Below are 143,787 nucleotides of genomic sequence, written 5' to 3'. Positions count from 1 at the left end.
GGGTACAACTGTGGGCTACGTCGAGGAAATTCAAGACTCAGCCGCGATCGCCGTTATCTCAGAAGGCGCCTCTCCGACGCAGAACAAGACAATCACGTCCTCAGTGCTCGACATCGACCCATCTCTCCCAGCCCCACAACGACGACAACTTCGTGACCTTCTCGCCGAGTTCAGTGAGTGCTTCTCCGCGTCGTCGAAGGTGCGCCAAACGACGGTTGCGAAACATCGGATAATTACTGATGACGACGCACTCCCTGTGCATCGGCCGTCGTACAGGGTCTCCGTGAAAGAAAGGGAAGCCATCCAGCAGCAGGTACAAGAAATGCTTGACGACGACATTGTCTAGCCCTCAAGCAGTCCGTGGGCTTCACCAGTAGTCCTGGTGAAAAAGAAAGACGGGACTCTTCGGTTCTGCGTGGACTATCGCCGACTGAACGCCGTAACAAAAAAGGACGTCTACCCGCTGCCACGCATCGACGACACCCTGGACCGGCTACGCCACGCCCGATACTTTTCGTCGATGGACTTGAAGAGCGGGTACTGGCAGATAGAGGTCGACGAACGAGATCGTGAGAAGACGGCCTTCGTCACGCCGGACGGACTGTATGAGTTTAAAGTAATGCCGTTCGGGCTGTGCACAGCGCCGGCAACCTTCCAGCGCGTTATGGACACCGTCCTTGCCGGCTTGAAATGGCAAAGCTGTCTCGTCTACCTCGACGATGTTGTGGTCTTCGCAAGCGAATTCGACGAGCACCTGAGACGACTGCGAGCCGTGCTACAAGCCTTCAAAGCTGCTGGGCTGACCCTCAAGCCTTCCAAGTGTCGGTTCGCCTATGGTGAGCTGAAATTCTTGGGCCACGTCGTGAGTGCTCAGGGTGTAAGCCCTGATCCCGCCAAGACGTCCGCTGTCGCCGAGTTCCCGAAGCCATCAGACAAGAAGACCGTTCGAAGATTCCTTGGGCTGTGCGCCTATTACAGACGTTTCGTTCGTGACTTTGCGCAAATTTCTGCACCGCTGACGCATCTGACGAAAGACAACGTGCAGTTCCAGTGGGGAGAGGAGCAAGAGCAAGCGTTCGACGAACTCAAGCGAAGGCTCCAGTCGCCCCCTATCCTCGGACATTTTGACCAGTCGGCGGAGACTGAAATCCACACGGACGCCAGCAATACCGGTCTCGGTGCGGTACTCGTTCAGCGACAAGAAGGGGCAGAGAGAGTAATCGCTTACGCAAGCCGGGCGCTGTCTAAGGCAGAACAAAATTATTCAACGACCGACAAGGAATGTCTTGCTGTCGTCTGGGCGATAACCAAGTTCCGCCCGTACTTGTACGGGATCCCGTTTCGCGTGGTCACAGGCCACCACGCCCTCTGCTGGCTCGCAAACCTCAAGGATCCGTCCGGACGCCTCGCCCGCTGGAGCCTTCGACTGCAGGAATTCGACGTAACCATTGTGCATAAGTCCGGCCGCAAGCATAATGACGCTGACTGTTTGTCTAGGGCTCCAATCGAACCTCCAATCTCCGGCGCGGACGACGATGACGGCGATGACGACGCCCGTTTTCTAGGCGCAGTTAACGCTACCGACATGAGGGCACTGCAACGCGACGACGCGGAACTTAGCTCCGTAATCGACAACTTCGAAGGTCGAGGAGGCTCTGTCCCACGGGTCTTTTCTCGGGACCTACCGAGCTTTGTCCTGCGGCGAGGCGTGCTCTTCAGAAAGAATTTCGGAACCAGCGAAACCCCCTGGCTACTGGTTGTCCCCGCCAGCCTCCGAGAAGAAATTTTTCAAGCGTGCCACGACGACCCAACGGCCGGACATCTCGGCTACAGCAGGACCCTTGCCCGGATTCGTGACAAGTACTACTGGCCAAAGCTTCCGAAGACCGTCCATCTCTACACACGATCGTGCCATGAGTGCCAGCGACGTAAGAAACCACCGTCAAAGCCAGCAGGTCTCCTTCAGCCGATTACCCCGCCAACCAAGCCCTTCCAGCAAATTGGAATGGATTTGCTGGGTCCTTTTCCACCGTCGACGATGGGGAACCGCTGGATAATCGTCACCACCGATTATCTTACTCGTTACGCCGAGACGAAAGCCCTTCCTTCGGGGACTGCTGTCGAAGTCGCCAAGTTCTTCATCGAGTCCATCGTCCTCCGGCATGGCGCCCCCGAAGTACTGATCACAGACCGAGGGTCATCGTTCATGGCACAGTTGACCCAAGAGATCCTGCGTCTAAGCCACACGGAACACCGTCGAACAACGGCATACCATCCGCAGACCAACGGGTTGACGGAGCGGCTCAACAAAACAATCGCCGACATGGTCTCTATGTACGTCGACGTGGAGCACAAGACCTGGGACGAAGTGCTGCCCTACGTCACGTTCGCCTACAACACAGCAGTGCAAGAGACCACAGGAGTGACGCCCTTCCAGCTGGTGTATGGCCGGGCGGTGACGACTATGCTAGACTCTATGTTGCCGCACGAGTCAGTCGACGACGGGAGCGATGACGCCCAGGTGGTTGCTCAACGTGCAGAAGAGGTCCGCCAGCTAGCCAGACTACGAATTCAAGACCAGCAACATGTCGACGCTCGCCGGTATAATCTTCGTCGCCGCGACGTCCACTTCCAGCCCGGAGACAGAGTTTGGGTGTGGACGCCGATTCGTCGTCGCGGTCTCAGCGAAAAACTCCTGCAACGCTATTTCGGACCCTACAAGATCATCCTACGCCTCGGCGATCTGAACTACGAAGTTCTACCCGACGGAACGCGCCCATCCGCAAGACGTCAGCCGCGACCCGAGGTGGTGCATGTCGTCCGGCTGAAACCGTATTACGAACGATAGGACTCTCCACTCTCGTCGAGGAGTGAACTGTGGACTGTGAGCTCCGGCTAGCAATTTTGCTGTCCTTTTGTTTTTTGTTTTTTCCGTGTTTGTGCTGCATCGGGACGATGCACTTTTAAAGCGGGGGTAAATGCCGCGCGCAGGGCTGAGAAAGCAACGCTCGATCCTGAACCTCCAGAAAGTTCTCGTTTATTCATGTACCGCACGTAACTTCTATCATTTATTCCTGCTTTTGTTTTCTAGAAAGTGCGTGTTCATTCTCGCCCCGAACACACGACGCTCGAGCCGCTTTCGCCAAATCTTCGAGATAGCGACGCACTCAAGATAAGAGGCCGCCCGCGACCTTGTCGAGTCAGTTTCGCCCCAGCGTTCGAACTTGCTGCTTCGCCGCCTTCGACGCCCGCGACGCTCTGTTGTTATCTTTCTTCTTTTACTTTTTGGGCACAAGTTCGCCCGATTAAACGTTCAGTTTACTCCGTTATTCGCCGCCTCATCACTTGTCCTTCGTGACAATATTGGTACTGTGGGCTGGGAAATCGCAGCTTCTATGCTTTTTTTTTTTAAACTTCTAGCTTTTGCAGTAATATAAATATTTAGAATGAAGATAAGTTAGCGCTGTATTGGAAATTACCATGCTATTGGGTTCCCCTGCTCTTTCACTTTGCCATAGTGTGGGTAAGTTCTTTGGAGTCAGAACAAATGTACCGCGTTGCGATGAGGAGAGTGTGTCTCTTCTAGGTTAAGATCTGCAAACTGCACGGTTGGCACGAAAACTGAAACAAATTGTTCTAAAATATCTGCCGTGACTGTAATAAACGAGTGTAACCGAGCAACGCAGCAATGTTCCTGTTATTAAATGCTTTTCTCGGTAGTGTCGGTTCACCAGCTTCAATTTTCTTGGCGAGGGCCGCGGATGTCGAGAGGCTAATGCTATAAATTTCTGGCTAAATAATCTTGTATTCAACCACAGTAGGCTCTGCAACCTCAAAAAACGACGCGCACCACGACACAGACAGCATCGGCCGCAGGGATACTCTTTTACTGATGAGGGCTAGCGAACATCACGAGACATTCCGATCACCCTCCGCCCTCACTTAACGTATATCGGGACTGGGCAGTTCATCGATTAACATTCAGAATATTCAAGTAATGATTTATTGCAATTTTTGTTTTGCCGGTTAATTGGCGTCTTGTGCTGGAGAAAGTAACCAAGGAGTAAAAAATGCCTGCTTTAATATTTTTGACGTCTTTATTTCTTTTGTGACACAGGCTTGCAAGGTAAACCACCTCAGCGTGCTTGTCATTTCACCGAGGGCGATTATACTGTTTAAATAATAATAATAGCTTGAAAAATACTTGATTTTAAAAAGCTTCCAGTGTTCATATTTATATAGGACTCACAACGTGAAGTTTAGAATGGGAATGCAATACGCCATTTATGACATAGTAAAACCAGTAAAAAAATGTGGTTTTAACGTCTTTCACGCAATGTGACCGGCGAAAAATCATTATAAGAATTTATTGATTGAATAATCTATTAAAGGACAGCGATCAGTCGGGTTAATTTTCTAATCAAACCACAGACCCACTTAACATTCAATGCTTTATGAAAGCCACGGTTTGTGCGAGATAACAAAAGTACGTGGGACCAGCGATTGTATACAAACCAACACACTAAGATTATGGAAGCTTCCGACTTAATCATAATCGCTCTGCTGAATTTCTACGCATGGGAAACGATACAACACAACCTTTAGTAAGAAGAAAAGGCAACAAAAACATAAAACTATTAATAGGGAATGTCAAGCTCAGCCTGAAACGGGCTTGCGTCGCCGAGATCCACGCTTCCGAACGTGCGCCCGTAGCAGACGACGCACGGCGGTATCCCCGCTTTCGCGCGTTTCCAATTTCGGCCGCACAGTGGCAACACGGTTCGATCTCGAGGCGAATATACATCGGCCAGTTTGGCCGATGTATAAATGCGAGCAGCGAAAGAAAACTTGCGAGCAGCGAAAGAAAACTAAGAGCAGCAAAAAGAAAACTAACCGTAGCACACAAGAAGCCTAACGTGGACGTTGTTTTCTCTACAAATACTCTCCAACCCAGTGCCCCTCAGGTTCGTCCATCGCCCCATAGGTGGCAGCACATATTCGCCAAAAGGTCCATTGCTGCTGAAACAACAATCACGAGAATGATAATGCGTAGAGCAAGTTCGTCCGGTTCTTTCGCGTGAGTTGCGTTGACCTCAGAAAGACGCCGAGGTCTGATTGGTTTTCATTGAGAGGATAGGGGGACTACCTCAATGCTAAATGCCTCAATGTCGACCCACAATTTTTTTTTCCAATCAGCCAATAAGAGTTTAGCATTCTGACATCACCGCAACCCTCGCAACAACTTGCGTTCCGCATTTCTTTGTATTTTTTTTTTTTTTTTTTCAGAAAGCGCGTGCAGTGCTAATGGAGTACCACGAAAAATTCGAATGTTGACTTCCGCTCGCAGATCTCGAGCGCTCCAAAAGCGCTCCATTTGGAGCGCCCATATTCAGCTCGCAGATCTGGCTTGACTTGGTCATCGTCCGATTAGTAGATCTCTGGCAGCGTCCGCCCCGTGAAGCGCCTCCAACCCCGCTGAACTTGATCCGCGTGATTTCAGGGATCTTGGTGGAAGTTGACAGAAGTGCGCTACGTCATTTCCTTTAACTCAACGGTGCGCATGCGCGACGAAGTCGCCGGACCGCCGTCGAGTTGGATCTGTACGGATATGCGTCGGCTGTTTACGCGGGATTTTGACGGCTCGAACGCTTCTACCTCGCGTAGATCAGGGATGCAAAGCCGGGACTGGAGCGTGGCAAATCGGAAGCGTTGATATCTGTGGTCTTGAGAGGGAAGAACGAGAAAAAGAACGACAGAAAATCCGAAGGAGGCAGAATCAAGGTTAGGCTGTTCATTTTGCCGTCACTGTTTACCTTTTTACATTGCATGCCGCCTGCGTTTTCTCGTGCAATAAAGCAAGGAGAGATTAGGCAACGACCGTGCAAGCGATGGCTTCTTACCTCTCTGTAATCGTACCAGCAATCTGAACTGCACCGATGGCAATCGCTGTGCGCGTGCCCCGCTACTTAGAGCTGCCGAAAGCTATGTGACGGTGGCGAACGCGGACGTCTTTTTCGTCATTGGTGACATGGGCTCCGTGGTACAGATATTTTCGCCCAGCCTGTGCCGCGTGCTACTTCTGCAGCTAAGGAATGGCAGTTGTCACTGGTCGTCGGAAAGAAAGATCAGTCGGCTGAGGCAAGGAGCTCCGGACCCGGGGGAGGGGGGTCAGGGGGGGCAGTGGGTGCATGTTCCCACACTCAAAGCTAACAAGACAGGTGTCTATTTTTCTTCGAACGATTTTGTTAAAGCACCTCACTATCCCATTGTTTGTGAGCGCGACGCCGATGCCCACCGACTTCGCCGTGACGTGTCGCACCTATCGCATGTGGCTGTACTGTGAAAAAAAAGGTTGTGTGTATGTTTATACAGCCTAGAACTTGGTCTGCCTCAACGGGCGACGAGTCTCCCAGCTGTAGATGAGAAATCTAACCAGTGCAGTACCACCGCTAGCCTGGGGTCTTTAACCTGCACCACGCAGTAGTGATACACGACCGCACGCCGGTACGATGCTCATCCAGATCGAAACGGGCAGGGATGGGGATTAAACCCAGGGTCCCAGGGTTCTGCAGCGCGAGCTTTGACTCTACGTGCTCCGAGCTGGTGTGCGCTAGCCCACTCGGCCACCGATCCCCCCGACTATTAGCCGCGAGATGTTTTCGTAGCGCCCTCCTATCGTGTCCTCTCATGACGTCACACTCTTGCGAACAACGAGTTCGATGGTGTTTGTAATTAGCATCGCGGAAACTCGAAATCCTTTTGCTCTCAAAGCAACACTGCCAACACTGTCAAGATTAAAGTTCTTAAATTCCTTTTAGTTCCGTCGATGGGAAATCCTTTGCTGACGTCATAGTCAGCATTCTGCCAATCGTGGCAGGCCGACCAGAGCGACGCTTTTGATAGCGCACGTCGCCAATACTGTGAATTAAGCAGTGTTGTGCCAAATATTCAACAAAATTATTTAAGATAAGATACTAAATACCAATTTAAAAATGTATATAGAGTAGCCTTTCAGTTACTTTTTGTACGAACTATCTTTAGTAGAGTACATCGAAAAAGTTATTGAATTACGTCCGAAGAAACTTGGCAAGTTTTGCAAGCTGGTAATCTAATAATACAAAATGAGAGCCGTAATACAACTCCCTGTAACGCCGTATTAGGGCGCATCTCTTGAGGAGGAGGAGGGAAGGGTACTGAGGGGAGGGTGTACCCCTCCTCCCTCCACCCTCCCCCTCACCTCGTCATCCTGCCTCCTACTCCACCACGGGGGCCACGTGACCTCACGGGGGGGGGGGGGGGGTCACGTGACCTCACGGTTACGCCGAGAGCGATGCCTCTGAAGCCGGAAACGGGTGCCTAAGAGCTGTGCCCTAAAAGTCAGGAAGGGGGCGCTCTATTTGTAATAACTTCTCTGAAAATCCGATTTTGCTGCGATATTTATGACCTCCAAAATGCGCCTGAGCTGCTGCAAATGAAGTTTATTCTGAAGTAATTTGGGATATTTAACATAATGCGTGCCGAAATATTTTAGGAGCAAAACGGGACTCGTGTATTCTAGACATGGCGCTTGCCGTGCTTTTGACGAAAGGCTCGGCACATGACATATTTTGCAATAAGTTTGTTAAATGGCCCGCCGCGATTCGGGGGACTTGGCATGAAGGCCGGCATTGCTTATCCATAACAGCCGAACTAGAAGTTGATTAGGCAGGCCGGGCCTACTTGTTGATGAGCACGGCGAGTGAACGACACACGTCCACGCTCAGGAGAAATATCTACTCGAGTTAATGAGCCTCGGTCGCTGATTAACAATCAAGAGCTACTACCTTGTCGCCCGAGTCAAAAACGAGAAAAAGCACGTGTATCTTAGACTGGTATATATTTATATTAGGAAGGTCAAGCTGGAAACACTTGAGACACAGAAGACTGTCCACGAAACCGCTTTTAAACCATTTCCCCCTGCCCCCCTTCTGCACCAATTCAAACCATTTGTGAGACACTGAGATGAAGAAAGTCAAGATTTCAGAATCAGAATCCTCTAGTTCATAAATGACTCTATGTGGGGGAAAGCTGGGTTTGAGGATTTTGAGGACGAAACAATGCGCGCATTTGGAAGGAGATGAAATAAACGCATTTGAAACGAGCTTCAGAAAAAAAAGTTAAGCCACCAGAAATAGGAACACAAAGAGTTCTGGGGAAGCTCATTACAGGTCACTGCAGCTCAATAAAGCTCTCCAGCAGGATATAGCTTCTTTGACTCAGGGAGTGCCTGTGCTCGCATGAAAACGTGTTCGAGCATTTTCATACTGGAACCCAGACTTGGGTTCCAGTTCCATTACTTTTGCAAGTAATTTTCGAATTGCCGCCTTACTTTTTTTCCGAAAGTAATTTGTAATGTAATTTCGCTACAAAATGTTGGTAACGGACTACTTTAATTACTAGTTACTGTTTAAAAATATGAGCACAATACAGTAACCAGAGCAATACGATCAGAACATTCAGCAGCACAAAGAGAAACAAAATAGAAAACACCAGGAAGAAAAGAATAGCAGAAAAGAAAGCACATTTTTTTTTAATGAGCGGTCACTAGAACCGCTAGAAAAACGGGCCAGGCATGTACAAATATATGAAAGACAAAGATCAAGCAAGACAACGCGGAGTGGGCTCTCTGTCGCCTTTCATCGTGTTTTATTTTTCTTCTCCCGGGCAGAAGAAAGCTCTTCGTGTTTATTTGCTTTTTTTTTTCTTTTACTCCGTTTCACCCTTTCCAACTTCTTCGACGTCTCCCGCCACCTGCGCAGACATCAAACGCGGGTCCGACCCCCTCGATTCGCGGGTTTACAACTCGAGTAACAGACGATGTAGCCTCGCGCGGGAGAGTCAAATTCTCTTTGTCTTTGATGTGCGCTAATTTATTCTAGCACGCCCTCGAGGCACGGCAGAAAAGCGCCCAGGCGAGAGGCTAAGAGCATCCTCTTCAAGGGTACGGATAATAATTATTTTGATTTAAGCGCGAAACACATGTACGACGAAACCTTCCGATCCGACGAGTGGACTGCCGGAATGACCTTAGGGGGGAGAGGGTTTTCCTAGCATCGGAGAGCGTTGAAAACCCTCGCCTCCGACCGTCGTATTGCGCGGTCGGACGTCGGATCGGACAGTTTCGTCGTACATGTGTTTCGCGCTTTACTTGTAGGGGCATGGTAGTGGAGTCCACTCCTCACTTTACAGTCAGCTGTCAACATAAAAGGGGATTGGGGGGGGGGGGGGGGGGTGTCAGGCCATCTAAGTAGTTCTGACAGAGAGAGAAAGAGAACGCGTAAAAGTGGTTTGATCCTCTATTGTTTTATGAGACCGATGGCCCCGCTTCTCTTGCTCTCTATGCCCCCCCCCCCCCCCCCCCCCCCCCCCCCTGGCGTCCACGAATATTAGCATGAAAGTGAGAACCGATGAACGATCGATAACCCGTAAACGCCCCTTCTTTTCTGACTGGCCGAGTTTTCGGTCATGGAGTGTCCGTCGTCTCCATGACCATCTTTTAATGAGGTGTACAAACTTCCGGGCATTAAAGAGAACGGAAACCTACAGTTTCAGTGCATACTTTGCTTGCCAAAAAAAAAAAAAAAATAAACACACACACACAGTGTTATCAGCAAGAACATCAAACTCTAAAGCCACGGAAACACATCAAGGTAAGCTGGGACACCTGCTTTCTGCATTGCTATACATTGTGACGTCAGAACCATTTTTTCTTTTCTCGTGAATAACAGGCGAAACACCCGAGTCAAAAGGGGGCTTTCGTAGATCGCTTCTTTAGCTCCGAATCTCGTAGCGGAGGTAGACGCTGCTACTGAGAACGCGCACCGCTAGCTTTGTTTGCGCAATTCCGGGGATCGATTCATTTCAGGAGGCCGTAAGCTAGCGCGATGGCGGATGTCATTGCAGCTTTCGGTGCCTTGTCAGCTTACAGGTGAATGAGAATGATCCTACACTCTTTCTCTTAAATGCAATATTTTATTTTTACAAGTACTACCATTATACGGGCGAGTTGTGTTGCAGAACATTTTCGAAAAACATAAAAAAATTGTTTCTCTTGTTTTCCTGATAAGTGTACGAAAAAAGTAACCCGAAAGTAATTTGTAACGTAACGAGTAAAGTAATCCGTTACCTTTCAGCGAAAGGAATTTGTAACGGTGATCATTTACATTTGAGGCTCGGTAATTTGTAATTGTAATCCATTACATCACTGAAGTAACGAGCACAAGTTTGCAGTGGAACCCCTCGATTTAAAAAAAATGGTTTATTGTGTTCGTAACTAGCGTTTGTACCACAATCCTCCGCTGCCGGAACCGTGCTCCAGACAAAAGGTGGGGTCTCTCTGTAAAATCCGGAGGGCGTTACCAGCACTTCGCAAGCTCCATGCGTGACGTGCCATTGAAAAGAACTTGAAAAGAAAAAGAAAAGTGGACAATAGGACGCACAGAGGCAGGCGTACTTGGGGGCTATCCATTTGGTCTTTTGTCGGCATTTGGAGGCTGTGTTTTGCTCGTGCCTTGTTTCCTGTTCTAGTTCGGTCGCTTTGCTCCAAGTTTGCGATCCGTTCAGCCTTGCCCTGGTGAATAACAATCCCCAGTTAGACGATTTTTTTTTTCAGGTCTGCAAAATGTACTTGAGGTACTGACTACAAGAGGGTGAGAAATGTAATTCAGATTGAGTAGCAAATACTCTGGACTAAATGTATTTCCGAGATACCAAAATGCTGCCAAAAGTATTTGAAATACAGTACCTCGAGTAGAGTATTTAAGATAGGCACAAGTGTAGAAAAAACTCGGGAATGCTTTTTTTTTTTTTTCTTTTCCTCCCTGCTTTCACATTTTCCTGCGCTCGGCGCGCCGTAACGAGCAGAGCAGGCCAAAATTTTAATCGGCGACGCTCCGAATAATAAAATCGTAATGAAACTTAAAACTTTCAATTTTGTTCCGTCTTTATAAGCTACGAGACGATGGGAACAAACAAACAGCGTCAAAAGTGCAACGTCCTTGTGTTCGTCATGTTTCTGTACGTCTGCAATCATGGGCTAAACCAATCGTTTCCAGGGAATGGACCGTGACCTTCCGCTTTCAGCATGTGCGTGCGTGTGTGTGTGCGTGCACCTGGATGTGGATGTGTTCTTAAGACCTGACTACGCTCGGAATCAAAAGTACGGGGAAACAGAGTGCAATCGTAGTGTCGTAATATACGTCATCGTGCGTGTTCCGGCTCGCTGTATTCAGTCGTTTGCAAAACAACCCGTTTAGTCAAAGACCAACAAACAGAAAGTAACGTGACAGATGTCCTTGGCCTTCGCATCTTTCCGGGTCATCGGGCCAGACACTGGAGACCGACGCAGCCTTATAAAGCTTTAATCGCGAGCTTCCGTAGTTCATACCGTAACCTGTCCCCGAGAGAAAAAAGCGTGTAGACAGACCTTTCTCGAGTCACTTCGCATCAAAATGCTCGGAGCATCCGTTACGCGCTCGGTGGTGTATGGTTTCTTGCTGATGCAACTGGGCATAGGTGCATCTGAGGCGGCGCTGAGCGCCACCCGCGAGGTGATCTTCAGTCCGGACGCTCCTAAACCTATCCACCCGTACAGGTATATGCGGTTTCCTTTTTAAATCTTCGTTGTTTCGACGCCCCTTCCGTTGCCATAGTCGTTCTCACCGGCAGATGCCGCTATCTGATTGGCGGGGGAGCGATAATGAGATGCGTGAGACTGGCTCACCTCATTATCCAATTGTCACGTGACCTTAGGAAGGAGCGCGTAGCCACGTGACAGGTTTACGGCGCTGGATTGGGTGGTAGCGTAAGCTGTGGTGCATCGGAAGGCGAAATAGAGTATGGTATACAAAAATAATTAATACAAATTCGAGCTTTTTTTTTTTTTTTTTAAAGGGGGTGAGAGTTAGACGAGTGCCGACCGTCTTCACCGTGTATTTATCAGGCTCGGCGGAGATTAGATGAAGGAATAATCGCCGTGCTAATTTGGGTACTTAGCTCAAATCTGTTCATTCACTTTTGAAAAATTGGTTTCAGGGGTCATGTAGCAATTTCGGTATTGAATAGAATTCCTATTAAGAGGCCAAACCAGTTGAAACACGTTTTGCAAAAATTAAATAGTCTTGTAAATATTAATTGATGGACTTTCCCGATTTTAACCCCAATAAAGAAATAGAAAAAAAAAAAAAAAACCTGCTCGCAAAAAGAGCGCCGGAAGCCCTGCCCACAATGACGCTTGGAAGAGTGACGTAGCCGTTCCAGTCACGTGGTCACATTTTTCGTCGGCGCACCCACCAAAGACACGCCGCAGAAATAATGACACCGTAATTGAATCGACTACGTCACTCGTTCAAGCTTCATTGTGGGCGAAGCTTGCTGGGCTCTTTTTGAGCGCAATTTTTAAATCAGACTGAAAAACGCGAAAATATATCAATTAACACCTTAAGAGCTTTTACATTTTCGCAAATTATTTTGATTGGTCAGGCCTCTAATATTAGTTTCCATCAATTAGTGCAATCGTAACATAACCCCTAAAACCAACATTTACAAAAAAAAAGTTAATGAACGGATTTTAGTTAGTTAGGAAACTTACCAAGACAATTATCCCTCCACATAATGTTTGCCAAACCTGGTAAATACATAGTGAAGACGACACTTGCCAAACAGTCAACCTCTTAAAAAAAAAAAAAAATATATATATATATATATATATATATATATATTAATTGATATATTTTCGCGTTTTTCAGTCTGATTTAAAATTGCGCTCAAAAAGAGCCCAGCAAGCTTCGCCCACAATGAACCCTGAACGAGTGACGTAGTCGATTCAATTACGGTGTCATTATTTCGGCGGCGTTTCTTTGGTGGGTGCGCCGACGAAAAATGTGACCACGTGACTGGAACGGCTACGTCACTCTTCCAAGCGTCATTGTGGGCAGGGCTTCCGGCGCTCTCTTTGCGAGCAGGTTGTTTTTTTTTCTATTTCTTTATTGGGGTTAAAATCGGGGAAAGTCCATCAATTAATATTTACAAAACTATATATATATATATATATATATATATATATATATATATATATATATATATATATATATATATATATATATATGTCAGTAAGAATTAAAACTTAACACCCCGTATTTGTGTTATTTTCTTTAGATTGTTGAATATGGCCAAGTCCCAGGTCAGTTTAAGATCTCATGATTGCAGTTTACAATTTATTACATTTATAATTATTGTTTTGTATAGTAGGTGACAGGTTAAGAGTCAAGTGAAAGCTTCTGCCACCTCTTTCCACTTTAGCAGAGCGAACGCAGGAAAGGAGGTGACCTCCTCTCCAGCATTCGCTCTGCTAAAGTGGAAAGAGGTGGCAGAAGCTTCCTCTGAACTCTAAACCTGTCACTGACTATTGTATGGACGAGTTTCAAGCAAAGTGCAGTATATATATAAAAAAAAATAATTACAACCTATTTAGCCTAATACGATATATGTTCATCCCGATGGCAGCCTGACGCCTTTGAGCCGTCACGTCATATATGGGCAATGAGCACGAACGCTCAGGTACTCTTTGAGTACCAAGTTATTCTTGCTGTTCTCGAAAAAAAAAAAAAAAACACAATAGCCAAACATCCCCTCTACCCCGTGCCTTCATATTGCGTAACCTCATAAAATTGTGTTCCTCTCCTCCAACAACAGTCAGGCAATTCGCGTGGGAGACACCATGTACTTGTCTGGACAAACAGGAAACGACCCCCAAACCAACCGCTTGGTTCCTGGAGGAGTCGCTCCACAGACACGACAGGCAAGTCTTTCCACGATCACTCGGGTGTCGCAAAGAAGCATCGGACGACGAAGGCTTACATTTCTGGCTTCGATGCTGCGTCGAAGGGGTGTCCCTATGGAGCCAACATGTGTATAAGCTAACACGCTGCTTACCAACAAGCCCGCGTCTGCCCCCCCCCCCCCCCCTCCCCCCCGCAGGTTGTGGGTGGTGCGCGTGCGCGGAAACCAGATTTGAGTGAACTGAAGCTTCCGCGCATGCGCCGACAGCAGCTCCACCGCAGCTGTCGGCGGTGGCGCTGCTGTCGGTAAAACAAAATGGCTAGGTGGCATAAGCTACCGCCCAATCCAAAGGGCTCAGCCGCATTCATCCATCCATCCATCCATCCGAAGAGGGAAATGGTGGGGGAGGGGGGTTATTGCTAAAGCCTCAATGTTAATTTACCATTCCACGCTACGCAGCGGCGGTGTTGGGTTATGGAATAGGATGGGATCAAAAACGAGCTTTCCAGCGACTACCTCCAGGAGTTTAGTGATTTTAAGGTAGGAACGTTTGTCGAAGCAATTTGCTTGCAAGTTTTGTCGTGGGACAGACTAGCATTGCCCATGGCAAAGGAGCCAATGCCAAATCTAGACGAAGAAATATGTGATACAAATGTTTTTTTTTTAACCATCTAGAACACGTTTACATCCAAATAGTATATTTTACATTCTTCTTTTTAATAGAAAACACTGGCCAACCAGGCTTTGGAAAATTGGGAATCTAACAAAAGCAAATTTCGATAAACTCGGGATGTTCGGCCTCTGAATTTGAGGAAAATAAACTTCGAAAACAAGGAACGCTATAAATTTTTGTTATTTTATCCTGATTCAAGACCTATACATGTATCAAAATGCCAATATAATCGCTCTTTCCTCCGACAACCAAGTCTTGTAAGCGCTATTTCGCGCGGCGAATGAACAATGCGGAAAACTTTCTTTTGTCTTGAGCTGACAACGAGTGTAGAGTATTTCAATAGTCGCCTTCAGAGCGCCGCCACTTTTGTTTACAGTACTGTGGAACGCACCCTGAGCATGAGCAGTAGCTTTTTCCCACGGCGCATGCGTACACAGATCAATGACTCAGCATCTTTTGCCTGGGTGATTGCCGAAAAGTTGTATTGACTCGACGTTGCAAGCTTCGTAACAGAATAACGTTTTCTTCCTTTCTTTCCTTTGTTACTCTCCGCTTTAGGTTCTTACGAACCTTGCCAAGGTTCTAGAAGCGGGAGGGATGAACCTTAAAAACGGTAAGTCACGCCACGTGGAGAACGAATAGAGCATGAGATACAAATGGTGCGAACATTTCACGATAACGTTGAAAAACACAACTCACAGTTTTAAATAAAGCGCGTGAGTCCTGATATAATCCTTGTAGCTTCTCGGGGAACTGTGCATAAGTGTGTATTTTAGGCAAACTTATATGCGTGTCGTTAAAAGTTAAAGGGGCAGCAGCGCTATATCTGCGAGCCAAAGGAACCAAAACCGGCTTGTTATACCCCATTTACACGGTCGTATTGGCACCTTCAGCTATGGGACCTTTATTTCAACCACGAATCAGTTAGTGGTCCTCCGCGCGTGGCATGTGCTCGCGGCCCAAGAGCGAGTTGATTCGTCGATTGCAAAGGTACCTATTTTCAAGGGTACGTTTACGGAGCGTGTAGACTTAGGCCGTACGAAATGGAGCAGTTAGGTTTATCTTAAAAAGTACTTGAGGGAAGAATGTGTCACACAAACGAAAGCTTCTATCGAAATGGAATCTCTTGATACCAGACGTAAGAAAAAGCAGACTGAAACTTATTTAAGCTATTTATAGCCATACAACAAGAGTTAACGAATTTGTATATCTGAAAACGCCCCATTACATCTCAGGTAGAAGGGATCACCGCAAAAAAATAGTGAAATAAAATATCGGACAAACTTCCTGAAGTTTTTTTGTTGTTTTTTTTTCTCCCGAAAACGTTATCCGAACGGAACGGCCTGACTGCAGATACGGGATCAGCTGATAGTGAACAGTTTTCTTAAAAGTAATAGATAAATATTTCATCTTTGAAGTGTGTCGTGCTGACGTGTTTTAACTTGTGATGACGCACGCTAACGTGTGGATGATTTTCATTTAAGTTACTGAAGCATACTGTGCTGAAGCGTATTTACCTGTGCTGATGTACCGATATGTGACTGATGGTATTGATCAATTGTAAAACTCACTCCCCTGCTTTAATCTTTAGGCGCCCTGCAGGGTATCTTCTAAATAAATAATTAATAAATATCCTGGCCGTGTGAACGGGCTATTAGCGATAACTGGCCACAGTGATTTTAAGCTCCAAGAAGGGTAAGTGTGGTTCCTCAGAAGCGTAGCTTATATAGTGGCACTATACTTCGTGTCAGTTTAAGTCCAGACGCAGCCGACGCTATACGAGGAAATGGGATGAATCAAGCTGCGCCAAATGCGCAAGTCCCTGGGCCTTTTTTGTTTAGGATTGGTTCAGCGATAATAGAACATGTACGGAAGCATGATTAACACCATGATTGGCCGATTTTCAGGCTGTCTGATTGGTCCCATCAGCTCGTAGCGTGGGCTGAGTGTAAATAGAGGCAGTATTAGGCAGATATCGAGGAGAATGCAAGTCTACGCGCTTCAAGCGCTGGCGTCTACCCCAGCGGTATCTGTTCTAAAGCAAAAAAGCCTAAAACAAATGGCATCTTGCAAGCGCGTTCGTCAACGCCTTTCTTTTTTTTTCGTTATTTACTTCGAACCTTTTTATACGGGGAAGGAGAGCGTGTGCGGCGCGAAGTTTTGCATTCCCAGCATTCCCCTCGATAGATAAATAGAACGGTAGATAAATAATTTTATTAAGTGCCTGTCAACAGCCAACTGGCCTGGGCGGCAGTGCACAGTCCAATGAGTGAATACATAAGATAAAGGCATGTTTTAAAAGCAATAAAAAAAATTCATCATCTGGAAACAAGGCATTATAGGTTTGTTACAATCGTGTCATCCGACAGATTGATCGCACGTTACGATAAAACGTTTCACGGCAGCTGGATGAACGCCCAGAGGGCACACGGCATATCAAGGCCATCAACAACTCGGAACAGTCAATAGCACCATGCACAACCTGATATAAAAATTTCACATCTCTAGCAATGCTTGCGTTTAATTTAGCGATATGTCAATCCTAAGGTCAGTCAGATGCTTCATGCACTTGTAGGTTACGTGAATAAAGGAAAATGTCTATAAGACCATCAGTATGCACGAATGTGAATAACGACGCTTCAGAGGTAAAGCGCTTCACAGCACAGCTTTTTTTCTTTGCTGGATATGATAGTCAACAAAATGAGTGATTCTAATCTTTTTTTTTTTGTTTAATTTCAGTGGTGAAGTGCACGGTGTATCTTGCAGACATGAACGATTACGAAGACATGAACAAGGTTTACACCGAGTGTAGGTCTCACCCTTGCCATTCCTCAGCTCTTTACGGCGACAACTAAAACGCTCGAAAGACACGCCTTCTAATTGTTTCGTAATTTTGTAGTTTTTCCAGAGAAGGCCCCTGCCAGGGTCACCATTCGTGCAGCCGAGTTACCTTGGGTAAGTAATTGCTGGAGTTCTAATACACCCCGTGTATTAGCTCTTTGAAGTGTGAGGGTATGCCTGAACTAACCCTTTGTCAGCGTTTTCGACGAAATATGATGACTTAACTCTAACAAACTTCAATAAGCGGAATTGGACATTGTCATTTACAAAGAAAGTTTTAAAATGTCAACAAACTGCAGTGTGTTTGAGAAATTTTAAAACAATCTGCTCGACTCGTGCACCGACCTAGTCTCAACTGCATCATACTTCTCTCTGCAGCGAGCACGTGTGGAAATTGAAGCCATCGCCGTGAACACCGTCAGTTGATTGCCTTTTGATCCAGGGCGCATCTCTACATAATCTTTTGCAAGGCGGAAAACCGATGGACACGGAATAAAAGGTTGCTCATCCTTTGCGAGGTGCCCTTGGGTTCTTGTCTACCATGACTGCAAATATTTTACGTACTCGTAACCGAATTCGGACTGCTTACACAACATTCTCTAAATATATGGTAGACTGATGTGAATGTGAAGGAAATTTCAGATTATTTTTAAGAAAGCAATAAAAATGTAATGAAGAAATGAGTCATTTCGTCAATTGCGATCGATGTAACTTCTACCGTGAATGGCCAATGACAGTATCACTCAAGGAAACGAAATATGTACTATACTCGGCGACAACTTTTCTTGGCAATGCAGTGAAAGGTACAGGCCTGCGTTCCCTCTCCCATTTTGAGTGTGCGCAGGCTCTCCTCCTCTCCCCACTTCCGGGGAGAGGAAGAGAGCCCGCGCAAACTCAAAATGGGAGAGGGAACGCAGGCCTGTACCTTTCACTGCATTGCCAAGAAAAGTTGTCGCGGAGTATAGTAAAGTATTTGGACTGTGTTCTTCTGGTTCTAATCTGACCGTGGTACACATTTAGCGCGAACAGGATATATGCCGATTGCCGCGTCTTGCTGAGACGGGAACACAATATTTTGATTGCAAGAAAGAAAAAAAGATAGGTAAACCCGTTGACTGTTTATTTGCGCTATCTGTATTACGCTCCGTTCTTACCTTCTTTACAATAGCCCCAAGCCCCCAACCAAAAAGTATTCACTTACGGGCCCATATTTTATAAAGCATTCCAATAATGGCCTTCTGTGCGCTGTCATCTTTGCCCACTGGACTTTGGAGTATGTTCTAAGCATACGCAGTAGCTCTCCTATGCGGAATGCCAGACGCCGTACATGCGTGTGCAGTGCAGTGACTCGGCATTTTTCGCCTGGGCGAGAATCGCTGGAAAGGTGCATAAGGTGGCATGAATACAGGAGCCGACCGTGAAATGAACTGTAAAAATTGGCGCCTGCAGGGAATAGAGCTCAAATGTTTACTTAAAGGGGACCTGCAAGGACTTTTTTTTACTGGTTTTTGATTTGCACCGAACCTGAGCGCACTGAACGTAGTCACTTAATGAAACTTTTCTTTTCTCGAACTCCGCTTTATTTTAAAAGTTATAGGCAAATTAAAATTACAAAAACAATAAAAAAATAACCTCCTTCATTACGTTCTTGGTTGCTTGAGTGGCTGTGAACTAGAGCAGCCATGAGCTCAGCGAGCGCTCACGGTTGTCGCACTCCGTGTCAACGGCGCGAGAGGGCGCCACTAAAGCATGTTCTGGATATGCTGTATGAAGCGGGCAGCCAGGACGGCTCGCATTTAATTTGCTGCGCGACTAAACACTAATTCGGCATGACACTTCATTGGCCACAAACGACAGCAAACGCGGGGTAAAGATAAGTTCAGAAAGGAAACCACTTCGCGCTGCCATACCGCGAAACGGCCAAACCGCAAGCCAAAGCTGCTCGCCGAAGGCCTTCAGAACGCTCGGAACCGGTCGAATCCTCGACTGTAGCGCCGCCGTGTACATCCGGGACCTTTCTACGCTCGCCAGTGCCTCATCCCCCTACACCTTTCTAGTATGCGCCGCCTTTTTTACCGCTTGGTGGCGGGTACGTCCACGGGTCATTTCTGGTTTTCGGACTGTATAAACTGCATTTGTTTCTGTTCTGATCTAAAATACTGGAAAAAAAACTACCATTGTAAATAATTGAAACGGCTCGCTTCACTTATATTTTGTATTTCGACTAAAAGGAAGCTTTTAGCGGCTCTGACCTGTAGAAAGGCCAGGACTTAAAACGTCACGATGTCGTCACATATTGCGCGCTTTCGGCACCGCAGGTTGCTTCCGTAGGTGGAGGAGGTTTCCGCGTCTTCCGGTTAAAATATGACGCACTGATATTTAGTTACTCTCTCCGTGCCCGCTGGCTTGCCCAAACCCCCAAAAAACGTAAAAACCGCAAAAAAAAAAAAATGTAGACGTTTAAATATGATTGCAGGGCCCCTTTAAGGAGTATTTTAGTGGCGCATTTTACCATGCGAAAATTCAAAGCGAAGCTCCGTTACAGAAAAGAAAATATATACATAGTACAACCTTGTACTTTTAAACTACAAGTTCTGGCACAGATGACAGAGTCAACCGAGAGTAGATAACCTAAGTTTGAAAGAGGGAGTAACTCAAACAATGAAGACCGTTCCAATGTAATGAGGGATCTCTCTGACAGGCTTGTTGCGTGTGCGCGTGTGAGCGTTTTCGATTGGAGAGGGAAACAGTTGACACCCCCCTACCTATACCACATTGGACTGGGATATGTCCCGAGAGAGTCGAAGGTAAAGAGGCGCCATGTTCCCGTAGCCTGTCGTTAGTAGGAAGTTGTAGCAGATCCTCCCGATACCTCCGATAACGATATTATGCATGCTCAAAGGTGTCGGTCGAGTATCGGTTATTGTTGTCGGAGTCGTCGCAACGAGCCACTGAAACTCCCCGTAACCGGGTATCGGAATCGGGGGCGTCGGAAGGATCTTCTAAAACTGCCCAATGCGGGGCTTGTATTCGTACGTGCATGATGATTTCGAGTTTATGATTTTGAGCTCTTTCTTTGGCTTTAATATTAACTGACCACGGTGTTTTAATTAACATGGTATGATTTATATAATATATAAACTTAGGGAGTAATCGAAGTAATTCATTACAAATATTTTTTAATTATATTGCACAACTTACCGCCGCAACATTGTAACAGGGTAACTCCGAAATTCCCTAAAAAAGTAACGAATTTTAAGTAATATGGTACTTGTAGTAATTGCGTACGAGGGATGGAGACAACAAGTTTAAGATAGCCTGTTGTGTCCCACTGTGTTGAATAATTTGCTGTATAAACTTTAATATTTTTTAAGGATCTTTACCTCTACGGACAATATTTGCACAAACGTGCCCGTCCCAAAACTATACAAAATAAAAAAAAAATCAACAGATAGGTTTAGACACAAAAAATATGTCAAGGGAAGAATTACCTGCGCAGTTAGCAAGTTTGCTCGGCATTTCGTGGGCAAGATGAGGAGCCTCTGTATATTTTAAAGACCCTTGAAACGACCCATTTATTTCTCTAAATACTACTTAGAATCACTCCATAAGGTTAACAACTGAATCAACTTGCTTAGTCTTTTGTTTTAGGCAATGGCAGTCGCCAAAAAAATTCGAAAAATATGAGCATCGTTTATCCCCTCAACTCGAAGCCAGAACAAGTGGCCACGTGGTCTGGTGCCTATCCTATGCCGCCAACGTTGATCATACACACGCGCTGGGTTTGGCAAATTAGAAAACGCGTGCTGATTTCCAGGCACTGTTAGATTTCAGATATTCTCATCACCGCAGTGGTTGGACACGAGCCACTACCTGAGCGTCCGCTGACGCAGTGATTGTAACGTGCCGAAGTCGAGCGCTCACGCAGTTCTCGTGTCCAATCCATGAGTCACACTCGACTCTCATCACGCGGGTGGTTTCGATCCCACACTTACGTCATCAAGCTTTGCGAGGGGAACACTGAAAGAGATGATCCCTTTTTATCCGCGCATGTTCACCGCGACAAAGATGCGTCTTAATCCGTGGCAATCTGTGCGAGTATACTTGGGTCATACTAGGACCAGTATGCCTATGCAAAGTTATAAACATTCTAACTCGATATCGTATCATGACCCCTTTAACGCTTTTATTTTACACAACGTCAATGTGACAAGTGATTGCATATTTCATTGCTATTGTTGCACGGGCTTTCTAGTCCATTAGAATCTTGGCTTGGTTATATAGTTACAGGCTACCAACAATCCTGAAAGCATGGTGTAAATAAGCTTTGTTCCAGAACCAGCAGGGTAAGGGTGTTACAGCAACACCCTAAAAATAATGTTGGAGATTCTATAGCAGGCGTTCTCAGAATATGTCTTATGAGAAAGAAATTTACCAGCCACAAGCACAACATGCATCTTCCACGTGCTCATAAAATACAAATACAAGCGCAATCAATCACGCACGAGAGAGGAATCAAGACGTAGACACTCGACAACCCAAATACGCTGATTGGCAGGTGACCGTCTTCCCGATTAAAGAAATTTCAAGTAATTTGCTTTGCACTCGTCAATATTTCACGTAAAGTGTAATATATTTAAGTTCAGAAATCACCTACCAGTGAAAAGCATTGGTACAAGCAATGATTGTCCGATATGGTAACTACACCAACCTTCGCTAAAGCTATGGAAAAACTGGTGTCAATGTGGTGAACATTCTTCAAAAAGGGTGTTCGCTTAGTTTTACCGTAGAATCTTTTTTAGCCCTCAGAAAAGAAAGGGTGCTTTATACAACAACATTCTCTTTACGATTTAAATTTTCTATTGCTCGGCATAAGCGTGCTGAGAGGGTGTAGCCTAGGGTGTAAATCTCGCGAACACTTTTTCTACCCTCCATATGGGGTATCCACTCGAAGGAGAAATATGCCACTTTCCTCCGCGGATCTCGCATCATGTGAGGCATACGTCATCCCTTTTTGACGCCTCGCGGCGCCGTCCTCTTCCGTGGCGGGGGCGTGGAGGCTTCGTTCTGTCAGCATACCAACGTTATTATAACACTCAGTTGGGAAACTCACCATTGAAACCTGGGCCGCTGTCCACCGAGACCGAGCTAAATACGACAACAGCGCCACTCTGTATCATTTGTCTGTACTGTGGTCACCTTGAGCCTTTAGAAAGCATGTTTTTGCGTAAAAAACAACGAAAAAAAAAACTTTTTTGTTGTAACTTTTATTAGAGTTTAGTACAAAATTAAAGGCGCGTGATGTTTTCTAAATTCTTTAGTTTGCAAGGTTTTGCGGCACAAATTATAATTTTTTATACAACCATGCCTCAGCGGTGATTTCAGGTAACGCGTCCCCGACCTAAAGGCGCATCCTAACTTCGGTAGTAATTCGCGGCGCATCCGCTTGGGAGATGGGGGTGGCATCCCTGAAAGCCCTTCCACTGTATATCTGTTTCGGCGCCAAAATGGCCGATTAAAGCCAAAATAGAAGACCCGTGCAGTTCTTCGAGCGGCCGCTGCGGGAGAAATTGCGGCGTTGTGATCGCCATTAGCTCGGTCCTCGAGTACGGATCGGTTTTTAAAAGCAGTCTCTATGGCAGTTTCCCAACTGAGTGGTTCTAGTTACGTTGGTCAGTACGAAAGCTCCGCAGATAGGCGGCGGATTCGTTCATCTTAAGCTGCTTTTAGCGATACTCTTTTCCCTCGTCTGGCCACGGAAGCCACCGCGTTCTCTTCGCGCTTTCGGAATCGCCTGCGCCATTACTGTTGGTAGCGCGGTGGTAGAATGGCAAAGATGAATGAGGACGCTGATAGGCACACGCGGGCCAGTAGCAACGTTATTAGATTAGCTCAGTTACGGAACTGCTCATAGACGCTGCGAGCACGAACAGTACCCCCCATCACCACGACTCGCCAAGCGTCGCTCGACGCGCCACTGCCGGACGGCTGCTTTGGTAACTGCAGCGTATTCTATGGGAATCAGGCACGGTGAAATCGGGTCGGGATCGCTACGTACGTTTCGAAACACGGCGTCTAGATGGCGCTTCATCTCTGCTCTTTGGAACGCACAGTTATAAAACGAAAATCTAGATGGCGCTTCGAACGACACTTGGCGGATTGAAGTGAGTGAGGGGGGGTACCCCCTTCCGCTTGAGTTCCACAACTGAGGTAATCTAGTAACGTTGGCCAGTAGTTCAACAAAGACGTCATGGTGCACCCGAAGGAGTCTTCGATACTCCATGGAGTCACTTTCTAGCAGCTCTTCGTATAATTGGTTTTGTATACCAAGTTCTTTCTTCTCTATCTGACCCTTCACCCAGAACCTTTTTTTAGTAGGTAGAATGTCGTCGTCGTCCGTTTCTATCAGCGCTGCTGCCATAATGGCATACCACCACTTCATCTGCGTCTCCATTTTTCTATTCTCGACTACGGCGCGCGCGCTCTCCTCCCAGCGCGCTCCTGCACTCTAAAAAATGTCTGTGCGTATACTTTCACGCGCAACTCTTGGAGAGCCAATCGCCGCAACTTACGGAGGCAGCTCAGCGAATGACAATGCCGAAACATATGTTTAGACCAAAAAACGCAGTCTGAGTTGTGACATTAGGCAATGCGAAACGTCACGCTTGCATTGCTTAATCTCACAACTCAGACTGCGTTTTTTGGTCTAAACATATGTTTCGGCATCATCATTCGCTGAGCTGCCTCCCTAAGTTCCGGTGATTGGCTCCCCAAGTGTTGTGCGGGAAAGCAGACTCACGGGCTTTTTTTAGAGTGGATCGGTGGCCGAGTGGGCTAGCGCACATCAGCTCGGAGCACATGAAGCGAAAGCTCACGCTGCAGAACCCAGGGTCCTGGTAGTCCTGGGCTCAATCCCCACCCCTGCCCGTTTCGATCTGGATGAGCATCGTACCGACGTGCGGTCGTGTATCACTCTGCGTGGTGCACGTTAAAGACCCCAGGCTAGCGGTTGTACTGCACTGCCTAAATTGCTCATCTACAACTGGGAGACTCGTCGCCCGTTGAGGCAGACCAAGTTCTAGGCTGTGTAAACATACACACAACCCAATTTTTTTTTCCAGCGAGCTCTGAGCGTTGTTGTCGAGAGTGCGACCGTTAAATTCGGCTGCTCACACCGCTATCCCTCGCGGCTCCCCGCCGTCCGTGTGTATGTAGCCGGGGACGGAGTTTCCGAGGTTGCTGACATCACGACATTTGTCCACGGAGTTCTCCTTCGTGTGGATAGCCCTTAACGATGTAACGTTTCTTAGTGTGCAAGAAACAATCGGCGGTCTTGCATTCGCTACAGCAAAAGAGTCGCCGCTGACTATCCTAAGAACCGGCTGCTCTGCTCATTCTAAGCTGACACTACGGTGGGAGATACAAGCTCAGCGGACCTATCAACAACCTGATTTTCATCGCCTGACTCCGCTTTCTGCGAATGGGCGGCAGCACGATCGCATACAGAAAGATAGACGTGTGATCGGTCCTACGAGAACGTATAGCTTCCACCGCGCTGTCAACTTAGTTTTGAACAGAATTTTGCCGTGTCGCAATTTCTCTTCGATTCTCCATGCGTCCTCCTCTTCTTTCTAGTTTCTCCTCAGAGGGGAAACACGTTTCTTCACACGCGAAATTATTATCCTTTCGTCTATCACATCCTACTTCCTCAGCTACCGCGGGGTTACACACTGTGTGTTAGGTAACTGTGTTGGGTGTATGTCTGGACATCGGGACGATAGCCAGCCCCATGGGCGTCAGCTGTCTCCGCAGTCGATGAGAAATGGTGCCAGTGCAATACCACTCGTAGCCTGGGATTTTCGCCTGACCGCGCGCCGGTACGATGGTCATCCAGGATCGCTAGGTTGGACATTTGAGAAAAGGTACATGGAAGTGACGTAACGCAAAGGAGGAGCGTATCCTAGCAACACTCACGTGGCGGCTCTGCCCACTTTGACGCCGCTACGTCATCGCAAACTTGACACCCGTCACCCGTTTCAGCGACGTCCGGAGCCAACCACCGACGAGCGGAAGTAGCTACGCATTCCCTGAGGCGTCCCTACGCGCGGGATACGGGGTAGGATTTACTACGACGCGGGGAGCAGTTCCTGCGTTTAGCGAAGGAACGGCAACCAATCCTGTGCGTCGCTGGCCGTCGCATCTGTTCTAGTACAGGTAAAAGTATTGAAAAACAATCAAAACCTTTTGGGCGTTGTTAAAACAAACCGCTTTTTTGTACCCTTTTGCAATAAATTTAAGAATTAATTGGAGAGAAAGTTGTTCCAATATTATGCGGGATGTGCGCTACGCGCCTTCTTCAAACCAAAATGTCGAACCACGAGGAGCCGGGTGTGCCGGGGGCAGCGGAGGGGTCGGCGGAACCAACGGGGAGCGCGCGAGTGACGGCTGCTTTAGTCAGAAACAATTTTTTTATCTTTCGAGAACTTGCTATTGCTGTGCTCAAATAAGAATGTTTGGCGCAACATCTGTGATAATTCTTTCAAAGTGGTCCAGTGTTTATATGGTGGTATGCTAGTCAGAGAATATATATATATTTTTTTCCTTTCGAAATTTAACTATTGTGCTCAAATAAGACCAGAGTGTTCAACAAGATATATGTAATATATACTTAAGATTGCCCAATTGCTTACATGGTTCCAGTCGATGCTCAGTTTTACTTCCAAGAATGAAATATTACATTCCATGTTATCACACTTTTATTCATGAAGTCACAGGTTTTTCTTTAAGAAATAAAGCAATTTTCAAAACAAACTACATGTGCACTGTCTTGAGATAACACAATCACCTAACTTTGATGAAGTACCATAAAAGAGATAATAAAATGGAGCAGAAGGCAAGACGCTTTGAAGCATTTGTAAAATGAAACAATGTCCATGACAACAATATCCCTGGTTAATCAGCAACTAAGAAAGCAATCTCTGCAAAAGCAAGCATTTCTTTCTAGAGGTAGTCTAAATTACTTCTGAGTTCTTTGCAGGGGCAATCCAGATGACCTGTTGGTCTGGCAACTAAACCTCCGAACCTTTTCTGTCACTGTCGACTGCGTCTCGTGCCTTCTGCTCATAAAAATAAAAAAAAGGCTGCATCGATTTCACCGCGATGCACTCGACACGTATCCGGAGGCAGCACGCTGGCTGTGCGACGAACTTCACAAGGTGTAGGAGCTGAAGAGAGTATGTAGCTTGTGGACGGCCATGACTGTGGAGCAGGAAGCGAAGTGTGCACTTTACGCCTTCCACGGGGAGGGCTTCACTGAGGGCAAGAATGTGACGGGGTCCTTGGTGGTCAGGACCTCAGTCGTGGTGGCGAGAGGTTCCCTGTCGCTGGCGGCGTCCGTGCTGGGCACCACCGCAGCGAGGGCGCTGAGGGGCTTCCCGACGGAGTCCCTGGTGGTCGGGACTACCGTCGTGGCGGCGGACCCCTTGCGTGTGGCGCTCCGCACGCGCACGTCTGCAGCGGGTTCCGAACCGGGCGACAAGGCGCTGCCTCAGAGCCTTCACCTGTCAGAGAGGCCGACCGGAAGGCCGACCAGAGGGCCGGCAGGAGCCAGCCTCTCGGGAGCCGACGCTGACCTCTCCGAGCTCGGCTCAGAACCGTCCGAGCTCGGCTCAGACTCCAACTCTGACTCTTCAGGGTCGGAGTCTGACTCCGGTTCTGGCTCGCTCGATGCAAGGCAGATGTAGTGGAGCACTGCACATGCCGAAATAATGGCGGTGGCTGTTGAAGGGTGGTAATACAGAGCCCGGTGCCTTTGTAGACACCGGAATCTGTTTTTCAACAGCCCGATGCAGCGCTCCACAACAGACCTGATCGAGGAATGCGCCTTATTAAACCGGCCGCAAGCGGTGGAGGTCGCGTGGTTCCCGGGGACAGGCGTGATGAGCCAAGGCTCCAAGGGGTAGCCGCTGTCACCTGCACATGTAGAGGATGGAACATATTACATTCTTTACTTTTTAAAATAAAAGGCAAGAAAACAGCTGTGTGTCAATTATAGTGTAACTTAAGAGTGTTAATATTTCTGCACTACAGTATCAGTTTACATTATGATTAGTTAGCACCAGCTTGCCTGCAAACTCTCTGTTATTTCATGTAACTATGTGTTTTCCTGGTGGGTTGTATGGGATGTGTGCACGATTCCTTAGGGGTGCTGTGTTGTATGCAAGTGCATTATTAGGCCCGTGCATCCGACAGATAAAAGCTCTGTTGCTTTTGGGAGTGTGGCCGTGACCTTAGGCACGGGCAGAGCAGAACACACTGGCCTTGTCTTTGGCAAGCGAGGGGATAAGGCGCAAGTTCGACGAACCTCTTTCCTAATCCTCGGTGGAGTTGGAGATGGGGAAAAGAGAGGGGGTGGTTAGATTGGAAAGGAGTCAGGTCCTGTTGGGACACGGAAGGTCTAATAGGAGGAGCTATATAGGCAGACCGAAGAAGAAGGGTCAGGGAAAAGAATCCAGTGTGTGGGACAGAGACGACCCGAGGACAGATTTGGCGAGCCCCAAGTGGCCAAGGAGGAATTGATGCCATTCCGTACAAACTGACGACCGTCAAAGCGACCAGGCGAGCCCCCAGGTATCAGTGAAAGAGCTCCAACTTCACGCAAAAACCAACCAGCAAGAGGGTACAGGCAGACAGTAACAGTGAGTGGGCCGAACCGGACAGCGACTCGCACTGCGGTCGCATTCCTTGCATAGTCTATCACTGTCGTGAGATTGGTGTAGTGTGGCTTTCGTAGCCTGCAGAGTGTGAGAGTTATGTGGACATAAACAGAGATTAATGGCCAAACTTTGGGTGTTGTCTCACTTCAAGGAGTTCCAGCAACTGTGTCTGTGTGCCTCACAACAAGCACAGTACGTGTGGTACTGTGGCTTTCAAGCAGTGGGAGCCACCGTGTGCGTAAGGAGTGAATTAATATGCTCACCAAGCAGGAACCGGCCGTCGCGTGGCACCTGCCCTTGCTCGAGTTGGTTTCGGAGGCAAGAAAATTGCCACACGAAGGAGTCGTGCGCCCGGATACCGTGGGTCGATGCACATTATCCGGCAGTCGGCGTCACACACCTGAAAGTGAGAGAGATATTGACATGTAATTACCTGAATCCACAAGTAGTAGATTGTACTTATGGTTCACAAAGCAGTCGCAATTTCAGAAGCTTTTAAGTTATTTTGTCTGACACATGCATGTCAACACACCTTCCTGGATGCAAGGTACAACTAACTACCTTGAAACAAAAATAATGTTTTTTTTTTTTTTTTTTTTTTTTTTTTACGGAAGCTTGCACGTTTTAACAGACAAATATTATTTTTGGGAGAAGAGTCTCACGGCTCACATGCTACGTAGAGCACACGCTCGCGCAGTCGTGAGACCCCACAGCCCGCAGTCATAAAACGGCATACTTAAACGGTATCGGCAATACGTTTTTTTTTTTTTTCTGCAGATTTGGGGTTCGTTTTGACAACGTAACATGAGTGTACTTACCACCATCACGTTGAGGGCGTAGAAGTACTTGCGGCACCAGTACGCCGCCTTCGTGACGGTGGGGTCGTTCTTGGACGGGCCGACGATGGAGACCATGGTCCCGTCCACGCAACCGATGACGCCGGGTATCCTGCCGAGCAGCCTGAAGCCCTTCTCCGCGTCGAACCTCTCGCTCGGCGTCTCGGGGAAGTGGATCCAGCCAAGGCTGGACCCCGAGACGACGCACGATAGCGACGGACACGGCGCGGACCGCAACGCTGACTGTCTTTTGGTCCCGCGCTACGTGTTCGTCGCTCGCCACCATGCCTTGGAAGCTCCCCGTGCCGTAGAAGTGCAGTGCACACAACACGTGAAGCTCCACAGTCATGACCGTCCACGAGGTACGCACTCTCCTCACCTCCGGTTCCTCGCGAAGTTCGTCGCACAACCACCGCACCACGATCTTGGGCAGGCGGTATTGCTTCCAAAAGATCTCCTCCGCGAGCTCGAATGCATCGCGGTGTTCCCGATACAGCCTTTCTGGCGAAAAAAAAAGCTCTATTAAAGAAAAAGACGAATGGACGAGACGGCGACGCCTCGCCGCCGAACACATGCTGCCAATGACACCTAGTTCCGAGCAAGTACCTTTTGAAACGTACTCGGTACAAAACGAAACGTCATTTTGTTGTCACGTCCGGTAGCCGACTCCGCCCAGTTTCGCCGACTCCGCCCACATTTTTCTAGGGAAATTACGTCACTTTTGTTTCCAACCAATCAGACGTGATGACGTCACTTCCGTGTACTAAAAAAAGGTACATGTACAATGTCGAACCTAGCTATCCAGGAGCTCCAATCTGCTCGCTCGGCGAAAACGTTGGCGAAGAATTCGACCACAGTGACTGGCCGGCGCCAAGGTCAAACGCAGCGCTGGCCAATCACAACCGTCGAAGTTCTTTCCGACTTCTTCGCAAGATGTCCAGAGGAGAACCCCAGGACGGCTATGTTAGAAATTTACCTGAATGTTTTAAAATCTCACGGAAATGACGTAATGGCGTCTGACTGGTGGAGCCGATTGCCTCCACTAATCAGACGTACCATTACGTCACTTCTGTGATTTTTTAAAGCGGACATGTAGATGTCCAAACTAGAGCCATTCAGGGTCTCTAATCTGGACACTTGGCGAAAAAGTCGGCGAGAGATTCGACTGCCGTGACTAAACAGTGCCAAGGTGAAGCGAGGCGCCGGCCCATCACGGCCGCCGGATTTCTCGCCGGCTTTTTCCGACAAGTGTCCAGATTAGAACCCCGGGTCGAAACGGGCAAGGGTGATGATTGAACACAGGATCCCTGGGTTCTAAAGCGCGAGCTTTAGCTCCACGTGCTCCGAGCTGCGGAGCCTTATGACAACGTGAATCGAAGCAGCTGCCTCATATTCAAATTCAAACTTCTTTTAATTTTTGTAAAAGCCAATAATAATTAAAAAAAAAAGAGCAGCTCCGATGATGCTTGACTGCTAACCCTACACAGGCAGAGAAACAGCCTGAATATACGCAAGATTCAAACTCATAATATAAACACACGCAAAAGCAGAGAGTATTGCAAATCTGTTAATTAAAAACAAAACCAATTAATCAATATAAATTTCCGGCGTTCACAACAGTCGTGAGAAACTCCTCAGCGAATATTAGACGCACATTTTTTTTTTGGTTTCGCTGAAGATATTTATATTTCTTTTAGTTAAATTATCAACAAAAAATGGTACAATACACCTGAATAACTAATTACCATAGTAATCAGAAGCTGAGATGTATACCCTCGCCGTTCACCCCCCCCCCCCCCCCCGCTTGCCCCTTCCTCCCCCCAAGGTACTTAGAAATCAACAGGTACGTGCCATATCCTTTTAAAGGTGGAATTGCCGGATGATATTTGAAGGAAGTCTTACTTCCTCTGGCATCAACATCCGTACATCTGATTGTCATTTTGAACTGTTTTGAGAGCGGATTTAATCTATGGTAGGTGACAGGTTAAGAACTCCCTGGATGCTTCTCCTCGAGCGCCAGCTTTCTGCTTCTGATAACACTTCCTCGCACACCCAGTCAATGCCCGGCGGAAGTAAACAAGAGCGCACTATAGACACTTGGATTCTAGAATCTGTCACCGACCACAGAGTAGCCTAGTTTTACAACTATACAGGGTGCGGCAACAAGGACTGACACATTTGGCCTGCCTCTCAATGTTCGAATTTCAAACGTACATAACCGAAATTGTGCACTCGAACGCAGCTTTATGTTTATTTTATAGAGCTCAGTTCTGACCTAGTGGAACATTAAAAATGAAAGCGAAATTGCAGGACGTGTATTTCCTATGTCCTCTACCAGCCTTTTTGTCTTGTGCACCCTGGTTTATGAGCTCGCTCTGTGGAGCCCCTGGAACGTGTCCCGGCATTCTATCCGTAAATATAATGCAATTAAATGCAAAGGTGCAAGCGAGCTGGACAAGAATGACGAAAATAATTTAAATGACGGATAGAATGACGAAAAATATTTTCGTCATTCTATCCGTATTTGCATACGGCAACACCATACATTTAAGAAAAGTCGCATATTCGAAAATGCACGCAACGCCTTTGGTCGTGACGGGATGTCGTGAATAGACCCCTTTCAAAAAATCTGGCAACAGCGAAAATCCGCTGAACGAGTCCAACAACATTGGGCGGCCGGCGCCATTGGGAAGGACCCTGTTGCGGCCGGCATGGTTGTTTTGACTGTAGCGTTCTTGTTTCGTCGATCCCTTCGCCTCTGTATGGCTGCAGGCAGCGTTTTCCCGATCACGGGTTGGGTAAACGACCTTTCCCAGCTCCCAGCCGTTAAAGATGATGAGGTATATCGCTTCTTCAAGAGCCGATCGGACTCGGAACGACAATTCGACAGAAGTTACAACTTCCTCGTTGAGGGGTTCGTGGTCGCCGCATCTATTAAGGCCAACTACGCAAGAAAACGGTAATTACTAAGATCTTTGTAGTTACGACATCAAACATGTCATCAAAAAATGATAGGAACCGGTTATAATTTACGGGCTGTAGTTAGAAGTCGCCAGTACTCTCCGGATGTGCGACAAAACAGGCGCAGGGGTCCCGCTTCGCTGTCGCTCGGACAGTCGCGCGATGAAGCACACCGCATAAAAGCGACGAGCGAGCGACCAAGGCGATGAGCGTCGTTTTCTAGAAATCTCAAACCAAGCGACGTGACAAGCGACAGTGAAACATTTTCGTTGCTCGTAGCCGACTTTCGTCGCTTGTGCCGTCGCTTGACTCGTCGCTCGTCAAATCGAGTTTTTTTACTTGGAATTAAGACCTAAAATTTCAATGCGCAAGTTAACCAGTAAAGGACGTATTCGACACAAGTTCCTACTTGATACGTCGAGTCCCTTTTTCTTGAGGGGGATTTTAGAGTTGGGAAAAGTGGCGCAGCAAATTTTGCAGTGAAGCAGAAGTTGCAAGCGCGTGCATGTTGCTTTGCATAAAGCACGCGCTGCACAGATGTCTGCGCTACAGGCAGCTTAAAGCGTCAGGTCGTATGGCTTCATGCGTACCTAACATATAATTTACACGCGCAAGTTTGAAGCACCGCGAGCTCGTGCATACCTGAAGTTAGGCGCTCGCGAAGCTGTCACGTCCACAAGCGATACCACGAGCAACATTATATTTGTATTTAACGCCTATTTCTTCAAGCTAGCTGAAACTTGAAAACTCTACCTCCAAACGCAACAAAGTGAGATTAAAAACACCTGACCCAAACACCCAAGAAAGCGTAGCGTGAAAACGGTTCGTGTTCCGTTTTTGCACTTCAGCAGGGAAACGTTTGCGCGGCTACGCCGCCGTCAACCGATAACGAGTACATTTCCGAATACGTACCTTAATGCCAGACTTGTTCAGATACCCACTCTGCTTACAGAGGGGTACGCAGCAGTACGTTGGCATCGTGGGCAGGAATTGACTAGCGTCTACGGCCAACGCAGCGTATGCAGCGGCGCGCACTATCCTGCAGCATGGCGGCTGCCACTAGTTGCTGTTGCGTACGACAGGTGGCGCTTTTTTCTCTGATGGGTCTATTGAGGCTCGCAACAATCGAAGCCGAAACTGTCACCACAAGGCGCCCACGATGCTTTGCGCAGCACTACGCCGCTAGGATCGCTTCGATCTTACACGAAGTCGATGCGGAGCGCAAGTTCGTCTGCTTCTTGCACAGTGGTTCCAATGACGTCAGAAAGCCAAACTCTTATTATTGGCGGATTAAACAAAACAAAAATCAAAAATAGGGAGTAGCCCTTGCGGCAATATCCAGCAATGAGGTCTGCCGGCCCAACTATTCTTTCGATCAAAGCCAATCAGAAGTCGGCGTCGTTCTGACGTCATCGCAACTAACTCCTGTGCAGGAAGCAGACGAACTTGCTCTTCGCATCGGTGCTTCACCGATTGGATATACGAGCCCCGCCACGGATGCTGACACAGCGTTCGACCGCATCAGCGTCGGAAACACGGGCCAATATTTAATGTTGTTGTTCTACTCGTGTTTTTTTTTTGTTTTTTTTTTTTTTTTTAAGTAGCCGTTAGGGGCGCGACGGTTGGATCGTTTTCCGCAAATTTTGCCCAATGGACACTGAGGTCGCCGTATGTCATGGAACGCAGCCAATCCCATTGCGGCATCAGCCGATTAGACCGCTCTAAGAGCCAACCACGAAGCAAAGGGCGTGAGCATTTTAGGCCGCGCGAGGTGTTCCTTAGGTTGTCAGCGATTAGAGGTCCTTTGGAGAGTTTACCCTAACGTCTGGTGCGCTAATTGATTACTCCTAAATACAAAAAAAAAAAAAAAAAAAAAAAACCGATTAGGGCTGAAACGTATGTTTTCAGGTTTTTCTTCTCGAGTTATGAAGTTCTTATTTTTTTACACAATATTTGTAACAAATTATTCGTGTTCTTTCACACGGGTGACCTATATTAGAGAGTTTTAGTAGACCGTTTTCGGTTTCCCGCTCCGCTCTATGGAAAGCGGAGTCACCATCGCGCATGCGCGACCCGCTCTGGGATTTGAGCGTGTAGCGTCAGCTCCGCTATCGTCGCCGTTTTGAGAATCACGTTCCACTCTCAGTAAAGGTTCAGTAGATGGTGTTTTTCTGGAAAGGTGGGTGCCCGCTATTCGAAATCATGCTTGGGAGCGCGCTTGACCCTTATGAACCTCGCTGCACTAGGAAGCTGCGCAGACTTTGTTTGAAAATTCGTCCCCCAGAAAACGTTTCACGGTGGTCAAGAACCTCTGGATGCTTCGAGAAATCGTTGGCCGCAATCCTTTCACGGCCCCTGAACGGTGGGAACAGGTTCTGCCTTGTCTAAGCCGGCGGGCTCGATTTTTCTACGCGAGGTGACGACGACGACGTTGAGAGGATGACACACCGGGCGACGGCGGTGTCTCAATCTGAGCCCTAGGCCTCGGTTCCTCGGAGGCGGCAGCTTCTACTTCGGCTGAACTACCTCCTTGGAGCATGATTCTTTGACCCCAGTGGACCCCAGTGAGCAATAGCGCCATTATGTTCCTAGTGCTCCTTCATGCACTGATCGAACGGCGTGAAAGATCCTCATAGCTCGCTGCTCACCCGCCCAACCCGCCTCCACGAAGTCTGGACTTCTGCGAATCGGACTGCCACCCTCCCCAATACCAACAACCCATGTCGTCGTCATCTTGCACGTATATACTCATCACATTACCATGTTCCCTAGACGCAACACCGCGGGCCTCAGTGGTACGGGTTGCTGCTTTCCGCGGTGCCGCGGCTCTCCAGAGCCAAAAATTAAAGGTTAAAGTCCAAAGACTAAAGCAGTCGGCAAACGGACAGATATTCTGTTTGGTTACTTCAGGCAGCAAGACAGTGAAAATTAGCGAAAGCGAGTGTTCCATTTATATCTCTACTTTTTTTTCCCCAATGAAATGAGTCTTTTCTTCTGTGATATGGTGCCTTGGTGTTTATGTACACTGCGCGACACTGTTAGCGGGAGCATTCAATATCCTGTTTTCATTTTTCACCTTAAATTCGAGGAGCTGACATTTGCCTATTGGTGTGGAATAAAGCGCTCGTTTCGGGCACTAATCTGAGCGACAAATTTCCAGCTTTTTCAATAGCTGTCAGAGAAATAAACTGTAAATAAAAGCGATTTTTTTCGTGTTCGTATTAACAGTGGAGCGCAGTGTATGTATCTGCCTTGGGGGGTGACATGAAACCATTTTGCTTGACTATACACTTCTTTTTATTTCTTTTGTGTGTTTATGAAAGTGCGTTTTTCAGCTTGAGCTCCTGCCTAGTTTCTGCCTCATTTGTGCTACGGTCTTTTCTTGCAATAGAAGGCCACGCAACAAAGGCTACTCTTACAATGCTGAATTCAACAGTAACACTGTAATTTGGTTAGATACAATATTCACACGCACATCTGAGAAGTAAAATGGGAGTCGTTAGTAAACGTTTTTTATGAAAATATTTCTAGATGCCTTTCAGCCCAGTTGGACAGGTATTTCGCTCAGTACAAAAGCTTGAATATGATTTACTGTGATAATTTTATGTATTCTAATATTAAACAAACAAAAAAAAATGCCCATGGTCTTTGTAGGTTTCGTCCAGCCGTCAAATTATGCCGTCTGCGCACATCACTGCCTGGTGCTTCACGACGAGCACCCTCTTGTGGTCTTCTTCTGATTTGTTTTGATGGACAGCATATGGGCATGCTGTGCGGTCAACAAAACCCCAACAGTTGTTCATGGGTGTTCCCTTGTCCTTGACGGCCTAATAAAAAAGACAAAGAAAAACACTCTTACAACATGGCAGTATTTAAACACTACCAAAACATGTGATATGGGACTTGTTACTCCTCTAAGATAAAGCGTATTTCCATTGTAGGGTTGTAAAAAACTTGGTATCGTAAATTAATATATATATATCGTTGTTCCTAAATTCTGCTAAGCTTTGAGGCCATCAAACTGTGCATGCGAGGCCCGCTACGCCGGAATTCAAAACGAAACTTCTGAAAACTGTTCTAATCTACCACTATTGCTTAGAAGTCCAGGGTTGTGTTTCCTAAATTTTGCATTGTTTATGCCTGTCTGGTTTTCACCAGACAATAAATTGACGTGGAATATTGTTTTCGACCGTTATTGGTAACTCTTTTCGAAACACCACCGGGTAGCATTCGGCCGCCATATTTTGGGCATCGCTTTTAGTGCGAGACTTGTGACTAGAACCGATCTCATATTCAGTATTGACGCAGCATTCGTGTCTAATACATTTAGACTCGCATCCGCGACAAACAATGACGTAGCCGAGTAGTAAGTTGGGCGAGTTGGTAAACGTTGAACATGGTTAAAATCGCGCACAAAGAGACGAGGACAAACGAGGAAGGAACACAGAACACAGACAGGCGCGCACTCACAACTCTAGTATATTAAGTGAAGAAGAGAAAGATGAAGCACTATTTTTTACAGGGGACAACGTCACCAGGGGGAAACAGATCATCCGCAGTCAAATGTTCGCAAGAAGGCAACTTCTTTTTCACTCAAAGCAACCGACGGCTGGCTAACGCAGCGATCGCTCAGGCTCAAGATGGTGAACGCCTCGAGCACCTCGCGCGTTTGTTTTTCTTTGAAGCGGCCAATGATTGATGTTTTTTCTAAAGATGGTGTGCACATACAGGTTTTACAGTGCACCGAAAGGTGACCTCCTACATTAGATGTTAAAGAAAGTTTATGCTCTCGTAGCCGGTCATTCAGACACCGTCCCGTCTGACCAACATAGCATCTTCCACATGAAAGAGGGATGCTATAAACAACGCCCGATGAACAGGGAACAAATGGCCGCACATGTTTCTTGTGGCACGTGTTTTTGGATAATTTTTCCGCCTTTTCACGAACCTTAGAACAAATTTGTCGCATTTTCTTAGGGGCTGATAGTACAACGGGCACACCATACCTGCTGGCCACTTGTTTTAGGTTATGCGAAAGTTTGTGCAGGTATGGCATAACCACCACCCGGTTTTTTTCTACGGGGCGCCTAGTTTTTTCCCCCCCTTTTACATTCTTTACCAGCGTTCCTATCACTTCGATTAAGACCTGATTCGGGAACCCTGAAGATTTTAGTCTATCGATCTGGCCCAAGAAACTCCGATGAATGGCATTCATCTTTCTCTTCTTCACTTAATATACTAGAGTTGTGAGTGCGCGCCTGTCTGTGTTCTGTGTTCCTTCCTCGTTTGTCCTCGTCTCTTTGTGCGCGATTTTAACCATGTTCAATGACGTAGCCCTCTTGCTCCCTAGACACTTGGCCAAAATAAGGCGGCCTTGAAGACTAGCGGCACCATGGGTTGCACTTTTAAAAAGGCTGCATTCAAGTTTCTATTATTTTCTAAATCTACCAAGGAAATCCAAGGCGAACATTTCCTTAGGAAAGTTAAACAATTCAAAAGTTGCGAGCGAGTGTGAATAAATAAAGCTGAGAGGGAATGGTTTCTTTGGTGCAGCTTGCGAGCGCTGTACTCGTGGTCAGCTTTCAGTGGCATTTTCGACAGGAGGGCGCGTGCACAGGTATAATAGGCGTTCAAGCACGCGCACCCGTACATCTGACTGCATAGCCATAGAACGTCCACAAAAACGCGACGACTTTACCGACGCCGTGCTGGTTGCAAAGTGATAGTCGTTCACTTTGTTTGATTATGCTGTTTTGTGTAACATGAACTCAAATCGAATGGTTTACTTTTCACGCGCAGGGCGTACGCTTTACTTCTTGATTCGACCTCTTTCAAGCTGGGGTCACGGTGAAAAACATCGACGCGTATTGAGAAAGTGCAGCCATCTTGAGATCTAAGCGATCACACTAAGGACGCTGAGCGCAGTCCGCTCTACAACTTGTGAAGCGGAGCGCACGCTCACTCCGCTAACTATACGCTCCAACTCAGAGCGGGCCACGCATGCGCGGTAGGGACGGTGCTCCTCGCAGAGCGTAAAGTAGAGCAAAGAGGGCTCATAAAAATGGCCTACTAATACCCACAGATTACGAACGCGCACGTCGTGACTTGTTCTGACACTGCCCATGTACACCTTTGGTGTATAGAAAAAAGTACCTTTTCACCAGACAGAGCAGCCATGCTAGAAACAATGGAAATGCGAAATTTACACAAACCATGCAGGGTCTTACCTGTGAGCACAGCTCCAGTTTTGCCAGGGTCAACCACCTATGTTTGTTTATGTCAGCGAGCAGGTGCCCGAACATCTCGTTGATGTGACCGACGATGAGGTTCACAAATATGCAGAACACCGACAAGTTCCGTCCAAACGCTCATCCAAGTACGAACAGACGGTTGGGATAGGCCAGTCGAGGAAGAACCATGGAAAGCGTCTCGCTGTCGGGTGCTGATATTTGGAGGCCCGCTTGCAGAGCAGCGAGGTCATTCTTTAAGCGGGATAGCCTCCTAAAGGGTTTCTCTTCTACGTTGGAAATATCCAGCAAACCGCGTTCGGAAAGGAAGCTTCGGCGCTTGATGGCACGAGGGATACGAATCATAGATTCGATGTCTCGCCAGCTTAATCTAGTTAGTATAAGTCTCCTTCCTTGAGAACAGCGGGGATTCATCGTGCTGATGCCTTGCTAGCCTTGAGTTACACTGTACTCGTACTTCGCAAAAGAATGTACTCGCAATGCGCAAAATTCGTCCTTTTCTTTCATTTTTCTACTTCGAATAAGTAACTCTTTTTCATTTTTAATTCGAGTGGAGCAGAAGCTACAAGAGCGACTGCCGGCCTTTCAGCGTCCTTGACCAGCACGCGCGCTCGTGCAGTGCAGGTACCGTTTAGAGCAACATGCTCATGCTTATACCTTCGGCTTTACTTGCACACAAGGTGGAACGATTGCATTTATATTTTATAGCTTAATATATTTTCGGGTGTGTGCCTACTCTTTTGTATTTATTATTGTCGCCTTCGTTTTTACTACCTCTACAATCACGCTCCCTTTTACTCTCTTGGTGTTAACGCTTAGGTTTTTTTGTCTTACTAGTACTATAAACATCCACTTGTGGGGCTACGCAAGCAAATTTTTCGAACCCGCTCAAAACGCTCTTACGCTAAAGAAAAACGCTCTACTAAAACGCGTTTTTTGACCTCCGCTTTCCATTCCGGCGAAGCGGGCCGCGCATGCGCAGTTTGGCACCCTCAGAGCGGAGCGGAAGATGAAAACGGTCTACTAAAACTCTCTATTGTCAAAGTTACCGTATAAACGAGCTCACTTATTACTGTGTAAAATAGGCTCGTTGTTTGTGTAAAAAAAGCGTGGTTATTACGTAAGAAAAGCTGATTCTGTAAAATTCTCCCTTCTTATTAAGTGAAAAAAAAATCGCTTATTGCGCAAAAAATTACTTAAAAAAAATTTTGCTTGTTCAGTAGAAAGAAGTTTCGGCTCTAAACTGCATGCACTGTGCGACACTTTAGCGCGAACGCAACGTCTCTGTTTCTTCGCAAACACCGAATTTTACTGCCGAGGTTTGTAATGTAGATGAACGACTTCCACCACGCTTCTAGTTTGGATGACACTGTTTCTATTGTTACAGTGTTACAGCAAAAACCAGTGGTCGCTCGCTGGTTGGCACTGTGTCTCGCTCAGTACAAATAATACATGAAATATTTATTTGATTTCTTCCCCTTTGAAAGCTAAGTATTTTAGGATATTTTCAAGATTGGAGTATTTTTCTAGAAAATGCCTTCACAAGTTTCACGTCAAAAACAGTTTGTATTACATTTTTTCTGAGTAGTACTACCATATTTAACTTCTAGGTACAACCACGCTAATGTTGTTAAACAAAACAATTTTGAATATCGCACTGGACGACGTATTTTAATGCGGCACCCCTCCCAGAAACGCTTCTATATTCGCGACAGAAAGTATTTAAAAATTCGGCGGAATCGACCCCTACAATAAACGGTGTTTTAGGTATTTGATAGTCTCGCCTTTCAAATTTACGAGGGGAAAACTAGCGTGACACTGGTTGGGAGAACATCAGGGAAAACGCACAATTCAGGTTGCCGAAAACGCGAACAATTTCGATTTCAAACCCAAAGTCTCTTCGTTGACATCCAGCATACTCGATGGCCATTTGCCGTCTGATGACCCTTTTGCCTCCCGTTGCCCCATACTGTGCCTAGATATGAGAGAGTATCCAACTATTTCATCAGGGTCACGTGGTCTGTGGGCCGCGTTCGCCACAGGAAAATGGCGAAAGCGTCGATCGCGACTCAAGCGTCTCTTCAGGCTTTCTTCAGCCTCTCTCCACCCACTACCCTCCTCGAAACGCGGCAACACACGCATACACACGAGCGACCAATTCGGGCAAACGTTCCTCATTGTTCGAGTTGATCCCTCTCTTAAATCAAGGTTCTCTAGTTGCGCCGCGTTGCCCTTGCCTGCCCCTTCATGTGCAATCGAACAAGACGCTTTCCTCCTTCGGCACGCGTATCGGTCGGCATCCTGGCGTGGTGGCGGTGCAACCGAACGCAGCACGCCATGAGCCTACAACTGGTTCCACTAGCATGCGGCCTTCTCGCCACAAAGGTGGGGTCCACGGCCTTTAAAAGTGGCATCGCGAGCTTCCGAATTTCATTCCCTCTACTACACCCTTTAGTTGCCCACAGGAGAACGTTCGAGTTCTCCAGAAAACGGACGAGAAAATGTTTTTTCGAGTAGGCGATGTGCGCTCGGCGTGTTTAACTTTCGTGCTGGTGGTATTCAGTGTGGGCACACTGGAGGCATCGCTGGACGGCAGTCGGCAAGTGATCACCAGCCCGCTCGTCGCTAGGCCGGTCAACCCATACAGGTAAGACATATTGTTCTTTGTTTGTTTTTTGTTTGTTTTTTAAGGAGACTTGCTTTTACCACAATACAATTACCGTAGTTCCCCGACTGTAGTCCAGACCCGTTGTTTAGTCCGCAAAAACAAATTTCATTTAAAAGAAAAAAATAAAACAAGTTCTTTCTTCGGATAGTTTGCAACTGGCACGCAATCCGCACGTAAAAGCAACAACTACAACTTCGCATGCAGAGAACGCCTTGAAAATACCCGCATTATTAGCTCACAAAGAACGTCGTATCAAACATATTTTATAAATCATCATTCACATGCCCTTTAACTCGCAAAACCCGTCATGTCTCGCCATAATGATCGACCCTAAAAAAAAAAAGATCCTCGTATAGTTTGCGCTTGCAAATAGATCGCACTGCCGATATTTTCAACTCAAAGTCCGCGTACTGTATAATCCGTAAAGTGCGCATTAAGAAAAGAAAGAAACCGATATGAAAGCAAGGACAGTTAAAACTTCGCTAGAACGCAGTGGATATGTTAAAATTCTCCAATTCGGTCACCTTTGTTTGATTCCATCATCCATCGCTTTCGCATAGGGTGTGCGGTTAAGAACGCTCGACAGCGGGTTCCCCTTATGTTTCATCGGGGCCGTACATTGGAGCATCGATGCAGCTGACGGCGCTACCTGCCGTCGCATGTTTCTTGTCTACGTTTTGAGGTACCTAAATCTAACGAGCCCACGAAAAAGACTCAGGCCGTATGTAACACTATAGGCACGAATAGACCCTTTTCAAATGTTCGCCGCTCCATCCGTTTAGTCGCTACGCCTATAATCCGCGTCCACCATTGTTTTGAACACGTACTCTGATGAGCACGTATTGGATACGAGGGCCATAGCTGTGTCGGCGTTCGACGTGAACTCGGCTCAGCAGGTGTCGAAAACGAGTTCTGCGGCAACACTCGGCGACGACTCGGATCCACTCGCACGCTTCCTGCCCAAGAAATGGCCATCGCCACGGTTGCTTGATAGGGTTTTGAAAAGGGTCTAGAGTGCACGTTCGTCTGCTTCTTTTGCACGGGTTGTGATGACGTCAGAATGGCGCCGAGCTCTGATTGGTTCTGAATGAAGGATAGTGGGTAGACCTCGAGGAAGCTTGCTTTGAAGTCTACCCAAGTCCTTCAATCAGAACCAATCAGAGGTCGGCGTTGTCCTGACGTCACCGCAACTCCTGGGCAAGAAGCAGACGACTTGCTCTCCGCATTCTCTGTACCTTGTTTCACAGTAAGTCGCTCTACGGTCAATGAGGACTTAAAAAGGCACGGCCCGGTGAAACCCTCGCATCTCATCATCTCTCCGCAACCAATAAGGTTGTGGCAGTATCCGATAAGAACGCCGAAGGACCAATCACGAAGCAAGAAGCCCGAATTAACATAATGAGCACCGCCCTCGCGTTTTTTAAGCTGTCAGTGACTATGACAGACGAATGCAGGCGTAAAGGAGAAAAGTACAAAGTCACTGCAGCGCATTCGCTGCGCTTGATCGGTCTAGCCAATGGCTGCACGCGCGCAAAAAGACGACGAACATTCTAAAAAACGTCTGTGCGTCTACTTTCACGCACAACACTCGAAGAACCAATCAGCGCAACTTTCGGAGGCAGCTCAGCGAATGACAATGCCGAAACATATGTTTAGACCAAAAAAACGCAGTCTGAGTTGTGACATTAAGCAATGCGAAACGTCACTCTTGCATTACCTAATGTCACAACTCAGATGGCGTTTTCTTGGTCTAAACATATGTTTCGGCATCGTCATTCGCTGAGCTTCCTCTGTAAGTTGCGCTGATTGGTTCTCCGAGTGTTGTGCGTGAAAGTAGACGCACAGACGTTTTTTAGAGTGAACACCATGCTGTCGCGCTTTATGGGCCGTTTGATTGGGTTAAAACTTGGGTTTGGTTTAGTTGGTCCATACTGGATACACTCTAAAAAAGTTTCAGCGTCTACTTTCCCGCACAACAGTCGGAGAGCCAATCACTGCAACTTATGGAGGCAGCTCAGCGAATGACAATGCCGAAACATATGTTGAGACCAAAAAAACGCAGTCTGAGTTGTGACATTAAGCAATGCAAAACGTCACGCTTGCATTGCTTAATGTTACTACTCAGACTGGTCGAAACATATGTTTCGGCATTGTCATTCGCTGAGCTGCCTCCGTAAGTTGCAGTGATTGCCTCTCTCAGTGTTGTGCGGGAAAGCAGACGCACGGACTTTTTTGACAGTGTAAAAGGTGAAAAGCGTGGTTTCTTCTGCTCCTTGTAAACTTGCTACGATATGTCCGATGTTGACAAGGCAGGAAAAAAGCATCCTGTTCTTGTTCCAAGAAACACACGGCGCAATATTCTGATTGTGCACTACCAACGGGGTGTTCGAGATTCTGTTTAGTTGTGGCAACGTATACATTGGGCAGACTGGGCGGCGCTGCTTCTGGGACAGAGCACGTGAGCATGATTTGTGTGTGCGCGAGAACGGGGGGGCATCTTGCTGACTATTGTAGGCGATGTGGGTGCAAGCCTGACTGAATTCCACGATGTCTTTAAAGGAGCGATGCAACAATTTTTGTACTGTGCACAAATACCGCTTAAAACGGATCCCTAACGTTAATGACCTATGAAACACGCGTTCGTTTTTCACCCCACGCAACAGAAGTCCCAGAAAAAAATTTAAGAAAAACGAGCAGCGTTCACGCCCTCAACTCGCAGCCAGAACAGGCGGCCACGTGATCTGGAGCCGATTATATGCCGCCAGTGTTGATCATAGCCACGCGCTGGGGTTGGCAAAGCGCAGGACACGGGCTGAGTTCCAGACATTGTTATGGCTCGGCTGTTGTCGTCGTTGCAGCGATTGGACACGGGTCACTACCCGAATGCTTCTCGATCTAGCAATTGTCACGAGCCCAAGTCGAGTGCCCACGCAATGCTCGGGTCCAATCCATGAACCGCATTCAAATATCGTCACTTGGGTGTACTGCGATCCCCGAGTTACGTCATCAAATTTTGCAAAGGAGAGATTGAATGAAAATGATCTCTTTTGTCCTTGAAATTACACCGCAACAAAGCAGTTTCTTGGCCAATGGCGTTGCGTGTGAGTATCCTTGAGTCCCAGGTGTGCCAGTAAGCTCGTGTAGAGAGAAAAACATTCCAATTGGATATCGTTGCACAGCTCCTTTAAGGAAGGCGGCAAAAGAGAAAACGGAGACAGATTACAGAGGAGTTCTACGCAAACGAGAGAGAAGGCAATTGCGTCAGCGCTGCGTTTTCTTATCTGCTCGAGAGTGAAAGTGCGTTTTTGGATGGTTGCCTTTGAGTGTGCGATTAGGTGCGATGCGGATCGGGCAATAATGTATGTATATAAGGGTGACTATCTGCTATTAAAAAAGAAATCAATTGGCAGTAAAGTGCCTGTCATTTCTTGCGTGTATCTTCATTGTCCCCGTTTTTGTTCGAACTTTTATCCTTTTATTCGTTCGATGGCCCTATGAGCTCAGCGTCGTCTGCGCTCCGGTTGAATTGATTTGAAACGAAGTACAACCAGCGGTGTGTCATGTCTTGCCGGTTATAAGCTGCTTTCGCTCTGCTGCGTGGCAGCGAGCAACAAGAATCCAATAAAGCAGCGACCCCCCAAAAATCTTTTTTTTTCGGCTTAAAAAAAAATAATACCAATATCGGTTTCTTAGATGTCTACAACTTAGAAAATTCCGTTGCTTTTTTTTTTCTCCCCAACAGCCACGCCATCTGTGTAGGAAACACCATGTACTTATCTGGCCAGCTCGGAAGTCATCCACAGACTGGTCGCATTGTTCCCGGCGGAATCGTTCCCGAGACACGACAGGCAAGTCCTTTCCGAGATTCCTTTGAGCGTCTAGAAAACGCGGTTCGGAGAAACAGTCGTCTAGCTTTCCGCCTCGTCGACAATTGTACCAATATCCTGTTTACCGCGTTAAAAAGGCACAATCACACAGTCGCGTTGGGGTGCGACAGCATCCACCGGAGCTTCAATAAGACCGCTTGCGTCGAGCTCTTGCCATGGTGACCCTTACGACGAGCCAATGGGAAGGCGCCTCGCTGCACGACGCAACGCGACGCAACGCGGTCGACGTAAATGTCTGAACGAGCCGAACACCTGTGCGCAGACGCGTCGCCATGATCTGACGGAGTCTAATATAGAAGTGCCGGAAATGAATGGTCACGTCTCTCCTTGTTTTTGTGCGTTTCCTTTCACCGGCAAAGCCAATCACGCGCGCTATAAAAAAAAAAAAAAAGAAAAAGCCCAGGATTACGTTGCATTTACTGACCGTGGTTGGCTTCTTAACAGGCGATGGCGAACGCACAAAGACGGCAAGCGCCGTCGTGATGGACTTTTGGTGCCGCTGCATTGGTTCCGTCGGATGGTCTGTATAGACCATCCGACGGACTAGTCCGAGTGCAGCCGATGTTGGTGTGAAACGGGGGTGAACTTTGAACGCAAGGAAGAGGAGCCCGATTATTCTCGCGCACATGCGCGCAGCATTTGTCGGGTGTAATTATATCTATATACTAAATATATATATATTGTAAACGTTGAAAATTATATGATATACAATAGACCCTTTTCATAACCATAATCAAGCAACACTGGCCGTCGCCATTACTTGGACACGAAGTGCGTGATTGGATCCGCGAGTCCTCGCCGAATGCTGACGCACCCCTCGTGTCCAATACGAGCCGAGCCGAGTTCACACCGAACGCTGACGGAGGTCTCGTGACCAATACATGCTCCGAGTATGTGAGCAAGCAACAATGGCGGACAGGCGTTGGCGCGGTCTTTTGAAAAGGGTCTATTTAAGTCAAAAAATAGTGCGTATGCGTTCGTTTTTTTCCCCAAAAATTCATAGGTTTTGAAGTCGGGACAATCTGCTGGGGAGGTCAAACTTTTCGATTTACGCAAAACGTTCGATGTTGAATCTTGAGGTTCAACGTCGAACCTGAGCTTTGACTAAAGTTCCGCGACATCCCTAGTCGTTACAATCACAGAGCGCCAACACGGGTCTTTGCTATGGCTGGTGATTGTTTCAGCGATCCTCAGTTTGGAGCACATTGATCGCTCTGAAACAGCACGAATTCATTTCTGTGTGTGTGTGTGCGCGGGGGGGGGGGGGGGGTTGTTTGTGTGTGTGTGTTTCATTCGCCGCTCTCAGCTGCCGGAGCCCAACGCTGCGCTTGCGTTCAGGTGGAGCTCGCGTTCAGTCGGAAGCACCAACTGAACCATGTATTAGCCGAATGATTACGCAGCGTTCGTGTCCAAACTGCGCCCTTCGCTAGTTTGAGGAAGATGGCGTAAAGAATCCAGATCACAGACCACGTGTTGGGTAAATAGTAATTATCGAGCTTTGCGAAAACCAAGCTGTGCTATGCGCCCCCTATAGTATATATGTCCGTTGATCTTGACAGCACGACGCGCACTTCATGAGAGGTTCACGTTTCTCTTCTGTCCCTTTTCAGGCTCTCACGAATCTCGCCAACATCCTGGATGCCGGGCAAATGACTCTTCGAGACGGTAAGCCGCAGCTAGAAATGAATGCAAAAGTTGAATGCAATGTACGAGCTTGAGAAATCGATCTGTACAGCATGTAAAAATCATCACCAGCTCGCCTGCGCTCTCACTGTTTTCTCAGCATACACAAGCTTAGACTCGATGCCACTGGATTTGTGGAAGGGTCTATTGGCTCGATAAAAAGAACGCCTGGAATGAACTGCATGATCTAGCTACAGTAAACGTAATGCTAATTCAGATGTGAGGCCTCGGAGATGAATATTTATTCCAAGTGGTTTCTCCTGTTTGCTGCACAACATCGGAAATAAGCGGGTCTTTAATCTCTCTTTTACATATCTTTCTGTTTTTACTTTTTTTCAGTGGTGAAGGTCAACGTGTACATTGCGGACATGAAGGACTACGAAGCCATGAACAGGATATACGCTGAATGTACGTGTCTCAGCCCCCTCTTAGGCCGATTTCGCTGATAGAGGCTTAGTGCATCGTTCTGATACCGCTGGTACCCCCTATAACGATGCCCGATAACGATACGAGGCACGCGCAAGGAGGCAACGGAGTATCGGGTATCGTTATCGGAGTTACCGGAACTATCCCTAACTAACTCTCTAACGACCACCGAAACACGAAAAGCTTTTTTCCTCTTATATTTTGTTTTGTTTTGCACTTTTCAGTCTTCACAGAGAAGTACCCTGCCAGGGTCACAATTCGTGCTGCCGAGATCCCCGGGGTAAGCTTTTTTTTTTTTTGTTGTCATTAACAGTTTAAGATACGCTGTGTGTTGCAAGTGTTGAGCATCTCATTGTCGATCCTCAGCCAATGAAATCGCGACATTGGACAATAACAGCGCCGAAGAATCAATCACGAAGCATGAAGCGTTTATAGGCTACGCCCCAAGTTTCTTAGCCTGCCAGTTACAATAGAGAGACAATTTGCACGGAGTATCGCCTCCCTAAATTAGAGAAGGAAAAGCAACCGCCGTAATTACCCGAGAGATCGCCCACCTACTATCAAGAGCACATCGGGTGGACATACGGACTGGACTAACTTTCGGTGGTCAATCGAGAAAAGTTGAAAACAATGCTATTTATAGGTCATGTGTCTCTTCAAAGCTTGTTTTCGCGGCGAGGGGCAGCGGAGCAAAGAGAACTGTACCGCCCAGTCAGCAACGTTCGCTTATCTTCCCGCCGATAGCTAACTAGCGCCGCACTGACGCGGAAGCCATCATTGATCCCAACACTACTATTAATAAAAGTGGGCTATCTTTCGGTGTTTAAAAAAGATATCAAATCAAGCCGAACCTAGGTGTGGGGTATTTCTCGGGATTTTACGGTAGCTTTTTCCTTAGTTCGTATGAATTTAACTACTCAAACACTTCACAAGGTATAATACAAACACGATCTTTATAATATATGCCCATATATTTTGGTAATTTACTCACCAAGTTTTAAAGTGCCACCAAATCAGAGTGAATCCTTATGGGAAAGTTTGAGATAAAATGATATATTTGACTTGTGTACAAATGAAGTGTGAACTGGATTATATAACCTTTCTTTTTCTACAGCGGGGCCGTATTGAAATTGACGCCATCGCAGTGGACACATCCAAGGCCGCCGGACCTAGACCTTTTTAATTTATTTATTTTGTACAGCCGAAAATCGAAAGCCATAAAATAAAGCATCAATAGTTTGCTGCTATACTTGTTTGAGTGGTTGTTCCCCTAGTTTGCTGCTATGTCACAAATTTGTACAGATCGGATGACTTATGCAACGTAGCCACGCAGTCAATAATAATACAAAAGAAAATATTTCAACCTGCGTAAATAAATGAATTCCTGGGTTATACAATTTTAATAAAGTAAGAAAATATAAAGTCCTTCTGTCAATGAAAATTGATAAAATGACTCCAGGAAACTGAGAGAGTCAAAACAGCATAGTGATGCACTCTTATGCTGCTGTGCCATTCGGACGTTCAGACAACACAGCAGTTCAAGAGGCCACTGGAGTTACACCTTTCCAGCTGGTACATCATCAAAAAGTAACGACCATGCTGGACGCGATGCTTCCCCACGTGCCAACTGACGATTGTAGCGACGACGCCCAGGTGGTTGCTGCAACGCGCCGAACAAGTTCGCCAGCTCGCCCGACTCCGGATTCAAGACCAGCAGTACGTCGACGCTGGCTGCTACAACCTTCGTCGTCGAGACGTTCACTTCCAGCTTAGAGACAGGGTCTGGGTGTGGACACCCATTCGTCGCCGCGGCCTCAACGAAAAACTTTATAAACGGTACTTCGGACCATACAAGGTACTTACTTGGTCGCCTCGGGGAGCACAACTATGAAGTGGTGCAAGACGAAATGTAAACATCATCACGACGCCGACCAGGACCATAGGTGGTTCACGTAGTTCGAATCAAGCCGTTCTGAGCTCGGTAGCCCTGAGAACTTTTCGTTTTCCAAATGACTTATTGGGGTGACTATTATTTTGTTTAGTTTTATGTTGCACCGGGGGCGCTGCGCTTCAATAGAAATTACTACACGGACGAGAGTAGCGAACCCGGGCCCCGCCAGTGATGGGGGCGAAGCGGCCTCTTGCGTACTCGGCAGAGGCCAGGAAATCCGTGTGGCTTGGATGGCATTAGCGATACTGCTCGGCACCACCGTCATCCACGAGCGTACACACGTTCGAAGACACGAAGCGACGCCTTAGTTGGGAAGATACGGTTGACACGACGGAAGATATGGTGACCCCCACCTGCAGGTGGGGGTCAACCGATACTGAAGCCCAGCGTGGTCCGGACCCTAGGTCAGAATATCCCCAGGGCAGAGGCACCATGGTGACGATTGAGAAGCTGGCTACCTCGACCGAAGAAGTGACCGGCATGCTGAGAAGAATACGCAACAAGAGACTCGGACCTAAGGAGAAAGAAGCAATCCGGCTGCTGCAGGCATTCGCGATTTCCCGTATTACGTACGGGACGGCCGCCTTAAAAGAGCGAGCTGGGGAAGGTGAACGTCGGGTTTAAGAAGGCATTCAAGTTGGCACTGGGCGTGCCAGGGCGTACACCTACCGAGCGGCTCATGGAGCTGGGTGTACACAACACTTTGGAGAAACTAAGAGACGCGCAAATCGCCGCGCAGCTCGAGCGGCTGGACGGGACGGCCAACGGACGGTGTTTGCTTGAGAATCTGAACCTTGAAGCCGAGGGGAGCCAGGCCCCTCCATTTGAGGACCTTCCTGGACAAGTCAGAGCCAAGATCAAGGTCAGTAGAATACCGAAGAACATGCATTCAAAAGAAAACGCAGACAAGGAAAAAAAGCAAGATCCGAGGCTTTGGGGTGCACCCGGTACACTCCGGAAGTGTATAGATGTATATATATATATATATATATGTAATGAGAACGAAGAGGGGAGAAGGTGATTATTGAATTTATTGCATTAAAGTTAGGGAAAGGGAAAGGGAAAGAGAGCTGGCGAAAAATTGGGCCAGGAGCGGGGTTTGAACCCGCAACCTTCGCCTGACCGGGGCGACGCCTTAACCGATTAGACCATCCTGGCCACTGGTTTCGGCGGACTCAATTTCTGACCAGCTCTCTGTGTACTGTTTAGTTTCGAATTCGCTTAACTGGGTAGACGACAACCGTTGCTGATTTAAGGCCCGCGCTATTTCCGACATGCGGCAGTGACGTGGCACGTCATCTCAGCTTGCAAATGTCGGAAAGGGCCCGTCTTCCAGGATATCTAGGGAACCACTCCTCCCCATAGGGACAGGCTGCACCGTATATATAATGGGATGGAGTGAAGATTGACAAGTGCAGCCGTAGTAATAATGAGAACGAAGAGGGGAGAAGGTGATTATTGAATTTATTGCATTAAAGTTAGGGAAAGGGAAAGGGAAAGAGAGCTGGCGAAAAATTGGGCCAGGAGCGGGGATTGAACCCGCAACCTTCGCCTGACCGGGGCGACGCCTTAACCGATTAGACCATCCTGGCCACTGGTTTCGGCGGACTCAATTTCTGACCAGCTCTCTGTGTACTGTTTAGTTTCGAATTCGCTTAACTGGGTAGACGACAACCGTTGCTGATTTAAGGCCCGCGCTATTTCCGACATGCGGCAGTGACGTGGCACGTCATCTCAGCTTGCAAATGTCGGAAAGGGCCCGTCTTCCAGGATATCTAGGGAACCACTCCTCCCCATAGGGACAGGCTGCACCGTATATATAATGGGATGGAGTGAAGATTGACAAGTGCAGCCGTAGTAATAATGAGAACGAAGAGGGGAGAAGGTGATTATTGAATTTATTGCATTAAAGTTAGGGAAAGGGAAAGGGAAAGAGAGCTGGCGAAAAATTGGGCCAGGAGCGGGGATTGAACCCGCAACCTTCGCCTGACCGGGGCGACGCCTTAACCGATTAGACCATCCTGGCCACTGGTTTCGGCGGACTCAATTTCTGACCAGCTCTCTGTGTACTGTTTAGTTTCGAATTCGCTTAACTGGGTAGACGACAACCGTTGCTGATTTAAGGCCCGCGCTATTTCCGACATGCGGCAGTGACGTGGCACGTCATCTCAGCTTGCAAATGTCGGAAAGGGCCCGTCTTCCAGGATATCTAGGGAACCACTCCTCCCCATAGGGACAGGCTGCACCGTATATATAATGGGATGGAGTGAAGATTGACAAGTGCAGCCGTAGTAATAATGAGAACGAGGAGGGGAGAAGGTGATTATTGAATTTATTGCATTAAAGTTAGGGAAAGGGAAAGGGAAAGAGAGCTGGCGAAAAATTGGGCCAGGAGCGGGGATTGAACCCGCAACCTTCGCCTGACCGGGGCGACGCCTTAACCGATTAGACCATCCTGGCCACTGGTTTCGGCGGACTCAATTTCTGACCAGCTCTCTGTGTACTGTTTAGTTTCGAATTCGCTTAACTGGGTAGACGACAACCGTTGCTGATTTAAGGCCCGCGCTATTTCCGACATGCGGCAGTGACGTGGCACGTCATCTCAGCTTGCAAATGTCGGAAAGGGCCCGTCTTCCAGGATATCTAGGGAACCACTCCTCCCCATAGGGACAGGCTGCACCGTATATATAATGGGATGGAGTGAAGATTGACAAGTGCAGCCGTAGTAATAATGAGAACGAAGAGGGGAGAAGGTGATTATTGAATTTATTGCATTAAAGTTAGGGAAAGGGAAAGGGAAAGAGAGCTGGCGAAAAATTGGGCCAGGAGCGGGGATTGAACCCGCAACCTTCGCCTGACCGGGGCGACGCCTTAACCGATTAGACCATCCTGGCCACTGGTTTCGGCGGACTCAATTTCTGACCAGCTCTCTGTGTACTGTTTAGTTTCGAATTCGCTTAACTGGGTAGACGACAACCGTTGCTGATTTAAGGCCCGCGCTATTTCCGACATGCGGCAGTGACGTGGCACGTCATCTCACCTTGCAAATGTCGGAAAGGGCCCGTCTTCCAGGATATCTAGGGAACCACTCCTCCCCATAGGGACAGGCTGCACCGTATATATAATGGGATGGAGTGAAGATTGACAAGTGCAGCCGTAGTAATAATGAGAACGAAGAGGGGAGAAGGTGATTATTGAATTTATTGCATTAAAGTTAGGGAAAGGGAAAGGGAAAGAGAGCTGGCGAAAAATTGGGCCAGGAGCGGGGATTGAACCCGCAACCTTCGCCTGACCGGGGCGACGCCTTAACCGATTAGACCATCCTGGCCACTGGTTTCGGCGGACTCAATTTCTGACCAGCTCTCTGTGTACTGTTTAGTTTCGAATTCGCTTAACTGGGTAGACGACAACCGTTGCTGATTTAAGGCCCGCGCTATTTCCGACATGCGGCAGTGACGTGGCACGTCATCTCAGCTTGCAAATGTCGGAAAGGGCCCGTCTTCCAGGATATCTAGGGAACCACTCCTCCCCATAGGGACAGGCTGCACCGTATATATAATGGGATGGAGTGAAGATTGACAAGTGCAGCCGTAGTAATAATGAGAACGAAGAGGGGAGAAGGTGATTATTGAATTTATTGCATTAAAGTTAGGGAAAGGGAAAGGGAAAGAGAGCTGGCGAAAAATTGGGCCAGGAGCGGGGATTGAACCCGCAACCTTCGCCTGACCGGGGCGACGCCTTAACCGATTAGACCATCCTGGCCACTGGTTTCGGCGGACTCAATTTCTGACCAGCTCTCTGTGTACTGTTTAGTTTCGAATTCGCTTAACTGGGTAGACGACAACCGTTGCTGATTTAAGGCCCGCGCTATTTCCCTAACTTTAATGCAATAAATTCAATAATCACCTTCTCCCCTCTTCGTTCTCATTATTACTACGGCTGCACTTGTCAATCTTCACTCCATCCCATTATATATACGGTGCAGCCTGTCCCTATGGGGAGGAGTGGTTCCCTAGATATCCTGGAAGACGGGCCCTTTCCGACATTTGCAAGCTGAGATGACGTGCCACGTCACTGCCGCATGTCGGAAATAGCGCGGGCCTTAAATCAGCAACGGTTGTCGTCTACCCAGTTAAGCGAATTCGAAACTAAACAGTACACAGAGAGCTGGTCAGAAATTGAGTCCGCCGAAACCAGTGGCCAGGATGGTCTAATCGGTTAAGGCGTCGCCCCGGTCAGGCGAAGGTTGCGGGTTCAATCCCCGCTCCTGGCCCAATTTTTCGCCAGCTCTCTTTCCCTTTCCCTTTCCCTAACTTTAATGCAATAAATTCAATAATCACCTTCTCCCCTCTTCGTTCTCATTATTACTACGGCTGCACTTGTCAATCTTCACTCCATCCCATTATATATATATGTATATTTATATATACCCCTTGTCCCACGAGTAACACCCCAAAACAATAATTCGATGTTCACAGTCCACTGACGTTGAACCGACGATACCAACTTTCAAGAGTGGCTTGATAGTCGACCGATGCAACCTATTAAAATAGCTAATCGAGGTTTTTTTTTGGCCCTGCTACAAAACATCAGTTTTTTTTTCTCCTAGTCTTTCATACGCACATCAGCTATTTAGTACGCTATATCCAGCAGGTATCAAGCCGCTCATAAAAGTTGGTATCGCCAGCTCGACGTCAGTGGACTGAACGTCCAAATGTAGTTTTGGGGTGTTACATAAGGGACAAGGGTTGTATTCCTATACATCCCCCATTTTTAAGAGTATCGCAGGAGCAGTATTGCGTGCGTGGACGCGTCTCTGGGACAGGACGGAATGTGGCCATGGTATCACCGGACGGCGAGAAGATGATCAGCGTAGCGTCGGTGAAGAATATCTAGTCGGCGGCCCGCGCGGAGGAGGTGGCCCTATAGCTCTGGCTATCGCCCGGAACTCGAGGGCGACCGTGCTTACAGACTCGCAGGCAGAGTGTCGGAACATTGCGGCGGGCTCCGTCAGACTTGTAGTGGCAAGTCTGATTCAAAAGCACCCAGCGGAGTCGGTACATGTTGTGTGGACGCCGAGCCATGCGGGACACAGGGGAAATGGGGTGGCTCACGCCACGGCCCGAGGTTTGCTTCCCAACCGGGCCTTCCCCTCCTGTGGCAACGGCGCTGACGGTGAGGCGTCATACTCCGAACGACTGAACGCCATTTGACTCGCCAGGCGGCGGCTCCCTTTGCCGTACAAGAATCTCTCCAGAGAAGCACACCTGACACGATGACTCCAGGTGGTCTCACTACCAACGCCGGACAGACTCAACGCGTGGCACCCGTCGTCCCACCCGTATTCCGCATGCACGCACTGGGGGTGCGAACGAGCCGATTCGTATCACGTCGTCTGAGCCTGTCAGAAGAATTCCGGCCTAATGCCTTTCACGAACCCGACGACGGAACGATGGGAGGCCACGTTACGCAGCGAGAACCTGAGACAACAGCTGCTGCTGGCAACGAGAGCGACGATAGCGTCCAGGGCCGGTGGAGTCCCGGAATAGGGGCTGCCACCCATCGTTCTCTCTTTCTCTCTACTCACATTAGATTCAATAGAAATTGTTTTTGACAACAGCAATTCATTGGGTATTTAGTGATGCGAACTACTACAAGGCAATCAATAACATTTCACGAGTCCCTTAGAACTGTAGCCGTTAAAGGGACAATGAAGGCAATTTCAGATATTTTTTTGGCGATTGAACTGGGTTCCCGGCACGCCTCAGGCCACGTTGCCCAAATTTCAGCCAAAACCGGCGCTTGTGTGCCGCGCAAATCAATTAAACAGTCACGGTGATAATCGTACCGGGATCGATCGAGGCGATGCCCCAAGCGTTGCGGGACAAACCAGCAGAATCGGAGGTCACGTGACCCTGCGGGGCCTGGAAGTGGGACGTCACAAGAGACGTGTCAGCGATTGGTCGAAACGAGACACGTGTCCTCGGTCACGCTTTGGTTCGTGGTTTTTATGAACACTGTTCTAATTCCACTTGAATAACCATGAAAACTATAAATCGAACCGAAAATGATAACTAAACCGTAAATAAAACACCATAATTATTTTTCTCTTTGCTACACTGCACGCGAAACGGGCAACGAGAAACTATGGGCAAACAAAATATATAAAATAAAGAACACAGCGCGGAGCACGCGGGAGTTTTTTGGTTCTGGTTTCAGATGTCGGTGCCGTGTTTACTTTAGGGACACGGCACTCGAGGGATTCTGCAAAGCGGGAGTCATGCCAAATTTGTGCGCTGTTGAAGGATGTTCAAACGGTCGACTGAAGACCCATGACCGTTCGGGCTACGCTAGTTTTCACCTACTCCCAAGCGATGAAGCATTGCGAAGTCTGTGGTTGAACAGCGTTGTCTTGCGCAGAGGTCTCGGCGATGGCGTCAGAATTTGTTCGCTACATTTTCGGTCAGGAGACTTTGAACAGAACCTTCAGGTTAGTCGGAGTCTGGGCGTAGGTGTGAGGCGAATTACTCTGGGGGCGTCCTCGAAAAGAAGAATTCCAGAGTTCCGTGTCCTTAAGAGCATCTCTCGTTCTGTTGGTGTCAGCTCACTGAACGGGAGCCCGTATTCGCTCGCGAGAGCGGCATTGCCGTCCATGTTGCTCCGACGAAACGACCGCGCGCCCGCGCTGCGTTAACCAGAGTCTCGACGTCCTAAATGCTACCGGTACCGACAATTCACATGTGACGTCACTCCCTACGTCACCTCCGTTTTCGGAGGCCCAAAAACGAGAAACGCGGATAGTTCAGTTTCGGTTTCTTCAGTTCTTTCGTAGGTACAGAAATACGCGTCACAAATGTCTATAAAAAATTGGGCAGTATGCCAGGTTCCCAAGAAGCCTAAAAACACCATTTAAAAAAATTTAATACAATCGCCTTCGTTGTCCCTTTAAGCCGGGGTAACATTTCTCATACATCATACAAAAGATAGCCTGCAGACACGAGTCTCCGTAATATCCGTGGTTCGAATGCCGTGTGCCATGTTTCTTCATTGAACTTATTGCCATGCGGCATTTGAAGTACGGATCTCGCAGTGACTCGCGTTCGAATCTGTATGCAGACTGTCTTTTGTATGATGCATAAGCAGTGTGACCCCGGTTTTAGCGGCACACATGCTTAACTCGAGGAACAAAGAGACAATTCTACTAAAGTAAGTGAAAACATAAAAAAAGTTAAGTTATGGATTTTATTTTTTAGGCTGGAAAGTGAATGTGTGGACTTGGTTTACTTGTTGCTTTTGCACTTGAATTTTAGCTATTTTTTATCAGATTATTTTTTAATCAAGGAGGATAAAGTGATCCTCCTTTTCAAATTCTAGTAAATGCCAGACTTTTTTTTTATTCAAAATCGTTTCTGCATCAGCACATTCGAACTGTTGTAAAGAACGTCTATCTTCGTCTCACCCTAGCATGGACTAACTGAAAAGGCTGTGCAATCGCGAGCGGCTATAACCTATACTTCGTTTCAGCTTCGGTCCAGACGCAGCCGATGCTACGAGCGCGAGCATGTGGCCCAGAACAGTGCTTGCACTGCACGAGCGCGCGTGCTTGGGAGGGATGCTGAAAGCCCGGAGCTCGCGCTTGTAGCTTTGGCTGCGTCTGGACCGAAGCTGAAACGAAGTATAGACTGCCCTGACTGGAGCACTCGCTGCACGAGCGCTCGTGCAGCCGTCGAGGCTTCGTCCAAAGCAACTAGCTCGCGCTTTTTTTATGTGCGGCTAACAATAGTGCATGCTAAGGTGAGACCAATTATACCTATCTGAGACAATTGCATGATCTGCATAATAGCAAAAAAAAATCGTTCCATGATTTAGTAGCTTATTAATATCAATACCTAACGTCCTCAGGATTTGGCACGCGAGCTCTGAAGACTGCTAATTTAAAAATAATTATTAAAAAAAAAAATATGAGCCATTCTATTTTGTGGAGGTGGATGACCAGCGAAGCTGCTTAGCACAGGACACAGACGTGACACAGAATTTTGAACAAAGGTAGGAACTAGGGTGACCACCTTTCTGCTAGCGAAATGCGGGATACACGGGACCGAGGAGGGGGGGGGGGGGGGGTTTACAAACACACACAACAGGAACCGAGGCTCTGTTAACAGATTTAATATCTTATGCTGTTTATACATCCGCAAATTGCATTGCAATAATTAATCTAAAATGATTTTCACTCTCAGGGATATATCTTCATGTTATTAAATGTGTCGAGGTTGAAAGTATAAAATCAACTGCAGCAGAATTCAGTGCATAAAATTAAATTAAGAAGCAGTAAATCTTTTTCGGGTATTCAGCATGGTCCTACGCACATTTTTAACATTATTTTCTTTTTCGACCGCTGTGAGTTGCAAGCTTTTTGCCCTCACTGAAAAAAAAAAAAGAAAATTCAGCAACATTTTCGCATTGACACAACGATATGAAAATAATTACAGCACTTTATATTTGAAATTTTGGCGAGCAATTTTCTCTCACAATATTTTTGCCACCAAGGGGAAAGGCACAACGGCGCATGCGCGTCGGATCTCCTGCAAGAACGACGGTCGCTTCCCGCTATGCTTGGATAGAAAATGGCGTACCATTGCCATTCATACGATTCCCAGCGACCCCCGCGCTTCCCCGTGCCCCGTTGTTGGGCAGCACAATGAGTTGCAGAGCGAATTTTACGACAGTGTGAAATGCGGGACATTTTGAACATTTGTGAATTTCTCGCGGGACGCGGGACACGAGCCCTCAATGCGGGACAGTCCCGCGAGTCGCGGGACGGGTGCTCACCCTAGTAGGAACGCGTTTATTGTCTTGATCGGTGGTCATCGTGACGAAAGGTGTGCACACACATGTCGAGGACTATCGCCGCCCCGAGGAGTTGGAGGAAACTAGATGCGCGCGACGGGATCGCCACCCGGCAGAAGGAAAGGAAGCTAGGCACGCAACCGCTTGGAACGACGACGAAAAGAGGGCGGTGCGAGCGTAGTAGACACAGAGCGGTAGACACGGCTCCTGACTAGACATAAAGCCCCTCTATCCCCTCTATCCCGGGAAAAGTGGCGCCATTCATGGTTGTAGAAATGCTCGAGCCACGTGCCGCGCCCCATCTGGGAAGAACATGGCTTCTGAAATCTAACTCGGTGCTTCGCTGTGACGCCATGATCTTCCCATGGGCTGCACGGGCTGCACGTTGCACGTGCCTCGTGCATCGACGAGCTGCGGTCCCACGGCAGCCATGTTTAACAAGGCGTTAGTTCAACCAATAAATGGCGCCACGCACCCATGTTGTGACCGAAATATTGGTTCACGGTGGGATCGCTCGAGCACCATCACGTTCACATCGTGGCCTTGCTCGCGCCGCTGCCAGCTGAACTCAGTTGGCTCAGTAGCGTGGCCCAGCAAACTCATGTATTTGAGGATGTCCGGCAGGGTAATTGCCACGAGTTTTGGCCATAAATCTTACCAAGAAGGAATCAATTGTTGATTGACGTGGTAATAATCTGTCAATGAAAACTACTTCTGCAGGAATGCACGCTCAGTAGACTTAACCTTCCAAGACACCAGTGGAAGCTGACGTCTAGCAAAATGCTTCGCGATTTACGGTACTTACCTCACCATTATAATGACAATTGAAAAGTGACGTTACGAAATATTGCTTCACGGTATCCGGAAGATGTTGTAAGAACATTATAGTTTCCAGAAAAGAAACACCATTACAACATTTTCGGAATACCGACAGGCATAATGGTGTAAGTACAGCTTAGGAGGAATATGATGAAAAGCATCAGAATAAATAGGAAGACGTTTATTTGCAATGAAGACGCTATGAATGAGCGGCGTTTAGCGACGGCAAGCGATGGGCGTTCGGATATTGATAAGTTCACATGCTTGTTAACTATGGATATAGCGGACAATGAAGACCTGTTTTGTCAATAGATGGAGTTGCGGTGAATCTGATATTGGACGACTTGTGGCAGACGAACAAGCAAGTTTCTTCTCAGTGAAGCGTAAGCGTCCAGTGTCAAGCATAGCACGTCGCTACCAACGTTGTCGACGTTTCGACCACTTTTCACTTTCGACAAAAGTGTTGGTGCCTGGGCTAACTTTGCAGAAAGATAAGTCTTGCTCGAGTCCAGCGCCGTCATGAACAGTAACTGAAAACGATCCACTATTCAGTTGGTGGATGGCGAAACGTATCCGCATCTGCGGAGTCATGGTCGATGCGTACTCTAAGTGGTTGGAAATTTAGACGATGCATGCCACGACGTCCAAACGCGTCATTGACGTTCTACGCTCTCTTTTCGATACTTTTGGCGCTGCAGAACCCATGATCCTGGGTTCAATCCACACGCCTGCCCATTTAGATCTATATGAGCATCGTACCGCCTGCAATCGTTTATCACTACTGCGTGATGCACGTTGAAGATCCCAGGCTAGCGGTTTTACTGCACTGGCTGACTTTCTCATCTATAGCTGGGAGACTCGTCGCCCGTTGAGGCAGGCTAAGTTCTAGGCTGCATAAACATACACATAGCCCAATTTTTTTTCCGCTACTTCTGACCTACCGAAAATACTTTTATTTGATAACGCGCCGAATCTTGTTTTAAATAAAATAAACACGCTTTTGACAAAAAAACAACAACAACAAAACGGCATCAGGCACTACCCCAGTGCACCATACCATCCTGCAACTAACGGGCAAGCAGAACAGATGGTGTGCGAAACGAGGAAAGCCCTTTTGAAGTTTCCAAAAGAAGCAGTTCAGTGAAGAATCGCCAGGTTCTTGATCCGGCAGCACGCGACGCTATCAACTTCCACAAAGAAAGCACCCGCCGAAGCAATGTTCAGCGGACGAAGAGCCACAACCCTCGATCTCATGACGCTATGGCCTACGAATGAAGATCGAGAGATTCCCAGATAGAAAGTAATAGCAGATTATTCAATCGGGCAACTCGTCTACGTGAGGACTTTCAGCGGAAGTTCCGAAGTCCTGCCTGTCTGTCGTATCGTTAGGTACTCTCGTCTCCAGCCCATCTGTTCCAGCCACAGGCCATAAACTCAAGGTTCGTGCTCGCTTTTTTCGCGAGGGCCGAGGGCATCGGAAATACAGTCCCAGTCTCGATACTCCACACTGTAAACTACGAGGCCGCTTTCCTTATTCCTGCTCTTTTGATTCCTCCTGATTTTATTAGCCTGGGTTTGGTTTCGTATGCTCCTGGAATTAGGGATGTAACGGGGTTCTCATAGTTGCATGCTTCGGGGTTCTCGAGGATCTACACTTTTTGGCAGCATGCAATCCATGTATAACTTGTGTAGAAAAGGCTCCATGTTGGATGACCAGAAGGTGTCACCCCTTTCAATACGTTGGATATCAATGTCCTTGAGTGTAAATACAACAAAATCACAAATCTCTCTTCGTGTAATGTGTAACTACCCTTGGATTTGGTAGTAGAAGCTATGGTGGTGACTTAGACCTTTTACACCAGGTTCATTTTTCTTATTTTTTGCCTCATACTCTTTTGCGGCCTCAGTAGGCTTCAAGAATCTTTTGTAACAATCGCTCCTTAGAAAGAGCAATTGCCGCCAGATATACACACATGGTCGACCGCGGATCGCACAGCGGCAAATCTTTGAGAAACCTTTATTAGCTACCTGAGAGTGTACTGATCTTGAAAATGGTGCCTATCGATAACTAGTCTACTGAAAATGCATATCCAAGTGATGAGACGTATGAGCTTTCGCAAAGAATGAAGCGATTTTGCATCAAATCCGGGGCCTGAAGTTTTGTTGACGCACACGAAAAATCCACCTTCGCTGTAAAAGATATAGCCGCACGCTGTGCCGCGCGTTATTCGCGTTTCATATGCGGTGGTTGCGCGGTCGAAATCGCTGCCTGCAGCGCTGCCGCAGCACAAATCTCAAGGTTTAATTTCACATTAGTTGTTTGCGGGCGTTGTTTGCCGTGGCGACGCCCAACGATGCTTGCAGCAAGCGGACGCGCAAAGAAAGTTTTAGCGGTCTCGAATAACAATCTGAGTGACTCAGGTTTCAGTTTCCTCTCTCATTTTACTTTATTAAAACAAAATAACCATCTAGAAACGTCACAGCGTCGTCTTCTGTTCTTTTCCCTTTCTACTTCCTCTTCTTTACTAGAGGTTAAACCTATCAGTCTCACGCCAGCCGCGCTTGTGTGTGGTCGCTCTATTCCGTCCCTCCAGACAGCACACCAACATGGAGAGTTAACAGCGCAAACAGGAAGGATAGAAGAAGAAGAGAGTATTTCCTTCTTTTATTTCGTTCTTCTATTCTCGTATCTGCGCTGTTAATTCCACATAATGATCAACCAACTAGCTCACCAGGTGATCGTGCAACATGGAGAGGTTTTGACACAAGGGCAAAAGGAAATGGGGACTTCAACTTTGCAAGCACAGTTCCAATGCCAGTTATGTCGGTACGGTGGGGGCAGGGGGGAAATCGGCCCTGAAAGGATATGCCCAAACATTTCAGACAGTCCTTGCAAATATTCAGAGGGAGGGGGGAACAGTCACCTCCCCAATCTCCCGAACAGTTCTGACCCGACCAATAAAGGAGAAAAGCTGTCCCCCGCCAATGGAAATGAAAAAGAAAAAAAAAAAGAAAAAAAAGAAAACAGCGAATGAGCCGTTTGCGTTTTTTCTTTGCATGTCGTCTGCTCGAAAAACGGGAAAACGCCATCTTACGTGCAAGCTTTCCCGCCATGCTTCTCCTGTCACGTGGTTCTCCGCTGCGCTGTGAATGGCCAGCGCGGATGCCGCTCTGCCAATGTGGCTGGCCAGAGCGCCGCGGCGACGTAAATCGTGCCGCTCTAGGAGCAAAACCTAGCCTGAGGTTTCTGTTTTACACCATAATAATTAATGTATAATCACGAGTAGCTGCATATATTTTCTACTTTATTTAAAGTCCATGCCATATTTCAGGATATGTATGCCATAATTATGTTCTTTGCAACTCAATTCGTGATTGGTAACTTACAGTTTCAGATACTGACCAATCGTATTACAAAAGGAATAAAATAAAATTTTGCAAAACGATAAATAACTTGTGAGATATAAAAATGAAAGCCGTTTACCACTCCCTGTAACACCGAATTGGAGCGCAGCTCATGAGGAGGAGGAGGGAAGGGTACTGAGTGTCACGTGTTCTCGGGGCGGGGGGGGGGGGGGGGGGGTCTCGTGACCTTGGGGGGGGGGGGTCATGTGACTTTGGGGGGTCACGTGACCCCCCAGAAAAAATTTTCCGCTAGATTTAGCGGGGAATTTTTTCCGCTATATCTAGCGGCGAAAATTTTCCGCTAGATTTAGCTCGGAATTTTTTCCGCTAGATTTAGCGGGGAATTTTTTCCGATAGATTTAGTGGGAAACATTTTCCGCTAGATTTAGCGGGGAAATTTTTCCGCTAGATTTAGCGGGGAAATTTTACCGCTAGATTTAGCGGGGAATTTTTCCCGTTAGATTTAGCGGGAAAATTTTTCCGCTAGATTTAGCGGGAAATGTTTTCCGCTAGATTTAGCGGAGAAATTTTTCCGCTAGATTTAGCGGGGACAATTTTCCGCTAGGTTTAGTGGGGAATTTTTCCCGGTAGATTTCGCGGGGAAATTTTTCCGCTAGATTTAGCGGGGAATTTTTTCCGCTAAGTGAGGAAAATTTTCCCGCTAGATTTAGCGGGGAAATGTTTCCCCTAAATCTAGCGGGGAATTTTTTCCGCTAGATTTAGCGGGGAATTTTTTCCGCTAGATTTAGAGGGAGAAATTTTTCCGCTAGATTTAGCGGGGAATTTTTTCCGCTAAATCTAGCGGGGAAAATTTTCCGCTAGATTTGGCGGGGAAATTTTTCCGCTAGATTTAGCGGGGAATCTAGCGGGGAATATTTTCCGCTAGATCTAGCGGGGAAATTTACCCACAATGCACCGCGCGGTTACGCCGACGCCGACGCCGACGCCGACGCCGCTCAAGCCGGGAACGGGCCCCTAAGGGCTGCGCTCTAAAAAATAAATTCTTAGTACCGGGTACAGGGAACTAAAATATAGGGGCAATGGAAAAAAAATGTCGGTGGCGCCCCATCGGCCGTGTGAAGCCAGAAGTGAAGACTGCCGCGAGTGGCGCTGTTGTCGAAATCCGGAGGACATGGCTACCTTGACATGGGAAACGGCGTTGCTTACGTTCTCAGATGGTTTCTGTGGTGTCTATGGTCGTTTTCGCAATTTGTATTCGTGAATATCAAGTGCTTGGCATTGTGATTACATACGTTCGAGTCAATTGCCCCTAAGCAATACAAACTAAGAGAAAGAAGACGGATGCGCACCGCTGCGCACCAGCGCGCAAGGCTGGTTACCCCGGTTTTCTATACATTGCCCGAGTAAGCTTTAAACATTGATTCATAGACGTTGAAACACCCATAAAACATACATAGGCCACAGAAATGAACCGCTATGATCAAGAACAACTACGCTTGGCGCGAACTTCGCTGGCAGGAGTGCTCCGAAATCGAACACCAGCGCTACCTGGTAGGTTCTACACGAAGCGCCTCACCTGGAGACCGGCTATTTTTCCACTACTTCTATTCTAGAACATGGTTAAAAACCGCGCACAAAGAGACAAGGACAAACGATGTTCAACGTTTACCGACTCGCCCAGCTTACTACTTTACTATACTTCTATTCTAGTTCACTGTAATACGGGTATTCTGACATGACGAGTATTCCTCGTGCAAGATGCCCTATGACAAGTTGACCTACCTGACGAGTTCCCCTATGACCAGCTGGCCCGTGACGACTAGGCATGTGACGAGGTTCGCTAGACCCGTTTTCGCCGGTTATAAGATCTACCCATACTCGTTTACATATGTAGGTGTATTTTGTTTTGTTTTTATTTTGAGTAACCCACCAACAGCTTAACACCTCCTTAGTAGTGCGCTTAAATATATGTTATCCTATCAGGCCTTACACGCCTCAGGCCTTTTGGCGTTGCTTTTGGTGCCGTTATTTCGATTGTTTCCGCTATTTCAAATAATCGAAGCGTCGGTTGTCTAGGTACCCGATAAAGGGGAAAAAAGTTATAGTGTAAAACCGCATGTGCTCCGAACGTTCCGTTCTCTTTACAATCCTGCATTTGAGCTGCAGGAGTTTTCCCCTATTTTGCACTAAACCGGATTGCAGGTGCTTGGCGCAGTTTCACAGGAAAAACATATATTAAAAAAAAAAAAATCGAATGAGCGCCGCCTTTTTTTTTTTTTTTTGCTTGTCTGATTTATTGGGAACAATGCCCCTTCTTTTTTTATAAATCATTTCCGTTCTGGCGTTTTACAGTCAACTTCGAATTGAAGCCACCAATGTATTCCAACATGCTGTTTACGAAGAAGTGTGCGTTCGTTAACACCAAGCGTGGATACTGCGCGTGCGCAGCGCCGACATTAGGGCCATCGGAGCAGCGTTACATTCGTTCCACTTGTTGGTCTGTAGAGCATACCTTTACGACTTTTCGTTGGTACAGGAGTGCCGCTCTACTTGCCTGTCACATACGAAGTCAACTCCGCACAGTGCGTTTTCTCCGTTAGCTTGCGTAAAAACCAAAACACCCACAATTCATTTCTTTTTCTTCAGTTTACTCGAGTTTAATTTTACTTCTACCACGTCCCTATTTCGTCTCGACCCGCATCCTGTGATTCGAAGCATCTGAGATTGATTGTCTGACTTGATTTACTTAGCTCAAGAAATATCCACGGTCGAAAGCTTCCCGACATTCTATCGTTACTTCAAACTTGTATTATCACTCAGTAGACGACAAATCGGCCCGTTCTGTTTTTTTTTTTCCAACTTCGTTCTAGCGGAGAAAATGTCGAAGATGACCCGCGAGGTGATTCCTTACCTGCCTGGTGGCCGGGTGAACATGATGACCAAGACCAGAAGGTAAGTACGCACACTAACCTGGCAGCACGCGCTGAGCATTTCGGGATGTTTTTTATAGTCACTGAAAACTTCAGAAATGTAGCCAGTGATTTAATATACAGCATGTAAGCCAACGCTTTTAAGGCACTTTAGACGGTCTGGAAAGCTCAGTTTCTTAACATATCGCGCAGCAATTTACTACAGAGGTACAAGCTGGCAATGAAAGTTTAGAATGAAAAAAAAAAAAAGAATGATCATACTTTGTTAAAAAAGAACACACACACAAAAACCCGTTTGGGCGACCTATATACCAACTCATGTTTACAAAAAACCAGAGCGCCCCTAGCGGACGACACCGGCGCGGCGCATGCGCGATGGAGTGTGGGCAAGAAGCACGCCGTCGCCCATAAACAAACCATTGAAAGGCGATGGTGTCGGTGTCGGTGTGAGTCCCCCTGCCCTTTTTCGCGTTCGAATTGTCGATTCTACGTCTTCCTGGGACAATGCTTGAGTACTTCAGCGGCCCCAGCGAAATTACCGAGGCTAGTTACACCGCAAAACTTCGCGTGAATAATGTGACATGCGGCGATTCATTCCGCGTGGGCGCCGCAGAATGGACGCCAAATCCTGATTCGGATGATGAGATTTCGCTCGCAAATTTCAGTCGCGACGTCACTCGGGCTGCAAAAGCGTTAACCATAGCTGAGATGGTCGACGTCGATACTGAAAATCGCAAGCAGAATCGGACGGACCAAGTGAATCAGGCATAACAAGTCGGTGATTGCCACTGGTAACAATCATAAACATCTCCTTCTATTTATTGTTTACACCGAGCCTGCTTATCAACATTAAAACTTAAGTCTTTTGAGGCCTGCACTTACTTCTTATCGCAAGTACCGGGCCAACATTTGGTCTACGAGCCGGTGTCGTCTAAAAGAGCAGACGACAAGCAGAAACGTTTGAAAGAGCAGACGACAGTTCGAACGATCAGGCGGCCGTTTGTTGGAACAAAACAAATAAATCTGATTACCACAAGTATCCGTGAATACAACCCAAAGTGCTTCCAGCCCAAGCAATTGTGGTCCCACGGCGTCTGGTTTCCTCTTTTCACGGCACACATCCCGTTCTCGGACGAACCGAGCACACAAAAACTGACCTTCAAACCTTTCTCGACTTTTTTGGTACAGCCCCAGTCGTGGCGTTTTGACGAGAATGCAGGTTTTTGTCTGTTTCCTTTCAAAACAACGCACGAATGCACGTATCAAAGGGGGACATCCGCCCCCAGCCCCAGACCGGAAGTGCGCCCGACGCGCCACCACCGCGCCGTGACGTAACAGAGTTGAGTTCGTGCATATACGCACTTCGCAGACGATACCACGGTGGACGATACACGCATCGAGAAAAATGATTACGAAAGATGGCGTACGCCGTGTTGAGGGAGTGGCGGACGATGATCATTTGCTATCAAGTCGAATCGGCCGGCGGTCCCTCGATGCGGCGTACGCCATCTGTCGGCAGCACTTCTCTCTATGCGTGCATCGTCTGCGAAGTGGCGGCGTAGGTTGCCCAGAATAGGTTCTTTTTTTCTTTCCATTCCAGCGAGGTAAGTTCATTCCTTGATTTTTTTTTCACTGTAAGCTTCCACCACCGGCTTGCACCTCTGTAGCAAATTGTAGCGCGATACGTCAAGAAACCGATTTTTGCGGTCCGTTTTAAGTGCCTTAAAAGCGTTAGTTCACATGCCGTGTGTTAACACTTCTCGCTTCATGATTGAGTTTTCTCCGTTTTTATCGACAAATGCCACAACTGATTAGCTGCAGAGCAATCAGAAGACACTGCGGACTCGACCCGCTTTGGGTTTCTTAAGCGGTCGTTGATACTAGTATGCCACATGCACACGGTCCAATGCATCTGACCTGAGATCTACAAGAAAGGACGCTGCTTTTCAATTCGTTTACGCTGTTAAAAAGTCATTATGTCCGCTTTATTTTATGGAAAGACACTGGGAAATCAAATCACGTGATCTACGAAGGAAGCTTGGCTAATGGTTATGCGGAATAAACGCCTCGACTTAAATCAGGAACAAGAACGACAGCAAGCGAAAAGAGCTTGCCATATGAGGCATTGAACGTGACGTGTTTGTGTGAAAATTCAAGCTCGGTGTCCGGATCTCCGACCCTATTTTGTGCCGAAAAAGCTGTTCCGGTCTTGGCACTTCTTATGTCACAAAGATTGTTCTCCGATTGCCTTTGTGTCAAAGTACAGGCAGCGGACCGTTTTGGAGAACCCTAAACCTTTTGCATGATCCAAACTACAACAACAAAAACAACCACAATAACAAAAACAACAACAGAAACAACAACAAGTGCGACAACAACAAAAACGACAACGAAGACAACAACAACGATAACGAAAACAACAACGACAACAAAATAAACAAAACAAAAATCGAAAAGCAAGAACAAGTACAACAGCAACAAGAAAAGCAACAACAAAATAAACAACAACAACAATAACAAAAAGAACAACAGCAGCAGCAACCAAAAAGCAACAACTGCAACAATAAATGCAACAGCAACAACAAAATCAATAACAACAGATGGAACAACGACCACAAAAGCAACAACAACAATAAAAGCAGCAACAACCCAAACAGTATCTTCACTGTTTGGGTTGTTTTCGGTGAAGATACCAAACAGTATCTTCACCGAAAAAATTCTAGAAATATGAGCATCCCTTCAACGGAGAGTCAGAACAAGCGGCCACGTGGCCTGGAGCCCATCCTATGCCGCCAACGTTAATCATTGCAACGTGCTGGGGTTGGCAAAGTAGAAAACGCGTGCTAAGCTCCAGGCATTGTTAGAGTTCGGCTATTCTTATCACCGCAGTGGTTGGACACGAGCCACAACCCGGGTGTGCGCCGAAGCGTTGAGTGTTAGAAGCTGAATTCGAGTGCTCACGCAGTTCTCGTGTCCAATCCATGAGCCACGCTCGACTCTCGTCTGGCGGGTGGTTTCCATCCCACAATTGCGTCATCAAGCTTTGCGAAGGCAACACTGAAAAAAGTAGTCCCAATTTTTATCTTCGCAATTTTACCGCGACCAAAAAGCTTCTGAATCAGTGGCAGTCTGTGCGTATATACGCGGGCCAGACTAGGACCAGTACGCCTGCGCAAAGTCATGAACATTCCAACCCGATATCGTTTTATGACCAATTTAATCACATCGCTTTCTCAGAAGGGTATCTGTCCGGAGGATATCATGTTTCTCTTTGAATTCATTGAAAGTGCTACCCAAGGAAACCGGTTCATTTCACATTGTGAATTTTTGTTTTCTGTCAACAGTTTGGCCGTTCGAGTTGGAGGCACCATGTACATCTCGGGCCTGCTTGGGATAATTTCGGAGACTCTGTCCGTGGTTCCCGGTGGAATCGTTCCCGAGACACGACTAGCAAGTTCTTTTACAACAATCGTAGATAGAATGAAAAAAAAAAAAAGTAAAGAAAGAGCTCTTTCAAAAAGTATGGGATTTCATGTTTAGCAAACTTGGCTGTTCCATAGGACCTTATTAAAGGGCATACCCAGGGAGTGAACCACCTTATTTTTATTTCAGCGATGTTACCGGCCAATCTTTCGCATTGTTATTGTGATTATGGGAGACTTTTACGGCGATGTTCTTGTCCTACACTCAGTTCGGAAAGATTTTAGCGTCATCTTATTTTTTGCATAACAGCTCGCATAAGTTAATTGTTCTTCAAACCTCACGACAGCTATTTGTATCGACGTGCCGCATACAGTAATGTTGAGGGCGATTCCCACTTTAAAAGTTGCAAAAATCAACAAAACCAGTCCCATAAACCGCATACAACATTTCTATAACACCTTCAGCAGAACCAGTACCGACACCTTTTTTTCAGGCATTGAAATGTTTAGTCCTTCTCATACTAATATTTAACTATATATTGTGCATCTTAAACAAGATATTTGCTGTTAGTTTATGTTATTTATTTTGAATAAAACATTTGATTTGTTATTAAGCTTGATTGCAACTACATATATTAATTATACAATCTTAGCTAGTTTTTTTAACACATATAGAATACTGTATAACGACATCATGTTGAGCGTGCATCGCCATCTCGCAATCTGTAACACTTTATATGTGCATCATAATCAACGCTATTAGGTGGCTCTTCATCATACAAAAAACGAATTATTATTATGAGTAATAATACTTTTATTTAGTATTGTGATAATCACTAGCCAAGAATGAAAAATAAAAGTGAAATAAAATTACTGGAACTTGAATAGTGTGTATGTTAAGTAATCCACGGAAGAATACGTGTCATTAAGAATAATCTAACTTTCATTTTTGCATTACACTCCTTGCTGATATTTGAAGCACAAGATAGTCCCTAAACGAAAACAAAACGTTTTGATGGTGTTCCTTTGATTAATAGGATTGCGAGTAATTTTAAACAAACAAAAAAAAAAAGAATAAGAATAAAATATAATTCATTGGTCATTATTGTCTGCAAACACGAGAAGGCTATTCTTAAGTTTCTTCACAGGACGTTTGTATTTTTCTTGTTAATTTTTAGGCCCTCACGCACCTGGGAAAAATCTTGGAACGGGGAAGAATGAACTATAAAAACGGTCAGTTGGTTAATAAAATATTCTGTTTTGTTTCTTTTTTTCTCACTTGCCACATTTCACAGTCTTCTTAAGAAAAAAGAAGGTTATTGAATTGAAACATAAAATATACGTAAAACTTTCACAAATTAAAAGAGTAGTATAGATAATACCTGTACACCCGCCGGCAATATGAAGGTGAACAGCTTACCTGGTTTCTTGCCTGTTTTACGGCTCCCGAAAGCTATACTAACTCTCAACGTCTCAAATGGTACGTGGCTTGGTGGTCTAAATTTTGCGTTCTAGCCCTCTTCTGGAACAGAGCCTGTTCCAAAACTTGCGGGAGCGTTAAAAACAATAAGAGGGCTGTTCACATTCATATCGCTCAGGGGCGCACATGATAATCGCACGCTTGTATATTGAGCGGGTGGCTGCATGTTTCGTTCTTAATGTCGGAATTTGACGAGCGCTCGAAAATCAGCCAGTGGAGAGCGCAAGGCGTCTCGGGACATTCGTCGCGTTAAATAGAGCCCGTGATGTCATCGATTCAATCAGGAAAAAGCGTACCGTAGTTATTAGTTTTTTCTGCTCGATTGCGACAACGCATTACAACCTCCCTCTGTCGAAGTTCCCGGGGACTGAACAAACGCACGATCGCAGCTTCTCTTCAATCCCATCCCCCCACCACCATCACCGCCTTCGCGGAGTGCTCGCGCTGCTGAATTCATTCATTCATTTATTCATTCATTCATTCATTGAGTGGTCCACAAACTACATGACGCCTTTTTAGTGGTGCACTTACCAGATTAGTATGGAACAGCACAACAAACATACGAATAGGAAGAGAAACTTTAGAGCAACACAATATAAGCAACAAAATTTCTGAATCTACGCGCGTCATCAAAAAAATATCAAGGCTACTATTCGCAGCAATCTGTTTACAATGGTTATACGTTAATTGTAGCCGTGTCATGGAGATGAAAAGCCTGTCGTTATCCTCCTTTTCCTTGGAACCTGCACATTTCACCGAATGGGGGACTGTGACCTCAATTTCGTTGCGTGTGCTCGCGCACACCGGCCGCTGCTGGCTCGTGGAAAAATCGTGCTCCACTTATTACGGACACTGGTACTGTTTGACTCAGCATCCATTTAAAACCCTAGATATAGCAGGCGAACAGACATGCACATGGAATCTTAGAATTTTCCCACATTCTGGTTTCCACCTTGTTTGCGTGTGTTTGTGTGTGTGTGGAAAAAGGGGGGGGGGGGGACGGTATTTTATTTGTATCCTACGGCTTTGTAACAAGCGACAAGGAATTGACAACCTCTCCTTCGTTTTGTTTTAGTGGTGAAGTGCACGGTCTACATGGCGGACATAAGCGAAGTTGCAGAAATGAACAAGGTTTACTCCGAGTGTAAGTTGAAAACCACAACAACAACAACAACACTGATGACATATAACAGAAACAAACGGAAGTCTCTAGAAAAAAGAACACGAGTACACGTGACACATCGGGATAATGCTGCTCAATAACACTGACAATTTAAGAACGAGAGAGGGTGACGAGTTTCCAGAAGTTTTATAGCTGCTCTGTAGCGCGCCAATGATGTTGCGACATCAGCCAATGAGAACGCCGAGAAATGAACCCCTTGACTTTAAGCGTGCGCACGATTCGCCACCCTCTGTGTTTTTTAGGCTCTCACAGACAGATGAATGAAAATGTATATAGTGAAAATTACAGGAGAACGCTTAAGCTTCTCCTTGAAGAGTGAAACGCGATAGCTAAACATAAAAACGTCCACTCTTTCTAGAGCCGTACAATCCTGTCTGCATAGCGTAGTCGTAAGCCTGTGTGGCTCACAACCGAAAAGTTGTGGGATCGAATCCCACCTCCGCCTAAAAGTCCTAAATTTATTTTTAAGGCAAATGAATTACTTTACAAAGTGAAATCATTTGAGACATGCGGGGACCTTTAATTAAATGCCGTTTTATTCACTTTCATTCCACGCATGACGTCACGGTTCACGGGAGCGTTGCGGGTTGTTTGAAATTCGCGCGCGGTGGCATGTGGCCGTGACGTCATGAGCATATCTGCCAATCAGGATTTTCCCGACAAAAGCCACCGGCACCGACGGCGGCTTTTCTGAGACACGAGCCCCTTGAAGCTATCGCTTCAAAACTTCGAAGCTGAAGTCGTGCTCAATTTAAATCCGTGCACCCTAGTCAGTATGTGTGTATTGCGGTTCGTTAGAAATATATTAACCGGAATCATTCCTTGGCGCGCTTCAGTTAAATTTAAAATACGCACGAGGCATGATTGTTTGTTTGACAACCATATTTGGAAATCTGACGGAAGCACAATTTCAAGAGTAGGTGGTTCACAAAAAAATGTTTGAAGTATGCGGTGAAAGGTTTATATAAAAAAAAGTTCATAATTGGACGAACGAGCGTCATAGAAAAAAAGCGTTAGAGTCGTCTCGTATAGGTTACAACGGAGCACATGGCGTTTATTTTGTAAGTGACACAAATTTGCTGAGATGATCTTTTTTTTATTTTGTATCTGTTCATAGTTTTCGGAGAAGAACCCCCTGCACGAGTGGCTTTCCAGGTGGCAAGACTTCTCATGGTAAATAGTGACTATTGCTCTTATGTAAAGCACAGTTTAAGCAAAGCATGCATGGTTGCTGCCTTGCAATGAAATCGGAGCAGGCTACCACTTGTCCTTCAACGAATTTAGTCAGTAATGAGGGCCACAGATGATAACCATTGGGGATGGTCGTGGCTGAAAGTGATGAAATCCGGTGATGATGGTCATTGAGGATGACCAGTGGAGATGGCCAGTGAGGGTGATTAGTGAAAATGGAAAGTTACGAGAGCCAGTGAGATACCCTTTGAAGATGACCAGTGAGGATGATCAGTGAGGATGATCAGTGAGGAGGACCGTTCAGGATCGCTTTTAAAAGTTGCCAGTGGAGAATTTCAGTGAGGATGATTAGTGAAGATGGGAGTTAATGGTTGAGGAACAGTGAATAAGCCATCGAAGATGACCAGTGAGAATGCACAGAGAGGAGAACGATTCAGCAGTGCTATTGAGGGCTGCCTGAGGAGACGGTTAGCGGGAACGATTAGTGAGAATGTAGTGATGGGGGCCACTGAGGAAACCAACGAAGAGGACAAGAGCGGAAGATCAGTGAGACGGTCTATTTAACGTTGCCACTTAGTATTGCCAATGGCGATAGTCTGTGAAAATCTTTTGTGAGAACGAAAAGTGTTAAGTGCCAGTGAGAGGTACATTAAAGATAACAATTCATGATTAACATTGATGAGAGTAGTTGATGATGGTTAATGAGAATACTAAGAAGGTCGTTGGGAAGGGTAAGGTATCAGCGGCAGTAATGAAGGTAACTTAAAATGAACAGTGAGAATAATATTTTTTTGAAGATGCTCAGGGATGATAGCGAGGGATGAGAGTCATTGGAGGCGGCCAGTGAGGACGTTCCGTAATCAGGCTCAATGAAGAGGGCCAGTGAGAGATACTATGGACGAAAGCCAATCAGGAGTATGAGTTAGAAGGGTGATTCAGGGATTGGGGATGCTTTGAAACTGAAGGACTACTGCTCTTCTCACGGGCTAAGCTCAATAAATGATCTGGTTGGTGACTGTCGTTTCAGGTGCACAATAGCAGGGCATAAAAGCAGGCATTCCTGATAATTTGAAAACGTTTCTGCTTATATGTTAATTATTTGAACTATGCCGTGCGCAATTCATACATCCACAATATGAGATGGACGAGAAACATGCGAACTCCTTTGTTCGTTTGTCGCGTACATTGTTTCGTATACATCTTTGTCAGAACGATACCCATTGCATCGTATGGTGTTTTAATTTTTAATATACATTATCATAACCTCGGCAGGCTGCATGGTCAATAACTTCATTCATGCATCGTGTATCACTACGGCGTGATGCACGTTAAACATCCCAGGCTAGCGGTTGTACTGCACTGGCTTAATTTCTCATCTACAGCTAGGAGACTCCTCGCCCGTTGAGGTAGACCAAGTTTTAAACTGTATAACCATACACACAACCCAATTTTTTAACTTCATTCATGGTCGTACCAGCCTGCCTAAATTACAAGGTTTCTTGATCGAATAGAGGTCATGTATTAAGAGAGAGAGCACTTTTGCGGTTCGAAAACAAGAACAAATGGACAATTAAAGAAAGAGTTACACAGTTAAAACATTATGTCGCCTGTTATGTTTTTATTATTAAGTAAGTCTATACATATTACAAGTTTGTGATCATTAGCTTATAACACTTGTTTTCTGTACGAGCACATTAAGAGATTTGGTTGTCCTTTAGTGGCAACGTCGTTGCACAGGATGATATTTTTGGTGGGTGCAGAATTTAAAATAAAGGGAGCTTAAATTAGGGTACTTTTAGCCCTTGGGCTAAGTTGGAGGCTTTGGGAGCCGTTATAATAAAGGCAAAATGGCTTAAATGTTTAGCTAATTCAAATAATTTATAGTAAAGTTTTTTTTTCTTGTGGGATAATGCAGCTGGAGAATTGACGCTAAACCTCATTAAGGTATAACGTGACGTAAACCTTTTACTAAAAAAAAAAAAAAAGAATTGTAGTGAGCACTACGGTTCGAGCAGCGTTATTCTTTACACGGTTTCAAACCGCCAGTCTGAGAAAGCTCGTGCGTGGCGTCGATCCCTCCGTCCCGTGCCCTCTCCAACGTTGCTAGATCTAACAAAACTGCCCATAGACGTTACTTCCACGAGCAGTAGTAACCCCTTGGTAATCGGCCATTGGCCATGTGCTTGACGTTCTTTCATTGTACGGACGGCCATTCCCGAACAGTTTTGGGCGGGCGATTTTGATTTGCTTAGAGCGGTCTCAACATGATCTCAAATCCTTGCTGCTCTCGGTGTAGAATAGTATATTATACTTATCCAAAATCGGTGACTGAACAAGGGTTCAGGGGAAGCTCCTCTTTCCTCTTTCCACGTTCTACGTCGCCACCTCTTCAGCGTTAGCTCTGCTAGAATAGAAAGGAATGGGAAGAGTTTTCCTTGACCTCTTAACCTGCCACCATGCATGTTCCTATAGAAACATTTTGCTTTAATCTCCTTATTTCTTTGGACCTTCGTGTACTAGCGTGCACACGCCTTTGACTTGCCTTGTGTTTTGGTTGCCGATGATTCGATTGTGAATTTCATGATCCTTACAGATCTATACATGTGCACCAATGAAACTAAGCCAGTGACCCTGTCCTGCGATGCAGAGAATGGCATACTCCTGGCGCGTGTTGCGGGGAGAAAAAAAAGAAAAAAAAGAACAAAAACAGAAAATCTGTGCACGTTTTTTTATTTTTTTTTTTATTTTGACCCACTGGAAAAAGTTTTGTCCTCGTTCCAGAAAACGTTCTGCTAGAACGTATTAGAGTCATGTTAATTTTTTTCCCGCAGTCAAAAGAGCTCATACCTTAACGAAACCACCTGCGTGCCACAGACGAGATCAGCTCCGCACAGCGCGCATTTGTCCGCTTTTTCGCCACTAGATGGCGTAAAAACTCGGAAAACATGCTATTCAGTTCTGGGTTGCAGTTCATCTGATTTTAAATATTCTTTTTCCCCATAGTTTTTTTTTTTTTTGCTTCTATACGGGGACTGGAGAGGCAGAGGGCGGGGTGGGGGTGGAAGGCGTACCTTCCTCCGCGGGAGTTTCACAACTGGGCCGAACACACTAAAAAGAAACAATAAAGGCCTTTAAGGATTGTAAAGATTCTTCCAATTCCTCTGTGCACCCACTAAAATAAAAAAAAAGGAATATTTGATAGCCATTTTATCCATGGAGAGGAGGGACAAGTAAAACAACACGACACAGATCTGTGTCGTGCTGTCTTCATTGTCCCCGCTCTAGAGGGTTAAAATGTCTTCACTCAACCAGCTCACCGGCACCCTTGCTTTAGCTTCGAGATTTAATCGCTGCAATCTACTAGGGGATCTCGGGGAAAGTCGAGGCTGAAAATATGTTTAGACCAATGGCAAGCCCAAGCTGGGAGACGACACGCTTTGTGTCACAACGAAGAGGGTTACTTTTTTGTCTAATCAAGTTTTCAGGGTCGTCGTTAGCCGAGCCTCCCTCCGTACATTGTAGCAATTGGCTCTTTCAATTGCTTTGAAGGAAAGTCAACGCAGCAGAGGATTGTTTAGAATGTAAGCAATACTGTGGCTAGTAAGTTATTCCGTTTCTCCGACAACTAGAGTAAGGCTGTGTGATTCTTACAACGTTCTTTTTGTTGCACATGTAGGACGCCCGTGTTGCGATTGAAGCCATCGCAGTGGAATCCAGCGACTGAAGCCTCGTTCTCTGCGCGGTGTGCGTTGCATTTGCCCGAGTAGAAGTGGAAAATGTGAATCCTTGTGTGCCAGCGATGGTTTGCACATTTTGTGTTGTCTGCTTAATAATGCCGAGTGCGTGCTACCAACCAGAGACCAGTGGAAATAAACCAGTATTTTTATATTTATATGGTGTGTTATTACTTCAGAAGCGGCTATAGGCCTTTTTCGTGACGGCCGCCATGTTGAATTTTGACGTAGCAGAGGGGGCAAAATAGCAAATCAGTTCATTTGCCAAGTAAATAGCGCCAGAATTCAAAAGGATCGGGCCAATAGTTCTACTTTTTTCTTGGCTATACTTTTGTTATTGTAGATAAGCTTAAACTATTTACTTGACTTTCTAGTCGCCTAAGCCAACTACGTCATATTTGAACGTGGCAACCGTAAAATAGAATCGGTTTGTTCAGGAAATGCACAAGCAGACCATTTTGAAGGAGGCAAGTGCCAGTGGAGAATGCCTTATCAAACAGCGTATTTATACAGGGTGCTTTTCTAGGCTTTACAAATATATTAGAAAAAAGACGAAGAAAAAACACAATAAAAGCGACACTAAAGGTGCGTTCACACAGTAGCGTTTGGTCACGACCGACGCGAAAGACCATGTTTAAGCCTCCTGTGACAGGAGGCTTAAAGTACCTCTCTTGTCTCAGTCGGTCGTAGTCAAATGCAGGTGTGTGAACGGGCCTTAATACGTTCTGTGCAGGTGAGTAATACGGTCAGAGGGACGTAGTACAGGGAGTTAATCGTTGCGATAAGTCGAATGATGAAGTAAAATTCGTTAATTAACATTTGAATTAGTGAAAATAGACGCATGGCTCATTCCGATGGACCGATCCCCCAGCCGGTCTCATTGCGCCACCGCTGCCGCCATGCATTCTGGGAGCTGCAGCCTTTCTGCACACGCCACAACGTGGCTCGAGGCTCTGCGCGAGCAGAGCAGGAGGCGGCACGAGCTGTCTCGTGAACTGGCGCCTGCCTGCTAGGAACAACATTTATGGCGGCGTCATGCACACGTGGAACGCTTAGTGAGGTCGGTCTAGTAGAAACTTGCTGGGCGTCATTGAAAACCACTAAATTAATAATGTTTAGAAATACTTTGATAGCGTGGGAAGCGCAGTAGTGCGTTGAAGTTACCACCCGTGGAATGGGCACAAGGATGGGGTTGTGATAAAAAGCGAGAAAACCCCCGCGGGCCCGCTATTCATTCACTCATTCATTCATTTTATGTGCTGCTGCATGTTGAAATACAGTCGCTGGAGGAATGGACAAAAAAGGCGACGGTTTTCGGCTTGATGATGTCTAACGCCCCCCACTTCATTAGCAGACACCAGAAAAAAATAAAATAAAGCAACTATGGGCAGAAACATTGAGGAAATTTACTATGTTTATGTCAAAATAAAAAGTAAGCTATATATCCTAAATTTACATGTCGAGAAATCCTAAAAAAAACATCAGTTTTAAAGAATAAGATGTTAAATGTCAGATGACAATGTTGTCTTTTAATAATTGGATTAGTAAAAAAGGAAGATCGTGTTTCAGCATTTGAGTTCCAAATATGGTTCTACTGTTATGGTGTTTTCCAAATTTCCTCGTGACGTACGCTGTAAAATTTCATATTGCTGGTTAATTCCGATATGCTACTAACAAAAGACTTGTTTTGTTTAATACTTAATGTATATCGAAGAACAAGATTGTAGTCGTGTAGTTTGTTTAGAGAAATTACGTTTAAAGATTTAAGCTATGGTGTTGTCTGGGTCGATTGTGGCACATTAACTATAGATGGAATAGTTCACTTCGTCAAGTTAGTTACTGTAGATGTGCCACAAACCAAGTGACTGTAATTTAAATGTGACATAAATAACAAATTGTAATAAAATTAGCTTAATTTTGATCGGTAAACTAAAACTGAATTTGTTAAAAATACCGACACCCTAAGACATTTTGTTTATTAAAATTTGAGTTTGTTCGTTCCATAAAATGTGCTCATTTAACATTATACCTAAATTCATTTTTACAGTTGGTACGACTTCAATACTAGAGAGGCTAAGTTTAATGTGCAGGTCCTGATTTATTTTGTGGTCTAAAAGGAAACTATACCCTCGTTTTAGAAATATTAGTTTCGAAAGAGTTCGCTCTGTCTATTAGTACAATGACTCTAAGAAGTTGCTTGCGGTTTCAGTTTGTTTAGATTCTTATCTTATATCAACAGACTTGTACACGTTACAAAAAATTGTAAGGAATTACATTTACAATCCTTCAAGGCGAAATTGTAATTAATTACAATTACAATTACACTTCTACAAAAGTAAGCAACCGTCACCCCCCAAAATAATCCGTTACTTTCGTGGTATTACTTCCATTATTACTTTCCTCAAATAAAGAACAAAGGGAAGAGGGCTATTCAGACGTTTATTGTTGACATGAGTTCCAAAGACTGACCTTGAGTATTTTCAGCAGCAATTGGCTCTCTCGAAAGTCTCGTTAGACAACTTGCCTCATTTCTTCGTGACGATTTTGCCTGCAACGCTGAACATTTTTTCAACTGGGGCACTAGATGGGAGTTCTACCATATTGTTCCTCAAGAATGCTTGATGCAGTGCATTATGCTCCTCCAGCGAAGCAATGGAAGTGCTCTTTACCCTGAAGAAAGAGCAGAGCTTCGTCGTTTCTGCAGTGGCTGATATTGTCAAAATAGCGGAACTGTAGAAGCTTCGCGATTTTGGTATAACTGGCCAAACTTAGAATAAGAGTTATTTATGTACATCTAACTATACCGGCAGATATTACCAAACAATAGAATACGAAGTTAGTAATACAGGGTATAGTTACATGTGACGATTAAATAATAAATAAGGTTTTGATATATACTCTTCTTCCTTCCCTGTGAACAGGTCGAGCCTTGGTTGAGACGTTGGTGAACAAGATAATACAATCTTTTCGATATAAATATAAGTAAAAGTGAAAGCCGTTTACAACTCCCTGTAACGCCGAATTGGAGCGCAGCTCTTAAGGAGGAGGAGGCGGGAAGGGTACTAGGAAAGGGTATACCCCTCCTCCTTCTCCTCCTCCTCCCCTCATTCTTCAATATCCTCCGGGGGGAGGGGTCACTTGACCTCGGGGGGGGGGGGGGGGGGAGGGGGGTCGTGCATTATGGGAAATGTCCCATAATGCACCGCGCGAGCCCCACCCCCGGGGTCACGTGGCCCCCCCCCCCCCCCCCGGAGCCCCGTGACCTCGGGGGGGGGGGGGGGGGGGGCTCGCGCGGTGCATTAGACATTTCCCATAATGCAACGCGTGGTTACGAAAGGAAATAAAAGCACAAGGTACACTCCCCAGAACAATTAATTAAAACGTCGGTTACAACAAGGCAATGTTAACGCACGTTTTCGTATGCGTATGTACCTTTATTGATGGCGTTCAGATTGCACAGCACTGGCTGGCAGTAGTGTAGTCCATTATACTCTCAAGATAGACGTCTGCTGAGGCCACGGACAGCGAAGGGCAGATAACTAAGCCCCACTCACGAGTTGCACTCCTTCCTCAAGCCCGGAATCTCTAACTACGCCAGGTACTCTTGTTTTAGAGCGCAGCTCTTAGGCGCCCGTTTCTGGCTTGAGCGGCGTCACCATCGGCGTCGGCGTCGGAGTAACCGCGCGGTGAATTATGGATAAATGTCCCATGATGCAAAGCGCGGGAAGGAGGAGGAGGGGGAGAGGAAGGGGAGGAAGAGGAGGAAAGAGGGAGGAGGAGGAGGGGAGAGAGGAGAGGGTATACGGATGAGGAGAAGTGGGCATACCCTCCCCTCCTCTTTCTCAAGAGCTGTGCTCTAATTCAGCGTTACAAGAAGCTGTAAACGACTTTTTTTAGAGCGCAGCTATTAGGCCCTTCTTTCCGGCTTGAGCGGCGTCGCCTTCGCCGTCGGCGTAACCGCGACGACCTCTCGGCATGGTGACGTTTCGGCACCGTGCCGAAATGTCTGCGCGAGGTCACGTGCCACCCCTCAGGGGGGTCACGTGACACCCCTCGGGGGGGGGGGGTCAGGGGGGTCACGAATCCCTCAGATGATCACGTAATCCCCTGACCCCTCCCCAAAGGGTGTCACGTGACCCCCCTGCCCCCCCCTCCCCCCCCCCCCCCCCCCCCCCCCCGAGGGATGTCACCTGACTCCCTGAGCCCCCTGCGGGTGGTCACGTGACCTCGCGCGGACGTTTCGGCACGGTGCCAAAACGTCACCACGTCTAAACGTCGCCGCGGTTACGCCGACGGCGACGCTGTTCAAGCCAGAAACGGGCGCCTAATGGTACGTTTACAGTTGCGGATCCGCCAGGGAATCCGCCAGCGAATCCGCCCAGCTTTTGCCGCTGGGGCGAAACGCTCGGCGGAAAACGCGGCGGCGAGCCGTGTAGGTCTGGGACCTATTTATGCCGCCGAACGAGGCGTTTTGCTGACCGGAAGTGACATTCCTGTGCAGCGTGACGCTGCCTACGTAATGAGTAGGCGTTCTTCTGGGAGCAGCAACGCCCAAAAGAGACAGCCGAGGTGGGAACTCTCGCGCCTTCTCGTCATATTTGACGGGATGTTACGAGAACAGCTGCCGCAGCCGGCGCCGCCGCTGCCGCCGCCGCCGCTTGATGGAAATAGATGTAAACGCAACGCGCTCGTCTCGCCGGGAGCGGATCCGCTCCCGTGGCAGCGGATTGCTTCTCAGGTGTAAACGTACCATTAGAGCTGCCCGTTTCCGTGACCCCCCCCCCCCCCCCCCCCGAGGTCACGTGACCCCCGTGAGATCGCGAGGGACACGTGACGTCACGGTTACCCCGACAGCGCTCGGAGGGAGGAGCAGCATGATGAGGAGGTGAGGAGGAAGGAAGAGGGGTATACCCTCCCCTCAGTACCCTTCCCTCCTCCTCCTCAAGAGCTGCGCTTTAATTCGGCGTTAAAGGGAGTTGTAAACGGCTCTAATTTTTTTAGTAAGCATTTGTGTTTGAGATACGATGTGTCTGGGGTAAAAGCAGGAAAGTGGAAAAAAGAGCATTTCCATTTCCGAGGTGCTCGCAAAAAACTAACGCACAAGAAAAGTGAATGAGATGCAGATAGCCTGGCTAGAATTCACAAATAAAGTAAGCCAGCCCTCAAAATTAACTACAGAAAAAAATTAGTTCTTAAAATGTGTTCTAATAAAGTGAAAAACAAAGCTAAAAATGATACTGTTCTATAAGAGGTGTTGAGGCGTGTTCTAATACATTTTGTGCAGCAACGAACGAAGATGCTTGTTGCTATAACACCTTCACTTATTAATGCGAATACATAGATTGTCCTATGGAGCGAGCCAACGTCATGAGCCGCGCCAAACGGCAGATAAATTCCCGAAGCCGCGATCTGAGGCATCCCAGCTTTGAAACCACGAAGAAAGCCACGCAAAACGGCAGTGATATGAAGCCGCCGCGCGTCAGATTCAATTGCCGCCTCCCCATGGCGCTGCGTGTCTGTGAGGCAGAGGCTTCACCGCTCCAGGCCCAAAGTCAGCGTGGCGAGGAGAGCGCGCGCGCTCGACCGTCGACGCAAGTACGCCGCGGATGAAATAAAAAAGCGGAGGAACGGCCATACATGCTTTCGTATTCACAACTCATGAGAAGTGTTTAGGAGTACCTCGAGCCTTTTTATCACATCACTTTAGTGGATTCTAGGGTAGACGAAGCTTCCTAAGCTCCTTTTGTGACATTATGAAAATGGTCATGTCCATTATAAACCAAGGGGGACATTGTTAATTTTTGTGTGTGCACTTATGCCTCAAACTTCTCGAAGAGGCACACAATTACTTGGTGTCCCCCTCTCCCCATCTTGGATTGCAAAGAAAAAAAAAAGGAGAAAAAAAAATATATAACTTGATCCCATTTCTTAGAAACATTTATTTAGATTTTTTGACTGAATTGCTAGAATATGCAAAAAAAAAGAATCATATTCAAGGGCTTGGTGTTGTAAAGAAATGGTTTGTGGAACTGGAGAGTGTCAAGCCTCCTTTTGTGCTGATCATCAAGGCGCGTGACAGCGTGACTGCAGTCGACTTTACCAAAATTAGCAATATTTTGTTTTCTTCTTGTGGGCCAGGAAGTTCCAAGCGCAGCTGCGCTCTAAAGGCCAAGAGAAACATGGGACGCAAAATCAAGCTCAACATTGCCACGGCCAAGGCTCGACGAAACACCATCGAACTCAAGAGGGAAAGGGGGAGAAAGCATTGCGAATCCTTCACCGAAAAGACTGGAGCTAGACGGATGTGGCGCACCTTCAAGGGCATGACCCAGAAAAGGAAGGTCAAGTGTACAAGTCAAAACCTCGCACTCAAAATGGGACTCACTGAAGAAGCCGTATAAGTGTAACTTTCACGGCGTTTTTTACACAAATCTGTTAAGTTTAAGACACACCCCTGAATATATTATATATTACATCTTTTTCGTGTTTCGACGTGCTCAGGAGACTGGACTTTGAACCCAACATAAGTATGGGCGCCACTAACGGCCACAATATTAACGTCGTTGGGAATTGTCACTTATTGGCCTTGTAGCAGTTGCTTTACCCACATAACTACTAAATTCCAGAACTGCATTCTGTACTAGCTGTGTGCGAAATTTCCAGGTACAATCGCAAGAAAATTTATGGTAGAGTAACATCGAAGCCACATGTTGAGTGTTCGTTAGTTACACACTCCCTTGAACGTGGTTTTACCAAATGTGAGCGTCCTTTGCTTAATTCTATGTCGGATTCAAGTTTCCTTTGTTAGTAAAAAATAATGTACGAATAATTTAAGACGTTGCGGTTTCCTTCTGTTGCAAGATTGACCCTCTTTGCTCCCACTAAAACACAGATGACTTTACAATCATTGTTCCAGTGACGAACGACCTCCTGTACCGAGCGTTCCAACGACGAAATGACCTCGAACCAGAAAGAAGGTGTGACCAGTTGTTTCCCTGAGAAGTTTTAGGGTGACAAGTGGGATTTTGCCCAGTGGGCCGATTCCCAGTTCGAATGTACATTTCGCCGTTTATATCTTCTACAAACTGACTAGTGGCCTTACACCTTGCAGTTATATTGTCATGGGTGGTGACCAAAAGAACAGTAAATAAGCAGGAAGAAATAAACGTTTAATGTGGCGAACTTGTGCCCAAAACTATAAAAACAGAGCGTCGCGAGCGTCGAAGTCGGCGTAACAGCAGAGTCGAACGCTGAAGCGAGACTGACTCCGCTCGCCATGCGGAGAGCCCCTTATGTACCCTCGTGGGTTTCTGAAACATTCGGCGTAGAACTTTCGGCGCGTAGGGTATTTGGAACTCGATCAGACGAGAATGTTCTCGAACTTACGAGAACGCCAAGTTGACAGAATAAATAGAAGGACATTTCGCTGACTGGAATCAAACCTAGACATTCCGCGTGACAGTCAGGCACGCTAACCATCCGGCCACGCACGCGCTCCCTCGTCGACACGCGTGGCATAATTAGTTTCCTCCATCCTTAATGGTGCAAACGTTGACTCCGTTAGCCCCGCATGTACACGAAAAAGAGACGAGCCTGTTTACTCTACAGAGTAGCACTTTGTTTGCCTTTTCGATTTTTGTAATAATTCTGTGCGTGTGCTCTAATAAAAAAAAGTGCGTTATCTTTGCTGTGCGCTGCACATTCTCGATTGCTGGCGCCCGGCGTAGTCGGGCAGGAAAAAAAAAAGTATTGGATGAGCGGCGCCACATTTTATTGTACTTTCGACCCAGTGGAACGATGTCACTCTTGCGATGTCACTCTTGTTTCAAAAAGGCCGCACTGTGGCGTTACAGTCAACTTTGAACTCAAATCGACCAAAAGAGGGCATAGTTTTACGACTTTGTTATTGTACGGCAGAGCCGCCACGTGTGCACCACATACGAGATCAACGCTCTACAACTACACTTTTCCTTTGTTGACGCTAGCTTATTTTTTCTTTTTTTTTATAAACCGGGTTATCTGCGTTACTCTTTTTGTTACAGTTTACCTGAACCTATATTTTACTGTCGCCGCATACTTACTTCGTGTCCACACGCATCCCTTGATTGAAGAATTGAGATATTGGTCATCAAGTTCGTACCAGTTTAGGTAGATATTTCTTTTTGTCCAGGCAACTAAGTGTCGGTGTAGCGAAGAAAATGTCGAAGATGACGCGACAGGTTATTCCCTACTCATTCGCCAAGGAAATGAACCTTCCTTCCAGGTAAGAATACTCTTTAACCCGAGTATACGAACGCAGATGTTCAACCTTCTCAAGGCGGAGGTGATTTTTTCATGAGTTGTCCACCCAATGTTCGTCTGATAACGGCAAAAGATGACGCTGGTTATGAATTTGTGCACTAGAGGGCCTGACTTGTATGCACAACTATAGCCGTAGTAAACGAAAGTTCGCCTCCACACAAAAGTTTACTAATCCTCCCCCTCCCCCCTACATTTGTTGAATAAAAATATATGCAGGTGCATCCTATACTAGCTTTGGTAATTTTATCAAGACGAACACGTTTCAAGCGTCAAAAGCATCGTTTCTATTTTCGACAAGCAAATCTTGTAAAAAGTACTTCGCGCATCTCGTGAATAATGAGCAGACCGTGTTTTTTTCCTTATGTGACACTGATTATAGATCTAAGGGAGGGTGCGGCTCGGAGCCACTTCTTTTCAGTTTTTTTTTAATAATAAAACGTTACCTACTTATAAAGTTTCTCTTTTTTTAAAGCGATCATTAATTTCATTGTAATAAAAAGTTTTTTGTGCACATCACTTTTATTTTATAAGAGGTATGATGAAATAGCTAAGTTTGCTTCGAAGTTTAGAACGCTAGTAACAAGCCAAAAACTGCGTAAAAATTTAATTTAGAGGAGGATTCTAAAGGCTTCGCAGAACCTTCTTCTTAGAAGTCCTTTAGAAGTATGCAAAACTTAGCAAAAACATGATTAAGATAATGCAATTTCAAATACCTAAATCCATGCACTCTAGGTGTCCCCAAAATAATACCTAAACACTTTAACGTAAAAAAAAATTCCAAGCAAAAAAAAAAAAAAAAAAATGTATACGCAAGAGTACGACTAAAGCAACGGGATTGTTAGGCGGTATTGGGGAATTGTAGTAGACCGTTTCCGCAGCCCGCTAAGCACCCGGATAGCGCTCCGTAATCCGCCACAAGACCTTGAACTATGGAGACAAGGCTGGCGGCGCGCATGGGCAACTGCGGCGTTTTCTTTCCGGATACCGTAGCGGAGGAGAAAAACGGTCTACTACAATTCTCTATTCACATGGTGAGAGAAATCATTGTAGAAGCAATGTCTATGAATGCTTAAATGCCGCAAAATCCCCGGATGAACTTTGAGAACTCACGGATATTCAGCTCGCCGTTGGACAAACGTTCTTCGAGCTACTTGTCTCCTTCTTTCTTTTGAAACTTCTTGTGCCGCTTTCGGGCTTGAATACCGTTGGACAGTAGGAAGAGTGTGATCCTGGTCGTGGCATCGTCCCGCTTGATAAGGCCCACGAACATAAAAAAGTTGGGACGCGCCTTGCCGATGACATTGTTGACTTTTTTGTAATTGAATGACAGAATAATTACACATTCTTGCGAGTATACCGATTGATTGAATAATGGAGTCTTTTCTAATGTTGCAAATTGCAATCACCGGTGCCAAGTCTCATAGAAGTCGTTTATCCGGGCGCCGTTGTTTTGGGGATGGTTCTTCCGGTGCATATCGTATTTCACGAACAACCAAGTTTTCTTAAAGTGCAGGATGAGTTAAGAAATTCCAGGGGCTGGTGATGCCAAAGTCTTCAAAGTCCGCCAAGCAATGCGCACGAACGTGGGCGGGACAAACGTTAAACTAATTGTCTGGTGAACAAATATTGTCACCAGAGAGTGACCCTGATAGGCTCTGACGAGACCAAAACAATGAACATATCGCTAGATTTTCTGATCAAAGTAAGAATGCCATTCCCCGCGCCGAATGCCAGGAAACACGAAAATGAAAACCTGAATGAGGGCGAGTTCAAAGTCCGTCCGAACAACGTTGAGAGTCAGAGGTATACCTAGAACCAGACTTGTACGTAATCCGTTACAAGTAACGAAATTACTTGTAATCCCTTACATTTATCAGTAATTTAGTAACGGAATAATTACGTATTTTCTAGAGTAATTTCAAAGTAATTCCCTTACATTTTTGACGTAACGGATTCCTTGTAATCCGTTACATTTTTTTTTTCAGAACCAACCCCCCCCCCCCCCCCCCCCATTTTCTAAATAGATTTTTTTGTGTAAAGTTGAGCGCAGTGACACTGTCACGCGAATTGACCAGCGCAAAGGGAAGCTTGGCACTCTTCAGTTCCGCAAAGCCTTTTTTTGCAACACCAAGCCCCTGAATCTATTTTTTTTAGACCCTAGCAACAATGTCAAAAAATCCAAATGAACATTTCTACAAAGAAAACAAAAAAGGGGGGGGGGCGGGCACGTTATTTCCGCTTTTTTTAAGACCCTTTGTTTTTTCTTTGGGATCGAAGACGGGGAGAGGAGGACACCAAGCGATTGTGCACCTCTTCGAGAAGGTCGAGGCGGTAAGTGCACTGAAAAGAATTAACAATGTCCTTCTCGGTTATAGTGACTACGACCATTTTCATAATGTCACAACACGAGACAACGCTCCGTCTAAAAGCTGTGGGTCAGCTTTTTGCGAGCACTTAGAAAATGGTAATAGTCTTCCTTTCTTCTTCATGTTTTGCCCCAGCAGGACGCATCTTATCTCAAGCAGATATTTTTTACAAATAAAACATAATGGTGGCTGACGTAGACTTGATATTCTGGGCTTGAGGAGAGAGTGAAACTCGTGAGTGGGGCCATAGCGTGGCTTACTTAGTCCTCTACCCTTTGCTGCGCGTGACATCAGCGGACGTCTATGTGGAGAACACTGGAGTAAACTGCAGCCGGTTCGTGCTCCGTGCGTTTTTGAAAGGCACCAAGAAAGGTACGCACGGCAAACGTGCGTTTACATTTCCTTGTTTTAACCGACGTTCTAATTAATTGTTGTTATGACTGTCCTTTTATTTATTACTTATATTTAGGGTTCTGCGTTTTCGGTTTCTATTTTTCCAAAATTCGGCGTACGTTTTTCGGTGTTTATTTTAAAATTCAATTTTCGGCGTTTTTCGGCGTATATTTATGCCCACAAAAGTTTATCGGCTTTTTTCGGTGAATATAAAATAAACGCCAACGGACACCGGATCGGATGATCCTTGTAGCTCTGATACTTGTGATCACTCAAAGAATAACGGCATAGGTACATTGAAAAAAAAAATGGACCCTTTATTTGGCAAATGTGTGCAGCTCTAAAAGAAACAAGGAAAAACCTGAGAAGCACGAACAAGTCAGATATAAAGCCTATGCCCGAAAAACATAGAACTTCACCTTCTGTACATCAGGATTACGTTATCTTATAATACCACACCCAGATGTACGTTCCCAGGTTCTCCTCATTGATCCGCAGTCTTTCTTTCCTGTTGCTATGGCCCTGAGCTTCGAGAATGCCCTCTCAACACTAATACTGGACACTGGCAGGCTGAGAGGAAGCGCTGCCTGAGCCAAACTCGGTTAATCAACCAATTGTGACCGCCAAAAGAGAGACGGTGCGACTTTGTGAAGCTCAACACAGCATGCAGAGCTTGCATCAAGTCAGTCTTCCTTAAAACGAGTTTGAAAACACGCTCGTACATGGCAAAGTTATGGGGCATTTCGGACTTCAAGTTTCGATCGATGATGCGCACATTAAACCAAAACGTCGTGATGGCATCCGTGTATCCCATACATTCGGACACGTTTCGAAAGACACTGTTGTTCCACGTTTTCGCCACGGCTCTGCGGTACGACTGGAAGGTCAAAGTGACATTTTCCGGTTAAAACTGAATTTTAGAAAATTGATTCGACATACTTTTATCGGTTTTAATAAAAAAATGCCGAACCTAAAAACTGACCTTTTTCGGTTAAAACCGAATTTCCGAAAATAGATTCGGCGTACTTTTATCGGTTTTTATCGGTTTCAACCGAAAACTCCGAACCCTACTTATATTTATATACTGGAAATTCTTTTTTATTCAACAACGTCTCAAGTGACGCTCGAGCTGTTCAGAACCAAAGGAAGAAGAATATCGAGCCAACCCTTATTTATTATTTAATTATCACCGTACTGTTACAACTATGTATGGCTATTGATGACTTCCACAACTTCGCGAATTTTAGTAGATCGGTCCGGTGACTCCGATTACGATATCCGACACTTCGCCGCCGTCTTTGCGCATGCATCATATCGTTATCGGGTACCGTTATCGCGCGTATTGGAGGTACCGGAAGGATCTACTAAATCTTTGGAATAGCAGGCAACGGCTGCAACGCCGAAGCTTTGATCTACAATCGAGGTAAATAGTACTTCCCTTGTTTCGCTGAAAAAGCTCAATGCAGAGTATAAAGCATTCGTGAGGAACAATATGGCACTCACATCCAGTGCCTCAGCTCAAATGGTGTTCAGCGTAGCAGTCGACATATTGAGTAAGAGATAACGCAAAACGTCAGACGAGACATTCGAGAGCCAGCTGTTTCTCGAAATACTCAAGGTCATTAAATGGAACAGGCTGCAAGAATGAGAACTTGTATAACCCTCTTCCATTTGTTTCTTACTTGAGGATAATAATGTTAAAAGTAACGCCACGAAAGTAACGGATTACTTTTTAGGGTAACGGTCAGTTACTTTTATGGTAGGGTAATTGTAATTGTAATAAATTACAATTTAGCATTGAGTAATTGTAAATGTAATTCCTTACTATTTTTCAGTAACGTGCACAAGTCTGCTAGAACGTCCAACGCCTTCTTGAAGTGTATGAAGGCCGCCACATATACTTGTCGGGACTTCCCGCAGCTAGAAGAAAGACACACATGTTTAAAATAACTGCCAGTTTAACGGCTCTGAGGTTGACAAGTTGATGGAGCAAGGATTGACAACAGAGAAAGGTGCCATCGATGAACACTTCGTCCATTTCCACAAAAATGAGCGAGCGCTTCTTTCGTGCAAAAGCAATGGACGTGACCCGCACTTGTGGTGATGTCAGAGAGTAAAAAGTCAAGCTTATCGAGTGTCTCCGTGTTTAGTCTTCCAAGGCTGATCTCTGCCTTGGTAAATTTTGGTAGATATGTTTGCTGCTCCTTTCTTTTCCGACACAGGGTGTTTCTCACGCTCTCGAATGTAGGCAAATCAAGCCTCATGGCGTCGTCAGATTAGAAGAAAACCGTCAAGTCGCAAAGACGATTACACCATGAACATTTCGCACACTTTTACGCGAGTAAGGACACGCGTGACATGTCATACAAACGAAACAATGTTTTCACTCACTTGTCCCGCAAGGCTCAAGATAACTGTGCTGTATCCTTCTGGTGCTGGCGCGCGAGTCTCCGTGCTGACCCTTTTCTTTTAAAGCATTCTTCAATCGTACTTCACGGAGTTTGCTGCTATCGGGTGGATAAGTGTGCTCTGAAAAAGACGTGGTAATAATCGAATGTCGCACGAAGAAAATAATCTTCATGTTTAATTGACCGAAATAGAAAATCGCTTAAATTGCCATTTTAACTACCAGAAGAATTGTCACTAGAGTTGGTAAAAATTCATAAGAGGTATGGAAATAAATTTACCCTAGGTTTTCTAGGTGACTTCTTCTTCAGTAAGCACCACGGCTTTGCACTTAAAAGGAAACTCCGCTCCACTTTTGTTTTTGAATGAACAAAAAAACAAACAGTGCAGTCGTCTTGAGTATCATCTGGAAACGCCACAGGCCAAATATTAAGACTTAGTTATGTCGAAATGTTTCTCAAACGGTCTGGCAAACTTTTTAATGTGCGAACTTGCCAAAATCGGGCGACTCTAGCGGGGTAATTGAGGTCCAATCAACAGCGCAGTCAAGGCTACAGTGTTGGCATAGCTAACACCGAGATAAACGTCATCAATATTTCTTGGCAGAAGAGCGTGTTGGTTTAAGTCATGAAAGATGTGGTTGTGTTGTCCCTGTTTTAATTGTTTATTCTTTCTTCATCCATGTCAATATTTCTACTTTTTGTTAACTTTTACTCCTCCGAGCAAGCGTAAAGCGCAGACCACATGGCGCGTTTTTGCTCGCGATTCAGGCGCGTCGGCGTCAAACTGACGTCATTTCCTGCGCGCGGGCGCGCGTTTTCGCGGGAGTGTTGGTTTCTAGCCGATCCAGAACAAGACGCGCGCGCCGAGGCGTCGAAGCGGCTCTCGCCCAATGAGGGTCGGTCGAACTATCACGTGATCCTGCACAGTACGCCGTTTCGTATTCAGCACATTTCAAAGTGTTCAAAAGCATTTTTATTTTCCATATAAAAATTGAAAAGGTGTTTCTTTTGAGCCACTAACCCGTTTTATTTACTTATTGTTCCTTTAAGGCGCGTTCCCACCGGCGATGCGATCTAGTCGCGCGATAACTTTCATCGCAAAAGCGACCATCGCGGGCAAAAGGCGACGCGATTTGAGCAGTCGCTGCTCGACCCGACTTTTTTGCGATGCGATCTAGTCGCGGAGCGGCTGAGCCAATCAACGGCGTTCGGAGCGAGAGTTTTCGAGAAACGACTCGCCAACGAAGGCGTTGGACTCGCTCATCGCGCACGCCGGTGTGACCATCTAGCTTTTTTTGCGATGTGATCTATCGCATCGCGCGGCTGCTTACTTCGCCGTTGGGATGCCACTTTAGTTCTCATTTTGTAGTATTTGCGTCAACATTTACATCGCGTGTTGAGAATCCTGTTATCTGGCAACGCTGATAACGCGCGGCCGCACTCTAAAAAAGGCCCGTGCGTCTGCTTTCCCGCACACCACTCGGAGAGCCAATCACCGCAACTTACGGAGGCATCTCAGCGAATGGCAATGCCGAAAGATCTGTTTAGACCAAAAAACGCAGTCTGAGTTGTGACATTAAGCAATGCAAGCGTGACGTTTTGCATTGCTTAATGTCACAGCTCAGACTGCGTTTTTTGGTCTAAACATATGTTTCAGCATTGTCATTTGCTGAGCTGCCTCCGTAAGTTGCGGTGATTGGCTCTCTGAGGGTTGTGCGTGTAAGTAGACGCACAAACTTTTTTTAGAGTGCGGCGGTGCTTGGCTTTGTCTGCATGCGGGTGCCCCCGCGTCAGCTTCCGCACGAGCGTCACGTTTTCACGTGTAGAACAATGCGCCGTGCGAATGATATCAGCAGCGTTTCCTCTCTGCTCTCAGCGGTGCCCACGGGATTGACATAACGCGCCTGCGCAGCGGGCTTCTCAGCCTTGGGAGCCTTTCATTGGCCTGCGAGCGGGGAGCCGATATCTGCTACCAATAAAACTCCCAGTGCGCTGCGCTACACCGCCTTTGCTACGCTCAACGTCGGCGTACAACAGAGACTGTACCACCGTCTCCCGCGTCATAACCGCCGTCGTTCTCTCTCCGTTTGTGATTATTACCTCTCGGAGTTTCGTTCAGACTAGGTGCGTAGACTCATGCCGCAGTTGTGCAGACGTTGTTCGATATCCAAGACACAAAAACGTGGTGAAGACTACGGTGCAGACGACACGTGCACATTGAACGCGCCCGCCCCAACGGTAGCTCGCTCCCATCCCTCCCGTCGTCGCGTAGAGGATTACGGGACCGTTTGTACCACGTGGTAGTCATGCTCTTTGCGGCCCGAGGCTAATGTTGCCCGACAAAGTCACAGCTTCGGTTTCGGTTTATAGGCTCATGTTTAGAATAGGATTTCACAAAACATATCTCATTTTTCGCGAAGGAAATGACGTAGTGTCTTTTAATATTGGTTTTCAAGTGAAATCACTCATGATCCCAAAATTTTCGTAATTGAGCTGAGTTGCCCTCTAAAAGCGCCCAGTAATTCGTACATCACCAAGCGGTTCTGCTATTTCGGTTCTTTTTTGAGAAATCACTATCTGAATCCGTCTACCGCTACCGCGGCAAAGCCTTCCCTTTTTGCGATTTTAAGAATTTCAGCTCCAACTTCCGCGGCAAAGCCTGTTCTGTTGTTCTTAACTTCTGAACGGACAAGGAGGCCGGGGAATCCAGTACGGGGATTCGCGTGGGTGGTTTTTGAATGGCGAGGGTTTGGTAAATGGTGGAGATATTGCAGGGGATTTGCAACGGGGGTTTTGGGACGAGGTGTTCGGGATAAGGTTATCTCGCGCACCACCCATACTATATAAAAGCAAGCGTGCTTCGAACGTGCCTGAGGTATGTCCTCAAATAATTATCTCATCATATCTGCAGCGAACACTGTACTTTGTGTGAAGTACACGCAGTGTGTCAGCGTCTTTAGGAGGGAGGGGGGATGGAAGCTGGGGTGGTAGAAACAATCATGTGGGTTGCGGGTCTTTTTGTTTTTACTGATATTTTATCGTTAAACATCTTGGGGTCGAGCGCAGAGAACGCTAAATTTGTCTTCGATGGTGTCAGGAATGAAACTGCTAAATTGGACTGCAAGTGCTGAGATCCCTCCCCCTCCGGCGCCCCGTCGGTGTGGACGACGGAGCTGAGAAGGAAACGGCACACACGGTTGAGGGCACGCGCATCTCTCCATACCTCTGCGGATTTCCTAACCGTCTGAGTGGTGCTTTATAACCGGAGATTCTTCTTTCCACAGTGCTGCCTTTCGAGTTGGAAACACCATGTACATCTCTGGGGTGATAGGGTATAGGCCGAGAGATTCTGACTCCGTGGTTCCTGGTGGAATCGTTCCTGAGACCCGATTGGCAAGTTCTTTTCAGCAGCCAAGTTTTCTTAGAAAAAGAAATATATATTACACCAGCTTGATTATGCTCACAAAACCCGGAGAGCACAAACTGTATTGAGCTTTGACTATACCATCTCGCAGAAATTGAAGTCACGGGACTTGAGGTAACATTACGTGGTCAATCATGTGACGTCTATTTCCCCACTAGTTTTAGCGTGGAGATTGACGTCACGTTACATGACTTTCACCTCTTACGATTAGCCGGGAAATTGACCCAAGGTGACTTTAGTTAACATAACGTCATGTAACTTGGTCTTGTGACAATAATTTCTCTGCTAAATTTAGCGGTGAAATGGACGTGACGGTTCTACTCGACGGACCCTCTTGACGGGACTTTGTGACAGCCCTTCATATATTCCGGTCTTCGAGGAAGTCCTTAGTAACGGTCCTTCGTGACTGTTATTAAGGTGTTCACTGAAAAATGAAGTGAAAAAAAAAGTGTAATTGTTATAAAAAGGGGAGATTTCGTTTTTCTATTGGCATACTCGATTGTGGATCGTTAAAGGCGCCACTTCCAGGGGCGGTCATTTTTCTTAAAAAAACACTAACACCAACCCATTGTTTTTTTGCCAGGTGATTTATTATGGTGTCCGAAGACTACTCAATGAATATTTGCTACAGCGTCACGTGCATTTTTAGTAACGTCAAAATACGCAAGTTCTCGAAACCGAAACCGACACTGGACTTGGGAAGAAAAACAAATATATAGGAGGGGAAAGTTAGCGGAAGTCACGTTGCTATGCAACTTTTTCTTTTCAATCAACGTATTTGCAGCTTTTTAGAAGCCAGTAAAATAATTTGTCCGTGTCATTTTTGTCAATTTTTAGTATTGAGTGTGTGCCTTCGATGACCCATGATTTTGATTATCTTTGGTGGTTGTGTCTAAACTACAGAAAACGGCTCGTGACCACGGAGAAGAGCGTGAGCGCGACTTAAACCGCTTAGTTCTCGATCGGTGATTTTTGTGCTGAAGGAAAACGAATTTCGAGCCTCGAATTATGTTCTGTGCAGTTGGGCTCTGATATGTTACGTACACATAAAAACGTTTTTGGTCACCATAAAATCCAGCGTTCCTTTAAGTGGCAGTGACACATGACCTGCCAGTGTCCTTCGCATTCTCGCCTTTCGCACTTCTAGCTCTAAGTTCAAAAATGTACACGTTACCGAAGAAAAATAACTAAATTCTGTAACCTGTTACTCGCTCAAAAAGTGCCCAAGTGCGTCATTCGTTAATGGTGTTAAAAATGAACGAGTCACTTCAGCTCAAAAGTGTTTTTTCTTTGTTACTCTGGATGTGTCGTTTTTCTGAAACAGTAGCCGCCTTGCAATATTACGCGTTATCAAAAATCCTTTGCTTCTTAAGCAATTTAACGACATCTTTTCTCCTTTCTTGCTTCCGCTTTTTTTTTTTTTTACGTGAGAGTCACAGGCGAGAGCTACGGTGAAAACCGAGTAGTGTAATTTGTGTTGTACACCTTTCTCTTTAGAAGTAACCAAATATCGCGAACCGTTACTTTATCAAAAATTAACAAAATACGCTTTTACTTATTTTCTCGAAACTGAACCAACTCGTTCCTGCGTAACCGGAAAAAGTAACTAGATAGAAGTCACGCGCTACGTGTAAGACTGGATGTAACCTATTGAGTTGCATGTATCACGATGCACCTTCTGCATCAGCAGTCTAGGCCAGGCATGATATGTTTGCAAAGATCACTAGAATAGAATGTCAAATACATAGACATCAAATGTGTATCCACTAGATCCCTAATATTAGTAGACCTTGGTGTTTATATGAGATAACCCATAAACTCCCGCCCTTCTTTTCTCAATTACTCACTCGCCAAAAGAGTATTTACGGCAAAAACGTGAAATGAGTGTTCATGCGCTCCTAGGTTTTACAAAATGTTCACGCTTTCCCTTACCGTCTTCTAGGCCCTTACCAATCTTGGACATCTCCTGGAAATGGGAAAAATGACCCATAAAAACGGTAAATTGATAAACTAGAGATTCACCTCTCCCTTTCTTTCCCAGATACCGCATACAAATGTGCTCTTAGTGAACAGTGGAGTTTATTCTTCGAGCTGAGAACCGGCAGATTTGAAATGTGTCGAACTGGTGCGAAGGAAGATAGGCTTCTAGCATCCACGTTGAATTAACACGAGACTGGGTTTAGAGAAGAAACGTCAAAACGTAGAAGGGACAGAAAAACAACAGGACGTCGTTCTGTATTTTTACTGCCCTTCTACGTTTTGATGTTTCTTCTCTATGCAAGCCTCAGGTTAATCGAACATGGTTAATGCTCACCTGCTCGCCTGCACCCTCAAGATATTTTCTAACATCCCATTTGTAAGTTTCAAGCCAACTGCTCTTTTTGTACAAATTTGCGGCACAAGCTGCGCCTAAGCGTAATGATTTCAAATTTTCATGAATGGCGTAACATTTAAGGCCTGTTTACAAACTTGCGACTTCTTAGCACTGCGTTCCTTAAAGGGGTGCTATAACGAAATTTCGGCGCTTATTTCTTGGTCTATTTGTGCTCAAGGGAGCATATCACATCAGACATAGCAATCTCTTGTTGAAAAAAAGACACAAAAAAGAATTTTTAAACAAATTAAGCGATTAGCAAAGCGCACCTGGTGGATGTCGCTAACGACTTGTTTGTAATGCCCGTCTGTGAACCTTGACAGGTAGTGACGATAACTGTCTCGCCACCGAGAAAAGAGGGGAAGGATGAACTCCCCTCTCCCCGATACTCCCTTTTGTGTGCCCTAGATGTCGCTATTGTCCCTCTACAAGATTTTAGAAGATTAACCCGTCACTCAAAATTCGTGCGAAAGCACTTTGGAGTTAGTTGCGGTGGCCCGATCGTTGGAGTGCTTCGGTGGCTGGAACGGCTAGGACATACTCTCGACGTCATTCTCGCACCAGCTTTGCTCGTATCGAGACAATATACGCCACGATTGCGGCGAATGTCACGTGCTCTCCGCTGGCTGCTCTCCAGGCGATTGGCAGAATGAGCCGTGGCTCATACTCAGCCTATTTCTGAACATGACGGGTATATTTAAAATTTTGTTGAAGTATACGTTTAAAACCTCCTACAATCTCTTGCAACGAGAGAACACACTGGCACGCTAGAGCCATCTATTAGGCGACTCTGGAACTGCAATTCTCTAGAGCGAAGAATTAGTGGTACTTGCGAAGTAAAATGCACGTACTACTTATGAGAGATTATCGTTTATAACATTGGCAAAACCTTTTCAAGCTAAGAAAGAAAGAATGATGGGCGAAATAAATAGTAAATATTGTCACGAATGAAGGTGACGAGAAGCCGAACAGTGAGTTCGCCAATGAAACCAATAAAGGTTTAATTGGCGAACTTGTGCCAAATAAAAATAAGTAACGAAAGAGCGTCGAGGCAGCAGAAAAGCGGGCGGCGATTCGGCGGCACTACAGGGGCTCTAATCTGGACCCTTGGCGAAAAAGTCGGCGAGAAATCTGGCGGCCGTGATTGGCCAACTCCGCACTTGACCTTGGCGGCGGCCAATCAGAGCAACCGAATTTCTCGCCGACGTTTTCGCCAAGTGTCCAGATTAGGGCCACAGAGCGCTAGTGAGACTGACCCGACAAGGTCGCGGGCAGCTGCTTATCTACCGTGCGTCACTATCTCGAAAGTTCGGCAAAGAAAGTTCGAGCGTCGCGCGCTCGGGGCGAAGATGAACTGGCACTTTCGAGAACAAGAAAGCAAGTGGAAAGTTACGTCTGGTGCGAGAATGAACAAGAATCCTCTAGAAGTCCGTGACCGAGCGTTTCTTTATCGACCCTGCGGGCAGCAATACCGCCAAGTGTTCCACTGCTATCTGGTAGGGTGCGCCAGTCGTCTAGAGTGCCTCAATGTTGCTTGTCGAGCCAGCAACATTGAGGCACTCTACTCCCGTCGCTCTCGTCGAGTAGGCATCGGACAAAAACGAGCGGCCGGTGCCGGTCGTCCTGCCGTTGAGGCGTAAGTGTCCTTCGGTTTAGCAGATGCCGATTTACTCGAAGAAATCTCCAGTTCAAATGCCCGTTCAACTTCTTCCCGAACAAACTCGGCACTCGAAATGGAAGCGGGCCACTGGCGACAAGAAGTAGCTTCCTGGGCTCCCCCCGGACAATGTCAACGATGATGTCACGGATGCATAAGAGGCTGGCGTTGAAGTTGCAGCTGGACAACTCGAGTGTGAAGACGTTGGAAAATCGTTGACGGTTACCGTCTTGGGCCGGCAGGACACATTCGATGTAGGAAGCATCGGTGAGAAATCCTTCGAAATCGGTCTGAGGGTTGCGGACACGGCTGCCGAACGATGCTGTCCCTTCTGGCCCGCATGAGGATTCTCAACTTCTTCTGATCTGCAACAGGATACCTTGCTGGGCTGGTTGGTTGAACGACATAATGAGAAACAGCGCAAAAGGGACAGGACACAAAGTAGAAGAAGGACACCGGACATATGTGTCCTTCTTCTACTTTGTGTCCTGTCCCTTTTGCGCTGTTTCTCATTATGTCGTTCTGATCTGCAGCCTGAGAATCAGCGCGACCACTGAGGCGCAAGACATCCTCCACGAAGGTAGTGACACTCTGGCTGGGGCGCTGCGTCCTGGACCGAAGCAGGCCTTTGGCTCTCTCTCGATGATTTTGGTTTACGAGGGTGAGCTTCAGAACAGTTTTGCAAAACCTCCACCGACGTCAAGGAGGATTTGTGGTTCCCAAACCAGTGCCTGGCAGTACATTACAGCAAGAAGCACACGTTTCGTAGGTGCTGGTTGTCTGTCCGCCCGTTGTGGCAAGCGACACGATGATATTGGTCAATCCTCTCCTCGATATCTTCGTACACCTCATCGTGGAAGGGCGTCGGAGAGCAAGGTGCAACGGGCATATAAACAGCGTTGAGAGCTGCCGACGTCTGCTGCGACAGTTTAGTAATTGTTGGCTAAGTCTGCTTCAATTTTGTGGGCACGAGACCGAATTCTGGTGGTTCTCCTTGGTGGCAGCGACTGGCTCGGGGTTTAGGTTCTTCGCGGTTTATTTCCGAAGCTCGCTCTTTTTGTGGGACTCGCTCGTCTTGTGGTTTTTCTGCCGGGCTTCAGATCTGACTTGGTTTACGGCTTTTTGTGGTGTACGATGAAAGGGCAAAGGGTAAAGTACTCAGTGCCTGCACATTAACATATGTTGGCAGTCGGGTATGGCCTGGAACTTCTCAGAATAGCAGATTGATAAAAGAAGGGAACTGACCGAGCATCTTTGTCAATAGAACAAAACTTTGCGAGGTGCCCGTCGTTGGTTTGGCGCCGTAAGGGCCTCCAATATAACACAAAATACTGAAGAGTGTGTATCTTGACCAGTAAAAGAGCTGCATTGCCTGAGCGGTAAGCTGTCCAAACAAATCCTCTCCTTCGGTGTTTCGATGACTGTCGTTGACGAACCGAACGGAAACGGATGTGGGACCACTTTTCTGGCATTGAACTGCCATACTTGTGTTTCTCAAAAGTGCACGTCCACGCCAGAACAATTTTTAAAGCAGCACAGAATTGTCTGGCACGGCACAGTTCCTGTGCCGTGCTAGGCAATTTGGAAGCTGGTAGTTCTTACTAGCTTCAAAGCAGCTCTTCGGTGAGTTGCAGAACCAAAGTAAACTTCGGTCATTTGGACGAAGCGGCACCACGCTGCACACTGCCAAGAACGACTTACGTGATTTCCGTAGGAAATCTGTGTATCCAAATACGTCGCACACGCTTCACTGCAGACCTCTGAGGTTACGGTGATCAACGACAGCACAAAAACGTCTCGGTAAAGTTTATCTTAGCGATATCCTAATCGATCGGAGGTCCGAACAACGCAGGACCGATTCTGTCTAGTGTAAACATCCCCGCTGATCACCAGCGAAATGCGCGACATTCCATCGTATTTTCACGTTGTGCCTACGTGAAAGACAAGAAGTCAGTTTCGACCTGCTTCAGATCACGGCTCCCGCATCTGAAATAAACTCGCTCGGACCCAGGACGACGAACAACGTAACCGACAAGCTGCGGCTCAGGGGTGAAAACACTGTCCATTCGCTGCCATCTTGCCTCTTACGTCACGTATTTGGTTAGATCACGTGCTGAGTAGTCACATTTGCGCAATATGGCGGTGTCCTGGGGGGTTCCTTCCTTGCGTGTAAGCACCGAAACCCCGGTCTATTGCTCTTAAGCGCTGTGCAAACCAAAACCGGCTTTCGGATCCGCCATTCGATTTCGGCATGAAAATCCGTCCGGAGAGGAAGAAACATCATGTGTCGTCCCGATGCATTCTGATTTTTGACCGATGCCTGCGGGAAGAGAGGGGAGAGGGTGAAAGGCTTTTTTGCGTGCTCGGTGCTCGGCGGGGGAATTCCCGCAAGGTCCAGCTTGTGGATGCGTGCGAACCAAAATCGGCTCTCGACGTGCCCGCCTCGAGTTTCTTTTTTTCTGAAATCGGATGTCGGGTCCGGGCAGCCGATTTCGGTTTGCACAGCCCTTAAAGGGATACTTCAACGAAATTTGAAATATACCCGTCGTGTTCAGAAATAGGTTGAATATGATCCAAAAAATCCGTAAATGACAATCAGACGTTTGTATTTTGAGCCTGATGGCTGTACTTATCGTTACAAACGGCAAACTCATGCAAGCGTTCGGAGAATAGCCAGCGGAGAGCACGTCACATCCGGCGCAATCGTGACGTAGTCTGTCTCGGGATGAGCAAAGCTGCGGTGAGGCTGACGTCGTCAGGATTCCCTAGCCGTTCCAGCCACCGAAGCGGTCCAAGCACGTCAGCCATCGGGCCACCGCAACTAACCGAAAATCTGCTTTTGTGTGAATATTGAGTGACGGGTTATTCTTCTATAATCTTGTAAGGGGAGAATGGTGACGTCTAGGAAACGCAAAAGAAAAGTCCCGTTGAGTGGAGAATTCCTCCCTCCCCTCTTCTCTTGTGCGGGCCGTAGAGTTGTCGGGATGACGTGTATCGTTCTTGACGAGACAGTCATCGTCACTACCTGTCAAGGTTCCTAGACGGGCGTTACAAACGAGGCTTTAGCAACATCTACCAAGTGCTCTTTGCTAGTTGTTTAATTTTTTTTTTAAATTCCTTTTCGTGTCTTTTTTAGCAAGATATTGGTGTGTCCGATGTGGTACTGCTGTTTTGAACACGTATAGACCAAAAAATAAACACCGAAATTTCGTTTTAGTAACCCTTTAAGCTTGTGTACCTTGTTGGAAATTTGAGATTGCTACGTGTAGGCACCGATTTCAGGGCGAGTATGATTATTGAAGTCACCCTATACATAGAGGTGGGGATAGGAAGGCCTCAAAATACCTAATGTCTGTGACAAAAGAGAACCGTTGTTTTTCGGCCGGCTTAAATAAATCACGCATCGCAGAATGCCGAAAGTGCGTGAGAGTGGGACGCTAGCGGAGGTAGTAAAACTTGAAAGTTCGAAAGCTTGACGAGACCTAAATAAAAAAAAAGCTAATTTTTTTTTGTGTACCGACGTCCACCTAAGCCTAATATTGTCAAAATGTAAAATGCCGGTGTGTGCCAATACAAAAAAAAAAAACAAGAAAAAACACTTAGCAATAAAGACGACGTTATTTTCTTAACGATAATAATCCCATAGGGATGAGAAAACAAAGGGGACAAAGGACGTACACAAAACCCCCTTGTCCCCCTTGTTTTCCTCTTCTCCTGGGATTATTATCGTTCATTCTGTCCAGCTCGCCTGCAGATTTGCATTAACCATTTGTCTCCCACAACCTTACCACTTGCACAAATTCAAATCTTACCACGTTGTTTGACTTTGAGAGCAATAAAAAAAAAAAGGACAGGTCTAAACAACCTTTTTTTTTCTTGAACAAAAGTGATGTACTATCGTGGACACTGTTAGCTATTCGCGTCTCCAGCTCGACGCTCGCCCTCCCGCGGCGGAAACGGGAAGCGCTCTAGTGAGGGTCCCCCGATTCTCCTGCTCAGCGGGCATGGCGGAACTGCTCGCGATCATGGCTCGCGAAATGTCGTTTCCGAATGCAAACAACACTCTTCACTGTCCCAACATAGTGCTGCAGCCGGTATGGGATTGTACCTTACTGAAGAGTCTTAGTATTGCGCATAAAAGCAAACGCAAGCGGTGCGCGTTTGCGTTAGAGTTCCGTGCCCACGTTGTGCGTGCGCCTCATCGCCATGCGCCATCCAAGACCGCGATTTCGGGCTCCGCGCACGCGCAGTGTGGAACGCGCAAAACTGACGCAAACACACAGGGCTTGAGTTCGCTCAAATACGTAATATTAAAACTCACTACTCTTTCACCGGCTTCCAACGCCAACAAAACGTGCTGCAGTGAGCAGACGTGCAAGCAGGTAGGCGTTCCTTCGAACTGGAAAGGCTGAGATTGGCCAAACGACGGCGAGCAAATACAAAAGTAAATAAATGTTATGAAAAAAAATTAGTTATCAAAAAAAGCTTTTTTTTTAACTTTTGGGCACTTGGTCTGGAAGTATATTGGCGGCGACTTTGGACGTTTCGCCGATTGTCAAAAGTCGCGACTTTGATAGCACAATATACTTTACCCACAATTAATGTAATTTTATATGAATTTCTCACATTAGCTAGAATGTTTTCATTGATTTTAGACTATTTTTATTTTATTTGTAATTAAAATGCAGCAATTGGAACCAGTGATGATAATTAGCATAGTTTTCATTGTCGTATTTCGCGCGTTTAAAATTAGGTCATATAAGCAACAAATTATATTAGAGCTTGAAGAATTACTTATTCAAATATGTGAATTTTAATATTATTATTATTAATACAAATCGCGGCAATGTATGCCTCTAATTAACGCCAAGATCACGAGAATACTCTTTTTAACCATAATAGTCTTTCCAGAAAGGTATAATTTTGTTTTCTTTTTAGCATATGAAAAACTCTGACATAGTTATCAAGATAGACAAACAGTTAAACGCTGGATGTAATATGAAGTCCTACGCGTCACGCGGTGCTATAAAAACACACACACACACACTTCAGCTGTCTGACTCGGATTCCGTCTTGGGTTGTTGCAGTGAGAGCAGCGTTTATTAGTTTATGCGTTTCGTGGACATATTGCAAAAATTGGAATTATTCACTTATTCTTGTGCTGGGATAATTGTCATTATTTACCATGATAATTATCTGAGCGAGAAAAAGGCAGCGAGAACGCACAGACATCAGCACTCATTTCTTCAGCAACTACGAATATCAGCCTGGATCGAACAGTACGTCACAAAATACAGTTTCCGCGAACAACTTTTTCTAAATAAATAATTACGATATGAGACACATCTTGAGTCATGAAAGAATCCGAAATTAAGACCTCTGTCAAGATATTAAATCCAAAATAGAGGTAAGTTTCGGTTTCGCTCCAAACTTAAAACGCGCATCCTTCCGTAATTAATACGCTAAACACCGTTCTTGTTTTCAGGTTAAAGAGGTGACCTGCGCTCATAAAACATTAGCTTCCTCGTATTACCAGAAATAATTTATGTCGCTCAGTGAATCCAGCACACTAGACAGGCTCAACAGCGGCACGCATCTCTGACCCTCACTAAACCCGCCATCTTGGTAGATGAGTGGCGCCACCTATAGTTGGAGTCGCGAATAACACCGCAGCGGCGGCCGTCCCGTACCCCCAGCGCCTCATAGCAGGCGCCGTCCGAAACTCTGCGCATGCGCCGTGTGACGGACTCGCTCTTCCCGTTTGCGAGCACACCCTCGCTTTGTCGTCTGCTAGGCGCTGAGCAGTCGATGCCACAGTGCTGCTCGTCTGGTACCCTGGCCCTAGCGAACTGGTCTCAAACTCATTTTAAACCGGCGGTTTCGATTGGGGGAGATTGCAGAGTCATTGGGGCATTAACCCTGTCTACGTTTTTTTTTTCTTTTTTTTGCTTTTTTAGAAACAGGATTTCGCAATGCATCTTTCACAATATTCGCTCGCAAACCAGTATGAGTGCAGCAGGTGTGATACAGAAATAGACTTATATTCCATTTCACCTAAAGTCCGAATGCAGCGTACGCTACAAAACGACATAGCCAATCAAATAGCGGCAAAGGTGCAATGTCACGGAGTGCATCACCGGAGTACACAATAAGGTGCAAAAAGTGAGCTTTTGTCGATTTTGGTTGGCCCTATCGTCTCGTAGCGTCCGCTGCGCCTAGACCTAAAGTGAAACGGAGTATAACTGCAAGTTTGTCCCATAAAAAAAGAAAAAAAGTAGTCTACCGTGATATTACAATTAGTGGCGATGATCATCCTTAGCCAGCGGAGTCAGGGAATCAGCCGTGGACACCTCTTACGGGGTGGTTTGCTGAACCGGGTTCAGGGAAAATTGGCAAGCGCTGTGGCGTCGTCTGCTCTGTGCCCAGCAGACGACAAAGCGAGGGTGTGCTCGCAGGCGGGAAGAGCGAGTCCACCACACGGCGCATGCGCGGGGTTTCGGACGGCGCCTGCTATGAGGCGCTGGGGGTACGGGGCGGCCGCCGCTGCCGTGTTATAGCTAACAGTGTCCACGATAGTACACATATGTATACGCCAGGAATACCAGGTCGCTTTTTTCGAAATTGTTGAGAACAGTTGGGTGGTCAATCCTCTTCAATACAAAGGTATGCCCTGCACTTCCTGCATTGCATCGTGCTACGTCGGTTGCGCGTTGGCAGCTTTCATCGCGGCACATTCTTTAGCGGGACCTTGATCGAGACATGGTTGACACTAGAGTCACTGTGACACCTTCGTATCTCACCGAATCTGGAATGCCCAAGGCTCGGTACGACAGGGTGTTGAACCGACTGTCTTCAAGGTCTGCTTCAGTAGCATCTTCTGCCTTCATCAAGCCGATTGCCACTTGCAGCTTGAACTCTGCAACCTGCAGCTGGGGGAGCCCTTTACCGCGTGGTAGGGGAGCCAGATCTTTACAACTGCAAGATCAAGCAGGTGAAAAATGATCCTCGTGTACAATTTCTTGCTCTTGAGTTCATTTCGGTAGAATGAAAGAAGCTGATCCGCTCGGTGAACACCGCCCATACTCTGGTTGTAGTCTTTGACCAAGCTCGGTCTACATACTTCGGACTTCAAGAGACTTTTTGTTCTTCAGTGGGCAGCGCCCCATCCTCTTATTCCTCAGAGTGGCAGTGCATCCAAGCCCGCGGCGCTTCATTTCAGCTAGAAGTTTAACTGAGGCAAAAAAGTTGTCACAGAAGATTTCTTTTCCCTCACAGCCATCAGTAAGTCGCACTTCAATCTTTTCACTTTCACCAATTTCGTTTTCAATGTCTTCTGGGCCAACCACAAACCTGTCACCGTAAAGCTGGATTTTATAGACAGAGCCTAACCTTCCAGCAAGTGTCCAAACTTTATAACCCCACTTTTTCGGCTGTTTCAATATATAAACCTTCAGGCTTTGTCTTCCCTTAAAAAATATCATCATCTCGTCCACTGCAAGGCAGGGCTCCATTTCTGCGGCTTGCCAAAACTTCTTATTAAGTGGGTCAAGGATGTGATGTATCTTCTAGAGCCTGTCATAGCCGTCCTGTTTTTTTTCCTGATCATTGTTGCTGGCGTGGAACAAGGAAATCACTTCATCGAAGCGATTACGGGGCGTGCACTCGGTAATTCCTGAATGGCGCAACAACCGTGACCAATCCATGCGCCTGATGGGCAAGGACACTACAGACATGTAGAGAATCATCCCAATAAGTTTTCTGATTTCCTCGCTTCTGATTAGCCTCACCTTTGGTTTGCACTCCTGGATCCTATATCGATTTGCTTCAATCGTGAGATGTTCTATCGAATCCTCACCAACGATCTTAGTGAACCTACTCAGTGGTGTTTTCACTTCTGCTGCCGTCACCCATGGAATTATTCCACTTGTCTGAAAGCCCTCATTGAGTTGCAAGTCTTTTTGACCCAGTGCCATGTCTTTTCTACCTTGTTCTTCACAGTTGTTGATTCCTGCACTTGTAGTTCATCTGTGTCGGATGAGTCCGATGAATACTCGTCGGAGGAACCCCGACTGACTGGGGCTTCCACATGGTTATCATCCAAATTGTCCAACTCGGAACATTCGATACCACCATGGGCAGTCGAAAAGAATAGCTTGAATATCTTCTTCTGTAAGGTTAACGCTTGTCACAAAAATAAAAAAAAAAATGTTTGCGAGAACACTGCCAATTTGTGCATATGCAGACACACTTGTTTTAAACGTATATATCACAGAAGAGACCTCCACGCAACCGTGAATGCTGCGAGCGAGAATATAGAACACCATTTTCCTGACGGCAACGCATGTGGACGCTGTCAAGAAAACAGGCGCTGTGAACATTTTACAGCACTTTTACCCTTTAAACTTATGTAGAATGCACCGTCATGGATTCTTATTTATGCAAAAAAGTAATTTATACAAAAAGAAAAGGGTTTATTACAAAAAAAAGTTATTTGAAAACAAGGGGAACATATGGTGAGGCAGACTTGTACGTAGTTCAACTACTCTACTCAGGTTACTGTTGTTTAACTGCTTTTTTGAGTAGTTTAGTAACTTTCAATTATATTTTAGTTCGGTAAATAATAGCTTACTTTAATTACTTTTTTTTAGTAACTTCTACTCAAGTTAATTACTTTTGAATTTTAGTGGTTGCTTTGCCTATCAACAAACATTCCTGCACAAAGGAGATAAGATGTTGGAAGATCAGCTGATATTTGCAAAGCATGTGGCGCGGGAAGCGGGGGCGGGGAGAAAATGGTAGGGAGAGTTCGAACCCCCCCCCCCCCCCCCCCCCCCCCCATTTTCACAATCTCTTTGGTTACGGCGTAATTTCAAGGAGAAAAGCGAGGGTTTGCCTCTAATCTCCCCTTTGACAAACTTGATGACGTAGCCTGGGGGTCGCAGCATCCCCCAGTGACGGCATTTGAATGCGGCTTATAGAGTGGGCCCGAGCATTGCGCGAGCACTCGATTTTGGCACGTGATAATCAATAGCTCGACAGGCATTCGGGTTGTGGCCCGTGTCCAATCGCTGCAATCACGACAATAACCTAACCAATATCTGGAACTCAGCGCGTGTCTGTGTGCTTTGCCAACCCCAGCGCGTGGCTATGATCAACACTGGCGGCATATTAGGCTATAATGATAATGCAATCAATGCAAAGGTGCAATCGATGTGGAAAGGAATAACAATAATAATCTCTGCAGAAGGAAAACAAGATGGGCAAAAAACCAACACAAATCTATAAACACAGCTAGGTGCGTGACGTCGGCTTCTAGAAAACTTCCGTTTTTTTTGTTTAATATTTGGATTCAGATAGCTTCGTGCTCTCAAACTTTCACCGTCTATCATCTTCACTAGCGTCAATGTCTCACTGAGTTACAGCTTTCTGTGGTGAATATTATATTAACTCGGGCCGAAAAAAATGATTCACTTTTCTCTCAAACACCCGGTATATTGGATAGTCATACACTGAGTAGGAAACTGGTGAGAGCAATTTTTTTTTTATCGGGGACTTCGAAACATTATATTAAAGCTAGCGATGGACTAGGAACGTGTTATTTCAATATAGCTTTTAAAATTTCCTTGCTTCCACCATTGATGTACCAGAATGAAAAATAAAACTGTTTCCATATTTTTGTATTCTGCATGTGTATGACTACACATTGAGATAATATAATTTGTATCTCACTGTACTCGTAGAAGCGATGTGTAATTATAAAAGTTGCGTCGTTGTTTTTTCCAGTGGTGAAGTGCACGGTGTACCTTGCGGACTTAAAGGAGATTGGCGAAATGAACAAGGTTTACTCAGAGTGTAAGTTTGAAAAATATACTATGTGATCAAACAAAAAAAGCACGAGGAAACAAAACATTCAAATACTCGTGAAAGATCTGTGTAGTGTTAATATATTACGGCACAGTATAGATTATGTTGTAGATTTCAAGAATCGTGTAGTGCAAGTCGGCTTCAATTAAATACAGAACGCCCCTGTTAATATGTGCGGTTCTAGCTCGTTAGTCACTTAGATTTAAAAGATGCACGATGTCTGAGAATAATTGGTTTTACAGCGTGGTTTAGAAACTTCACAAAATAATGTAAAATTAGATAAACTAACTAAACTGGTAACGTTTTTTTGTTTGTTTTCAACAGAAACGTTTGTGCTTTCGCAACAGTTGTCTTTTCGGCGGGAATTGTTTCTACCCATTAGACTTTATATACTTCACAATACACACATGAGATATGACGCGTCTCGTCTGCTCGACAGATTAGGCGACCGGATACGCTGTTTGTACAGCCATTCATAGAATCTTGGCACTTCACCGATGCATTGTCCTGCTTCGACAAAAAACAGAAGAATAGAAACTTTAGATGCCAAAATATGTTCTGTGCACAATAGGCTTGATTACAGAATTAATTAGAAAATCGAAGTGCGATAATACCAACATTGTAAGTCTTTCTCAGGATTTAATATTCGAATCATAATATGATACATCTGAAAATTTTCAGTGCAATGGCCAATTGTATATTTAACACAGAACGGTTCAGCCGAATTCAATGAGAAAACCGTTATGAAGAATCGTCTCGAAGAATCGCCAGGAACGATCGTGACGTCACATGACTCTGTGGCGTCACGATGTGACTTGACGTCACACACACACACGCTCGCGCGCGCGCGCGCACACACACACGCACACACACACACACACACACACACACACACGCACGCACACACACACACACACACACACACACACACACACACACACACACACACACACACACACACACACACACACACACACACACACACACACTATATCTGCCCAGCCCATTCACAGCAGATTCGATGTACCTAGGTTTTGTTAGCATAATCAAGCTACTGTGCTGATTTTGTATCTGTTTATAGTTTTCCCAGAAGAACCCCCTGCACGGGTGGCGATCCAGGTGGCGAGTCTTTCAAAGGTAAACAGTGGAAATCGCGTCTAATCTCATTAATTTTGTCAGCAGGGTTTTCACACTTCCCACTTTGTCATTCACTAAGAGTTCCAGCTAGCGATTGTCTTTTAAGCAGTTCTGTCAGTATTCACTCTAAGAAATGCCTGCGCGTCTACTTACCCGCAAAATACCCGAAGAGCCAATCTCTGCGATCTAGGAAATCAGCTCAGCGAATGATGAGGCGAAACATCTGTTTAGACCTCAAAATGAAGACTGCGCTGTAGCATTACGCAATGCAATCATGACGCTTCGCATTGCGTAATGCCACAGCGCAGACTTCATTTTTAGGTCTAAACGGATGCTCCGCCTCATCATTCGCTGAGCTGATTTCCTAGATCGCAGAGATTGGCTCTTTGAGTGTTTTGCGGGCAAGTTGACGCGCAGGCATTTCTTAGAGTGTTGAGGGCCAGTGATATGAGAACCATTGAGGATCGTCGTTGACGAAGGTGAGTGATAAGGGACTCATGATCCTCAGGGAGTAGATTAATAATTTGACCCTTGTTTCTGTCTGGCATTAAGTGTTAGCTACATTGGAAGTGAATTATGGCACAACGTTATAGTTTTTGTGGGAATGTTATATGCCGACATTTGTACTTTGTGAACGTTGCTTTTCAAGTTATGGTAGAAGGTAATGCACTGGCTTTTTTCCAGTGATACGCAAAGTTCGATTTCCTCCAACGTTGCTTTGTTTTACACCAGGACGCCCGCGTGTCAATTGAAGTCATCGCAGTGGATTACAGCGACTAAATATCCCTTCTCAGCACGTTTTTTTTCTTCTTAAGGAAATGAATAAGTTAATAAACTTCAGAAGAAACTTAAAGCCAAAACAAATTTACGTGTAGAAGATAGACAGCACTAATGTGGCGAACGGTTAACGCTGTTTCTGTCGAAACTAATTTTGTCAATATGAATAGAAAGCTTGCTAAGATTAATAATTTGATCTTTGTTTTTGTGTGGCATTGACTTTTAGCAACATTGGAAGTAAATTATAGCATATCGTGATATTTTGTGTGAGAATGTTATCTGCCGACATTTGTGATTTGTGAAATTTTGTTTTCCAAGTCATGGTAGCAAGTAGTGCGCTGTCTTGTTTCCGATGATAAAAAAGGTAGATATTCCTCCAACGTTGCGTTGTTTTACACCAGGACGCCCGTGTGTGTATTGAAGCCATCGCAGTGGATTGCAGCGACTGAATATTTCTTCTCAGCATGGCTGGCTTCTCAATCTCTCCAAGGACAAGAAGATGTGAATCCACGTGTGCCGTGAATAGATTACATATATTGTGCTGTCTGCTTAAGAAGTCTGAGCTAGTGCTGTCAACCAGAGTTCAATGGAAATAAACCATCATTCTTATACTTACCGGATGCTTGATTTCTTCAAACGCAGCTATTTAAAACAACGATTCGTTAAACAGGAAACTACCAATGACAAATGTCATGTCAAATAGTCTATTAATTCTTCTGTGGGTGCTGAAGGAATGCATCAAGTCAAAACTTGAGAACTGCATAGTATGTGGCGAGTCCTCGGATCTCATCATCGCTCCGTAGCGAATGACAGTATCTGATAAGAACGCAGAGAGGGAAAATCACAAGGCAAGAAGCGCATCCGGTACGCTACGGTGGGCGGTCAGGTACGAACTGCGCATGCGCAACCGCAGAAGACTCGCCCATGCGCAGTGCGTACCGGAGGGCCCATCGTACCAGATCGGATGTGCAAAAACGGTTCTCTAAAACTCCCCAATTTAATCACGCCCCGTGTTTCTTAAGCTGTCAGTAACTTTAATTTAATAATTATACAAGATTTAACTAACGAGGGGTGTGGACAATATTTTTATTCTTCTTTCCTTGAGATTTGTACATCGGCCTTTTTATCGGCTTATATGCTTCAATATCATTGACTGGGAGCGATTACAAAGATGCTCCGAACTTTTCCGTTCCCTACATTCCTGAAACTCTCAGTGGCTCTTTTAAAGCGTGAAATGTTTTGGAACGCTACACCGCCCCCCCTCCCCCCCCTCCCCCCTCCCCCCTCCCCCCCCCCCCCCCCCCCCCCCCAGTTTCTTCCGTCCATTTCGTCCAATTTCGTCTGTGCATTTTCCGCTAAATTTAGCTGGTAAAGCGGCGTCACGTGACGTCACGTGACCTGTACACCTTGGGGGAATGGACGGTACGTGACATATAAAGTGAACTCAGTTTTCTCCCGCTAAATTTAGCGGGTAAATTTACATCTTGTGGCCAAAACATCAATTCAACTTCCCTGCTAAATTTCGCGGAAATTAGACGTCATGTGAACTATACACCAATTCAATTACCCGCTAAATTTAGAGGGTAAATTGACGTATCAATTCCTTCACAAATTTCCTATAATGCATTTCATGCATTATAACACTTTGAATGTAAAAGGTCGCTGCCAATCTTTTATAAAACCTCCGATAGAGAGTTTCTGAGTCCGAACGCGGATTGGCTGGCCGCCGGCGTCCCATGGCATCGCTTCATAAAGCTCTGCCAAGAGCAACCAGAAAAACAATGCGGGGCTCTAACTGACGTCGTTGCAGTGTCAATACAAAAAGACCCTTGCATGGAAAAAAACGCCGGAGTACGTACTTTCGTGTAAGATAGCGAGTGCTCTGCTTGAGTGTGTTTCAAACGTTCCTTTTAAGTGCTCCCGCAGAGCGCATTTTCTCTGAGATTATATTTGTATAACCCGAACGGGCAAAAGTCTGAGCTGTCTGTATGTGACAAAGGTTCAACTATTATAGTCGGCAGGCGTATACCTAGGCAGAGCGCTCACACGAAGAGGGGCCACTTTGAAACCTTCTTTAATTTTTTATTTGTTAAAAAAAAAAAGAAATCCCCAAATGTGGATTCGGTTTTATTTCTGGGTCGCCCATCTCTCCATGCGCGAACAATAAAGCCCACAAGGCGAAAGTAACGAAATCTGTTCACAAATCGTTCACTTTCTTTCTGACCCTCATAACAAAAGTAACACAACCATAGAGTTCAATATGAACTAAAATCTTACAGCGCGCTACCTTTATTCCCAACTTCGGCGATGTTGTGCATTGTACGCCCCGCATACATACAGTTATTAACAAATTAAGAAGCAGAGAGCGTCGTTTTTAATGTTCACGCTTCTAACTTTGTGAATCGTTGGTTGGCTATTGACTTAAGTTGAAGTCCAATAGAATAAGAAGGGATAATAAAGGTGATCGAAATTTGAAAAGTTTAATGTAAATGATACTTGTCAAAAACGCATATTGTGCCACAGTGTTACAGCAACAACGGTACGTGGGCCAAGGCTCACATGTTTACTTTTCTTTATGAGGGTATAGTTTGTCAAAGGTATAAAAATATATTGATACTAGAAGAATGAGTTTCTCGTGGAATTCAAAGGTGAGAAATACACTACCTATAACTGCGTTTGTTTTGAAGATGACAAGCAGGCAGCAGTGCATAGTCGCTGTTTATTTACATAAAAAATAGGTATGAGCAATCGAGAGGAAAGATTGTGAGCGTGCTATTTTGCTTGCGCTTTAATAACGTATATAAACCTTTTGTTTTTGTTACAAACTGAACTTTCAGAGTATGTACACTCTTAAAGCACGTTTATATTTTCTGCAAAGCACTCGTAATAACCTATCCTTGGAACCTACGAAAGAAAAGGCGAGGTTGGAAATATGTTCCGACTTAAAAAAGACATCCCCCGCTCTGTGAAATGGTGGTGAGGTGAGCACGTAAAACTTCACGATTAGTGTAACGGCGCAGAGTGTTTTTTCTTGGAAACATATCTTCAGCCCCGTCATTCGCCCATCTCCGTGCGTAGAATAAAGTGGTTAGCTCTTCCCGTTGTGCGTCGTAGGAAAGTAGACGTACCAGATTTGTTAGGATGAATAACGCAGAAGTGTCGGTGAATTAGCTAAAAATGACTTATTTTAGAAAAACAAGCTTGGAAAACGGATTTATTTTTCTGACTAGAGCGAGTTTAAGTCTAAAACTTGAAGGAGAATTACTTCTGTTTATGGCTCCAACATTCGCACAACAAATTACACTTCTTCACTTAGTTTTGATAACTAAAAAAATCAATCTCGAGTGGAACAGATGACATTCTTGTAAAAGAACATATGACGTGCAAATGTTAGATTTCTACCACGCTGTGCAAATTCATCGGGCAATGTTCTGATCATGTTAAAACACGCAATAGTTAGATCAGATGCTTTTTAGAATTTCACAATAAAGATGCCGCAAGATGTGAAAATGTCCGTTATAAGTTTCAATTTTATCTTGACCCACGGAAACCTTGATTGCATTAATTTTAAAATCAGGCCCACAAAACTCGAAAAATAGGTCGGAGTAATGAAAGATTATTTGCTCCAGATTTTCAGTTGTCCCTATTATTCTTCATATGTGCGGCTAAAATATAAAAAAAAACAGGCCTGATATTTGTCTTTTTTGGAACGCTTTACGAAATTGCTAGTGCTTGGCGAAGTGGAGCAGAAAACAGAATAAGAAAAGGTATGAACGGAACGCTTGTAGACGATCGACTCATTCTCCTTCTTTTCGCACCATGTAATGCATTGTGGGAACAAAAACCACGTGGTCACAATCGAGCAATTGAAATCACTCTCAAATCTTGGCACACTAGTTCGTACTAAGCGACCAATAGAGCTCATACATGTAGGACACCTCGTTTGTGTGTCGGAAAAACTGCACCTGCCTGCCATGGACGAGATCAACCCCCTTCAGCGCGTACGTGCACACTTTCCGTCGCCATTGTTTTCATTAGAATCGCAGCATTGACGATTCCATGTTGATTGCTGTTAACTTGAACCTCGTCGGTTTGGTTCGCGTTGCAGTAGGTCACGTGAAAGATGAGTTGTGAATCCATGTGCGGGCCGTGGACGATTTTCACATTTTGGGCGCGCAACACATCAGAGACGAAAAGAAACTAAACAGTAATCCTGTACTTGGAGGGCGTGCTTTTTTAGACTGTTTCTTAAAGCTCACGCCGGACATTTCTGTTCCGGAACGCTAATTGTGTACTCAGCTTGCTCCACTTTGATCTAAATGCTTCTCCGCTAACGCCGACGCTGCAACCATTCGGATTGTACCACAATTTGGTGCCAACCACGGAATGTATTAAAAAGTGCGAGTGTTAACATTTTCTGTTGAAGATGACTTCTCAAAGGAGGAAATATGACAATAGAGCGGTTCCACGAGACGCCCTTTCCCTTCCAATAAGCCGCGTGCCACCACGTTGATGAACAGCGCCGCTTTCGTCATTCGCTGACACACCGACGCTTATAGTTGTTGGAGTTGCTTTTGTTGCTGATGAATTACTGAACCTCGGAGAAGAACTCCGTGGAGGAGAGAACTCGATAAGTATGATCGGGCACGTGTTTCGGTTACATGAAATAAAGCTTATTCCCATTGGTTTCTTCGCTGGACGCCTTGTTCATCAACATGGCGTCCGGCGAGAGTTTGCTCCGCAAGTGCGTCACATGAAACCGCTTTATACCACGAAAAGGACGTCTTTCGTAAAATCCAAGAATTTAGCGGTGCAAAATAATCTATTTAGAACCGCCGCTTGTAGTGGAAAAAACAAGAGGGGAGCAATATAGTTGCTGTCCTTTTCGAATGAACATTGTTTTCAACTGTTCATAGGGAAGGCGAAGTGCATGCTATTTTTCAAGCATATTTTAGAGTCCGATAAAATATACAACCGTTTCCTGTTGTACAAACTCAGTTGTTTCAGTTAGCCATTATGAAAACGTCTATGGATTCATTGTGGCTGGGTAATTGATCGATTCATCAATTATTGTTGTAATCGCGATTAATATTTTAACCGGTTAATCGCAAGGGTTCTGAGCTAAACATTTTTAGGAAAAAGTAAACATGCCTACTTCACTTCTCGGTGCCCATTTAGTCATTTTAAAAGGCAACACTGTTGTATTTCAAGGTAAATAACTTTAGCTTTACCTATGATTGTCATCCAGAGTAATTATATGATCTAAATATTAATGCCAAACTATTAATCTTTAAGATTGCTTGCCTGTGTTTTCCTTTTGTGGTTGGTGGCACCGTCATGATTCAAATAAGGTGACGGGTACATTTCGTAATTGATGACAAATCAAGAAATATTGAAAACATTGGGCGCAGTTGAACCCTGCTTTACAATATACCTTAATTGAATGCAACCGAGTAATATGATAATTAATTGATAAAATTGTAGCCATTAGTAAAATTAAAACGTTTCATCACCGCCCAGCCCTAGAATTGATTGGTAACGACCTTGTTGAGAAAATGTGAAGTACTGTCACAGGTGGTTGAAAACTGACTTGTGACTCGCTCCTACACAAAGATACAAGTTAAACATTTTTTCTTAATTCTAGGCTTTAATACATTATAAGAAATTGAACCGAATTTCTTTCCCCTGTTTGCGTTCTGTTCCTTGTTTGTATTTTTCTTTCTTCGTATTGAGTTCATAGAACATATTTGAGAAATTTGAGGCTATTGCGTGAAATTAATTTATCTTAAGCGCAAAATGTATATTTAATGAAAGCATCACATGCGAAGGTTTATAAATTTTTTAGCCGAGAAGCAAAATCATCAGTCAGTGTTTTGTTATATGGTAGCGTTTGATTATTAGGTCAGATACCATTTATAATTTTACAATAAAGAGGCTAGCTACATTACGTGAAATTGTCTGTTTTTTGTTTTCATTATCTCGACTGATGGAAGCTTTGGGTGCTTTAGCCCTATGTAGGTGCACCAAACGTAGAAAAAATAGGTTGCGTTATAATCCAGAATTTTCCCGCGATTTTGTAGTTTTTTTAATAACTCTACATGTGCGGCTACAAAACAAAGTATATCAGGTCTTTTGTTTTTAAATTTTGTCCCGCGCGGCGTTGCCGGTGCTTGGCGCCGTTGTACAGAAAAACAAAATTTGACGAGTGGCGCCACTTTCTTTTGTTGTTCTACTGACTTGTTGAGGACAATGCCACCGTCGCTCCAGAAAGACTGTCGCTGCGGCGTTATAGACAAGAGTGAATTTCAGAGAGCCTAGATTCAGGAGAGGGAGCAACTCAAAGCATAGAGGGCGTTTGCAATTTAACGGCGGGCACCTCCTGGACATACATGTTTGATGATGTGCAGATTTGTGCGGTATATAGTACAAGTAATTCAATTACTTGCAATCCCTTGCTTTTCGGAGTACTTTTGTTATAATTTAGTTTACGTTTATTAGACGGTAATCGCGAGAGTAATCTGACTACTTTTGGAAGTCCTAAAATTACTTGTAGACGCTACTAATTGTCTCATCCCATTTCTAAAGGTATTCTTTGTTTCCAGAAGTTTCCTACCAAGAATTCTCCGGATAAAGTCCCCGACACGGGGATGATCCACCAAAATCGTTAGATATAGACGATAAGTAGTGTGCGAAGCCTGATTCACATTGGTGCAATTTTGCTTGCGATTTCGCAGCTAGCCGAAGCTTTTACCACGCTTTTTCCGCCGTACGAACCGCGTCGCAACTGCGAAATCGCAAGTAAAATCGCGCACAGTGAATCGGCCTTTATTGCGGCGATTTAATTCAATTACTAAAGGTACGAAAAGCCAATTCTCTAACCGGCCGAAAAACGTCTTGGTTCTGAAAATCTAAAGTAATTCGGAACACGGTAAAGCCCGATTCACCGGTGTTATTTTACTCTCGATTTCGAAAGTGCGGCGGTAAACATCGCGCAGCTTCCACCACGCTTTTCCTTCGCCGTGCGAGCGACGTCCCCGACTGCAAAATCGCAACTAAAATCGCACCATGCGAATAAGGCTTAACGGTTACGTTTTCAACTAACGCTCAAATTGTTTTTCCTGTCAAAAAGTGCTCGAGTAATCAGATCGAATACTTTTTAACGAAGACCAATCGCAATTTTAATCGATGTCGTTTTCAAGTAACCCGTACGAGACATGCTAATACGCATGCCAGCATTGACGCCTGGCTAGGAGTATAGCGGGAAGGGAGGCTGAGCTAAACTTGGAGGCGCTGGCAGACTATCAACACTTTCGCACCCTCCTCGCACCTTGTGTTGCAGGCACTGCCCACAAACCACGTGAACCCGATCTAGCGGTTGGAAGCACTCACAAATCTGGGCACACTGGCCACCCCACTACACATGCTTAAAAGTCAAGTTAAAATTTTTACGCGGCGTGTACTGTCTAGAGGTGCAGACCATGCGTGTTTTTTTTTTTTTTTTTTGTTTTGCGTGCTTATTAGGAACCTATTGAAAACATTTTTTTTTCACCCGAAATTTACTCCCGCGGTTTAGAATCCGAGAAATACGGTAAAGCTGAGCTACCGATGGAGCTTGTTTTTGTACGCATGTGCCTTCCTAGAGCGGAAAGCCAACACCTGGCTAACTTCGACAAGACCAACGTTTCACAGCGCGCACTTGTCTGCATTTTCCCGCTGCTATAGCTCGCGTAAAAGAATAGCTGCGACATCTACGGCCCCTCTTTGATTGCAGTTAATCTGATCCTCAATTCTACTTTTACAACACCTTTATCTTATTTTGACCCGTCTCTTCTCATTTAGAATTTCTGAGAGTTATTATCTAGTTCACAAAGACTGGCTCGATAGATATCTTCGAGCCAAATATATCTGGCACTTTGCTATCACGTCTATAACCTTTTCTTTTTTCTTCGCATAAGCGTCGGTTTAGTGAGGAAAATGTCGAAGATGACTCGTGAAGTGATCCCCGCCAAGTCGACCTACCCGATCAGGTAAGAATCAATGTTTCTAGTCGCATAAAACTTAAGAAACGATAAAGGGCTACCTTACTATCGTTCATCTTATTATCGCTCGAGTGCCTGTGAGATTATGCCATTGGCCGATGGGAACGCCGACGAACGAATCGCAAAGAGATAATCAAAGGTCACCATAATAAACATCTCCCCACGTTTCTTAAACTGTCGGCGATTCGAAAAGAATCCAGAACGTTTTGTATTCTCAGCAGTGGCTCGATGAAAGCCTGCAACTAATTCATACACCACTTAAAAAAAAAAATAGTATCTGCACATATGGTCTTGCAGTATTTCCTTTTCTTTGATTCTAGCGAAAGTACGGAGAAACCTACGCTATTGTTTTTAAGCGGAGAATGTTTTGTTTTTGTCCACAGTGCTGCCATTCGAGTCGGAGACACCATGTACATCTCGGGCCAGCTGGGCATTAATCCGGAGACTCACTCTCTGGTTTCCGGTGGAATCGTTCCCGAGACACGAGCGGCAAGCCCTTCAGAACCCTAGATATATTATATTGTCACTTTCAGCTTAACAAACGCACTGCTTGGCGAACTCTGCATATTACCCGATAATAACACGAAAAAAAAAAAATCATGATGGAATAATATATATTAAAAGAATTTTTTTTAGAGCTTGAATGGGGCACACAATTTTTAACCATTTTTTCACAAACAAGTTTTAGCAATATTTATGTTATTAGACCCAATAAAACCGGGGGGCGGGGGGAGCTGTGCTTTATACCGCGCCCATAACGAAATGTGGTTGGCTAGCTTAGTTCTGTTTCTGGCCTCTCGTTGGTTGGAGAGTTGATTGGCGTGTGAAATGTTCCTTCTAAAATGGTTTCTTCGTACCGTAATAGTTTTTTATCGACTTTCTTTTAATGTTTGAGAGACACAACTTAGATAGAGTCTTTATTATTTCAAAAATATCCAGTGATTTCCCTTCTGCTTTGGTTTCCAACGATAACAAACATGGCTGCCGCGCTTGCGCCATGTTCAACGAGCGTAGTGTTGAGCTTTTTTACATTTATGAGTGCGAGTCGTTTTGAGTTCACCGAGGTGTTTAGAGGAAGATATTCTCAACCGACCTAGTTTGCAGCAAACAACTGTCACAAGTCTTCGGAAGCGCTGCGCGGCTGCTTGTTTTCGTAGCTGGACTGGCCTGAGCCTAGCGTCCATCGTCCACAATCTGAAATGCCGAGGTGCGATTTAAAATACGCAGTAAAAATCGGCACCTGCACACAGCAATTTAAACCTTTCATCAAAGATGTATTTCCTAGGTGGGCTCTACCTTGTAAAATTACAAGGCGCAGCTTCCTTTCTGTAATACATGGGGCCAAACAACTTGCCAGGGTCAACGGTGGAGAGTGACGCAGACGACCGAATAGAGTGGCGGGGAGCGTTTGGGGCCTCGGGAGCAGCTTCGGTAGGTGTAGCCGACCAGCGAAAGAAAGCAGACGAAATGCAGACGAAATCTGTCGGCAGCAGGAGCGCAGTCGTCATGTAACCGCGTTTTCTATTATCTTTGTTGCTTCAAGTTTTGCTCTTATTGTTCGGATTTATTTTGCAACCAAAAGTACATTAGAAAAAGATTATGTAAATTTTAATAGACCACGGTCGTCACGGCCAGTCTCGATATTTTTTAAAAGCAATCCGGAACAAGTGGGTAGCGCCATCTATCAATACGTGCGCCAAACGCGCCTCGCCAATCGACTCGGTCGTCTGTGTCGCCGTCCGCCGTTGACCCTGTCAAGTTTTTTGGCGCTATTTTTACAAAAAGAGAGGTGGGACCTGTAATTTTACTGAAAAAAAGTTCCTGTGAAACACACAATTGGCGAAAAGGTTTTAAGGCTATTTTGCTCGATCATGGCTTGATATGTTCGTTTGCGCGTGTTGATGCTGAATAAAAATGTGGGTTCCCGTGAAAGCTGCCCCGCTGCTTTGTTAATTGAGCAAGCTTCGATTCCGACCATGGTTTTAATACCGGAAAGATACCTACACAGAAAAGAGTTCGCGAGCCATTTGGCTGGAGGCTATCGGGCGTTCGTCCCTTATGAAATTTAAACATGTATGTTTTTGACAATTCGCTTCAAAGACTTAAGTAACTCTCATGTCTTGCAGCGCGCCTGGCTTGCCAAAGTGAATATTTTTGGTCACGTTTTAGTCGTGCATTATGACACTCACTCGTCTTGCTCGCGGATACCACGCGAAAAAGAAAAACCCAAGAACAGAAGATCTGGAAAAACTGCATATTTATTTTGTTGTTTTTTTTTTCTCTCTGTCGCTTCTTATCCCCCATCAACGGAAGCTGACAGACACTTGTATTGAAGAGTGGCTGGCGCATGATGGAACGCTAGAACGCCGCTTTCGTAGTCGCGAAGTTACGAGTGTTGCGGACGTTTTTTTAAGATAGACGCGGAATAGCAGACGCACGCTGGCGAAAACGTAAGCCGACGCGTCGCTTTCGTGGACACGTCTTCGGGCGTTGGAGACGACGATAGGCCTGTTTATCTCGGCCAGGGGGCGCCGTAGCGTTCACGAGATGCGACCACGAAAGAGTCACCTCCACTAGCGTCCGCGAGACGCGACCATTTAATGCTGACTTGAAGCGGCCTCGTAGCGTCCCATCATGTACAGTGCCCCTCAAACTTAACGCCGCCACTCGGTTTCGCAAATATTGATCCATTCAATTTTATTGCATGCTACCCAAACATGAATTGATCGCTGCAGCTGCTGGAATACCTTCCCCTGGTTAAGTTTTCATCGAAGACGCAAATCTTCACCAACCATTTTGACTGCTATGTTCAGGAATAGCTCAAAAAAGTGAAGAAACCGAACCATCTCGTGGCGGCGTTAAGTTTGAGGCGCACTGTACCTTCCACGGGCATAAATTAGCGTCTGTCAGCTTCCCTCGGCGTCTGCTCATTGTTCACGCGCACTAAGAGGGCGTGTGAAAGGACAAAACGCCAAACATAGTGGAAACGCGACCTAAAACTATCCGATGTTTCTCGCTAGGGGCGCTGTTCAAAACTTGAGAGATACAGGTCTATAGGCGGTGGTAAAATATCAGACGATGCCGGAGACTGCCAAGCGTCTGCTCGCACCACGAGCAGACGGTGTCAGGTGCCAGACTAGACGCACCAGACCGGAGCAGCCAAGCAAATCAAGTAGTAATGGGTGGGGCTGTAAGCGGGTCGTGACCTCCATCTAAGCTGTGTCTAACGGTGTAAATAAAGCGTATATTACGTTTGCTCTTACCGAGGAATGGTATGTGCCAAAATGCAGACTTTATGTCAGGGGTTTACGTCGGTCATAATATAGTTGCCATAATGACTAAATAACAAAAAAATTATATATATATATATATATATATATATATATATATATATATATATTTAATTTGTTTTGTTATTCCCCCTTACAGACCCCTGACATAAAGAACAGATATATATATCTGTTCTTTAGGTAGGATGGAATCTGTTGCGCATATTACAAAAAAGTTAGAATGTCGTATTTAAAAATGATCTAACTTCTCTGATGTTGTTTTGCCGGCACACCCTAACACGGCAGTCTATAAAATTTAATCTCGGAGGAATCTGTTGAGTGTTACTTCTATTTTATGTACACAACTATAAAAAAAAGGCTTTCCGGTAATATTGCAGCTTTAAAGCCGAGTCTTAAAGGTAAAGAAAAAAAAGTTCGACTTCTCGATGTGCAGTTGCGTATGGCGACCACGAGAAAACCATGCAGTGACGTCCTCGAGATGTACGTCGTAGTGAATTAGCAAGTTATGCAATTATCTGCTCACTTTAAAGCCATTTGACCTATACATTTTCGCCTCCAATCGCAAATAGATATACGTCAACGTAATATTATTGTGACTAAGGTTTTATGAGACGAGGCATTGGTGATGCCATCTACCAGGAGTCACCAAAACCAAGCCCTATCTGCTGCTTGCATGACGTAACGGAGGAAAAGGCGTTGACTCCTGTGTTTCCGTACTCTTCCCAGATAGGCCATGCTCCGGGTACAGCGGCGATCCCGACTGGTTGTGCTGTTCTGTCGCGACCGCTAAAGGAGCGACGCAACAATTTTTTTACTTTCTGTAATCGTGACATGAATCATGAATGAAGAACGAGCCGTCACGTGATTTGTGGCCGATTATATGCGGCCGATGTTTATCATCGGTTGGCAAAGCACAAGGCACTGGCTGAGTTCCAACATTTCTTTAGGAGACACTGACAGGGTAATTGTGCTCGCCGAGGTTTTTATTAGCACATGCCATACGAGACCCCAGCTACTCAAAACACGATTTGCTGCTCAAAATTCGTTTTCTTTTTTTGTTTCCTCCCAAAAATCGCCGGTCAAGGACTGACTGGTTTGAGTCGCTCTCACTATCACGGTCACGTGCCACGGTCACCACGGTCACGTGCCGTTCAGTAACCCATAACAAATATAATCGAAGTCATGGGTCACCTAAGACACACATTAGATATGAAAAATAGTAAAAAAATAATTAAACGCATTTTTTGTTGCTTCAAGAAGCTGCAGATACGTTGGTTGAAAACAAATTTTCCACACATCACGGGAAGTACATGTTCTACGTCCTTCTCAATATGGCGACGTACCCGGGGCTGAACGACAGAATGGCGAGGCATGACGGACCGACACAAGGGCGAATAGGTCTTCAAGCAGAGAACAGCGATCGCAACAGATAGAAGTCCGAAACCATTGCGCGACAATTGGTGCACGCGGCGCCGTCGTGTGCCTCGCACGACCGGGGAAACGGAGAAAAATCAAACGAAGTCGGGTGTAGCCACGTGACTTCCGGCACCTCTCTCCTCCTTTACGTTTCTTCCTCCTCCTCGATCTACATCGTTCACATGTCGCGGCCATGAGTTTGGTACTCATGATTCACTTTCGGTTTCGAGTAGTTCCGTTTTTAGCTCTAATAAAATATACGTGACTCTGTAGCAAAACATTTATTGGGCATTCTACTGACAGCACAATAAATCGCCTGGCAAAACAAAGATATATATGGGGGGGGGGGGGGGGAAATAAGCGTTTTTTTAAGGTTCGGCTATTCCCCTCATTCCAGTGATTTGGCACAAGCCACTGCGCAAATGGATGTCGATCCATTAACTGTCATGCTCCCAAATTGAATGATCACGCAGTGCTCATAACCAACAGATTCCCACGCCTTCGTTGTCAAGTTTTGCAAAGGAGAGACCGAAGGGAAAATTTCCTTTTCTTCTTAATTAAAATCAAGCGGCAACGAAGAAGCTTTTTTGTCAGTGTCGATCCTCGCTGGCGAGTACTTGGGTCCCTCTCATGCCAGTAAGCTTGTGCAAAGTGAGAAACATTCCAAACCAATATCGTGGCACGGCTCCTTTAAAGCTGCAAAAGTGTTCTGATTTAAGGCAGAAACTTCCGAATAACGCAGGACGTTCGACAACACTGGCGGAGTGAGTTCTCGCTACACCACACAGTGTTCGCTGAGGGCCCTAAGGAAAGAACACAATCAGAAGTTCTCCGTGTCCCCAGAGCAAGTCACTGCACGCGTGACGTGGATGGGGTTGTAAAAGTTTGGATGCATGAAAATGTAAATCTATTTCGCTCCTTTAAACAAACCCTAAAAAAAAAATGCTTTTTTCTTCTTTTTTTTTTAGACAGTTTAGTTAGGACATGCGTGTAAAAAAATAATTTTAGGCGAAAAAAAAATATTGATGGCTCGAGACTTGATTTAATCGGTAGTTCCCTCCTTTCTACTTGTTTTGTCTCCCGCTATTTCGGGCGCATGGAGGAGAAGTGGATCGGTTTCACCTTCACGTTGAGGTCGAAAGAGCGAATGACCATTCCGTTTCGTCATGGACTTCACGCAGAATCTCAAATGAATCTCTCGCCGTCAATATTACTCTAAAAAAATTATTCTCGGCAAAACTAATTTCTCGACAAGCGTGTCCCAACCGGACTGTTAAAAAAAAAAAAAACAAGGAAAAAAAAACTGCTTTCTTTGCAAGGGATTTTTAAAGCAAAAACTGCGCACTCCACCAGAGATGTTTTTTCTGTCCTTTATTGTAGAAGCTTTGTCTGCGTTTAAATGAATGTGACCGTAGCACATTGAATTGAGAGAGAACCAATCACACGCGCCCAGTTCTTTGCTTCTTCCTCTTCTATCCAATCGCAGTCGTCGTATGTCGATTGACCTACGCCCACAGGTACTAAGCCGAACTCCATAAATCGTTACACTGCTCTTTAACTCAAAATTATTTTGTCCGATACATATTTGCATTTATTAAGGTGAACTCGGCATTTGTATCGAGATCCATGACTGACGTTATATTAAAACTCGAATAATTTATACATGAAGTAGTATTTGCACCAACAACTCGAAATGACTGTTTGTTACGTTGCACTTCAAGGAAGGTTTCTAGCTTGTCTGTTTGCTTTTTAGGTCCTCACAATGCTGGGAAATGTGCTGGAAAAAGGAAGAATGAACTACAAAAACGGTAAGGAATCATCATTTTTAAACTCACGCCACATTTCAATCTGCTTTCTTTTAAAAAGGTGAAGCTTAAAATTGTGGTTGAGAACGTGCATAGTCAAAGCGCCGGGTGGGTATTAGTCGAGGACCAATAGAATTTTGGAAGTTCTATTAAAAGGCATATCAATGTTGTTTTTTTTTACTAATAATTTTGTTGCTGCAAGATATAGACCGTTCCATTAAGGTCATAGCAGAGAGGGTAAAAAAGAAAAAATTGCACTCCCCCTCTCACCCCGCATATCGTCCGCTCCGCCCAGTGGGCTATAGCTAGCGTCCGGTTGGCGTGCAAACTCTGCTTAAAATCGAGTCATTTTGGAACTTTCAAGCGCAGATGCGCTGATTTTGGTATGCCAGTCATTGTGTAACACTATGCTAGATAAAAAGACTCACAGGGTCCAATTGCGCTGTTACCTGCGTGCAAATAAAAAAAAAAAAATAGGGAAAACCATGTCAGATTGGCCGGTCTCTTTGGCAAAAAGAAATTCCGGTTGCTGTACCTTTTTTACTGTACAAAAGCTCGTACTGGTGTAGGCCTTTAGCGACCATGAGTAGAAGTCTGAAATAATAAATAAAAACCTGCTCTCCTGCCGCAATACACGCAGTAGTTGAGGGTAGTACTGCCGGCTGACTCAACTGCTATTTAATTAACGAAAAAAGATATGCTAGTTGATCATTTACCCAACTAGAACAACAGAGAGCTATATAGCTGATTTTGGAGTAGCCACAACTATTCTAAGAACGCGTACCACTTCACAACGGCAGCCACGAGCGAGAGTTCGATGTTCGGTACAGCCCGCCGATACAGCCCAAAGATGGAGAACGGCAACCTCCCGGTTTGTCGTCTACTAGCGGAGTCGGGCGCGTGCCCTCACTCTGGTTTTACCCCGCCGAACCCGCTGAACTTCCCGGATGTGTGGAGAGGGCGCTGCGGTCGAACAAAATGGTGCCGCCCAGAGAGCGCTAAATGGAATGGTCTATACGCAAGGTGGGATCCCAAAGGTTTAAGAGCGCATCGAATAATCAGCAAATGGAATACCAATTAGTCAAAGGCGTTATTTTTATCTTAAGTGTTTTAAACCATAAATATAACTAGCGATGGGGTATAATCATGTAGTTCTAATACTTGTGCACTTTCGCTTGCTTCTGGGAAGGGGGCTTAGTCTGTGTCTCATTCTTTTGTTGCAAAATTCTCAACACTAGCGCCATTTTGTTTCAGTGGTGAAGTGCACCGTGTACCTGGCAGACTTAAAGGAAGCTGGAGAAATGAACAAAGTTTACTCCGAGTGTAAGTAAAAAAAAAAACAAAAAAACCTTCCAAAGTGACTGAAAAAAAAGAGCGTTAGAAAACAAAAGACGCAGGTACACGCAGCAAAACGGTATAATATAGAAAAAAATTGGCGTACCCTAGATTACATTGGGAGTTTTAAAGAAGCGTAGAAACGGAACTCGAAATGCATTGGTAGCAGAGTACCTAAATCACGGTGTGGAGTTTGCCGTCCAAATACCAATACGGTAATCAGGAATATTTCCTTTCACACTGCAGTTAGGTTTTCAATACGGACGACTCTCTTTGAAGAGTATTGGTTTGAGAATCATGGTTCACATATATGACAAAGCAATTTCAGAAATAGACGCCAAAGCCAAATCTGGAACCCTTTTGTTAAAAGGGGGACTGCTGCATTTTCACGCGCGTTTTTTAGGAAAATGAACTCTATTTTTTTATATTTAACTCTTTCATGGGTCGAGGAAACACTGAACCGTTTATACTGAGAGAGTTTGACTGAGAGGTGGAACTTGTGTCCCGGTGCAAGAAGCCGGCTTGGTCATAACACGAAATGGAATGTCTCCTTACCGAGAAACGATCATGAGTTGTCAGGCGTCAACAACACACGAGGGCGGAAAGGACACACCATTTCCGGTTACTGTCGGCGTCCTTGTGCGACTGCATAGCTCTCCTAGCATAACCAGATCAGACGAAGCAAACACAAGGCATGACACGCGTCGGACATGATCGGGTGTGATAGAGCTTTGTCGTGTTCGTCACACACGTGTGAGGTGATCACGTTCCACACATGATTACTCTTTCTCCCATGTGCGAAGAAACGTGTTTTGGCAGGCTTGTTGTCCGTGTAGTTTATTGTTTAACTTCTAAGCTTTCTCGCGTATTTGTTTCGTAAGTGAATTAACGCTTCTCTCATGTCTCATTTGTTTCTGTTTGTAGTTTTCCCCGAAGAACCCCCTGCACGAGTCGCGATCCAGGTGGCGAAACTTCCGCTGGTAAACTGTGATAATAACATCTAATCTCAATTTCGTTTCTGCAGTTTTTGCTTGTTCACTTTTCTTCGATTGACGCTGAGGGAAAGTGTCTAATAGTATTTTAATTCCTTGAACCAGTAAAGAAGGCCAGTAACGAGAACCACTGAGGATAGCCGTTGAAGAGGGTAGTGAGTAGGATAAATAATGAGGACCAGTTTTTAATTTCAAATTTGTGTCGATTGTCGTGTGCCAAGCCCAAAAGAAAGTTAGAAAAAAAAAAGGAACATCTTTACATGGCTGAGTCGTCCACCCCGATGCACTCCAGAGCGAGTATGTAAAACTATCTAAAGAAATACAAAAAAATACCGAAGCATATCAAAACATGGCGGACAAAAAAGTAAATGTACCTGCTCTGCATATCTAACAAAACGTAGGTCACAAATTATTAATTTCGTAGTTATTAGAAGAAAAGAATAATAAGACGATTTTCAAAAGAGAATATCAAATTCCCATAAATTATAACATATAAAATATTTAAAAAAATGGTGACACAAGAAATATTGGATTTATCATTGCGGCAAAAATACTTCCAAGGTATAAATGTCAGTGGCATAGAACAACGAATTAGACGCTTATTGAAGATACTCATCGGGGAAGGAAGAGTATTGTAGAAAGGCTGACTCAGTGAGAAGAGGCGAGGACGGCGACTAGTGAAGAAAGGGGAAGGATTATGATAATTTGCTCGCTGTTCCTCCACCTCCTCACTTGTTGCATTTTCTAAAGGTAAGCTGGCGATCTGCGATCCAGGTGCATCGTAGGGCGGTATGGGCGGAGGCATATATCTGACAGTGTAGACGTAATTCTGTGTGTAATTAGATTCGATAGCGCGATGTAGCACGTATTTTGCACACGTACAAACAAAGGGAGGTGGGTGACAAACACGAAGATCAGTTGTGCGCTTGTCGTATATTCTTTATTTCGCACAAGTAGTATAGGGCTCATAATTTCGTTTCGTAAAGCGCTGGGGAAATGTATGGTTACGTTTTGTATTACGTTCATTCTATATTGCACGTGTCTCACTGACTCTCGGTACCTTTTTTACTCCTTTTACATTGGGAGTTATTTCATTTCCCAAATGCCCCCTCAAAAAAAAAAAAAAAAAAAAAAAAGCTTTCCGGCAATGTTTTTAAAGACTTCAACTTTTTTAACAATAGATTTGAATTGAGTTCCAATATGAGGTATATCCACCGCATCTGAAATATGGACAACAAGGGTGCTAAACTCGTCGAACACAAAGTTCGGGCCGAAGTTCACGGAACGCACCGATTGGACGATCCCGACGATGACTTGGCGCTTTTTTCGGCGGCGTCCAATCGGCGCGCTCCGCTAACTTTGGGCTCCAACTTTGTGTTCGACGAGTTTAGGGCCCCTGGTTATCATTTTAACTACACTCTCTTAAAAATGCCTCCGTGTCTGCTTACCCGCAAAACACTCGAAGAGCCAATCTCTGCGATCTACGAAATCAGTTCAGCGAATGATGAAGCGGAACATCTGTTTAGACCTCAAAAATTAAGTCTGCGCTGTGGCATTACGCAATGCAAACATGACGTTTTGCATTGCGCAATGCTACAGCGCAGACTTCATTTTTAGATCTAAACGGATGTTCCGCCTTTTCATTCGCTGAGCTGATTCCGTAGATCGCAGAGATTGGCTCTTCGAGTGTATTGCGGGTAAGCAGACACGGAGGCATTTTTAGGAGTGCAAGCTCCGGTGTCAATATTCTATTTTACTTGGGGGGCCCGACATTCGTCAAACAAAAAGTTGGAACCGAAAGTTCGAGGATCGCGCCGATTGGACGCCATGGCGACAAAAGTGCGAAGTCACCACCGCGATAGTCTAATCGGTGCGTTCCGTGAACGTCGGTCCCAACTTTGTGTTTGACGAGTTAAAAGCCCGGGATTTGACCACGGCTCAAACTGCGGTTTGATGAAGCCAATCGAGAAGGACCGAATAGACACCGTCACGGCACTCGTCGTCTTTGTGTGTTCACCATCACCGACCAAATCACTCAAGCGCATCGAATGCGCCGTGATCCTGCGCTTTTTTGTTCATTTGCGATTGGTTCTTTGGGGTTCTTATCGTTTAATGCCGCAATATCGCATTGGCTGCTGGGCGATAATGTGATAATAAGCTGGACCCGCGGCACGCCCGACGCGTCTCGGACGTTCTCGGTGACTATACGGCGCGCAAGTTCCTCAGCCCCCTTGCGCACATCACGTGTTTGTCTATACCCGCCAAATGCTCCCACGTGCTTTTGTTTACTCCCCGACCTCAACGAACGAGTACACAAGCTCGGCTGCCTCTCGTCATTGCACGTTTTCCGCGTGTGCGCTGTTTTGTCTTTTGATATTTGGCGCGTGCCCCTCCATGCGTTCCCGCTTGAGTCAAAGACCGATTTTGGCCACGCACGTGCTCGCCGTATAGCTCGACAACTTTGGCTTCGTCGGGAGAAACATACGAACGGATAACTCGGTACAGATGTGCGGAAACAATAGTCTTTCAAAGCATGTCTTGATCCTTAATATTGCTATATAGTATACGATGACTGCTGCTCACGTCGAGTTCTATATTTGTCAATTTATCTCTCGGGCAGACACGCTCGTGCGTAGTGTCATCTCGATTGTACAATCGAAATAAAATTAATCATCTTCAAACTTAACAAGTTTTCTTTTTTTCTTTCTTCCCACCAGGACGCCCGTGTGGAAATTGACGCCATCGCAGTGGACTGCACGCAGTAGCTGATTTTTGTCTCCGGCTGCTCGTTGCATTCCCACAACCCATGTGGGCCCCGAATGGCTCATGTGAACCTAGATTTGAGGCCCTTTTGGGCATATAGATGGGATGCCTACTGGTGCGGCCTGATTAATAGCTACACGCGTTAAACTGTCTACCTAGTACACACTCTGGAAATAAAGTATTATCCTAGTGTATGACTCTGAGTCCTCTCTCTTGCGACGCAGCTCTAAAACAAAGCGCCCACCTTTATCCAGGGGGAACTGCCTCACTTGATTTTGTTTGAGAAGGCGGCGACATCCAGCTAAGACAGGCGAACGGATCATCTATTAATAAAAATCAATCAGTCCATCAATCGATCAGGAAACTATTTAAATAAATAAATAGATCCACCAATATATACATTCATCCATCCATCCATCCATCCATCAATCAATAAACCAATCAATCAATCAATTTCTTTTAGGACGAGTCCAGGCCAGAACATGCACTTCATCCGACGTTTATAAAAATAGCAACTACCAGAGACGAACCATTTGCCGAACACCATGCCTTCAGATGTTTAGCATGAACGAGGCATTGCGGCCAGTGTTTGCATGACGACATCATGACGCATCAAATTTTTGGATAGAAGTGACACGCACGGGTGACATACCCAAGTCGGGGGAAGAACGGAAAATTAAGACAGCGCAAAAGACGAGGGGCCAGGTGAAGAAAAACACAGACACAGCGCTGAGTCCGAGTCTTTCCTTATATGGTCGCTCGTCCCTTTGCGCTGATTTAATTTTCCACTAGGTCATACCAACTCGCCCGAGCTTAAACTTAGAAAGAACGGCTTTATCCACGCTCTACGTCATTTCCGGAGTTGATGTAGCTACTTTTCGGCTATGTCCCCGCAGTGACTTCCGGTTTGGACTCTTACTGTTTTACCAAGTGCTCGACGTTCTTTCCTTGCGCGGACGTTCATTCCCGAGTGGTTTGGACGCAGTTATTTGATTTGTTTAAAGCGGTCTCGACATTATCTTAATTGCTTACTGCTGTCCGTGCAAAATAGTACAATCTACGTGTCTAAAGTCGGTGAGAGAAAAAGGGTTTAGGGGAAGCTCCTCTTATCTTTTTTCGCTTTAACAGAGCGAACGCTGGAAAAGAGGCCGCCGCCTCTCCAGCGTCCGCTCTGCTAGAGTTTTTTTTTTTATTGCCGGTGATTCGATTGGTGATTCGGTTGTGAATTACATGAGTATTTACAATCGAATAATCTGGTAGCCGTGGAAGTGCTGACGTTTATTGGCTCGTGGGTCGAGAACCCATTTTCCCAGTTATCTGACTTTCTGTCGGATTTTGATGGTGTAATTTTTCCCGTAGGCACTAACGACACGAGCGTTAATGCTAGCGTGCGGTTTGAGAAGTGTAGACAGCTGGCCTTGAGACCTTGGAACACAATCCGATGATACAAAGTAAACTCCCTTTTTTTTATTTATTTTTTCTTTCAAATACTATCAGTCTCTATTGAGACTATGATAGGGTGGGTATACAAGTGTACAAAGAAAATAACAACAACAAGAGCAGCACACACTTGAAAAGGTACTATAAAAGGTATCACCAATAATCACAAAAAAAAACGCTTTGACAATGAAATATAAAAAAATTTGATCCGTCATGGCGCTATAATGCGTTGGCGGAAAAACCATACAAAAAACAATATTTTATTTCACATTTTGGAAGATGCTATATAAGAAAAAAAAGCTTCAAGTGATTGGCATACCACAGCTTCCTCCGAAAGAAGATTCCAGTCACTAATGGTTTGTGGAAAGAATGAGTATCTGAAACAGTCCTTGAAGAACCGGGGCTGATGAAGTGCGCGGCTGTGTTTGTTCCGAGTTATTCTCGACTCGGTCAGGAACTAGGTAGGGTGCTTTTATCTATCTGCAGGAAGCCATTATGAATCATATATAAAAATTTCAATCTTTTTTCTTTACGCCTCATCTTAAGTAATGGAATGTTGGCTTTTGAATAGAGTACCGTAGGTGAATCCAGTCGACGAAATTTGGAAAAAATAAAACGTAAAGCAAGTCGTTGCATCTTTTCTAGCTTTAGCACATCTTTAACAATATTGCCGCGCGCAGGGTCACAGACTTGTAGAAAGTTCTCGTTTATTCTTGCTGCGGAAATAACTATCGTTTATCCCTGCTTTTGTTGTTCTAGAAAGTGCTTGTTCATTCTCACCCCGAGCGCGCTACGCTCGAACCTTTTTCGCCGAATCTTCGAGATAATGACTCACTCTAGATAAGAGGCCGCCCGCGACCTTGTCGAGTCAGTTTCGCCTCAGCGTTCGATCCTGCTGCTTCGCCGCCTTCAACGCCCGCGACGCTCTGTTATCTTTCGCTTTCCTTTTGTTTTTGGGCACAAGTTCGCCCCATTAAAAGTTCAATTTACCAGTTATTCACCGCCTCATCACTTGTCATTCGTGACAATATGAGGATCCCAAATTTTGCATGCGTATTCCATCAACGGACGAATGAGTGTTTTATAAGCCAAAAGTTTTATGTTCATTGAACTTAGTTTCAAAGACCGCCTTAAATACCACAGTTTATAATTCGCTTTTTTTACAATACTATCAATATGAGCACTCCAACGGAGATCGTGAGAAATAATGACACCGAGATATTTGTAGCTGCTTACCCTTTCTAGTGGATACCCTTCGATGGCGTACGCGAATTCAATGGGCTTTGTTTTATGTGTAATAGTCATACAAATGGTTTTATCTAAGTTTAGTGACATTTGCCAAGTATTGCACCACTGACCAACGCGTGCTAAGCACGTGTTAAGATTAAGTTGATCGATGGGCTCCTTAACTTCTGTGTACAAGATACAGTCGACGATCATTAATAAATATTAAAAAAAAAACGAAGGACCGAGCACTGTTCCTTGAGGTACACCTGATTTTACATCGATCAAATTGGAATGTTTATCTTTAATATCTAGAAATTGTCTTCTTCCGTACAAAAACATCTCTATCCATCTGATGAGACCTGGGTTTTTCAGAATATATTTTAATTTGAGTAATAATTTCCTATGGTTAACCTTATCAAATGCTTCTTTTAAATCTAAAAAGATAACATCAACTTGGCCTTTACGGTTCATTACTTCAAAAAAACCATGCGTGACTTATTTCAACCGGCTGAGTAATAGTAGATACCCCTTTACGAAAGCCGTGCTGAGAGCTGTTTAATAAGTTGTAATGACTTAAGGAGTGAATATGGCTCGAAAGTATATGCTCTAAAAGTTTCCCACATGTTGATGTTAGTGAGATTAGTCTGTAATTGGTAACGGAGGTAGCTTTCCCAGACTTCAGGGATCTCTCAAAAACGATGATAATATAATGGGACAGAGACTCGGCATATCGTTGAAGAAACGGATTTAGAATTTTATCGTATCCGGTTGCTTTTTTACAGTCTAGGTGAAGTAACAGATCTACAATTCCTTCCCGAGACAACTGTACATCAGGAATGGCGGGAACGTCTTCCAATTGGTTAAACACAGGCGTCGTTCCGTCATCAGAAGAAAACACAATAGAAAAAAAAATATTAAAGCAATTTGCTATTTCGTAGTTATCTTCGATCGTGTGTCCATCGACATCAAGTTTTTCCACACCCTCTTTTGTCGGTGAAAGGTGCCGCCAAAATTTGCGGGGAGACGAGATTAAAAACGCCGGCATCGTTTGGTTATAATATCTGTGTTTCGCGTCTTTAATTGACGTTTTGAGATTCTGACTTAGCGACCTGATTTTTTCACGCGCACCGCGAGTGGCTGTTCTACGAATTTGAGCCCGACATCGTGATATCTTTATTTTTAAATTAATAATATTTCTAGTGATCCAGGGATTGTGCGTTGCCTTCTTTGTCCTAGTGGGTACATAGTCATACACTTAATGATAACTTCTTTTAAATAAAGCCACAAGCCGTTGACCGAAAGTGCTGGAGTATCAGCCATTTCCTGGAAAGTTCCTTGTGCCAAAAGTAGTTCGTCCAGGATGGTCTCATCGTCGGCCTGATTGAAATCCTGGTATACGCTATATGTAAACTTTCTACAAGGGGTTGTTAAGTTTGGAAGAGATAAAAGGACCATGGGCAATGACCTGAGATTCCGGGCAATACGCTACACTCATAAGTGGTTGATAGCAAGCCGTCAGAAACAAGAAACAAATTCAGAAGTGAACTGGACGAACCTTGAATTCTTGTGGGCTCTCTGACCACTTGAGTTAGATTGTGCGAAAAAAACATTTCAAGGAGAGCGGAAGAAACCAAAGTTTCACGAGAGGTCGGAACCATGCCATCCCAATCAATATCAGCAAGATTAAAATCACCGGCAATGATGACTTTACGAGAGTGCGCACGGAGCTTATCTAGAAAGCCATTCAGTTTATTCACAAATTTTAGTCCCGTTCCGGGCGGGCGATAAACAGCACCTAAAATGTATTCAACGTGGCCAAACTTAATCTTGCACCATTTATTTTCTATGCCTTCTAATGCTGTACAGTCTGAACAATCCTTGATAACTATGGCGACACCACCCCCTTTACTTTCCCGATCCTTTCTGTAAAGTTTATGTCCGGGTGGGATGATTTCATAATTTAAAACTGATGAGTTCAGCCAGGTTTCAGTGATAATGACAGCATGCGGAGTATGTTCAATCAAGATATGTTCAAGTTCAACGACTTTATTTACCACGCTTCTGGCATTCACATTGAGGACTACAAAATCTTTATTGCCGTTCGACATGACTGGTCATTTCCTAGCGGAATTATGCTGCTCGTATGGGGCACGTGGGGGAAATTGTACTCTCTCATCCTTCTCTTCATCCCAGGCGTACATTACGTCCCCGATCTTTAATTTGTCGTACAATAATGTCGCCCTCTACCCCTTATCTCTGTTCTCCTTAGCACTGTCTCACAACCTTTTCCGTACGTTCCTGACGAGTAGGGAAAAGTCCTCGTTAATAAAAATGGCTGATCCTTTTAACTTCCGGGCATTTCTAAGTACTTCTTTTTTTTCTTAAAGTCGCTAAATTTGAGGATAACGGGACGCGTTCGGTTAGAAGACCATTTACCAAGTCTATGAATTCTTTCAACACTTTTCACGTGAACTGCTAACCTATCGGAGAACACTTCATTGACTACACTGTTAATTAAATTGTCTTCAGTCTTGTTTTCCATCTCTCGGATTCCATAAACTATAAGGTTATTACGTCTACTTCTATTTTCCAGGTTATCTATTTTTTCCAGTTTTTGCACGCACAATTCTAGGTTTGATACTTTGTACTGCGAGCTATTGAATTTTTCAGCTAGCTCATTCAAACGGGAAGTCGACGCCTCAATCGATCCCAAGCGTGTTTCTAGGGTGCCAAAATGGCCTTTCAGTTGAGCAATATCTTCCGCTATCTTGTTTTGACCTTCCAAAATTTTCTGCAGCGGTCCGGGATCTAGTTCAACATCACCACAGAGTTGAAGCAGCAGGAGAACGACACCCCAGCACTCGGTCATCATAACAAGAAAGTAGCCGGGGCTCGGCAGCACAATGAGCGATACAGTGTCATCCCTTAAGCATTTGCAACAACGATACTTATTACTGACCTGCATATACAGCAAGAAAGGATTAGCCATCCTGCTTGACGCGGTGCCACCGAGCCCACTGAAGTAGGTGTCGTGAAGCCATAGAGTAATATAGTAAACGTAAAGAGAGGACACAGGAGCCGATTCGCGGCCCAGATAGTACGTTTCATACCCTCCGCTAGGTGGCGCTTTTCTACAATTTGGTTAAAATTAATTAAGACTTGTTCTGTGAAAAGTATTTATTTTTTAAATGGCAATGCTTTAAAATTGTTTAAAGTACTTAAAACGACTAAATAGTTTAAATAAAATACGTCACAAGAACCACGTGATGAATGGCGCCTGCCATGGCCTGCCTGCCTGCACGCCGTCGCCTCTGCATCATTCTGCATGGCCTCTGCTCGTCCCTGCGTCGTTCGTCCGTGCCGTGCGTGCCGTCCATCTGCGCTTTCTGCTGCATCATGTTCGGTCAACTTTGCATCAATCAAGGTGACGCATGACCGCCCGCGTGCTCGTATGCTCGGCGTGAATTCGTGGAGCCGATCGATTCGAGCTTCTCGCGCTGTTGTTTCTGCCGGGCTGTCTGGCTGCACTTGAACGTGTGTGCATGTTGATTTTCGATGAGATTGTTTTAAAAAAAGAATTTAACTTACGACCTTGCACACGACATTGTCCATGGGTTTACAGATGACGGTGTTGAACGAACCTCTAGCATTGCAGATAGAGCCTTGGTTGTTATGCTGTCTGAAATTTCCAGGAGATGCGTTTGCACACACTGTTGTGCACACTCCATCAACGGGGGGATCGGTGGCCGAGTGGGCTAGCGCGCACCAGCTCGGAGCACGTGGAGCGAAAGCTCGCGCTGCAAAACCCAGGGATCCTGGGTTCAATCCCCACCCCTGCCCGTTTCGATCTGGATGAGCATCGTACCGGCGTGCGGTCGTGTATCTCTACTGCGTGATGCACGTTAAAGACCCCAGGCTAGCGGTTGTTGTACTGTACTGGCTAAATTGCTCATCTACAGCTGGGAGACTCGTCGACCGTTGAGGCAGACCAAGTTCTAGGCTGTATAAACACACACACAACCCAATTTTTTCACTCCAACAACGTCTTCTGTTTAACGCAGTCTGCTCATTTCTCTCATTCGGGAGCTTAAAGGGGCGGTGCAATGATATTCAATTGGAATGTTTTTCACTTTACACGAGCTTACTGGCACTAGTGGGACTCCAGGATACTCGCACGCAACGCCACTAACCAAGAAACTCCTCTGTTGCGCTATAATTTCGAGGACAAAACCCAGTGTTTTTATTCAATCTCTCCTTCGAAAACCCTGATGAAGTAGCTGGACGATAGCAGTAACGCCCAGTGACGATATTTGAATACGGCTCATAGATTGAACCCGAGCATGGCGTGGACACTCGATTTGAGCTCATGATAATTGATAGCTCGAGAAACATTCGGGTAGTGTCCTGTGTTCAATCGCTGCAATGACGACAACAGCCGAACCATAACAATGTCTGGAACTCAGGGCGTGTCCTGTGCCTTGCCAACCCCAGCGCATGACTATGATCAACATTGGCGGCGTATAATCGGCTCCAGATCACGGGGCCGCTTGTTCTGGCTGCGAGTTGAGGGGGTGAACTCTGCTCGTTTTTCTTCATTTTTTTCTGCGACTTCGATTGCGTGTGGTGAAAACGAACGGGTGTATTTACAGATCATTAACGTCAGGGATTCGTTCTAAGCGGTATTTGCGCAAAATACAAATATCAGTGCATCGCCCCTTTAAGACTGTTGGCTTCAGAGTAAAGGCTGTGGTCTGTGGTTAGGGGGCTTCAAACGTAAGCTTGGTATGTGTGGTGATAAGCCATTTCTTGAAGTTGACAACGAACACGTTTACTTTGTCTTTGATGTTCCGCACCTTCCCAAAACAACCAAGAGCAATCTCTAAGCCCACAAACTTTGCATTGGAAATGAAATCATTGAGCGGTCTTTTATTGTTGAACTTTATTGTTCTATCCATGAGATGAGCTTGCAATTGACTCCGAAACTTACTGAGAGACACATTTATTCAAAAACCTTTCTGTAACATGGAAGAAAATTGTGCCCCACAGGTACTGAGTGCCTCACTCTTTCTTACAATCATATCTTTTGTTTATGCAAAGAAACTTCCTGAGGCAGCCATGGCTACAGCCTATTTCTGTGATAGGATGTGCATACTTTTTGATTGTCTAAATAGCTAAAAAATTCAAGAAGACAGGGCAGAAGTTGCGTCATGCCATTCTGAAGGGAGAATCTGAAATACTTGATTTTCTCCACCAGTAACTCGGATGGATTTCAGCATGGCAGTTTCAAAGTGGGAGGCAGCTAAAACCATCATTGGGTGGCAAGTTACTATAAAAAGTGTCCTCATGCTCTGGGATGAGCTTTCAAGCATCCATATGACTTTAAGTTCTTACTTACACGACGCCTGCAGCAAGACATACTTGAGAACGTTTTTGGAGCTATATACGACAAATGCTGGGCTGCAACACAAACCCATATGTGCATCAGTTCACCTCAGGACTAAAACACCTCTGGATAAAGCAACTGTTCAAACTGTCGGACAATGAAAACGTAGAGGATGACAAGGCTGACCTTCTAAAGGAGTTGCAAATATCTTCGCACCATGAAAGTTTAATTTCAGACGATGTGAAATGTCTTCCAATTGATAACTTCCCGCCACTACGGGATATTTCTGAGCTGGCATCAGACATCAGGTCTAACAAAACTGATGGCTCTTCCACGTTTTTATTACGTTTGGGGCTATTTGATCAAGCTTTTGCTTGAACAGACAACTTGCAGCTGTGGCTGTTTTCAGCTGCTATCGGATGAGTCTAATAACTTGACCAGGCCTCACCAGTACTGTCTTGTTCCTAAAGCATACCACGTGCCTGGAAAATTCTTCGGGCACTTAGTAGTACCATCATAGGCTGCCTTTCATTTCATTCAGCAACTAGAAAATCACTTTCTTCCCATAATAGAGAGTGTGGCACATGTTCGAGGAGTGTGTGCCGCCTTGTATTGCACACTTTGAGGTCTGGGTGGTTTTAGCCTTTGCCCAGAGGAGTACCACAAAGGGTTTTTAAGATGGTTTTGCAGAATACGCTTGTGTTCACATGTTTAATTTCTTAACCGGAATTCGGACAAAGTTCGGTTGCACTCTTCAGTGGCTAGTAAGAACGAGACAGGTTTAACTGTTAATAGCGTATTAACAGAGGCGGTTGCAAAACCAAAAACAAAAAGTGATTATTAAGTGGGCGGTGCAGCTTGCTCTGCAAATATTTGTTTCCCCTTTTTCCAGCGAATGTGTATCACGGCTCCCTAACAAAAATATTTGTCCATTTTCTAAAAAAATTCGATAGAAAATAGTGTATGGAGGCTAACAATATCTGAAAGAAAATGTATTCACTTTTGTATCCACTGTCCATATTTTTCTAGCCGCCTTTTTCTGACGCCATATTTCTTTTCTGAATAATTTCGGGGAATATTTAGGGACGTTGAATCTTGTCAGATTTCGAATAGAGTTCTCATTGTTTGGTAATGGCTCGCCCGCAGTGAGTTTCAGGCTATGCAAATTGGTGTTTTTTTATATTTGCCGGAAATCGGGAATTTGTACTATCCGGCGAGTGCTTCGCACTGTTATTATACTTTATGACTGGTAATGATAGCGATGTCTTATTTATTTTTGCACTTACTTCCCGTACCCGAGTCGGCGTGAGAGTGAATGTATCATACAGCATGTTCTCCGTGGAAAGGTTTTGTTAACTTGGTTCCGCTAAGAATCTATTACGAAGTGTACGATATGCTGACGTCCTTCATATTCATTTATTTTTGTGAGTATCGATTTCTTTCGTATAAAACATACAGAGCTTCTGAAGTAAATCATGTATACATGAATGTGGTCCAATAAAATGTGTTCAAAACACTTACTGTTGTTGACCCCAAAATGCTCCACCAGTCAGGAGTCAATGCGGCGCTTGTGTAACTTCAATGCTTTACAATAGAAAAAGAGCAAGAAATATATATACTTCTGCTTTGTGAAGTAAGTTGAACTCTTGTTTGACACATTTTGCGCGGACTCTATCGTAAAAAATAAAGCAAAAGTGCGTCAGTATTAAAAAAAAACAAAAAAACAGCGGCTTCGGGAGTTTCGAGAGCCGAGCGAGGCGAGGAGGAAAGAGAGAGGGGTACCGGAGAACCGGAGCAGAAACGTCGAAACCGAAACCGAAACTAACTTGACCGGAAACGGAATCAGATTATGCTTAATACCGCCCGCTAGGAGCGCTACCTGTCACTGGTCTATCTGGGCCGCTGGGGCCTATGGCAGTGTCCGCTCTTTACCTTGTGTATATTACTCTATGGTGAAGCTGCCGGTATTTGTAGGCAGCCGACGGTGTTGCTCTCGTCACCAGCGGTCCGGAAGGAAACTTGGACGCCAGGTGTCGCGCTGTCGGTGTGTGTCACTGATCTCAATGACAATTGCTGGATCGCGCTTGCCGCTCCCGCAAGTGAAGCCACCGGACGCAATCCCGCTGGGATACGATTTCCCGTTTCGCTAGCCTTTTGCTGCGGTTTTCCAGCGTGCTGTAGACACGTTTTCTACTCGTTTGTCTTCATTCGCCGAGGAAGTTTTTTGAAACTCTGTTTATTGTTGAGACTTGCCGTTGTGAACACGTGGAAAATTTTACGAAAGTGCAGTGTCGCAGGAAAAAGGCACAACGCGTCGAAAGGAAGGGCTGGCGGCGTGTTCAAAGCGTCCTTGGCACGCCGAAGTGCCGTGTCTCTGTGCCTTCGCGCGCTTGGATACCGACCAAGAACCGACGCCGTGTGAATGTGTTTAGCGAGTGCAATGTGCGTGAAGCCGTATCAAAAGGTACAACTCGTCGAAAACGTGTCGCCGGTGTCGTGGCGTGATCAAAGCTTCCTTGGCACGCCGAGTGATGCATCTTTGTGCCTTCGCACGCTTGGATACCGGTCAAGAATTGACGCCGCGCCAAAGTTCTGAACGTGTGTCGCGCGTAGATGCCTTTACATCATTTATATATATCGGCCACGGAGTTCTGGATCGTCCAGCTGTTCCGGTGAGTTGCTATCAATAAAAGGGGGAGATCCGTACGTGTTCTTATGTACTATATTAACCATGGCTATGTCCCAAATCGACTCTAATAGATTCCGTGGGAGCACGAATAGGGCAACGCTGTGGAGCCAGGGAGGTTTTCAGAAGCAAAAGTACAAGACGGCGAGAATGAAAATCTTTGAAGCGCGGCCGATATGGTCGTGTGCAATCTGTTGACCAATTACAATTAGGCGAGCCGCGCTCAAACGTCAAGTGCAATTAAGTAGGTTGATAATAAGCCAGCACTGATCACTGATGAGGAGCTGTTGTGCACGGTATTGTGTAAATCGTCGAAGGACGAAAAAAAGGCGTACCTTCCCCCCATCTTCCGTCGCTAGTGGACGCTGGATTAAGCTCGTTCCTAAACCGCGAGGGGAAAAGACGCTGATCCAGAGGCACGAACAGCTTCACGCACATTGCACTCGCTAAACACATACACACGGCGGCGGTTCTTGGTCGGTATCCAAGCGTGCGAAGACACAGAGACACGGCACTTCGGCGTGCCAAGGAAGCTTTGAACACGCCGCCAGCCCTTCCTTTCGACGCGTTGTGCCTTTTTCCTGCGACACTGCACTTTCGTAAAATTTTCCACGTGTTCACAACGGCAAGTCTCAACAATACAGAGTCTCAAAAAACTTCTTCGGCGAATGACGACGAACGAGTAGAAAACGTGTCTACAGCACGCTGGAAAACCGCAGCAAAGGCTAGCAAAAACGGCAAATCGTATCCCAAGCGAGTGAAGTCCGGTGGCTTCACTTGCGCTACAGCGAACAAGCGGGGAAGCGCGATCCAGCAACTGTCATAGAGATCAGTGGTGTGTGTTCACTTCCGCACTCTAAGAAAAAAAGGAGAAAGGTAGCAACAGCGACTGTTCCTCCTTGTTGCGGACAAGTTGCCCAAAGAAGGGAGGAACGGTAGTTCCGATGAAAGGAGGAGGGCGAGTTCCTCCTTGTTCAGTTGGCGCAGGGGTAAAACATCGCGCTACTGACCAAGTGGTCAAAGGTTCGATCCCTAAAAAAGCGGTTTTTTTTTTTTCATTTTTTTTTGTAAAGTTTTTTTTTTTTTATTTAACAAAACACACATAAACAAACCCAGACCGATGAAAGGAAAATTAAAGTCCTTATTATTCACCGAGACGTTTTCCTCCTTCTCCAGGCAGACCGGAGAAAGCTTTCGCCCTCCCGACCCATCTTCTTTCGGTTTCGTTTTTCGAGCACATCGCGCACGTTGTTTAATAAATTAATGTTGAGTTGATTGAGCTTCAGCGGCAGCGAAGGCCGCCTGTAATTCCGTCTTGTAGTCCCAACGTGTAGAACATTTCGGTTGCACTGACGTTTTTACCACTAATTTTATCAAACGATCTAACGTAGCCGCCAGAAACAGCGAAGTTCCGGAGCAGTGCCAGCAGCGCTACATACACTGGGTAAGACGGCCGTCAGCGGCCGTCTCCGATTTGCGGGACACACGCGGAACTACAGCAGCGAAACCACGAGGGATTGTGTCGACGTTTTCGACGTTATGGAAATCGCGGGAACTGCGTCCAAGGAAGGCAAGTTTTCCTGCCGGCTGCCTGGGTGCCTTCCATGCTAAGTTCGGTTCTGTTGTCCCGTGCCGAGTGTCGACCGGCGTTCAACGTGATTCTGTATTTCTGCGTGTCAGCAACATCGTCAACGTGGTTCTGTATTTCTGCGTGTCAGCGACATCGTGATGGCAGTGTTGTGGGTTGTGAACAGAAGACTGGAATTGTCGCCGATGTGACCGTGTGTTCGCGTATCAGTGGTGTAACAACAAGATGAGATGACGTAAACTGTCGGGCATTGATGCCGCTGGTCGGGCCGTGTACGGAGGGGGCGGGGTGTCGCAGGATGACATTCCGCTTTACATTAAAGAGTTTAAAACCACTTGAGGGATTAGGTGCAGTCGATCGACGTGTGGATAGTCATGTTGATGACGCTGGTCTGAACGGTAAGCTCCTATGTACAGTGGCCAATGTGACTGTCGGTCCCCGAGAGCGATTGCGCTCTGGGGAAAAGACTGAACAGTACGAAAGTATGACGGAAAGTACGTATATTTACAACGGAAGCTTAGCATAAAAAAAAAACAAATAAAATCCAAAAAAAAACAAAAAAAAAAACGCTATCCTTTATTTTACTGTTTAAATATATTACTGTTCCTGTAGAAACTGCCCTCCAAGTGGCGCGCTGGGATGAGCGCTAGAAGTGTTCCAGCTCGCAACGGCGTGACGGCGTAGCTCCGTACACTTTAACAGTTGCCGCAAGTCGCGGCTTTGACTGCATTCAAGTTGATCGAAAAGCGATTTCTCTGCCCGTGAAGCATCACTTCCAGCTGAGTGAATATCCGCTCTATAAAGATTAATTCAAGACGGCAATTGCAGCCGTGCGCGAACACCACAAATAGAAAAACAAACACTACAATATAAATACTGGCTACGAAGGGCCGTGCGGGAAAACAAACTCATGGCTTGGAACCACATTGGAGCGGCTCGATTTATTGGCTTTCAAATAATTACGGCATGATCGAGCGTTTTCTTTTTAATAAGAGATTCATCCCCTGAACCATTAAAAATAGTCTCAGATGTATAACATTGCTGGAAAAAAATGAACATGTTCGGAATATTTTTTATTGCTTAGGGAGTCACCGAAAAATTCCGCACGTTCAAAACGACCAGTATAAAAGACGGAAACGCAGGGCTCGGGAGTAGTGATCGGGTTGGTGTGCTGTTGTGGATGTTGTATTGATGTTTGTATGTGCGATGCCTGTGTATGCGCTCAACATATGTTCACCTGATGCTTTTTTGTTAGAGATGCCCGAAGAAAAGGAAACGCAATTGTAGCGTAAGAAAATAAAAATATTTTTTTGTAAAACATAAATTGGGCGGTACCTAGCGCCACCTAGCCTAGCTACTTGCGATTACTCTGTTTGACCCTGTCATCTTGTGTCAAGCGATTTAACATTCTTTTACGCTACGCGGCTGCGCGGGCTGCGCCCGCTGCGCCATAATTTCGTGTTACCGTGCTGAGATAAGCCAAAAGGTTGCTTCGGATTTGCTTTTTTTTTGAGAGCGGCTTTTGGTTTTGCGGGCGAATGATTTTTACTCCTCCGTGATGTGCGGTTGACGCAACGGTTGACGAAGGAATTGTGGCTCGAGGAATAGCAAAGGTAAGACATAAAGTGCGCGAACTGGGTGCCGGTTGTCTCCGTTGAACATCGCAGTGCTGACGATGAGAAGACTGAGTGACTGCATGCTTCCGAAACGTAAGTTTCTTTACCTGCAGGGGTAAAGAAACTTCGGAAATAAATAAAGTTCGCGGAAAACTCGTGTTACGTTTTTATTTGCTGCTCATCTCGCTTCGTACAATAGACTTAGTGTTCTCGTTAAGCCTTATCGAGCTCGATTTGCTCGATTCGTGGCCGCCATAATGAGATGCAGTCGACGGAGGAACTTTTGCTCCCCTGCTTGAGGGACGAAAGTTTCTCCCTATCTGAAGGAACATATGTGTCAAGAGCGTTCCTCCCTTTAGGGAGGACTATACTGACCCTTTTTTCTAAGGGTGCGTAATCTTGTCTTCAATGATGAACCGGTGGATCGCGAGTCGCCGAGCAGATTACTTGTTCGAATCTTTGAACGCGTGTTGAGCCGGCCAAGTCAAGGTGCTTCTCTCCAAGTGGTGTTGCGAGAATTGGCAGCCACAGCAGAATCTGCATATACAGCAAGAAAGGATTAGCCATCCTGCTTGACGCGGTGCCACCGAGCCCACTGAAGTAGGTGTCGTGAAGCTGCCGGTATTTGTAGGCAGCCGACGGTGTTGCTCTCGTCACCAGCGGTCCGGAAGGAAACTTGGACGCCAGATGTCGCGCTGTCGGTGTGCGTTCACTGCCGTAATCTTGTGTTCCATGATGAACTGGTGGATCGTGAGTCGCCGAGCAGATTACTTGCTCGAATCTTTGAACGCGTGTTGAGCCGGCCAAGTCAAGGTGCTTCTCTCCAAGTGGTGTTGCGAGGGTTGGCCGCCACAGCAGAATCTGCATATACAGCAAGAAAGGATTAGCCATCCTGCTTGACGCGGTGCCACCGAGCCCACTGAAGTAGGTGTCGTGAAGCTGCCGGTATTTGTAGGCAGCCGACGGTGTTGCTCTCGTCACCAGCGGTCCGGAAGGAAACTTGGACGCCAGATGTCGCGCTGTCGGTGTGCGTTCACTGCCGTAATCTTGTGTTCCATGATGAACTGGTGGATCGTGAGTCGCCGAGCAGATTACTTGCTCGAATCTTTGAACGCGTGTTGAGCCGGCCAAGTCAAGGTGCTTCTCTCCAAGTGGTGTTGCGAGGGTTGGCCGCCACAGCAGAATCTGCATATACAGCAAGAAAGGATTAGCCATCCTGCCTTGACGCGGTGCCACCGAGCCCACTGAAGTAGGTGTCGTGAAGCTGCCGGTATTTGTAGGCAGCCGACGGTGTTGCTCTCGTCACCAGCGGTCCGGAAGGAAACTTGGACGCCAGATGTCGCGCTGTCGGTGTGCGTTCACTGCCGTAATCTTGTCTTCCATGATGAACTGGTGGATCGTGAGTCGCCGAGCAGATTACTTGCTCGAATCTTTGAACGCGTGTTGAGCCGGCCAAGTCAAGGTGCTTCTCTCCAAGTGGTGTTGCGAGGGTTGGCCGCCACAGCAGAATCTGCATATACAGCAAGAAAGGATTAGCCATCCTGCCTTGACGCGGTGCCACCGAGCCCACTGAAGTAGGTGTCGTGAAGCTGCCGGTATTTGTAGGCAGCCGACGGTGTTGCTCTCGTCACCAGCGGTCCGGAAGGAAACTTGGACGCCAGATGTCGCGCTGTCGGTGTGCGTTCACTGCCGTAATCTTGTCTTCCATGATGAACTGGTGGATCGTGAGTCGCCGAGCAGATTACTTGCTCGAATCTTTGAACGCGTGTTGAGCCGGCCAAGTCAAGGTGCTTCTCTCCAAGTGGTGTTGCGAGGGTTGGCCGCCAC

General features: G+C 45.7%; 5 protein-coding genes across 5 annotated transcripts; all 5 read left to right on the top strand.

Annotated features, from left to right (window-relative positions):
* Positions 1–11,489: 11,489 nt before the first annotated feature.
* Positions 11,490–17,758, top strand: LOC115326203 (2-iminobutanoate/2-iminopropanoate deaminase). Its single transcript, XM_029987011.4, has 6 exons — positions 11,490–11,632; positions 13,732–13,837; positions 15,050–15,104; positions 17,231–17,299; positions 17,391–17,446; positions 17,711–17,758. Exons 1-6 carry the CDS (start codon positions 11,490–11,492, stop codon positions 17,756–17,758), a joined length of 477 nt encoding a protein of 158 aa, XP_029842871.2.
* Positions 17,759–40,488: 22,730 nt separating this feature from the next.
* On the top strand, positions 40,489–47,979 carry LOC8051746 (2-iminobutanoate/2-iminopropanoate deaminase). The gene is made up of 6 exons (XM_029987013.4): positions 40,489–40,739; positions 44,503–44,608; positions 46,258–46,312; positions 46,670–46,738; positions 46,981–47,036; positions 47,871–47,979. The coding sequence occupies exons 1-6, from the start codon at positions 40,594–40,596 to the stop codon at positions 47,937–47,939; spliced, it is 501 nt and encodes a 166-aa protein (XP_029842873.2). The 5' UTR covers positions 40,489–40,593; the 3' UTR covers positions 47,940–47,979.
* Positions 47,980–49,139: 1,160 nt separating this feature from the next.
* Positions 49,140–75,669, top strand: LOC8053851 (2-iminobutanoate/2-iminopropanoate deaminase). Its single transcript, XM_042287028.1, has 8 exons — positions 49,140–49,314; positions 64,610–64,652; positions 67,848–67,871; positions 68,014–68,119; positions 69,270–69,324; positions 70,647–70,715; positions 71,872–71,927; positions 75,622–75,669. The coding sequence occupies exons 1-8, from the start codon at positions 49,140–49,142 to the stop codon at positions 75,667–75,669; spliced, it is 576 nt and encodes a 191-aa protein (XP_042142962.1).
* A 3,325-nt stretch (positions 75,670–78,994) lies between these two features.
* LOC120844106 (2-iminobutanoate/2-iminopropanoate deaminase-like) lies at positions 78,995–108,829 on the top strand. Its single transcript, XM_042287027.1, has 7 exons — positions 78,995–79,032; positions 83,850–83,942; positions 92,432–92,540; positions 94,514–94,568; positions 106,386–106,454; positions 107,548–107,603; positions 108,782–108,829. Exons 1-7 carry the CDS (start codon positions 78,995–78,997, stop codon positions 108,827–108,829), a joined length of 468 nt encoding a protein of 155 aa, XP_042142961.1.
* A 2,175-nt stretch (positions 108,830–111,004) lies between these two features.
* Positions 111,005–128,139, top strand: LOC115326206 (2-iminobutanoate/2-iminopropanoate deaminase-like). The gene is made up of 7 exons (XM_042287026.1): positions 111,005–111,028; positions 116,265–116,407; positions 116,803–116,908; positions 122,879–122,933; positions 124,185–124,253; positions 125,190–125,245; positions 127,975–128,139. Exons 1-7 carry the CDS (start codon positions 111,005–111,007, stop codon positions 128,020–128,022), a joined length of 501 nt encoding a protein of 166 aa, XP_042142960.1. The 3' UTR covers positions 128,023–128,139.
* The last annotated feature ends 15,648 nt before the right edge of the window (positions 128,140–143,787 follow it).

Source organism: Ixodes scapularis, unplaced genomic scaffold (assembly GCF_016920785.2).
Source record: "Ixodes scapularis isolate PalLabHiFi unplaced genomic scaffold, ASM1692078v2 PGA_scaffold8__174_contigs__length_109621045, whole genome shotgun sequence".
In the NCBI taxonomy this organism is placed as follows: Eukaryota; Metazoa; Arthropoda; class Arachnida; order Ixodida; family Ixodidae; genus Ixodes; species Ixodes scapularis.
The sequence above is the reverse complement of the archived record's forward strand: the minus strand, read 5'-3'. Positions and strand labels throughout refer to the sequence as shown.

Bases quoted from the DNA above. Each gene is read 5' to 3' on its own strand.
- LOC115326203 (XM_029987011.4), top strand. From the start codon at position 11,490: ATGCTCGGAGCATCCGTTACGCGCTCGGTGGTGTATGGTTTCTTGCTG. The intron at 11,633-13,731 runs GTATATGCGGTT...CTCCAACAACAG, and splicing joins AAACCTATCCACCCGTACAG to TCAGGCAATTCGCGTGGGAG. The intron at 13,838-15,049 runs GCAAGTCTTTCC...TCTCCGCTTTAG, and splicing joins TCGCTCCACAGACACGACAG to GTTCTTACGAACCTTGCCAA.
- LOC8051746 (XM_029987013.4), top strand. From the start codon at position 40,594: ATGTTTTTTCGAGTAGGCGATGTGCGCTCGGCGTGTTTAACTTTCGTG. The intron at 46,313-46,669 runs GTAAGCCGCAGC...ACTTTTTTTCAG, and splicing joins GCAAATGACTCTTCGAGACG to TGGTGAAGGTCAACGTGTAC. The intron at 47,037-47,870 runs GTAAGCTTTTTT...CTTTTTCTACAG, and splicing joins GTGCTGCCGAGATCCCCGGG to CGGGGCCGTATTGAAATTGA.
- LOC8053851 (XM_042287028.1), top strand. From the start codon at position 49,140: ATGGTGACGATTGAGAAGCTGGCTACCTCGACCGAAGAAGTGACCGGC. The intron at 49,315-64,609 runs GTGAACGTCGGG...ACTTCGTTCTAG, and splicing joins AAAAGAGCGAGCTGGGGAAG to CGGAGAAAATGTCGAAGATG. The intron at 68,120-69,269 runs GCAAGTTCTTTT...GTTAATTTTTAG, and splicing joins TCGTTCCCGAGACACGACTA to GCCCTCACGCACCTGGGAAA.
- LOC120844106 (XM_042287027.1), top strand. From the start codon at position 78,995: ATGCAACGCGTGGTTACGAAAGGAAATAAAAGCACAAG. The intron at 94,569-106,385 runs GTAAATTGATAA...TGTTTTTTCCAG, and splicing joins AAAAATGACCCATAAAAACG to TGGTGAAGTGCACGGTGTAC. The intron at 107,604-108,781 runs GTAAACAGTGGA...GTTTTACACCAG, and splicing joins AGGTGGCGAGTCTTTCAAAG to GACGCCCGTGTGTGTATTGA.
- LOC115326206 (XM_042287026.1), top strand. From the start codon at position 111,005: ATGAGTTTCTCGTGGAATTCAAAG. The intron at 122,934-124,184 runs GTAAGGAATCAT...ATTTTGTTTCAG, and splicing joins AAGAATGAACTACAAAAACG to TGGTGAAGTGCACCGTGTAC. The intron at 125,246-127,974 runs GTAAACTGTGAT...TCTTCCCACCAG, and splicing joins AGGTGGCGAAACTTCCGCTG to GACGCCCGTGTGGAAATTGA.